The following is a 144,179-nucleotide window of genomic DNA, read 5'->3' on the forward strand; positions in this document are numbered from 1 at the left end:
TATTAGAAACTTACTAGAAACATGTAAGGCATGAATGTTTCTGCACACTTGATCAGCCGTGAACGTGCAAGAAATGCTTGTACTGGCTGACTTCACTGCACAGTTTTGATTTACTTTTCTTCAGCGTGTCGTTTTATACTGTTTTATCCCCACAAGAACAGGCCATTTGCCTGCTTTTCGCATTGTTGCACGAGTTCTACATAATTGTGCAGGAGGGTACGTTGTCACTGTGCCATTATAGCAAGCAATTTACTTAATCTACTAGCTGTACAGTTAAGTACCTTGCAGAGCATGTGTTCATACAGATGCAGTAAGGATACAAAGTCCGCAACATAGTCAATGTTTATTGGTTTCTGTGCAAGAAAAAAAAATATCCAGAGAACAGGTGCAACTTAACGTGCATGTAATGTTTTATTCAAGCCACGGATTTAATGCTATCGTAGCAAATTCATTACGATAGCCTACACTTTCGCTCTGTCAAATTTAATAAGAGGCAAGATAAGCTTTCAAGATGCATCGGGAAATTCATGCTTGAAAACCGACAAGAAAATGCAACTGAACGGTACCGCGTTCAGCGCAACGTTGAAACTTCGGGTACTTTGCTGTCTTGTCATTTGCCCTTGCCAAGTTTGAAGTAATTCAAGCTGCTTTGTAAGCGCGATTTCTGCATGCTACTCGGCAAAAGAAAATTGTGACGACCTCGTCGTCTGCTGGGGTTCGAACACCTCCTAGCACTGAGAACTCCCAAAGGCGTACGAAGCAAACGTGAAAATGCACTTCATTTGCTGTGTAGCGTGTCAACAAACGCATAGCAATCGGAGAATGCAATCTGCGGTACAAGTTTTTTATTCTCCCTTCGCGTACGTACCGAATTCGACGATCCACCTCTCCGTGCATTGCACTTGTCGTGCGAGACGCCATTTTCCAAAACAAACCGGCGGAATAGCTCCGTTGACAGCTCTCCGCGCAATTTCGACGGAAAATCGCAGCGATCGGTGCGACAGTGCGACTGTGCGACCAACCGGTTGGTCGCAGCCGAAAATCGGGGGGTCGGCACTGCGACTGCGATTTTCATCGCAAACGACGGAAATCGCACTTCCGGTGCGACGAAAATCGCATCATGTGAAACAGGCTTTACGCGGTGCGTTCGTCGTCGAGCGACCGCATCATAGGTAATTGAGACGTATGTGCTAATTCGCGTGAGCTTTAAAGTGTGCGAAGCTTAAGATGCGGCGGTGGAGCACTCGCAAAGAAAACGTGCGGTCGCCCGCCCGTTCCCTGGCTGGTTTAGTCGTCGTTCGTGCTTAGTCGTTTGCTCGCTCGTTTAGTTCGCGCGCTCATATACTCGTTCGCTTGCTCGTCTATGCCACTATTAGTTTCTACAGTCATTATGCCTAATTGAGACGCGCTTGCTGTAGGACTCTTAGGCTGGTGCGTTTATTTACGCAATGAGACAATAAATGGTGCACACGGACTTGTGACTGCAAAGGCAAATCTGTAATGCATCTATGTGAAAATAAACTGTTAACTTGCAACTCGAATGCCGTTTCATATCATTTTAACCTATGGATAAAACATCATTTCACTTGCTACAATTTCGGCCGCGTCATGGCGGGGGGATTCTTTGCGCGATCATGACTTCACTAATAAAGTCATGTCTCGCAAATGTTACTTCGAAGGGAGTGCAACCGTCCTGAATGCATGCACCTCGGTGCAACTCGGTTCGCGACAAGTACGTTACTTAGTAAACGGACGAACCAACGCACGATGAAGGGTTATTCGTGATAAGTCATTAACCTGAAAAAATTACTGAAGGCCACAGTGGTCTTGTTTGAGATTGAGTCAAGCATTGTTATCGCGCTCCCGCTTCGCGCACGAATGCTAAAAACTGATTTTATTTTCTTGTGTACGCACAGTCCCGACTCAATGATCGGCCGCGGTATTTCTGTCGGCGTTGAGACACGAGAAACATAATGACCAGCGCCCACCTCTGAGGCTTTGCGCGCGTTTAGATTGGCAAGCACGCACGTTGGCGGCACTGTAGCTTGTAATACACTTTCGAACCTCCAGAGCAATGATCTCCGTCAGCCTTTGTACGTCATAGCTCATACGCGCCGCGAATTCACATGGTAAGGGCGGGGCGGATTCTTTAGGCTGAGGGCTTGCTGGAAGCCAAGAGGTTGTCATTCGATGGTAAACGTGTTATCCCTTACAAAAATAGGTTTGACCTTTCTGTCACTCATGAGTCACCTATCAGTCACCCCTGTCACCTAGCTGTAGACTCGACCTTTCTGTAGACTAAGTCTGCAGAATGTCTGCAGACACCATGCGGACTGCAAGTAGACTTCTCTGTAATATGCGTGCCCAGTGAGTGTGTGAGTAAATATATATGTATCTATATATACATACATATACTGAACCATAACACATTTTATAACTACGGTTAAATAGGTTTGACCTTTCAGTCACCCATGAGTCACCCACCAGTCACCTCTACGTAGACCTAGTCTGCAGATTGTCTGCAGACATCGTGTGGACGGCAAGTAGACTTGTCTGTAATATGCATGTCCAGCGGGTGAGTGTACGTATATATATATATATATATGTATATATATATACACGCACACATATATTCTGAGCCATTACACATTTTATAATTACGGTTAAATAGGTTTGACCTTTCAGTCACCCATGAGTCACCCAACAGTCACCTCTACGTAGACCTAGTCTGCAGATTGTCTGCAGACATCGTGTGGACGGCAAGTAGACTTGTCTGTAATATGCATGTCCAGCGAGTGAGTGTACATATATATATATATATGTATATATATATACACGCACACATATATTATGAGCTATTACACATTTTGTAATTACGGTTAAATAGGTTTGACCTTTCAGTCACCCATGAGTCACCCAACAGTCACCTCTACGTAGACCTAGTCTGCAGATTGTCTGCAGACATTGTGTGGATGGCAAGTAGATCGACCCGTCATGTAATATGCATGCATGCCCAGCAAGTGTGTCTATATATATATATATATATATATATATATATATATATATATATATATATATATATATATATATATATATATATATTCTGAACGATTACACATTTTGTAACTACGATCAAATAGGTAAATTTGACCTTTCAGTCACCCTCGAGTCACCCAGCAGTCACCTCCACGTAGACATCGTCTGCAAATACCGTACAGACAGCCTGCAGACTGAACCACGACACATTTTGTCATTACGGTTAGTTTTACAGTTTTCAACTTTGTCATCCATTGCTACAAACAGTCTGACAATTGCCGTAAGCTAAAACAATTAACATTAATTGAAATAAGGTAGTGGCTATGTAAGTTGCCTTAAATGTACCAGTTGTACTATGGGTCAAGTCACAGCCTGGATAAAAGTGATCTATACATGGTTATTCGACACTCAGTCTCGCACCGAATGCTAGTTACAAACCATGCATGCTTGCATCTACGAAAACTTGTTCGATCAGTAGAACTCCAAGGTTAACCTGGTGCTGAACACAATTCTTGCTAAAACTGGAGTGCCCATTCCTAGCATGTCTAGAGGCATGTCCAAATTAAAGCAAATTTTAATAGCTCATGGCACATCTGTAGCATGTCCATCAGCTAACCCTTAGTGCTCCCATAAATAAAAAAAAGTGCGATCTACAGAAGGTATGCAGTTTTATACTCCAGCTAGCTTACAGAAAAGCTTACCAGAACAGCATACAGGTCACACAGGCCTGCGATAACGAAAAAGATGCTCACGACATAGGCTAATAATAAGGTAGTTATATAAACATCAATCAATAAATATTTATTTGACATTCATTCATTTACAAAACAAAAGCTTGCATCAGAACTAAAAGGTGCTAGTTCGCAGCTTGACGAGATTTTTATCCTTCAAAGCAATGAAGACAGAAATAGAGGCAAACATCACATTTAGTTGGCGCCCACTTCAGGCAATGTGTTATCGGCGATACATACTTGAAGTAGGTATATACAAGATGCACATGTAGTTATTCTCTTCGGGTAAACGTTTCAAACTGAGCACACTAATTTTCCAACAAACACACAAGATATAGCAGAAACACTAAAATCAAATTTATGTGCACAGGCAAGTCAACTAAGTACATTATAAGTACAGACATGTCACACACTAAAATCTAACAATTGTTAGAGAACCACGAATGATGCACACATAATTCATGTGTTGCTGCTATGGCAAAATACTAAAAAATCAACATTTCTGTGACACAAACAAGTTTTTATAGCTAATTCACAGTGATGTAACAATTTACTTCATTTGAACAAGGCAGATTTAACGATCTGAAGGAAAACATTCAATCAATTATACGAGAGCACTTGACCAGTGCTTTTGAAAGCATTTAGAATCAACGAAATGAGCATTATATTGTTACGGTGAAAGGAAGGAAGAAGTTGAATTGGACTAGAGGAAGACGAAGTCTGGCAGTTGCCTAAACGCCATATACCTCAGTTGTAAATACACATTATTTTACACTCGTGGGCCTGCTTTCTTCCTGCAACATTTTGGTGGAAGGTGTGGGGTACAATCACGGAACTTCACAGCGGACCTCATCTACCTGCCGCCACAATGGCAAATCAACTGACACAAGCGACGCCTCAGCAGCCCGTGCCAACGGTCATCTTCACTCATTTGCGGCACTCAGGGACATTTTGTGGCACGGACAACGCCGACGTAAAGGACTGGCTTACGATGTACGAGCGAGTGTGCGACAACAACAGGTGGGATCCAACAATGATGCTAGCAAACGTGATATTTTATCTATGAGGAACTGCACAGCAATGGTACCACACACACGAAGCTGACGTAACGAGCTGGGATGTCTGCATAGAAAAAATGCAAGACCTCTTTGGCAGACCTGTCGGTCGTCAGCTGGCAGCAAAAAAAGAACTTGCGTGCCGCGCTCAGACGTCCACAGAATCCTATGTCATGTACATACAGGATGTGCTGGCCCTCTGTCGCAAGGCTGATAACAACATGACCAAGGTAGACAAGATTGGTCACATACTGAAAGGTATTGCAGACGATGCCTTCAATCTTCTGATGTGTAAGGATTGTGCCACCGTGGATGCAATTATAAAGGAGTGCCGGCGCTTCGAACAAGTGAAGGGCCACCGTGTCGCTCAAACTTTTGACCGATTGCCCAATACCGCCACTGTTTGTTCGGCCCACAGGACTGGAAGATATCACGCGCATCGTTCGCCGTGAGCTTGAGGCCATGGCTCCGGCTCCAGTTCGTTCCGACTGTTGGGAAAGCATGCCCGCTATCTCCCTTATACAAGTGGTCGTTCGGGACGAAATAGCAAGTTTGGGCATTCCATCTCTCTGCTCGGTCCGCCATACGAACACGTACAAGATTTCTCTGGCGACTCGCTCCCAGACGCAAAGCTTTCTGCCACTCCGTCGCAACCCAGCTGACTGGCGCACAGCGGATCATAAACCCATCTGTTTTAATTGTTCCGGTATTGGACACATCGCCCGTCATTGCCGCAACCACTGGTCGTTGCCCCCTCGGTGGTTGTCTCCGAGTCGCTACCGCCAACAACCAGACAATCTTACTTTCTCGCCCTATACGCTGACTAGGAACATCAACGCCAACAGTGCTCCACCCAGGTCCAGCCACTCCCCGTCTCCGCAAGGTCGTAGGTCCTGTTCGCCTCGTTCACCGCTCTTCGTCCCCTTCTGCAACCGGTTGCTTCGCTACGGGAAACTAGGTGGTGCAGCCCCCGGAGTTGAAGCTGCAACTCCAACCCGGCCCACAAATCCTCTGTTGCCCCTGCCTACATGTGGAAACACACTGGACATTGAAGTTGATGGCGTTCCTGTTAGATCTCTCGTTGATACAGGAGCGCAGCTTTCAGTTATGAGAGCTGCTCTCCGCCGAAGGCTCAAAAAGGTTCTGACACCCGCCGTACTGTGCACTGTGCGAGTCGCCGATGGGAGTACTTCACCTGTCCTTGGAAAGTGCACAGCACGTGTGACCATTTGGGGGCCATTATACTGTTGTTCTATTTATCGTCCTTGAACACTGTCCGCACGACCTAATTCTCGGCCTCGACTTCCTTTCGAAACACTCTGCCCAAATTGACTGCTCCGCAGGTGTTGTACAATTGGATCTGCCACTTCCTGCCGACGCAACAACTTGTGCTTCACACCGCTTATGTTTTGCTGAGTTTGCAAGGCTGTCTCCACAGGCGGCTACAAATGTCCTCCTGACGCCCTGTCCTCCCATACCTGATGGCGAGTACGTCATGCCGTCGCTTACTCATGTGGTTTTGTCGCGCAATATTGCCCTACCGAGCACCTTAATCCGGATCCGCGAAAACCGCGCACGCGTGCCGATCCTGAATTTTGGATTTTTGTCGCATGTGCTGCCACACGGTATCGCCATAGCGCATACCACTCCTTTAGAAGAATTTGAGATTTCTTCTTTGACCTCTGAATCCTTCCTCAGTACCCAACGGACCTTTGTCACCCACTCCTCCGTACTAGACGCCTGCGGACGATGTTTATAAGATGATCGCCCCCGACCTTCCTTCTGAGCAAACAGCTCTTCGTCACCTCCTGTCATTTTTTGGGACATCTTTGATTTGGATGACCGTCCACTTGACCAGACATCTGTTGTCACACATCGCATCAACACCGGTGACGCCAGCCCTATTCATAGGCGGCCATATCATGTCTCCGCAACAGAAAGGGCCATCATGCAGAAAGAGGTAGACAGGATGATGGACAAGGACATCATTAAACCTTCCAGTAGCCCGTGGGCATCACCGATTTTCTTAGTAAAAAAAAAGACAACTCGTGGCGCTTCTGCATTGACTACCGTCACCTCAACAGGATAACAAAGAAGGATGTTTATCCCCTGCCTTGCATTGACAACGCTCTTGACTGCCTTCACGGATCCCAATACTTTTCATCAATTGACCTCCGCTCCGGCTATTGGCAGATTAGCGTCAATGAGATGGACCGCGAGAAAACCGCCTTCGTCACACCGGACGGTCTGTACCAATTTAAAGTCATGCCCTTTGGATTGTGCAATGTGCCAGCTACATTCGAGCGCATGATGAACTCTCTCTAGCGCAGCTTGAAGTGGTCTACATGCCTCTGTTACCTCGATGATGCGATTGTGTTTTCGCCGAACTTTGAGAGCCACCTGCAGTGCCTCACAACCATACTCTCCGTGTTTCGCAGGGCTGGCCTTCAGCTAAACTCCCAAGTGCCATTTCAGTCGCCGTGAAATTAACATGCTCAGCCCCCCATCTTACAAACACCGCCGGAATCCAACCTGATCCACAGAAAGTTCACGCCGTGCGAAATTTTCCTGTACCTTGTTCAACAAACGATGTCCGTAGTTTTCTGGGCTTATGCTCTTATTTCCGGCGATTTGTGAAAAATTTCGACATCGCTCACCCTCTCACTGACCTTAAGAAAGGCGCCTCTTTCTCTTGGGGATCACTGCAGGAGAAAGCCTTCTCTACCCTGACTGAAAGGCTTACAACTTCCCCAATTCTGTCACACTTTGACCCTTCTGCACCCACTGAAGTACAAACTGATGCGAGTGGTCATGGCATCGGTGCTGTCTTCGCTCAGAATCAACAGGGCCAAGACCGTGTCATCGCTTACACTAGCTGCCTTGTTTCCATGCCTGAGCGAAATTACTCCATCACTGAGAGAGAATGTCTCGCGCTCGTATGGGCGGTCGCGAAATTTCGGCCATACCTTTTCGGACGGAGCTTCTGCGTCGTAACCGATCATCACGCCCTCTGCTGGCTCTCCACTTTGAAGGACCCAACTGGACGACTTGCACATTGGGCATTGCGTCTACAAGAATATGCATTTTCTATTATGTATAAGTCAGGGCGCCTGCATAATGACGCTGACTGCCTGTCCCTCTCAGTATGCTCCGAGCATCGGAGAGTGTACGACGGGCTTGTCCGTGAGAGTTGTTTTTCATTCTTGTGCAAGTGAAAATGCTGCGCTCATTAAAGCAAAGATTTGCAATCAAGTTTTGCGTGAAACTTGGCAAGACCGCTGCGGGAAGTGTTACTATGCTCAAGACTGCTTAGAAAGAACATGCCCTGTCAGATCGGCAAGTGTTTCAGAGGCACAAGGCCTTTTTGCAAGGCCGGGAAGAGGTTGACGACGAAGACCGTACCAGCCAGCCATGCACGACCACCACGGATGAAAATGTGACGCTAGTCAGGGAACCGCTGAACTCTGACCGACGATTAAGTGTTCATTTAATGGCCGACATGTTAAACATGCCAAAAACTCAAGTTCATGAAATAATTACAAAGGATATCGGCATGCGGAAGGTGTGCGCAAAAAGGGTTTCAAAAGTGCTCACTGTCGACCAAAGGTCGCACTGCATTGAAACGTGCCAAGAAAAGCTCGACATGTGCAAACGTGATCGAAAATTTTTGGACGTCATTACAGGTGACGAGACTTGGGTATTTGAATGCGACCCAGAGACCAAAAGGCAATCATCAGAGGGGCACACACACTCATCCCCTCGCCAGAAGAAAGCCAAGATGAGCAAATGAAAGATCAAGATAATGCTCATCGGTTTTTTTACATCCACGTACTGGTTCATCACTAGTTTGTAGAACCTGGAACCACTGTGAACCCCAAAGCTTATGTGGAAGTCCTCAAAAGACTGAAACACAGGGTTCAACGCATCCAGCCGGACATCGCAGACAACTGGAAGTCGCACCACGCTAATGCGCTGGCCCACAGCGCCTTCATCATCACAAACTACCTGGTTAAAGCAGGGGCGTCAACTATCCCCCAGCCTCCGCACAACGCAGACTAGGCTCCCCCCAACTTTTTTTCTGTTTCCACGCCTCAAAACACCCCTGAAAGGCAAGCATTTTGGGACTGTGGACGGGATCAGAGCAGCTTGCACCGCAGCATTAAAGGTTATTCCGGAGGAGGACTAACGCAACGCATTCGAGAGCTGGAAGGCTCGCTGGAACTGATGTATCGACGCAAAAGGAGAGTATTTGGAACATTTTTAAACACTTGTAAGGATAAATTCAATAAATTATTTGTAATGGCCTTACTGACATTACTTTTAGGACAGACCCTGTACATGAACACAAAAATAATGCACTTTCATAAATCTGTGGGTAGGCACAATTGTATGACAGGAAAACAAATACATGAACCTGTTGCACTGAATTGCAGGCCTATATATAAAAAAAACCTATATACATAGTGTACAGCCTATATACCAGGTGTCCCAGTTAACTTGGACCAAGATTAATGCCCAAGAGCTCTAGAGAAATCGTACCGACTGCACAGTAGCCGTAGATACTTACGGCCAATATTGTTTTCATCACGAAGTATTAATTACTTTTAATTAGAGAACTTTTTAATTATTGCTTGAATCGCAAACATATCAATTACAAAGTTGTAGGGCACCTCAAATAACCTCCGAAACAAGCATTTTATTGCTCAGCTTTGCCTCATTGGTTTTTCTGAGAAAGAACAAAAGCGCGCAAAACATCCAAAATACGAGATAGGTACACGCTCTGCTACACAAGCGCTCCCAAGCGAATAGCCATGGATACACAGCTTTACTAGTGGCGGCAGCTCGATACAGGGCTTCACACTATGTGATGGTCGCGACATCAAAAGAACACGCCGCTGACGGATTGATAAGCGTAGCGGAGCCTTGTATGATGCGGCGATAAGAGAATGCAGCTGTACTTATTTCAATGGTTGCTTGTAGGAGCTTGAGTAACGGCGTGCGAGTGTGAATCTATTTCGCATGTCACGGGCTTTTGTATTTTCTTGGAAAAAACAACCAGGACCACTTCAGCATGAAATAAATGTTTGATTTGGAGGTTATTTAAGGTGCCCTAAAACGTAATTAATATGTTTGCGATTCCAGCAATAATTACAAGTTCACTATTTAAAAGCAATGAATTAATAATTCGTGATAAAAAAATACTGGCTGTAAGTACGTACGACTGCCACTACTATGCAGTCGGCACGATTTCTCTAGAGCTCTTAGTTTTAAAATTTTGGTCCAAGTTAACTGGGACACCCTGTATGAAACAATAGAAACAAGCTTACACCTACCACAGACAAAACACAAGCAACTCTGAGGGGAATGTAGAAGGAGCAAAAACAGAAAAGCATATAGCAACAGCATGAGCAATGGTACTTTGTGTGCTGCAACAGCACAAATGAGAGGGACACAAAAGTAGTGCTAATCTCTTTAAGTCGCTTATCGTTCTAATCATTCTAAGAATTTCATAACTGTCAATGTAGTCTCCCTGAGAGGCAATGCACTCATATTATCAGTCGTTTGCTTATTCAAAACTGTTGAGAAATTCTACCAGTTTGAAGGATGTTGCTTTGCCAAACAGTGCTAACAACGTTGAAGTATGTGCTCCAAATGAGATATTTTATTATTTTCTCCGCTCATGCTTCAGTATAAAAATTTGTTACTTCTGGCTCTCTCCCTCCTCTTGCAAGGACATCTTTACGTTGCTTCAAAAATGCACTTGCTGGCAACACAGCACACAAATGTCTTTGACGATGACTGCAACAACATACATTTTCGTGGATTTTCAGAAGCCATCTCTACTCTGTCTGACGTCGTGCAAACTTCATGTATGATGGTTCCACTCAAGTTATCGGCAACAAATGTTCTTGCAACCTTAAGTTTGCACAAACGAAAGACAACACGGCGAACACATGTACATGATCGATGTCCCTCTACACAAGTCGCCAAAATATCCTCGATCTGGCCAAATGTACCATTGATGTACACGACCGAGTTAAGGCGGCGCGACTTATCAAGGCCCTTCGTGCAGTAGAGGAAACTGCCAATTAGCACTTTTTTGTATGAGATGCCACGGTTACCCATCTCTCCCTTTCCGAAAAAAACGACACCACCAGTGCTCTCGGAGTTCTTTCGCAGGTTGTACCCCCTTAAAAAGTACCTCATTAGCCGGTGCTTCGACTGGGCATCCTCAAAGTGGGAACATTTGTCCCATATTATGGGAAGGTGCGACAGAAAATAAAACTTCTCAACCACTTGCCAGCCAGCATAGCGTGTGCCGTTCACAAGTTGCACGAGCTGCCCATTCATGCCCTCAAATGCATGCGCTGAATAATTCCACAATGGGCCCCATACTTCCACTGATGCAACAAGGTGTAGTAAAAGGTGGGCGTTATATGTCATGTGTGCTATTCCATACAGCTCTTCGTACTCCCTCACAAACTCGCACATTGTCCTGCCAGCTTCTTTCAGTTTTTCTGCTGCGACTGTGTCAGCAAGAAGAAAGTGCATGAGCCTGACAAACTTCAACCAATTCTTGTAGTATGCTCTCGGCAGAATCTTATGGAGCACTACTGGAGAATAAAACAACAACCAGTTGCGCCACTCTGATGCTTTCCAGTACTTCCGGAGTTTAAGTGAGCGCGGCAGCCTAGAAATCTCCCAGATAGGTTTCAAAAGATGCAGCCGCTGGTCGATTTCATTAATTTTGCCTCCAAGACTGTATGGAAACAACATGGAGGTGTCAAACATCATGCATGCCATGTGCCTAACAAAGCCAGCACACACAGCATGCATGTAGTCGACAACGAAACCTGCCGGAAATGAAAAAAAATGCCAAATCGAACAGCACGCTTGAACCTTTGACACCACATTCAGCTTGCAGTGTTGCCTCTGCTTTAGCAGCATTTCGCAAAAATGTCTCGTGTGTTCTGGGCGCTGGTCGAGGAGAGACAACAGGGTATACGCGGACATGACCGCTGCCTTTCCGAACAACTTGTCCCTCATGCATGCACCATGCACAGCCGTAAGAACCATTAAATTGGCTCATGTTCATTACCATGGCTCTGGCCACTGTGTCAACGCAACAGGGCCCTGGAAAAATTCGCACCTTTAGGACATTTCCTTTCACATCTGTATACTGGAAACCACTGTTGGAGAGAATGTTCATTTGTTCAACAAATGGCTTCAGAAAGGAATTCATTTTGGGTTTTGTGGGACGAAACCAGAACCCAGCTAGAAGCATGTGTTTTGCTCTCACTTTCTGGGGCAATTCATTTATTTGAAGAAGAAGTGGCCATATGCTGTACCCAGATGACTCGTAAAGAGGAACACCATCTGTATTCCATGTTACCGACAAGTCATGAGTAGACATTGGCAGGTTGTGGTAACCCTGGCTTGTCGTTACCTCGCCTACATCATACGACAGTTGTCTAGGCAAAAACTTAGTCTAGTGCAGCGAGCGAAAGTTTGTCTTCGACTTGCTTGGCAATGTCGAATGTAAGAAAATAGTTTTCTTTTTTTTCTAGCATGTCGACAAGAAAATCAGCACCACAGGTGGAACAGTGTAGTTCCCGTGCCTGCCTCTCGCCCAGATAAAGTGAGCAAGACGGGCAATAGAAATGTAATGTGGCGTTCTCCCTAGCATTTGTAAATTGCTTAAAAAAGGCATATTTCGACGTTCGTATGGCAGCTTCCTCAGGCACGTGGGCTTCAATAAGCTTCAGAAGGCTCTCAGTTGCCTCCTTAGTGGTGTTATGCCGCAGGCAATGCCCAAGAATAAGCACCATGCTTTCACCAACGGTCACACGTGATCCAGCGTACAGTGGCTCATCCTGCAAAACAAGAAAAACAGTCCTGAATACTGAACTGTCATACATCACATCACCTGTATGCAGGATTACAATACAAAAAAATTGTCAGGTTGACTGGTTTATGTGCACAGTAAAAGCTGCAAGTTCAGCCTTGTAAGGAGAGTAAGCTAAAGCAAGAAAAGACAGAAGCACATAGATGCAAGCTATGCCACAACAAGAATTCTCATTTACCTGTTCCTTTCCCTTCTGCTTCCATACTTATATGCTTCGCTTGCACTATTTCGTTTTGTGGTTATTGAGACACAGGTTGTGTTATACTTCTGTCAAATGGGCACCCACAAACTCCTTTTAACTTCGTTGTCTTTATCTCAGTGGAGATGCACTCAGTGTCACATCCTCGCCCTTCCAATAAGGGAGTTAATGGTGCTTTTGGTCAAGGGAGATCGGTGATCTCCCTTGGCGGCTGAAAGGAGTCCTCTCGTGCCCATACTTGCTGTCGTAAAGCTGATGATTTCATTATCGTTTGCATTAAAATTAATCTTGCACGTGTTTGGAACGTTTCTCTTGAATTGAATAAAAGTTAAAGCACAATTCAGCAAGAGTTATGCTTACTAATACACAATACTCTCAACCTAGGCCGCTTGGCGCAATGTTTTTCTAGTCTTTCAGGGCGTTTACACGAACCCTACAGAATCGGATCAAGTCGGCTTGTCAGGCTGGAATATGCCTGTCGAGTTCATGTAAATGCTAGCCGCTCGGACTGAACAAGCATCGAGTCCGGCTGAGTAAGCCCGACTGCATAGGGTAGTTTGAACCAGCCCGGGTCCGGCTTGCCATGCCGAGACTTGCACAAGAATGCTGGGTCAGCGGCGGCAATAGTATCAGGTTAAAGGCCAAGACAAGGCACTGTGCAGTGAAACCTCATCGTAGCAATAAGACCCACAAAATGCACAAAATGCCCCATGCACAAAATTTTGCATTTTGGATATAGTTTGCAGCAGTTCGGGTAGCAGAACGCAGAGCCTACTCGCCATGCTATGGTGGCTAGTCGCGCTGCAAAGGAAACCACACATGATCACAGGCTGGCTAATGTCACTGTCAGCAATGCTATGTTTAGCGAGCGAACTTTGATTCTTAATGAGGGTCACGACTTTCGCATCAAACAAATTGAATAATATTCTTATGGAAAGAGCATTACTTATAATAGCTACGAGTGTAATTAAAAGTTATATTCTTTTACCTGTACAAAAAACAAACACCGCTGAATGCGCCTCTGGCGGCTACTTTTAAAACCTTGTTATTGGCCATGTGACACGAATGCAACTTCCTTGAGCTCAAACTACCTTAGGAAGTCTCGAGCTCCCTTATGCTGAAGGAGTTCGTGGGTGCCCGTGTGACACGGGTATTAATCAGTCAGCCTGCTAAGTGCAATGACAGTAAATTCACATTGAGTAAGCACAGCACTCTTCACTGTGCAGGGTGCAACATGCTGCATTTGTGTAGATTCATAAAAAAGTAGCATGCAAATCATGTTTACATTTTTTTACAAGTCACCGTGTTGAATTGCACTATGTGAGGAAGTCAAAATATTTTGAAGTAATTCTACTCTAAATTAGTGGCAACAATGCTCAGTACAGTTTAGAGACTGTTGGTGGCCGGAAAGATGGATTCATCAACAGGAGTGTCACATTATGAGCAGATGAGCAAAACGTGAACAAGGTGAATGCAATGAGTTTTGCTCATCGTCTTGAATTTCCATCTCCCGCATTCCCCGTGTTTTCCCTGGACATCTTGAGCAGGTATTTTGGCCCTGTTCCATTTTCTCTGCAGGAGTGCAGGGGATGACAAGGGCTAAGACAAGGAAGGGCGGATGGTCATCTGTTTGAACAGCACAATTTTCAGTAATGACAACTAATCTCATTTAACACCTGAGGAGCTGACAAGACAGATGTACTATTTTTTAGTTGAATACCGCAAGAACCGGGCTGCGTACAGACATGTGTGTCAATTTCTAGAACTACAATAATTTAATGCACATAACTGCAAAAATGACAGCCAACCATGAGCGGAGGCATGGTATGGGTGTTGCGGTGACCAGTAACTAACAGCTGATAAGGAGAAACAAATGTGGAATGAACAATCCTTCATGACAAGCAGGAGTGTCATGAACAAAACCAGGAAAGAATGAACCTTTCATTAATGGATTAGGTCCCACTTAGGATTTTTTGAGGAGGAGAAAGGACATGCCCGTCCTTGACTTACGACTCTATAGTGCCCATGAGTAAGACTACTGAAAAGACTGACCAGTTCTGATGTCTGGTTTGCTGAGGGTTCATGCTGGGGCGACAAGTCCTCGTCATCACTGGAGCACAAGGATACATCATCCAGCAGGTCATATCTCAGAGCATCAGCAGGATCTTCTTCTGTTGCAGAATCTGCTTCTGAATCCTGTGGAAACAGACCTGTTCTGTATTATTACTCAAGAAAAATATATGAAGAATGCAGGCTTAACAGGGCTTACTGCATCATTGCACATAGCTGCAGAGAGTGTAAAGCATATGCTACAGCTATAAAGAGTAACTTTATCTTGCATAATGCTTGACAAAGTTCAAAGTGTGGAGCTGAACAGATGCGTGAAGGTTGTAACAAAACAAAAAGTTGTGCCATTTTCTAATTGCTGTCCACTCGAAAGCGACCGATAAACAAATGCTTTCGTACAGTCGAATGATTTATGTACTAATAGGCGCGTTACTTCTATAAAGACGCTTTATACGTTTTTTTTTTCTGTAGAATATCCTTTCAACTGAACGAACATTTATTTTCTGATAAGCTTGCAACGAAAATCGAACTGTAACTACCGTCATCGCACATTTAATTGATTCCATTAAATCTAGATGTGTGTCACGGACACCAAGATTTAGTGACGTTAAGGAATTGAAGGCCTCAACTCAAATGGCGTTAATTTGCGCGAATGTGGCACAGGTATAAGTTCAGTGACAGAGTTATAAATTACGTGCACGCCAGCGGGGCGGCATTCGGTTCGACGACAGACGTCCATGCAGGCTACTATCACCACTAACGTTTTTTTTTTCTTTTGCGGGCACAAGTTTGTCAAATGAACTGTTCCAGTTTATTGGTCGACTTCGCCTTGTTCTCTGCCTGCCTGTGCACCGGCCGCACTACGTGCCAACACGCGAAATGCAAAATGATGTACGCGAACATTCACGATGCCACAATAGCAGATTTGTGTGTTAAAACAAGTCTTGCAAGAAAATTAAACAGTACTTTAGTCGCACTTACACTTTGTACGATATTCAGCTGCCCATCGCTTGCTTCAGGAAGCCCATCACTTATGGAGCCGAGGGAAGGGTCTGCTGCTGTGTCGTCGAGGAAGTCGTCACTCGTAGATTCTTCGCCACTTAAAGCGTCAGCCGGCATTCCCACTGCAGCCGCTGCATCTTCCACTCTGTCGGGACCTCCAAGCAGCGAGGGGCCATCACTATGAGCAGCTTTCTTCGCGTGCCTAGCTTCTGTTGAGCGAGGCTTCCCAATATTGTCTTTGAACAGCCACTCTCGGTATCTTTTCGGCATATTTTCAGAACAAATCCGGTAAACGGGGGCAGCTAGCAATTTCCTGCAGGAACTGTGTAGCTATTGACGTACAGTGCCGGTGCCTTGCGCTTACTCGGATAGAGGCCACATGTCCCGGGTTGTGAAAACAATCGTTGCTACTATACGCAACACGAGGTCATGAGAGGCGGTGGCGCGATAGTTTCCCCTCCACCCCTTTTTACTGCGCCGTCGCGATTGCCACTGCAGATTCAAGTTACAAAAATACGCTTTATTTTTAAAGTATTTGCGCGTTCCGAGTTTATAATAAGCCTTCCAGATGGCGCTACAACAAGCAAGTGCCAAGAAAACTTGTCAACTTGAAGAGTTTGACACCCAACGTTCAAGTACAAATACAAGTGGTCAATAATAACAATTTATATTAAATTATCGATTTTTCGTACTCCTATTTGTTTTAATTTGTCATTTTTTATAACGTTTAATGATGAATGTAGCCAAAATGAAGCAAATATCTTTAGCCGCTTTTACGTGCCGTTTTAGCCCCTTCAGCAATGTTTGGCTATTGTAGCCGAGCACGTTGTAGCCTAGTCAAGCCAGTTGTTCGCTTTTCGATCCTTGTTGTTTTGTTCTCTGTCGGCTTTTTTTGTTTCATTCCGTAATGTCGCATATTTTAGTCAAGTGGGCGTCGACCGAACAGTGGGATGTGTATGCGACTAGACGCATGGTCGATGTAGCCACTGCCACATCGATTATGAAAGATGCTACAGTGGTGGAGGCTTTAGCCGGCAAAACCTTCAAGGTGCTTTGGAAGGATGGAGACGAGGCATGTGACGCATACCTGGTGGCTGCTGGTAAGTAATGGTGAAAATCACTGCACTTTCAATTTTATTATCTGTGTATTTATTTATCTTGCTACTAGTGCGAGTGCTTGAGCTATAAATAGGCGCTTCATTTCGAGACTGCGCTTCTGTCATGGAGATAGGCTAAAAGTGTGCATCCGCGGCCTTTGTTAGTTATATCGATCGTTAACTTAAGTGGGAACCACACGAGCGCGATTGAGCGAGTGACGACGTGACGAAACACCCATCGCGTTGGGAATTTCAGGGTGACGAGTGATAAACTTTAGAATCCCAAAACCGAGCGATTGCATGCGCGACGGCAATAAGTAGGCTTGGGTGACAGCCGAACTTGTCGCTCATCAATCTCGCATGGCCGTTCGAGCGTGAAATCGCGGCTGTGTGGTTCAGTCTTTACTAAGTGTGGCTTTTTCCAGCACGGCAAATATTGCGCACGGCGCTATATCGCCTGCTTGTGCGTGCATACCCCGTGTACGGTACGGATATTTTGTCCAGGGACATACGCACCCTGCTTGCGTAATCTTGAGCCATACGCAAGGTAGCACTGCATGGCGAGTGCGGTCCCGCGTTGTTGACAAGATCTCATATGCCCAGTAACGGCGTCTGCACGACCATGCTGTGCTGCACCTTGCAAAAAAGAATTAGCCGCCCCGCAATGCGTCGGATTGCATCGAGTGAACCAGCGTGTTGGCGAGTCAAAGCTGTGCATCCATGGGTGCATTTCGTGGGTCTCAAAACCAAACGTGGAGTCGGGAAGTGTGGCACTAGTACAAGTGGCCCAGCGCTAACAGGTACTGGGCCTCAGAGGCGTGTGTATCTAATATGCATTATATCTGCAGGTGAGGCAGGCAAAATGGAAAGAAAGAGGACGAAGTTAGCCACACGTGCAGAACGCAACCCTTTGACACAGGTAAGGGCAGAACATTCAATCGATAGTGGAGTTGTTGAAGTTGTTGAAGTTAGCACATTGTGGTGTCATCTCGCTTCTGTCCTTGTTCGCTGGCGCTAAATATGCTTTCAATGCACTGTCTCCTGGATGTTTAATATGGCCGAGCACAAACAGTTCAGTCAGCTGACCTTTACAGGAGTACAGGCTGCGATGCATCATTGTGGTGCTTCGCTCTTGGTAACCGTAAATGTGGTTACTCTCAAAGGGTTAAGAAAGAAAACAAACCGCTGTGCTGGGTACTGTTTATTCTTACAGCCTCCACAGGTGCAGATGCCTATTCAGTGCAGGTGCAGCAGTGGGTGTGCGTTAAACAATCAGACTTCTCTGCAGGATACACATGTATCATTCTCAAACCTGCAGGGAGAATCGACGTTGCCTTTATACAGTTCAGCAATTCCTTTGCAGAAAACGCCATGCTGTGACCACGTGTCACAAATCGAAGCCCTCATGGCGGAAAATGCAGTCCTAAAAGAACGGCTTCGAGAGCACAAAGATTTAATCGGTATGTGCTTTTTGATTATTCATGCACATCACCAGTGGCCAAAATACCTTTTTGTGCTGTCTATTGCACATTCTCATTCTCCTATAGGAGTGTTTCACAATGAAATTCTTAAGATAATCCTGCTTCGCATGAAGTGAGCGTCAACATGCGAGTGTCTGCAGCCTAAGCTGAGGCAACAATCAACTATACGGAGATTGATAAGTGGCAAATAATATAAAGTGCAAGCTTTCATAGCTGCCAGTTAAGCAGAACGGAGTAATGTGCAGTGTCATGACCTGCACAGAAGTTTCAAAGCTGCCCATCATGGCATCACTAAAAGCTCTCTAATCAGCAGTCAGTGCTCCTATACATCTTACTCCATGGTAGAAATGCTTACTCTTGAACTTCTTAATTCTTCTTCTTTCAGACATTTCCAAAATGCTTAAAAAGCTGCAGCGGGCTGTTGACAAGTTAACATCAGCTTCTGAAGGGGCAAAGCCTGCCGAGCCTGAAGAGAACACGGTAAGAGTTTTACTGCAATAACTTGCTCGATCTGTGGTGTGCAGCACTTGTTTATCAACTTCTCAGCACCAGTTTAATTAATGCCTAAGTAAAGGGACCCTGAAACTATTTTGACAAATGCATAAATAGTTAAGGGAAGTTTACATTGACCGCAGCCGTGGCCGAGTGTATAGGGCGGCCGCCACGGCAGCGGTAGGTGGACAGTTCGAAACCCACCGCTCGCACCCATCGAAAAAAAAAAAAGATGGGTACAGGCGCTCCCGAACCCATTACCGGGTAGTGTTCGGGTTGTATCGCCTGGGGAGTGCACCGCAAGGGTGGATATGTTCACTGGCCGTTATGCGGACACGGCTGCATTCATCAGCATCACGCAGATCATGTAGTGCACGGCTGTTTCCATAAGTTTACATTGAGGACACAGTTTGAATGCTCTGGGTTAACTGTGTAATGTTTACACATGTAGATTCACACGCACAAAAATAACCATTGCTGGCAGGCACGTACCCAGGATTTTTTTCGGGGGGGTCCTAACCCAAGGTAACTTTTCTATGCAAATGAAGAGGGGAGTAGCTTTAGTAGTACTAATATAAATAATGTCCACCATTCACCATAAAGACGCGTAAACCCACAAAAGAGAAATGAAATAAGGTGTATATCACAGGTAGGTCTGTGAGATACACCTCTCCTATACTTGGCAAACAAGGAACCACATCAAATGTACTCGCGCAAAAAAGAAGCGCCAGAAGAACACTGCCAAGAACAAGGAAACAAGCGAAAGTGTAAAATAATGATTTATATAGTAGCATTCAACTTAAAAAACAGCAGTTGGCAACCAAGGCACACAGACTGCGCGAGGTTGTGTTACTCTGCTAGCCAATCAGAGAAGCAAACAAAATCATCATCATGCGGCTTTTTCAAGATGACGTTGTACTTGATAGCTCCGGAGCATCCGCTGTTCTTGAAGAGTCTTTTCATCGGAAGGAGCAGTGAGGTGTACAACAGACATGGACAAAGTGTATGGAGTCTGAGCATTTCACTCTTCAAATGTTTGCCTAGAGTGGTTGCTTAGTGACTATGGTGTTGGCCTGCTAAGTGCAAGGTCCTGAAATTGAATCCCGGCCACGGCGGCTGCATTCTCCATGGGGGCGAAATGCGAAAACACACATGTACTTAGATTTAGGTGCACATTAGAGAATCCCAGGTGGTCCAAATTTCCGGAGTCACCCGCTACGGCATGCCTCATAATTGGATAATGGATTTGGCACGTAAAACTCCATAATTATTCTTCAAAAGTCTGCGGTACAGTTAGTTTCACTGCTGAGCCGGTTTTGCTCATGAAACTTTACTGCCAACTGAAGTGAAACTTGAAGATAAATAGTTTGATCGAAGCAAGCATTTTATTTCAGTTCAATAAAGAATTAGGCTGTCGCCATTCCACTATAGCGGGCGAGGGAAAACATATAAAATTACGCACTACTAATTTTATTTTTGTGGTTACCGCCTGATTTGCGCAACAGGAAAAGCTTGAAGTACGAATTATTTGCAGCCTTGCGGAGGAGCAGTGGCTGGCGATTATGAAGGCGTGGGCGGGGCTTCACTGCAGACTTAAATTGTATCCGACTATAGTAGCGTTATTTTAATTATCTCTGGAAGAATTATATATTTGTGGAACAATCACAGTTATTTTTAATCCCTCGTTTACTGCTCTACCACGTTAAGTGCCAAAACCCACTCGTGTTGTTATTTGGGAAGTTGCATAACGATGCCTGACCACCAGTCCCATACAACCGCGTAGAGCGCAGGACGCTGCAGTTCTAGACGTACTGTGCCCACTGCGCAAGGTTAGGAAAACACCTGCATAAACACACAGCTGAGAAGTGGCTACATCAGGTGGCTCGACTGATAACTGTAGAAGCGTCATTCAAAATGCACGGAATTATTGTGCACTTCCGGAGGCATTTTCTCTACGTCCTTTAAATAAAAAGACGTTGATCGATAAATATTTTCACAAACGACGGTTAAATTGGTTCATTTTTGCTTTTTCTTCCTGTTTGGTTGTTGTCTTGGCTCTCTCCTTTAGTATATTGCTTAATTTCTCAACTACTTGTAACTCTTGTTTCCAGTTGCCAATTTCGCACGAAAAGTGCTGTGCAATTAGGGAAAAACCAGACTATGTAACGGGTGACAGTCATGTTGCTTATGGGTTTAAATGTTATTGCAGGGTTTGGTTATGGATGCTGTTTCGTATGATCTTGTTTTCCACCTCATCTAATCCATATCACGGGTATATATGGTTCCAAGGCTCTGCCAGCGTCGCAGCGATCCGTCACTTGAGGAAATAATGAAGCAAAAGGAAAAGTTAAACGCAAGTGGTGTTTTCTCCAGCTGCAGCTCGTTCCTCGAACATATAATCAGACCAGCTGACCACGAACGAAATCCCTTTCCTGGTCCCTGGATTAATCTAAACAAAGAAGGTTGAACTAACGAAGCAACAGCGATGTGCGTGACCGTTGAACAGATGGTGACTGAACGTATCTTGATTTATTAGTGCGGGCACTGAATCGATGAGAAAACTGACCGTCACACCCCTGGAGATGCCGATAACTACCACCATCCAAAAGGAGTGAAAAAGGCAGCAAAATGTTGACTGCCGAATAGCTGTTAAGTCTCAACATTGATCAAGCGGTGCTTTAGAAATGTGTGTGAGGAGTGGTGGCGCGGGCGGGGAAGGGCCCCCCCCCCCTGGGTATGTGCCTGATTGCTAGCAATCTGTATGTGACACAGCTGTATGCTGATTTTTTCCAACCCTGCTTCTTTAACATACTTAACGTGACATCACAACAACGCAGGCTTCAACTTAATTCCGAACTTTAAAATAATAGTGAAATGTTATTTAGCCGCAAAACGCTCAAATACTAAGGCAAATGACTGTCAGCTACCACAGTAGCGACATACTTTCGGTTATCAGAGGAATCCAACGGGCTAGGCAGTGTTGCACAGGCATTGTCGTCGTCAGCAACGTGTTGGTGTGAGATCCAAATGCCATCTCTGCATTTAATCTCAATTCGCACTCACAGTTTGGGGTCCGTTTCTGCTCGGTGAGAAACCAAACAAACTGAGATGCTTGATGGCTCAAAGAGCTCAACCGCGTCACTGGAGCTCTTCTCGAACTCGCAAGCGGAAGTAGACGAGAATAATATCACAGGATGATGCATTATGCAAAAAAGAGGTGAGGCGTGCAGACAGGACACAAGAGCAGGGAAGTGGACGCCACTTCTCTACTCTTGTGTTCTGCCTGCACGCCTCACCTCTATTTTTGCATAATGAATCCTTACCAACTAGCTCAGCTCTCTGTCATTCTAAGGATGATGCATGCCTCCAGAAGCTGGGGCTGAGCCGCCAGCTGTGACACACACATGCTGAGGAGGAATAACACAGCCTGACATGCCAGAGGAGGAGGGCAATGTTTACTGGCATGCCTTAATAGTCAACGTATTAAGAAAATTGTACTGCAAAAGGGTCACTTTACCACAATACTCCCTGCCTCATCACTGTTCTGAAACCGAAATAAGCCATTCCAGGGTCTTCTTAAGGTAGTTTGCTGTTAGATTTTATGGTGTTCTGTAGTTCAACTACGCAGTTATATTTTGTGAACATACCCACGCCTTGTGTTCTTTCTTATTGCAGCAACGAGATATTGGTGGAGGCGTCATGGTGTCTCAGGCCACACTGACGAGGCTGGAACAAACCTACCATGATGCTCCATGCAAATTCTCAAGGGCACTGATTAGGGTGCTTTTCACTGATGAGGAGCTTGCCAACAAGACACTTTTTGGCCGGCAGGCAAACAGCCATAAAGAAAACAAGGTGAAAGCAGCCTTGGACCAGAAGAGGGTCTCTGCAGTCCTTGGTATGTAACTTTTTTTGCTAACTAACCTGACGTAACCATTATAAGCTATTCTCATGTAAAAAAACGTAACAAGTGGAGGAAAATTTGTGCATAAGCAATAAAGCAAGGATGAGCAAGGTTACTTAGGCTAAACCATTTTTTGCGACAATCCTTTAGATTTCAAGACATTCTCTGTAGTTACAGGCGAGTTCATTGCTGAGATGTGAGCATTCTTTCTAGCATATGATAAGTCAGGTTAAAAAACAAGCAATAGCTGATTGTTTGCCTTTGTGTGAAGCTCTGAAGAAGTTCTATCTCTCACAAAGCACTTTGTCCTTTGCTTTTGTAACCTTGCTTGACTTGTTTGCAGTATACCCTAATATAACAAATGCTTATGAAGGAATGTGTGGTTGCAGAAACCACATTGTTCAGCTTGATGACATTACAGCACTGTGTCGTGTAATCTATCATTCATTTGCTGCGTTCGACATACGTAAGATACTCTGAATTTGAAAGTATGTGTAAACCCGCTATGACCATCATTTGTGTCAGCCTCAATCATTATTGCTGCAAGAGGAATCAAGGCTTTTTTTATTTGTTCTATCGTTCTTCAACGCACCTTATTCCATGCTATACCATTTATTTTTTATCTCCGAACAGAATTTTCAGGAATTGCTAATGCCATCATTGCACCTCCCACTTGGTATCACTTATATAGCAGGCATCACATGTTTAACAAATAATAGCTGAAGGCTAAGTTGTGGGGATACTTATCCTTTGTAATTTGATTTCGTGGCACTTGTTTCACTTAATAAGCAATAGTAGTTCATCAGTATGTGAATGTATTCAGTTTTAGCAATTCAATAAGCACAAACTTTAAGGTTGTGTCGTTAAAGTGTGCTGCAAGATGCACTGGTGTCCCAGTTACCCCTAATTTTTTGCAGCAGGACAGTGATTGGTGCACCAATGCTTTCTACCACACATTTTCAGTTTCCTATACCCTGAATGCAGTGCTGGTATAGAGAATCAGCTCTAACTAAAGATGTCTTGGGTATCAATGGCTATAATTGTGCTGTTGCAATATGTGCCCTTAAGGCAACTTAAAGCAATTAGCATACATTTGTAAACTGCCAAATTTTGTGCTGTGGTTAGTCACACATGTAATGTTGCTTTTTTAGTCAACTGCAGAGGCAAAATCTTAATATCTGCAACAGCAGAATTTTAGAAATTTTGTTGAAAATAAAAACAATGATCCTGGTATAAGTGCAGTTTATGCCTACAGGTTTCCTATTTCCAGCCTTCCATATCTATTTTTTTTTCTTGCAATCTACACCTTGTTAAGAGCTATTACACGCCCAGCTCAACTGTACCGCTTCTTGCTTAGATATCGTTTAGCTAGTTGCTTTTGTTCTGTGTTCCATACAACTCTTTCTCTCCTTAAATGTCTTCTGACCTACTGGAATAGTGCATTTTAGGTCTACACTCCTTTTCTCTCTTTCTACAGAGTATTTTTTTAATGTCTGGATGTTGCTCTGTCTTATTGGCTCTCCATGGTTTATTGTTGCCAATACAGTGCTGCATTCTTCACCTGTTTCACCTTGAAACAGGTGGGTAGGCCTTATTATGGTCTATGCAGTGTTTTCCTAAGTGGTTGGATGTTTCCGTTGAAAGTGCTCATTGCTACAAATGAAAGTGCTAATGAGTTGGGGAAAAAATTTTGCTGCTGTAAATATCTTGCATGCCTGCTTCTGGTGGGCATTACATTGCACTTGCCACAGGATACTAAAAGTAACCTAGCTGGATCCAACCAAGTCATTTTTACATGCACAGAAAAACTTCGGTGTGCAGTGCCAGCTGCAATGCCTTGCTGCCCCTTCACATGCATTCTTGCCGCCACAGACTGGAGCTGAACTCGTGATTCTTAGTGCAGAATCCCAGCATGTTGTTGCCTCTGTGTTGATGTCAGCACCACTAACAAATCTTACTGCACTGACTGGCATTATATTGACTGCAATATGGCATGCTGGATTCCAGTTAATCTCAATTCCAAGTCATCTTGGTTGGCTGACCAAAATTCAGGAAATAGTTCAAGCTGTATGACCCTTGTGTTGTGCCAATATATGGCAAGACATGTTGTTCGTCATATTATTTCAGGGTTGTACTTCTCAAGATATGTCCCTAAATAATGTCTTGAACATTAATTTTCATTCTTTTACAGAATACACATGCAGCAGATTCAAATGCTCAGATATGAAAGTAAAGAGAAGCCTGGGCTCTATGCTGCAAAAAATGGGAGCGAAGAATGACACCTGTTCCGAGGAATGAAGTGCTGGAAAAGAGGTCCTATTACTTCATTGTTCATTGTGCTGTGACAGGCACTGGCAAATAAGGTTAGTAGAAAAAAAAACACATTTTTTCCCCACTAACTGCTAGTGCCTGTCACAGCACAACAAACAATGAAGCTATATGCAAACCAGTCAAATAAAGTCAAATCGATAAAAAAATCATATTGCATCTGGTATTTCATTGCATGCGTGCATGCCGATTCCCGGTAGGTGGGCTGCACAAATTCTATCAAATGTCTGCTTATATGCTGCATCCTGTGACCACAATCTCGACAGACTCCCAGAAATGCTGTATCCTGCGGCTACACGGATTGAGCAAACTTTCTGCAGAAATGCTGTATCCTGCGGCTACACAGATTAAGCAGACTTTCTGCAGAAATGCTGCATCCTGCGGCTACAGAGACTGAGCAGACTTTCTGCAGAAAGCGTGTACCAATTGGGCGCTGGGAGGTGACAGGGGGTGACAGAAAGTCTGTCACATGTCTTCAGATATTCTGCATCCCGGGTGACTCGGGGTATGCAGACTTTCTGCAGAAAGGGTGTACCACTTCGGCGCTGGGAGGTGACAGGGGGTGACAGAAAGTCTGTTACCTGTCTTCAGATATTCTGCATCCCGGGTGACTCGGGGTATGCAGACTTTCTGCAGAAAGGGTGTACCAATTGGGCGCTGGGAGGTGACAGGGGGTGACAGAAAGTCTGTTACCTGTCTTCAGATATTCTGCATCCCGGGTGACTCGGGGTATGCAGAGTTTCTGCAGCAAGTCTGCAATGATTTTTGTAAGGGAGCGTGGCCGTTCATCATTCCAGCGTAGAATTACACTTCTGTTGTCGTAATGGGGAGGCCGCGTTTACGGGGGTATGAGCCATTGCTTAAGGGAGTATGGAGGAAGGAAGGAAATAAACTTTATGCAAGGTCCAGCAGGCCACGAGAGCTTTGGGCTCTCATGGAGTGGGTCTCGCCCACGACGGAACCGGGAGCTTGAGTTTCCTGGCGGCGTTGGGGACCTGCTGGACGACCCAGAGTTGGGGAGCGAGTTCTTCGCTCCGGATTGCTTGTTCACACTTACGCATGTCCGGTTCGGAGTTTGTGACCTTGCGAGCACGGCCACAGTAAATGATAGACGTTAAGGGATGTATTGCAATTTGTGGTAACGGGGCCGAGCGGTCTAAGGGAGTATGAGCCACTCAATGCCTTACGTAACGGACAGATTTAATTTTGAAGAAATTTAATTTCGAAGAATCACAAGCGGCAAATAGCGGACGAAGGCTGCTAACCACGCCGCCGAGCAAATTCGAGATATCGAACGCAAGCGATAACGGTGGACTGCGGGCATACCGTCAGTGACGTCTTCTCTCGCAGGCGATTGTGTATGTAACCTCATAATTGAGAAATACTATAATGAACCCTCGGGATTAACCCAGTGATAAACACAGGGGCCGCACGCTTCAGCTTCGTTGGTTAACCATCTTCTCCGAGTGTAAGAGCCGATGATTTCTTTTTCTTTTTTCGCTTGCGCGTTCATAGACTGACCTCATCGTTCTTTTTGTAGCGTTTCTTTGGCGTGGTGACAAGCTTCGGTGGGGATGAAGATCGTCCTACAATCACGCACTTTGGCCAGACCTTCAGGCTCCTGCGCCTTAATTGCGCGAAACGTTAAGAAACAGCGTGAAACATTAAGACGACACGAAGAAACACACGACGTTTAGAAACTCAGCTTCTGCGCTTCGCTGTATGCGTGTCTTCCTTTCGTGCAGTTTACCCTTCTTTCAGTATGAACCAACTGGCTCGCTAATCTTATTGCTGTAGGTGGATACCGCTTTCTTATGGCATCACTAATTCGGACAAGGGAGAACGCGAGCGAGCTTGAAACACGCGCAAACTGACCGTTTGCACGAGCTCAAGGCTGCGGCGAGGCGTGTGCAGTAGAGCGCGATGGAACGGCGCTGCCATCTGGCGGCTGTCACAGAAGTGGCGACAGCGGCTGTAAGCGCGCGGGCGGAGTGTGACAACTGAAGCTAGTCTTGTAATGTTGCCCTACGAGGCAGGAGAGACGCTCATCTCTCTCCTGGCTGAGGGGCGGGCCCTCAACCACGTGGAGCGCCTGCATCGCTCGCGGCATGGTCAGCCCCTGGTCACCCGGTTGCGCGCTCTCCCATGCTCCGGCACGGGTCGCCGCCACGTGTGCGTGGCTCGCTCCGCCTCCGCACCGAGAACGCCGCCTTCTCATCCGCACGACCGTCCCTGGGGTTCGAGCACTCTGTGGGTTCGAGGCAAGCGGAGCACGCCCATGGTTACCCTAAAACAGGGGACGGCTGCAACCATCGACGAGGAGCTGGCCGGCCGGGTACTCGTGTTCACCGACGGCTCCGTCTTGCGGGACGGTGCTGACGCTGCCGCGTGCGTCGCTCCTGAGATCCCGGCGCAGAGCCAGTGACGCGTGTTTAGCGCGGTCTCGTCGACACACGCGCAGCTCGCGGCCATCGACTTGGCGGCGGAGCTAACCTTCTGGCGGCGGCCATCCTCACGGACTCCCGCGCGGCGCTGCACATGCTGGCCAGGGCAGACCACGGCGCCCCGCTGATCCAGCGCCTCCTGCGAAAGCTGCACGGCGTTTGCAAGGAGGGATGCGACCTCGTTCACCAGTGGGTGCCTTCCCACACTGACATACACGGGAACGAGGAAGCGGACCGGCTCGTGAAAACCGCCCACACTGCGCAAGTACCTCGGTCGCTTGTCGTGACGCCGTTCGATGTCGCCCGTCACACCGTGGCCGGCATGCTGCGAGCACGACACCCGGACCCGCACGTCGCCACTGGCAACCCGCCGAAGCTGCTGCCGCGCGCGGGCCTTCACCGAAGAGACCGGGCGCTGCAGCTTCGTCTCCGCATCGGCTGCTACCGCATCGCAGCAAGGACGTACCGCCTTCAAGGTACGGTAAGCCCCTTTTGCCTCAAGTGCGCCTAATGTGGAGGACTTGGAGCATGTACTTTTGCGGTGCCCAGCGTACTCGGCTCAGCGTGACGCGCTCACGAACGCGTACCGCCGCCTCGGCCTGCCGTGCGACAGCACCTAGGCGCTTCTCTTCCCGTCGGCCCATTCATCTGTGATCGGGCGCGCCTTCACGGCGCTGGTCGACTATATGGACGGCGCCGACACGTACGAGCGGCTGTAGCCGCCGCGACTTCCTTGGCGTGCCTTACCGCTGGGCTATCTCTCCTTTCTATACTCCATTTTCTCCGCTACTCTTTTTATCCCTTTCCCCTTACCCGTGCAGCTCTGTGGAGATGCCGTCGCAAGAGAGGCAGTAACGGCGCTGTACTTATCTCTTCATTTTCTCCTTTAATACCACTCACACACACATCCTTCTCGACTGCGCGGCTTATAGCTCAGCTCGATAAACCCTAATCGCCTCATATCGATAGGACTCCCCACAGCCTGTTCTGAGGACTTTCTATTTCCTAGGGGTTTTGCGGATTTACTCAAAAGAGCCTTTCCAGCTCTCATTGAGTTCTTTGAGTCCTCGAACCTTTACACGCGGCCGTAGGCCCCGTTTCACGCTTCATTTTCTATTTTTTCTCTTCACGGCCTTACGCTACCTCTTTCATCTTTGTTTCTCTTCACTCCTTTATTCTCCTTACCCTCCCCCGTGCAGTACTGTTGAGGTGACCTCCTAAGCGAGAGACAGTTACGGTACTGCTATTATCTCCTCTTTTCCCACTTTAAAGTCACTTACTACTACTACGCGCAGCCGCTTCTGAAAAAGTATGGTGCTCTACTTTTGCAAAATGTAGCTATTTCTAAACAGTACACGTGCAATATTTGCAGTATAGCAATAATACGCGCTCTCTTAACCTCTGTAGCAGGCTATGTGGGCTCGAGCGTTGTTAGAGCTCTTCTGCATTGTGCTGAAGATAGGTGTTTGCATGTTTTAATTGTGTATGGAGTCCGTACTGTAGAAACCTTCTTGTTTCTTAGCATTTATAACAGTGTTTCCTTGACCTTAGATTCGAAAAATAGGCATTACACGAAGGAAAGCCGTATCTCCATTCTAAAGCTTTGAAGGCTCCAGTATTGCTTATACGAAGGAATGTAGCGTCTACAGTCAATTGCTTTGAAGCTTCCAGTATTGCTTACCTCCTGCCTGTCATTCTGCGTATTGCAGGATTCTCCACTATTTTCTCAAAATACATTCTACAGCCAAAGGATATCATGCATATTCAAGGACAAATTTCCAAGTATCAGAAGACGATTGCAAGACTTCCAAGAGGGGAAGGAAGACGACGACGTTTCCACGCAGACGTGGTTTCCTTGGGTTCCTGGAAATCGCTCGACAGCAAAGAAAATCTCGCCCTTATCCGGATACGAAGCTCATCGGAAGCCTATGGGGAACCAGCGCTGGATAGGCGGCGCGTCGAAAAGAGTGCGTTGCACGCCGCCCTGGCGACGAAGCGCGGCATATTCCAGCCTCCCGACCAGACGAGACACACGTGCGCGGCCGTATTAGTTCGTATGTTTCCGTTTTCGCGCCGCTTCAAGTGGACAGTTTTCGTAAAGAAGCTAGCGCCATCAAGTGAAGAAATGACGAAAGAAGCTTTTTAAGCTTTATATATTTTTCACAGTGTGTCGCGGCGAGCACGTGTGTTTCTTTAACGGTTGCGCCTAGCTGCCTCGGAAATCTAGCAGCTAAGGCTCCGGTCGTGCTACGCTATGGTTTCGGAAGTATTAGTTGGCCTGAAGACATTCCATATTTCTCTGGCTAGACATAAAAAATTCTAATGTTACTTCGCCACAGCAGTCAATGAAGAAGAAAGCTTTATCGCATCAGCTGACTCGCGCAAGCAAAGGTTTGAGTGCTCCGCTGCTGGATCCGTAACAACGCTGGCTACATTTAGCATTAATTACGTAAATTTAGCGGATGCATCTCAGCGCCGAGTCCTCATCCGCATGCGCATTTTTTACAACACATAGGCAGCTTAGTCGCGCGTGCGCCGGCAGTACGCGCACACAACTCGTATTACAAGGCAGCTTCCCTCCCACATAATTCTTGGCAATGAATGGATAATATTTACCTTTCGTATCTTTCGCTTGGTGCGGTGACGTTGGAAGGGGCTTGGCGGTGGTATTACGAAGGAAAAATGGCTGGTACATATGCCGGATGGTGCATGCTATTGCTCATTTTGTTTCCGACGAAATGCTGACTGCAGATTCTGCTGTTTGGTACTGTCTGCCACGGCTTACCGTCTTAACTATCGAATAAGCCAAGCATACACGCGAAATTCGATTTAGAAACCAGCCCGACACCGCTTGACCGGGCGACAAGACGGGAACTTACTCCGCTCGCCTGACCGCTTGGATCCAACGCGCCGCCTCTATTCTTCGTAGGGTTTAGATGGAAAGCTAGACGCAGAAGGATACATCTTCCCTCATCCCTACATAGTTGTGGCACTTGTATACGCAACAGTATCGTCGGCGTCCTCTTGTTTTCCTTCGACTTTCAGGGCACGCAACGCCACTACCAGTAGCAATTTTCGTCCGCGCTAGCGGCTGCATTGTGCACGTTCTGACCACCAGGGCGGCGCTGCAGGCGTCGTAAAAACTCCAGCGCTGGTTTCCCATGGGGACCTGTGGACTCTGGTGAGGGCTCTTCTTTGCCCTGTCCTGCTGATCCTGCTCGTCTGATAGACTCAAAGCAAGCACGGCTGGCGCTTAGGCTTAGTGCGGCCGCGTCGCCGCGCTCGCTCGACGAAGAAGTGTTTGCGCCAGATGTGAGCTCCTCATCTGTACCTTCCACTGGACTGCTGCGCGTGACAACATCCATGCCAACTATGCAGCCGAAGTGAGCAACCGATAGCTCGAATACCCAAGATGCAACACCGAAGGACATTCCTCTTCGTGATGTGAATGTGAACCTATCCGCAGTCGTGCCGACGGACACTGGTGACCCTATGGACGTGGAGCCGTCTGGCGATTCGACGAATGCAGCCAAGCGAGGTCCTCCTATCAACGTGCTTCAACAAGACGCCATCGCATCGGAGCAACCGGCGAAAAAGGTAAGGGCCACCCCAGACAATTCCTCCACGGCCTCCCCTACGCCCGCTCCCTCTCAGTCTTACGCAACGCCCACCCCTTCTCAGTCATATCGAGTTCATATACGCCCCCTTTCATGCTACGACATAACTTCAGTAGCCACAAAATATCTCCAAAGGGCCATTGACCAATCTCTTGAAACCACTGGATACAAAGGGTTCGCAGCATATAAATCTACCAACTCGATCACTGCGCACTTGGCATCTCTCAGTGATGTGCAGAAAATGTGCACTTTAACATCTATCCCGCTGCCAGAAGATCAACACCTACCTGTGCAGTGCTACTTCGCATCGGGCCCTAATATACAGAGGTGTGTTGTCTATGGCATTGATCCTGAAGACACCCCTTAGATAATATGTCGTGAATTGACCTCAACGACACACAGGGTGCTCGCAGCTAGATTCATCGGCAAAAGCCGTACATGCTTAGTGACGGTACGGGGCCCTCAATGTATGCCAGAACGGTTTTATTACTATGGTTGCATATTGCGACCTAAATCCTACCTCCCTTGAGCAATATTCTGCTACCGCTGCTTTCAACGTGGACACATGCAGGCATATTGCCCACAGCGTACTATTGATCCAGAAAAGCTGACACCAGAAGGCCAACCACGATATCGATGTGGCTTATGTAAATCTGATGAGCACGATATGACAAGCACAAATTGTCCGACTAAACAGAAGGCCGCAATACGGATACGAAAGGCTATACCAAAAACTACTATAGTAACAACACACAATCGTTATGAGGTTTTTGCAGAAGAGCCAGAGATGCTCTTGGCAGAAGAAGAAAAAGCCCCAGAAACACAACTGTATTCTTCTGTTCTTAAACGTGGCAAGCAGTCGCAGACAAAGAAACAGAAATTACCGGAACCCCTGCATCAGTCGGATGATCACCATGATGACATTGACGCTCGGATAGACGCACTGGCCAGACAGATTGAGCGACTACGCAAACATAAAGAATTGGTAATTCTGCGTTGTCAGAAAATAGGACCAACACGTGACGCATCAACCACTGCGAATGCCACCGTTACGCCTGGATCCCGTCCGGCACCACAGGTCAACCAAGCTGTTTGGACAGCAGTTTTAGGTCAACTTGCTCAACTAACGTTGCTCATTCAGAATTGCCTGCATCATGGCTAATTCTCTGCAGCAGCTGTCACAGGATGGAATTCTACAGTGGAATTGTCGGGGCCTAAACTCCAAGTTAGGAGAAATTAAAACCAAGCTTCAATACAATAAGCTACATGTATGGGCACTGCTTATTCAAGAGCATAATAAGCTATGCTCCCTGTCCAATTTTAATGGGTATCATAACCCATCTATTAGATATAGACGTGCTACTACAATGGCTTCAGCTCCGGGACAAGCTGCAGTTTATGTATCATCGCATATTGCTCACACAGTGATTGATCTGGAGCCATGGTGTAATGGTAATCAAGAAGTTGTCGGGGTCCTGACACGACCAGTGAAGACTCCTATCATTCTAGCGTCATTCTACGCCAGACCGCAGCGCACACGTTTGAACTTGGGGTGGATAGCCCATCTCCGGTCTACGTACCCGGGAATTCCTATTCTAGTGGGTGGAGACTTCAATGCCCCACATACAGAATGGGGGTACAAGTACAACTCCAGAAGAGGATACCAAGTTAAAAACATCATGAGCGATGCCACTTTTACACTGCTGAACCAACACGCTGTGGCTACCTGTGCTGTACCCGCAGTATCTAGAACAAACGCTCCAGACCTTACGTAGTGGTTGGGTCCTGGAATGCCGCAGTGGTGGGTGGAACCAGATACATGGGGCAGTGATCATATGCCAATAATGATTGGTTTGCACAGAACGTGCATAAAGAAAATTCGACGACGAGTAACAGTCACACATTGGGATAAGTTTCGGGAATCATCGATTGATAAAGTACCCTCAGAGCCCTCAGAAATTCTTCCCACTTTGCAAGAACTGCTACGGAGGAACACCACTATAACCACAATTGACGAAGAACAACCTCAACCGGACCTCACCCTTTTGCAACTTTGGTCAAAGCGACGTCAGGCAGAATTGTATGCGTCGAGGAATCCCGATGCACCAGGTAGCCGTGCACGTGCTAACCATATAGCGGCGAAGGCGCGTCAGCACGAAAAACAACTTTCTCGACGACGATGGTATGAGTGGTGCGAGAATCTTGGATCGGGCATTGGAAACAGAGCACTTTGGCGTACGTTCCGGTCAATGGAACGCGGTCATAAGCAACCTGACCCTGCAGCGAGCGTTAGGTTAGCGATGCAGAGTTCGCCACATCAATTTGCAGAACACGCTGCTAGAGTGTTTTTCCCGAAATACGATCAAGCGTCACCTATAAACTGCCCCGAAATTGATGAGTCTGACACAACCTCCAAATCCGAAATATCCAGCCCTTTCAGCATGGCCAAACTAATAGCGGCGATTGAAACTTCGAAGCAACGAACAACACCTGGTCCCGGTGGTACTTATGAGGTTTTCAAGAACATGGAAGGAGCAGCTCTCGACGCACTTCTTCAGGCTAATAATAAAATATGGGAGACTGGAAACGTTCCATCTGATTGGAAGCATTCAATTGTTGTCGCGATTCCGAAACCCGGAAAGTCTCCAAATAGCCTGCAGTCTTTACGCCCAATTTCGCTAACCTCAACTGTCTGCAAACTCGCTGAAAAGATACTGGGCACACGAGTTTCCTGGTGGCTTGAACGCCACGATAAACATCATCCTGCTCAAATTGGATTCCGTTCTTACTTGGGAACTGAAGATGGACTTTCTATCTTGTCAGACGATGTTTTACAGGTTTCTCCACACAGTCACGCTGTTCGCACGGTAGTAGCAACCGACATAACGAAAGCTTATGACAATACAGACCATGAAATCATTATATCCAACCTCATCGACCTGGGACTTCCACTGCGGGTGATTAAATTCATCTACTCATTCCTTCAGAATCGCACATTTGCGATTAGAGTAGATGGAAGGCAAGAAGGATGCTTCACATCGAACAGAAGACTCCCACAAGGTTCGATTTTGGCTCCTCTTCTCTTCAACGTTGCTCTAATACCTCTAGCCTGGCAACTACATCGGATTCCAGATGTGAGGTTCTTAATCTCTGCGGATGACGTCACTTTGTGGTCCGTGCATAAAGATATATCTAGACAAACTCAACAGCTTCAAGAAGCCCTTGATGTGCTGAACAACTACGCTCGGAAAGCAGGGTTGGACATTTCCGCCCAAAAATCAAGCTATGTTGTGGTGGCCAACAAGAAAGGACGCACAAGAATCACGCAGCACCCTTTTACATTTAGACTCGGCACAGTGACAATCCCTGAGGCTTCTGAGGTCCGCATACTGGGTCTCGATATTCACCACTCCGGCAGTGGTGCACAATGGCTCCGTAAAACCAGACAGAGTTCGACAAAAACACTTCACCTTATTCGTCGCATTGCAGCAAAAGCAGCTGGAGCTCGTACTGACGTAGCTCGACGGTTGGTGCGTGCAGTCTTGCAGCCACGAATTTTATACCAAGCACAATTTCAACGGCTGACTTTGGCACAGCTGGCACAGTTGGAGACGATTAATCGCGATGCTATGCGCACAATCACAGCACTGCCCCGCATCACTCCGATACCAACCTTACAGGAACATGCCCAGCTCAACACAATTGCATAGCTAATTTTGCAGCGTGAAAAAGCACGTGAAATAAAAAAGCAACTTATTCCGGCTGTCGCTGCGTTGCATGCTCATTTTCACCGCGGCTCTCGGATTGACAATCAGCCCTATCCAATGCCTCCCTGGGAATTCACCAGCATCACAACTAATAAGCCAACAAAGTTATGACGCAGCGATACAACAGGTATTATTGACGAACACAATATCGTCGATGCATCATGCGCTAACACCTGCAAAAGCTATACGGATGCTGCCATTCTCCCAGACGGCGGAAGGACATCATTCCTGAGTACTGCGCATAATTTCATCAGCGGCCACCAGCGCTATTTATCTACGGAAGCCAGCGCTCTAGTAATGGAACTTCAAGCCATCCACGACGCTGTGCAAGATGCGACATCTAAGCTGCCTACCATCAAGCAACTAGATATCTTCACTGATTCTTTAGCGGCTATTCAGGAACTCAAGAAGGTTGATAAGGCGATGGAAATCTGCGAGACAATACACACTATGAATAGTAAGACAGCTACTTGCGTCAAGGTACACTGGATTCAAGGCCATTCAGCGAACCCTCACAACATTGCTGCTGACCAGCAGGCACACTGCCCTCCTAATCCTCATCCGCCTATTCCCATTTCTCCTCAACCCCTTAACTCCCTCCGAGTCCGTAAAAACTTTCTCCGGCAGGACACACGCGCTCTTATCCCACCGTGTGTCTGTTCCCTCCCCCTTCACCTTACTAGGGCGGAGGAAGTTGTGCTTAGGAGGCTTCGGGCCGGGGTGGCCCTTACACCGGCTGTTATCTCAAGGTGGAACTGGTCGCATTTACCACTGGGAGCTACGTGTCCATACTGCTCCGTTCCTGTGATGGAAGCAGATGCATACGACTTAATATGGACATGTACTGGTTTAAAATCGGAACGCTCGCGTCTCCTACTGCAAGCCGGCCTCCGCTACAGTGTGACAACCAGCTATGACCGCTGAATACATGACAACAGATTCCACAAAACACTGCTTCAATTCATACACAACACAGGCCTCACAGCACACATATAATACACATATACGCATCAAGAATTATGCCTTAAGGGCAAGTCTTTATCACAATAAAAAAAAAAGACTTCCAAGACAGCAGGCGAAGACCCCCAACAGGAAGTTAATTGCAGCTCTTTTATGACGGACGCATTGGCTTACACATTCGAGATGCGCGTGTTGGTGCGTGCCCAATTCTTTTTGCAGCTATTTTATTTTGGCACGCAACCGGTCCCATAATTTCGCTACGTGAATTCACCCTCCTTCGCTGAAGTACAAGAAAAACTATCATATTTTTTTCTTCTAAAACAATCCAATTTTGAGCAAATTAATTTCTGGCGCGTAGTTTCATTTTTTTCATTATGTGGATAGTTGCAACACGTCTTGTATATCTTTTGCTTGTGTAAAGTTATTGCCATACGGCATTAGTTTCCGACTATTCTCCGTTACACCGGTGTCACACGAGCACTTTCGATCGCGAACAAGCCCGATCCGGATCTAAATTATCGACTGCGATTGCCTCCCTCGCCCAGCTTGGACAAAAGAACCAATTGCGACCGAGATATTCAAAATGGATCCGGCTTGATCGCGATTAAAAATGCGCCGTGTGACACCCGTGTTGCATTTCACAGTTCCTTCCAGTTTTCCTGTATCTGCCTCTTACAAGCTTGCTGCAATAAATTGTCTGCTATTTTCGTATTCTTGGCTGTGCAGCAAGTTGATTTATACTTAAGGAACATAGCACATTTACTTACTGTGCTCCTTCTGCCGTGAGTCACTAGACGTACAATATCACAAGCGATAAACTTCTAGTTCCTCAACAGTTCGCATGATCGTTGCGCTAGTTACAGCTTGAAACAGCAAATGTGAATTTAAATGAAACTAACGTAAACTGAAGCACGTGTGCGCGCTCGTCGTGGCAATTTAACAGCGGCACAAGCGCCTGCATGAAACCAGTCGATTAAAGCAACGGTATGGGTCACATACAAAAAAAAACAATGGATAAAAGAAACGAAACTGAAATTATGGCCTCCGAGATTCGGCAGCGTGCGGCGATTGTCTTGAAGGCTGATGCGTTTCACCGATTCCGCTAGGTGCGCTGAGAGCCAAAGTCGGCTAGTGTTCCTGTATATGCTCCGGAGCAGAGTTGCGCATACCTTTCCCGGCACCGCTCGCACTGCTACTCGCCGAGCGCGACCACGTGGTGCAAAATGACGTCAAATTATCAACCGCGCGCTCCGAAGCCAACTTTACGGACACGGCGCCGACTCGTTTCTGTCGGTGCCATCGAAATTGCAATCAGCGGACCGTCGAGCGCGCGTAGCAACGATCGGCTCCTGGTTGCAGGTACGGTATTCGAGGACAATAAGTTAATGAATTCGGTGAAGTGCTACGAAGCAGATCATTTTGACACTTGTATTGCAGTATGACGGGTTGCAGCGCACCAAACTGCGCAAATGGCACGGAAGGTGGCAAAGCTTTTCACGCGGTGCCGTGCGGACGGACGACACCGGCCGGCTCCGAAAGGGGCCAGGATATGCGAGGTCCGTTCGCCTTCTTTACAGATGTGAGTTCGACTTGTTTAAACTAAAGCGACATTCATATCGATTAACACTCCTGTAGACGCTGAAATGCGTACGCCTGGCATGAGAGATTGTGAACTTGTGCAATTTTTGGTGTATATGTGCAGCGCGACGCAGACGCGAAACAAAGAAAGGATGACACGTCTGCGTCGCGCTGCACATATACGCCAATAATGTTAACTTACCAACTCGCTCAATTCTCTTTGTTGCTTATACGATTGTTCTTATTATGCGGCTCCAGAAAAGTGTGTTCAGAACAGAGTAAATACTAGCCGGTGAAATTGGCCCGCTGCACCATGGCTTTTCTCTGCTCCGTTCTATTATTTTTTTTTTGTCAGCGTTCTGATTTTCCATGTAAAGTCGATTGATGTCCTGGTGTTCGTTGTTTTGTAGTAAGCGAAAACACCGTGCGCTCCCGCTTATAAGACAGCTGGGATAGCTATAGTATTTAGCTCCTGCATATATGTTGCTTGTTCGATCATTCTTAGTCGACGCGTGAGGAATGTGAAATTATTTTTGTACGTGTAATAAGCTCTGTTCTATAGAAAATTAACCTGAGTACTATGAAGAGATAAAGAAAAAATGTGCTGTCATATTACAGTCTGCAATGTGTGAATAATTACTTTACCAGTTTGTCATCTTATGTGATTAGCTAGTCCAATAAAAATAACCTGTTGTTACCTTAATAACTTGTTGCCTTTCCAGTGGCTTTAAATTCAGCCCCCCAAGGCTCCAATAACCAGCACTCATATCCTGCTGCCACTGGCCATTGCTCATCCATTCCCTTGTACGAAATATTTTTGATCTAGAAGCTCGTGCATCTTGCATCTTTTTCCACTTGCAGATTTGCTGCTGCGAAGCAGCTGTCAAGCTTGTGGTATGAATCGTAAAAATAAGCTTTGCATAAGATGTGCGCATGTGAACATTTCAAATGCGTTTAAATTTACGTGTCTGAACCGCATATATCGAAAACGTGCAGCTGCTGTGAACGACGTTTTGTGATGAATGACGGTCACTGACATAATTGCAGGCACGATAATTCTGTTGGCAACATCCATTATTCGTCTCGTTTTGGCAGCCAAAATGTGCTCACAGAATTGTCTAATACACGTGCGTGACGTTTTCTTTAAACACCCTTTAAAACATTTCTTGCCTTCGGCCTCCGCGAGGAAACTTCACATGCGTGCTCAAAAACATCGCACCGCTTTTTGTTGCAAGGTAATGCGCTTTTGCACGCGAACTTTTGAGCTGTCCGAGCAACGGGCGTAGTGAGGATTTCATTTCGAGGGATCGAGGGGGTCCTATACTTTATATGTGCATTCGTGCGTGCGTTCGTATATGTGCGTGTATATATGTACACACAAACTAAACATTTCGGGGGGTTGGTACCTCTACGGCTACGTCAATCGTTCGAGCTTGGCCTGCATTAAAAAGTGTCATCTTGCTCAGCGCTTGCGTATGTTATGTTGTTTGGGTTTGTTGCGTAGGGTTTCAAAGATGCGACGGCACGAAGCCGCGAGTGACAGACTCCATTTCTTGAGAACAACTCTGGCGGCCACGACTGGCCTAGCCTTTATTAAAAAATGTCCGATTTGTAGGGGGCTGTTATGTATGTTGTTATGTATGAGATACATAACACGCCCCTTTGAGTGACAATTACAACAATAAAACACGCACTTCATGACGTTCAGTTCTGAAATCTGGCCGTTTGCCGTATGGCTCTTCCAGCCCTTGTCACGTATGTCGAAGCATGTCTTGCTTCTTCAGGATAGTTGTGAGGCGTAGCATCGTTGGCACTTGTTGGCCCCGATTCATCAAGGGTGTAGTCTTCTGCTGTACGAGTGGCTTCACGGACCACCTGAGTGCGTGGCCTCAGGTGCACACGGTTACGCACATAAATTGCTCCACTTGTAGTTTGCACTGTGTAGCGCCTTGGTTGCGGACCAACCTGTGTGACGACTGCTTTTTTCCAGTCATTCTTGTGCCTCACCCATACAGGTTGATGTTTCTTCAGAGGTGCAAGTATGTGAGTGTGGTCGTCTCCATATCTGTGCTGTGCAGTCTGACTGCGTTTGAGGAGCTTCAGATGTGCATCTGTGGGGTAGTATGGTTTCAGATTATGAGGTAAGGTCGGTATGAACGTTCTCAATTTCCTGGCCATTAGCAACTCTGCTGGGGAAGATGCTCTAATGGTTGGGGTGGCGCGGTAGTTGAGGAGAACCAAAGACAGATCTTTGCCATCGCTGTGCGACTTGATCAGCATGGACTTAACAGTCTCTATTGTTCTCTCGACCTGCCCATTGGACCTCGGGTAGTGGGGTGATGATGGTTCATGAGCAATATCCCATTCTTGCAGGAATGCTCTGAACGCCTGCGAGTCAAACGGTGGTCCCTGATCAGAGATAAGCACATTGGGGAGTCGAAACCGTGAAAAGATGTCCTTCAGGACCAAAATAACTGAAGTTGACGTAGTGGTTTCTATACATTTCACTTCAACGTACTTTGAAAAGTAGTCAACAACAAGGATATATGTATTGCCTTGACAGTGAAAGAAATGAACGGCCAACTTTTCCCATGGTCGTGCTGGCAGATCTCTGTCAAGCAATGGTTACTGAGGGTTTGCCTTCTAGGTGGATTGGCAGGTGTCGCAGCTTGCGACAAGGGTGGCAATGTCCTCGTTGAGTGTGGGCCAATAAACACTCTGGCTTGCTAGTCGTTTACAAGCCACTATACCACGACGTGCCTGATGGAGTTTCTGAAGAACATCAGCCTGGAGAACTGCTGGAATGACAAGCCGTTGACCACAGCAAACGAAGTCGTCTGTGATATACAGTTCAATTCTTATGTGAAAGTATGGTCTTGCCATAGGATGAACATCACTAGGGCGATCAGGCCATCCTTGTTGAATGTACTGGGTTAGTTGTTAATACTGGATCCCGACTTGTTGCTTCCTGGATATGGTTGAGCTTGGTGGGCGACGCTTGAACCAGACTGGACACCAACAGTCCTGGATCACTGTCTGCAGTTTCCATCTTGGATTCGGGGTTTGGGGATCTTGACAAGGCATCAGCCACAGTTAGCTGTTTCCCCGGTACATACACTAGTTTAGTGCTATAGCACTGTAGCCGGAGCAAAAGTCTTTGCAGTCTTGGTGACATTTTTGTTAGATCCTTTGTCTGCAGTCCAACAAGAGGTTTGTGGTCTGCTTCCACTGTTACAGAGCGTCCAAAAGTGTAATAGTGCAACCGCTCGCATGCGAACACCGCAGCTAGAAGTTCTTTCTCTATTTGAGCATAACGTTGTTGGGGAGGTGTAAGGGCTGCAGAAGCATATGCGATTGGTCTGCCTTCCTGCAAGAGAACCGATCCCAGGCCGTATGAGCTGGCATCTGTTGAAATCGCGATCGGCTTGGATGGGTCAAAATAACGCAACACAGGCGCTGTTGTGAGCTTCTGTTTGATGAGCTTGAAAGTCTCTGTGTGCTGGCTTGCCCAGTGCCACCCTACATCTGCCTTGAGAAGCTCACGCAGAGGACTGGTAGTTGCTAAAAAATTAGGGATGAACTTCGTGAGATATGTCACCATTCCTAAGAATCTTTGCAGTTCTGACTTATTTGATGGAAGTGACATGGCTTCAATTGATCTGACCTTGTCAGGGTCTGGGGATAGCCCATCTGAGGAGAGCTGGTGACCCAGATATTTTATGGCTGAAAGTCCTAACTTCAGTTTTGATTTGTTAAGCTTCAGGTTGTTATGTCTAGCTATGGTCAGAACAGTTCTGAGATGGGCTTTGTGTTCTTCTGGAGTCCTTGAGGCAACCAGTATGTCATCAAAATACGGCTTCACAATGGCCTGCGCTTCAAATACCTTGTCAATGGCCTGCTGGAACAGCTCAGGGGCTGTCGCAAGCCCAAATATTACTCGGAGAAAACGGTAACGGCCCGATGGTGTTGCGAATGTGCAAAGCCGTGAACTTGGTTGATCCAAGAAAGCACTCTTCGCATCAAGGACAGAGAAGACTGTTGAGCCATTCAGGCTTGCAAAAAGCTCTTCTGGTACTGGTGTGCGGTAGTGTTGCCTTTTTATTGCTGCATTGAGGTTCCGTGGATCCAGGCACAAACGAACAGTTCCGTCTTTTTTGGTTATCACCACTATGGGATGGACCCATTCACTATGTTCTGACTCTCGCATGATTACGCCATTCCTCTCCATGCGCTTCAGCTCTGCTTTGACCTTATCCTTGAGTGCACTAGGTACTCTACGAGGAGCACAAACTGTCGGCACTGTACCTTCACGCAGCTGGATGCTATAACGTCCCGGAAGCTGACCGATTCCTTCAAATATGTCAGGGAAATCATTCAGTACTTTCTGAAACTGTTCTTGCAACACTGTGTCAGTGGACTTTGTCGTTGCTTGAAGGGTCTTCACACGGGAAAGCAAGTGCAGAGTTGTGCATGCAGCGGCCCCTAGTATCGGCTTGAGGGGCTCCTTCACCAGAAGAAATCTCAGACGGCACTCCCTGTTGTTTACCGCACGAGACAGTTCACATTCACTGTCTATTGGAAGCTGGTGGCCACTGTACGTAGTCACTTTAGCTGTGGTTGGTTTGGTTGCTGGTCTGCACGGCCACTGCTTGAACATATTTTCTGGAATTATGTTGACGTCCGAACCGTTGTCTAACTTGAATGTTACCTCGTGTCCATTAACACTGACACTTTCGCTCCAGTCTGCTGCGTCGGCATTGACACTGCACGTAGTCAAACAGCCCAAGTATAATTCATCCTGCGAGTCTTGTTGTGGATGTTCATGGAGCAGTCCGACTCGCGGTCGATGCGCTGCTGTCTGCCGACGTGGCTGCTTGCACAGGTGCGCGAAATGGCCAAGTTTGTCGTAGTTGTAACAGTTTTTGCCAAAAGCTGGGCACTGTTGTGGGGGGTGCGAGGTTCCGCAGCGAGAACATTTACGATTAGACCTTTGGGACGAGCGATGAGGCTGCTGAGGTTTGTTGATACCTAGCGGACGACCAGTTGTCTTCGTGGGTTTCCGATTATACGTGTGAACGGCATTCACTTCTGGCTGCTGATCACTGGTTACGATCTCTTGCACATGTTTCTTTGATATTTCCGCTGCCTTGCACGCTGAGACGATTTTTTCCAGAGTGAGGTCGCGCTCCCGAAAGAGCCGTTCGCAGAGAGCTCCATCGCGGATTCCAACCACCACGCGGTCGCCGATGAGTCTGTCGCACTTGTCACCGAAGTCGCATTTCTGCGCCTGTCGTCGAAGGTCAGTAACAAAATCGTCAATTGACTGACCTACCTTTTGTACCATCGAGTTGAACACCGCCGCTGCTTGTATGACGTTCTTGTACGGGCGATATAACTCGTCAAACTTGTCAAGTATGTATTTCACTGGGTGTGCGTCTTCGTTTCCGGCGGCAGGGTCTGGAGGGAACGTCTGTGCGATGCGACGAGCATGCGGGCCAAGTACATGAAGCAACAATGCCTTCCGCGCTGATTTAGGCTTAGTGTTGTACTCACAAGCCAGTTCATATATGGTGAATGCTTCCCGCCATTCTTTACATGCGGTCTGAGGAGTGTCACCAGGTTGGAAGTGAGCCGGGGGCTGGACGAAAACGTTGGCCATTTTGTTGATTTCAGGCGGTGCGGGGACGATCTGCTTACACTTCTGACACCATGTTATGTTGTTTGGGTTTGTTGCGTAGGGTTTCAAAGATGCGACGGCACGAAGCCGCGAGTGACAGACTCCATTTCTTGAGAACAACTCTGGCGGTCACGACTGGCCTAGCCTTTGTTAAAAAATGTCGGATTTGTAGGGGGCGCCAGGAGATACATAACAGCGTACAGTTGCCGCATGTAGCTCGCGACCAGCAGACAAAAACAAATGGAACACCGCGCGGCATTTGCCTCCTGCGCGCGCGAGGAGTGGCTCCACTGCAGAGCTGGATCATAAGCCGGACCTATGCACAACTCTGCTCCCTGCGGGAGCATATACAGGAGCACTAAAGTCGGCTAAGGTCCCTCTATAATTTTCAAGGTAGCGACATCTGCCGCGCGCGCCACCTAGGAAGTTCCTGTAGCAGGCGGCGCCCACGCTAAACCGCGGCGCCGCGGCATTCGTGAGGTGAAAAAATATCTGCATACGCGCGGAAATAAAACCTACTGGTGCCTGACTGTGGCGAAAAACGAAAGAAGGACCCGGACTGCTAAATTCAGTCCTTTAATTTCAAATGAGCGCTCCAAGAAAATAGCTCAAGAGAGCGTAATGAGGGCTTGATCGCCTCGATTCCGCATGTTTACATTTCGTTCGTTTGCGCTCAATGACCGCGCGAGCCTTGCTGGTTGCTTGCGCTTAATCCGGTATGCTCTGTGAAATCTTTTGCATGTAAGTGTGCTGCGTACACATAGCGGTTGCATTGAACGAAGAAGTCGTGTAAAAATGAAGGCTGACAGTCGCTTGGACCGAAAAACTTTCGGCATAACGTCGCTCAAACGTGCGATTCTCAAAGCGCGCGACCCTCACGGCAACTAAACAACATCCTGTGTGTGTGGAAACGAGTGCGCCAACAGCCTTCTTGCCGTTGAGTGTGTCTGTCGTGTAGCGATTACACGACGACTGCTGTGTCTTGTGGTTCAATGCTACGAGCCAGTGCAACTGGCGTGACATGATGAAGAGGCGGTATGGATCGTGTCAGCGTGTCTCCTCGATCGTGTTCAGGCTGCCAGCGCGATCTGCTCTCGCGGCACACGAATATCAAGCGTAGTGTATGCGCGTGTGTGAATGCGGTTGACTGTTCTCGTGAACCGTGCGACGTCGCCGCGTAAACTCGAATCATGACGCGCATTGTTGTGTTTATCCCTTTTCGCCTCCGTGCACCGCTAAAGCCCCGTAAGAATTAGAGGGCCCTTATACGAAACGCACGCGGATTGGCCCAGCTATTACTGCACTGTGTTTTGCTGGCAATCCATGTATCGCTTGTGGCGTTTTTCTTATGTTCATTTGCAGTTGTGTGTTTTTCATCAGTAAAATGGCATTGCCGATTACTGAAACATCTTCGAGTGTAAAGGAAACTTGGAAGGAACGAGCTCGCAGCTCTATGTAATGCACTTTGATATACTGTATTACGCTTTATTATTTGACGGCCAGTAGCTGAATGAATGAATGAAACCACGTTTATTCCACATGAAATGCGTCGAAGACGCTGCGGTGGAAAGAGGAGGGGTGTTGTTGGAAAAGGGGAAGGGTAAGGCTGCCTCCGCTTTATTAATGAACGTCCTGGAAACAGCTAAGTGGGGACGGCATGACGCTTGTGGCTGTCGCGGAGCCGATCGCCGACGGGTGGTGCTGCAGGGTCCTGAAGGAACAGCAGCAGTGCTCGCCAGAGCTCGATGGCATGGTCCGGAGACGTGGTATCCGGGCAAGCCCAAGTCCGGAGAGAAGGCCAGGGTCCCCGCTGTATGGTGGCCACGGCACGAAGCCTTGGTGGGATGTAGAGGGGGCACTCCCAACAAAGGTGGTTTAGATCAGCACGACATGTGCACATGGAGCAGAACCCACTTACGGGTGGTGGTGTGCCACCCTTGTGGAAACGGTGCAACAAGTGAGGAGTAAGGAGGGTGCTTGTCTGGATTCTCCGAAGCAAGACTGACTCTCGCCGTGTGAATACCTTCGGTGGAAGTGACGGTATAGAGAGTGGATTGCCCACTGCTGCGAGGTAGGCGGCACGTCGTTGTTTGGTCGCATGCTTGTCTGCCATTGGGCCTGCTATCTCAGGTGTGGTAGCTAAGAGAGGATAAGGATTATCGGAGGCTCTGGCTAGCGCGGTAGAGAGATGAGCGCGCGCCAGTCTATGAGCCTTCTCGTTTCCGGGGATACCGCAGTGCGCAGGGACCCAGTGAATGGTGACATCGTGACCGCATTCGCGGAGCAGGCGTGCCTGGTGCCGGATATTCTGCAGTACGGAATCTGTGTAAATAATATTAGCACATGCCCGATGGGCAGCCTGGGAATCTGTGTACACATGATGGTGAACAGGGTCAGTTTGAAATGAAGTTGCGAGGGCCCACTCCAAATAATCTAGGATGGCCATTAGCTCAGCGCGGGTGCTGGACATTGCTTCTGCTGATATATGATGGCGGCGGTTCTGATTTTCATTTGTCCGGTCGCACCACGCAGTCGCATAACAGGTGTTACTAACGTCGTCTGCAGGCAGTGCAGCGTCCGTCTATACGATGCTTTCAGTCACGGAGAGTGAACTCGTAGCCTTAGCATGCCTCTTGGCATATGCAAGGCGCCGCATTCGCTGAGTAGGGTCCATATTGAGAGGAAGTGGCCTGCCATCGGTGAGAGCCGTGATTTCCCACGGCGGCGTGTTGTTGGGCAAAATTGGCATTTTGTGGACGTCATACTCGAGGAGCATGAGCGTGTGTCGCCCGGCTTTTGTGGCGCGAAGTCTCGTCTCTTGTGTATAGATGTGCATGTCTACGAGCTCGGACAGGTTGTTGAGTTTGTTACAACTTTTAAGCGCTTCGAGGCTTGTGCACCTTGGGAGTCCAGTTACAATGCGTTTGGCTTCGTTAAGTAACCGGTCGAGCGTGTGCATCTGTGTGCGGTTGACTGGATGATACGGCGGCCCGTACATGATACGGGAGACAAGAAAAGCTTGAGCGAACTGCCGCATTTCACGTTCGTTTACTCCACAGGTGCGGGTAGAGAGTTTGCGTAAAGCGTGCAGGATTTGTTTGCTGGTCTTCGTAACGCATTGGAACCAAGTGTTAGCTGTGCAGTTCTCGTCTAGGTGCATACCGAGTATTCGGATAGTAGATTTCCGTGTGATGGGTTGGTCACCGATGTACAGTTTAAAAGACTGCTTTTCTTCCTGCTTTCCAAAGGTAGACCTGCCACCATAAATGACGACAAACTCTGTTTTGTCTGGGGCAGTGTGTAAACCCGTTTCCGTGGCATAGGTGTGAATAATGTCGAGAGCTCGTTGTAAGACGTCCTCCTGCTCCCCGATGAACCCTTGATGCGTCCACACGGTGACGTCATCGGCGTACACCGCGTGTTTCAGGCCCGATACGTCGGCAAGGCGCTTAGGTAGCTGGTGCATAGCTATATTAAACAGCGTCGGTGAAATAACCGAGCCCTGGGGGACGCCTACGCGGTTGGTTCGTATGGCACTGGCGTCGTGACCAACTTCGACTTGGTAGCTTCGCTCTTCAAGGAAACCCGCTATGAAGTTGTACATCTTCTCTCTGATGCCAAGGGCACGTGCTTTGATCATGATAGTGTTATGTGGGACGGAATCAAAAGCCTTGCGTATATCCACTGCGACAACGGCTCGTGGGTGCACCGAATTAGAGTCGAGGACGTCCTGTTTTAGGCGGGCTAGCACATCCTGTGTTGATAGCCCACGGCGAAATCCATACAGTGTAGGAGCCAAAAGGTCGTGATCTTCAAGGTACCAGATCAAGCGTGTGTTGACCATGCTCTCCAGTACTTTACAGACACACGAGGTCAAAGAGATCGGACGGAGGTTGCATAAGGTATGTGGTGGTTTACCAGGCTTCGGAATGGGCTTGACCACCGAAAACTTCCAAGTGGAGGGCAGTATCCCGGTATCCCAGACTCGATTAAATTCTTCGAGAAGAGCGTGCTTGTGCTCAAGGGGCAGATTGCGTAGATGAGCCACGCCCACCTCATCGACCCCTGGAGCACTACGTACGTTAGCACGCTGCAAGGCGTGCTCCAGCTCGATCAAGGTGAAGGGGCTGTTAAGTGGTTCATTATCTTCAGAATGTACATCCTTCTGGTATGTGGTGTCTGTGGGGCGAGACGTCTGCGGGAAAAACAGTTCAGCAGCCTGTTCGGCAAGTTCCTGAGCGCTGATGCCTTCGCGGAGGGCCACACGAGCCGCGCCGTTGTTGGTCTTGCGTTGGCCGAGAAGCGCAGGATAGCCCAAACCTTGGACGTATGAGTCTGTCCATTGATGGATTCGCAAATTCCCATCCAGCGGTCTGACGCGAGCGTAGTCGTATATTCTTCGATCAAACGCTGTATTTTGCGCAACCGTGCATTTTGATGAGCAGTGCGACCAGACCGCCTGTACTGAGCGAGTATCCGGTGCCTTCTATTCCACAAGGTGAGCAGATGTATATCAGGCTCTGGGTGGTCAGAGGGAACCAGTAAGCGTTTGGTGGCTCTTCGTTTCGCTACGCACAGCTGTGATACCAGATGGTCAATGTTCTTGGTTGGAGACTGCTGCTGCGGTAACTCGCGGTATTTGTCCCAGTGTGTTATGTGGCTTAGCCGTGTAGTGGCGTGTGACTTCATTTTCGGATTGGCGTGGCCTGTGCGAAAGCGTAGCCTGTGCGAAAGCGTATGAGGATCGGAAAGTGGTCGCTCCCCATGAAATCGTCCAGCACCTCCCATCGAAAAAGCTGCGGACGAGTACTCCAGGTAAGATCTGGTGATGTGTCTGCTTGGTGAACTGTCTGTCCCAGCCTCGTGTGTGCTTGAGGCATGTTGAGGAGTGTCAGCCCGTACTCCGAGGTATCTTGCATGATGTGCCGACCGCGCGGGCTGCATTTGTTGTATCCCCAGGCGATGTGCTGAGCGTTAAAGTCCCCGCGCAACAATATGGTGTCTTGCGGATAAATCTTCTTAAAGTGGGAAATGAAGGTGAGATCAACGAGTGCCCTAGTTGCCTTATTCCTTGTGTTCTCGGGAAACACGTAGACGCAAAAGATGAGCATTGTACGCTGTGATGAGACTTCTAACCGGCATCCGACAACGCTATGAGTAGCGCTGCACCACGGTTGCGTGTCTAATTGCACGTGTGTAGTTCCCCGTCGCACGTAGAACGCTGTCTTCGTGGGTTCAGCGGCCTTTACAGGCGGGGCGTAGCCGTCATAGCCGATTATGCTCAGCACAGGGCCGTTGACTTCTTGAAGGGCAATGACAAAGGGACTGGTGTTGTCTCGCTTGCTGGAGAACCGGGTGATCATGTCAGCCCTCTTGTTACGAAGAGAACGACAAGTCCGTTGCAGGACAGTTGCCCGTGGTGATGAATTTGAAGAGCTAGACATGGTGAGGCTGTGTTGTTTCAGCAGCAATGAAGCTTGGTGGTACCCAAGGCGTACGCATTGCTGGGGCTCCTGCGGGTGTCGGAGAGGTTGTGCCAAAAGGGAGAGTGCCGGAAAGCATGACACGCTCCATGATGGTGTGGACGCATGTAGTCGTTTTTAAAAGCAGAGTAATGCAGGCACTTAGCAATATATTTATTCACATATGCAATGCACAAAATACGATTAGGATATTGCAAATTACTTGTTGGACATGTTGTAAAACGCAGTTAACAACGCGCTCACAAACACAGGAAAGTGTAAAAGTAGAATTCACTGCTGAATTTAATTTTTTATCGCACGTAACGCAATGCGGATATTTGTCAGCGAGTTAATGCGTTTCTGCCCCACTATTTACTTGCATGCTAGGTCATACTGCACTTGCTAAGTCAACGGGCTCGTAATGCACTAAAATCAGTAATCTCCACACACTTCGGCCGTCAACATTCATGCGCGCAAATGAAATAATACTGCAGCTCTGCACACACAGGTGTATACTTTCTCTCGCACGTTCGTATCGCTCTACGTTACTTTCCTCGCATATTCGTGCAGTTACCGACGGTTGTCTTTCCGTCCATTTCTATACAACCACAATTACCCTCTGGTTAGGTTTTGTTTGCTGCGCGGGATGCAAAATAACTTGTCGTCATCCGTCTAATCTCGGCACTCATCCGCACAGCAACAAGGCATTTCGGTCCTTCGCATCCTAGGTCATACCGATCTATTCAGCGGGCTCAGAGCGAACTAAAATAATCTCCACAAACTTCGGCCCTCAACATTCATGTACGCGAGTGAAATACTACCACCGCTCGACACACGCACGTGTATACTTTCTATCGCACCTTTGTATCGTTGTATGTTACTTGCCTCGCATAGTCGTGCTGTTACCGACGGTTCAAAGTCCGTCCGTCCAATTCTGTGTAACCATACTTTTCTTCTGGTTAGGTTCTGGGTGCAGCGCGAGATGCAAAATAACTTCTTGCCATCCTTCGTCCGGTTTCGGCACCCAACCGCACAACAAGGCATTTCGGCCCTCCCGGAACGAAATTATCGCAGCGATGTGCACAGCACAACAGGCGAAACGCGCGCACTTCGCCCGGCGCGCAGGAACTTTCATGGCGGCAAAGGGGCGGAGCAAGGTCACATGTCACCGATCAGCCTATCGCAGGCGTTGTCAGCTGGATCAAAGCCTGTCGGTACTATTAAAGGATTGAGGGATTCTAAAGTCGGACGCAGGCGTCTACGGGAGTGTCCACTCTTTACTTTTAGACCAGAATACGCTAGCCTCGCACCCAGACTAACCGAACGCATACTCTCGCACCCGGATTGCCCGGTCGACCAGCGCCATTTTGTACTGGGCTGCCAAAGTGTGTTCGCCGGCGACCAGTAGACATGGCAAGCGCTAGCTCTAGGACCCCAAAGTACGGAAATGTGCCCGTTCACGCGGATCCAAATTACAAGAAGTCATCTGGGCATCATTGCGTCGTGTTTGGATGCCAAAATAACCAGCGGAAAAGGAGCAGGTTGCTTAGTGCTGTATGCGAAGAGCACAATACACGTAGGGAATCGTGCCGGTGCGGTGTTTTCAGCCTGCGCCGATTTCCATCCGCAACGAAGAATGACAAGCTACGCCACCGGTGGACAGCTGCAGTGAATAGGAAGAGCTACCAACCCAGTGAAAATGCACGAGTGAGTATTCGATCTGTGTATATTTTGGTGCCACGTACAACTTTGCTCCCTACGAACGTATATGTGTAGCCCGCAGGTTTGCTCCGAGCACTCTCTGGACAACAAGCCTACAGAGCAGAATCCCGCGCCGTTGCTTCGCCTTGGCTATAACAAGAAGGCAAGCCTTTTCGTGTTTTCATTCAGGCAGAGCTCCCGACGGTTAAGCGGAACAGTTGAGTTTGCGGTTAGCGATACTTGCAGCTGGTGCACGGCATGACCATTAAGCGTGAACGACAAATTGTAGGCAATAGCATGTTGCCCTGCTGGTGAGCGTTATTGCTAATGAAAGTAAACCGAAGTCTGCTCGTCACGTAGCATGCGTCCACAAAAGTAAACGACGACTACTCGTCGCCGAAGGCGTTCTTGCACCGCGCCTGTCTTTACGAGCTCCCCGCAAAGGCGTCTGCGTCAGCAGACGTTTGGTGTGTTGCAACACCACGTACTGTTACGTTTCGCCTACGACGCGCGGTATAGCCGGCGCAGATGCAGCGGACGCCGGGGCTTCGTTCAAAGCGGCGGACATTTTGGCCCGTTCGGCGCCGCCGCTACGCCTCCCCGCCAAGCGCGTCCAGGCATGTTTCAATGCCACGTGTCTTCGTGTGCGCGTGTGTGTGTGTGTGCATATTGGTGCCCACGCTTGTCAAAGCGCGGCAGCCGGGGAGAGGAGCTCCCCCAACTGTGAAGCGAGGAGGTCTGAACGACGCCGGCCCGGCGGATGCGTCACCTACTCGTCTCAACGTGCCCGAGCGGCGCCGTCACGTGCGCGTCTATCGAGGCGTTCCTTCTTGCCCTCAACTGCGAGAGTATAAAAGCAGCTGCCCCCGGACGCCAAGAGAGAGGCTCCGATTTCTTCAGTTGAGTTACGTGCTCTCCCGTCTCTCCACTTCGGTCGACCTGACCGCCCGCTCTTTTGCGATGCTAGAATAAACAAGTTGTTCTGTTACCAGTCGACTCATGCTTTGCCGGGACCTTCGGATGCTTCCAGTTGTGCCCCAGGCCGCCAGGCCAACGCTACCCTTGGGGCTTGCGACCCAGCTGCAACAACGGGCGTCAGCGCTGAGATTCCAACAGCTGGTTGTCAGCGGTGAGATCGCGACAACGGAGGCCAGCAGCGAAGATATGCAGTTGACTGTATGCTGAGCAGCACAACGACCATCCGGGAGCAGTGCAACGAGCCCTGTGTGATGACTGGTTGCCTGCAGCGGAACGACTGCGCTGAATTCTTGGCTGCGAGGTTTGGTGAGTGCGGGACTTTCTTCTTCTGAGTTTTGCCAGGCTTTTGTTAGTGTCAGAAACAGAGCTGGTAATTGTGGTTGTCGTTGCTGCCGGGTTAGCTTGCGGCAAGACAATAGTAGGCAGTAGAGAAAGCAGCATTCAGAGCAGCCATGGATTTGAAGTCGTTGCGCAAACCGAAATTGCTGGAGCTTGCAAGAGAGTTGGGTCTGGATGTCTCAGACAAACTCAGAAAACCAGAACTGCTAAGGGCTATTCTTGAGTTAGAAGCGGAGGATGACGAGCTGTCGGAATCCCTGGAGACCATTGAGGAGAGGGCAAAAAGATAGGAGCGTGAACTTAAAGAACAGAAAGAGAAAGATGAGCGTGAACGAAAAGAACAGAAAGAAAAAGAAGAGCGTGAACGTAAAGAACAGATAGAACGAGAGCAACAAGAGAAAGAAAGAGAGCGCGACCGTCAACACGCTTTGGAAATGAAGCGTCTCGAGTTAGAGATGGAACGCGCTCGTAATGGAAGTCAGGCACACGGTGCAGGAGAACGAGTATTGTTCAAAATGACTGACCTGATGCGGCCGTTTAAGCTTGGAGAGGACATTGGTTTGTTCCTGGTTAACTTTGAGCGAACGTGCGAGAAGCAGGGGTTCTCTCGGGAAACGTGGCCACAGCGCTTGCTCACTTTGTTACCCGGCGAGGCGGCCGACGTAGTCGCTCGCTTGAAGAGAGAGGAGGCAGAGGATTTCGACAAAGTGAAATCGAGTCTGCTAAAAAAGTACAGGCTGTCAGCGGAGGCGTTCCGCCGGAAGTTTCGGGAAAATGAGAAAGGTAAAAGTGAGTCATATACAGAGTTTGCCTACAGGATTATGTCAAACATGCAGGAGTGGCTCAAAGAAGAGAAAGCGTTGGGTGATCACGAGAAAGTTCTGCAGTGTTTCGGGCTGGAACAGTTTTATAGTCGGTTACCTGAGAACGTGCGGTACTGGGTCTTGGATAGGCCAGACGTTAGTACGGTCGCTAGAGCCGCTGAGCTAGCCGAAGAGTTTGTGACGCGTCGGGCTCGTGGAGCTAAGGACGGTCAAAAGGGTGAATTTGGCTCCAAGTTCGAGAGGCCGAAGTTCACGCCCATGAGAGCAAAGGGGGACACACGTAGTGCGGATGCGAGTGAAAGCAGTCCGACCGAACGTAAGGAGACAGCGGCAGCCGAAGCCGACCGCAGAAAGCGGTTCGAGACGAGGCAAGTGCGCGTGTGTTATACGTGTCAGAAGCCGGGTCACTTTTCGGCGCAGTGTCCAGAAACAAAAACAAAAGTCGTGTTTTTGTCATTATGCAGCACTGACGAGAACATGAAGCTTCTCGAGCCTTACATGCGAGACCTCCTCGTGAACGGGAAAAAGTGCCGAGTGCTTCGCGATTCCGCAGCTACGATGGATGTAGTTCACCCCTCTTACGTAGAACCCGATATGTTTACGGGCGAGTGCGCATGGATCAAGCAAGCCGTGGAAGCTCATAGCGTGTGTCTGCCCGTAGCAAAAGTGCTTATTGAAGGACCTTTCGGAGCACTTGAGACGGAGGCCGCAGTGTCATCTATGCTGCCCCCCCCCAGTACCCGTACCTATTTTCGAACAGGTCCGATCACCTCCTGCGCGAGAAGGGGCTTTTGTTTGGTGAGGCTAGCGTTCAGGCCTTAACCAGATCGAAGGTTCGGGAGCTCGCTGCAAAGGCGGTAGTTGCGGGGCCGACGTTGTCGAACAATGAGAAAGGGTCAGAGGCGCAGCAAGCTGATATTCAGAGCACGCCCGAACTGAATAAAATTGAGCCTGTAACGTTAAAGGCACCAGATACTGGAGAGGAAATTACCGATGCGGGAAAGTTAGAAGAGCTATCTGCAGATTTGCTCATCGCGCCTACGTCAGACGGACTTAATAGGTTGCTAAAAGTCAGCAGAGCGGCTTTGATAGCCGAGCAAAAAAAGGATGGAAGCCTAGAAAACATACGCTGCATTGTCAAGGAAGGTATCGCCAAGAAAAATGCTCGCTTTGTGGAAAGAGGTGGGGTCCTGTACCGGAAGTATCTAGACCGCAGGGGAGTGGAGTTCGATCAGCTGATCGTGCCTCAATGCTATCGTCAGGATCTGTTGCGCTTGTCGCATGGGGGTTCGTGGTCCGGACACCTAGGAGTTAAGAAAACTAAGGACCGTCTCTTGCAAGAGTACTATTGGCCAGGGTGTTTTCGGGACGCAGACCACTTTGTGAAGACATGTGACACCTGTCAGCGGGTGGGCAAACCAGGGGATAAATCGAGGGCGCCGTTGAAGTTGGTACCTATCATTACGGAGCCTTTTAGACGGCTCGTTATTGATACAGTGAGACCTCTGCCGGTAACAGCCACGGGGTACAGACACATTTTGACTGTGATCTGCCCAGCGACAAAGTTCCCCGAAGCAGTGCCGCTTAAGGAACTCAGCTCAGTTGAGATAGTCAATGCACTACTGTCCATATTTGCGCGAGTTGGTTTTCTTGCGGAAATCCAATCAGATCAGGGCACAGTGTTTACTAGCGCTTTGACGACAGCCTTTCTCGAAAGGTGCGGGATAAAGCTGTTACACAGCTCAGTGTACCACCCACAGTCGAATTCCGTTGAGAAGCTCCACTCCGTCATGAAGCGCGTGTTGAGAGCATTGTGGTTTCAACAACAAACTGACTGGGAGCTGTGTCTGCCTGGGGTGATGTTTGCATTAAGGACCGCGCCGCATGCGGCTACGGGGTTTTCGCCAGCTGAGCTGGTGTACGGTCGCTCGCTGCGGTCTCGCATGCTTCGAGACGGATCACTGCCCTCTCCAATGGCTGCAGAACATCTCTTCCACAAATGGCCGCCTCCTGCGCTGGAGCCTCGCTTTGCAACAATATTCCTTTGAGGTGCGTTACAAAAAGGGGAGTCTCAACGGTAACGCCGATGGCTTAAGTCGAAGCCCCTAACGTAGGAATCACCCTCAGAGTTGTTTGTTACTGATGTTTTTCTTCCTGAGGCAGGATTTTTAACATATTGCTTTTGTTTATTGTTTCAAAGTGATGACGAGCTTTCTAGTGCAATTTTCCAATTTGTGGACGCGTTCTGAGTGCTGCTAGACTACTGTAAGGAACTAGGCAGTGGTATAAAAGGGGAAAGAGCCTGGCAGGGCTTAGTGAGGGTTGTGCCGTGCTTGCTGACTGAGCGGTTGAGTTTTGGCGTAGTTCTAACGCTTGCCGGGAACGAGAACAAAAATGTCAACTCTCCCGAAGTCACTTTGCAGTGTCCTGAGTGAACCTGAACGAGAGAACGAGGCCTTCTCTGTGCGCTGCGCTCAAGAAACGCCGAAGGACGACCGACTTCGGTTATGAGCATCATCGAGCGACATCCCTCCGGACAGCGGATGCAGTCCCCTGACCATCGGGATCTCCTTCCCCCGGCGGTGCGGTCTGTTACGTTTCGCCTACCACGCGCGGTATAGCCGGCGCGGATGCAGCGGACGCCGGGGCTTCGTTCAAAGCGGCGGACATTTTGGCCCGTTCGGCGCCGCCGCTACGCCTCCCCGCCAAGCGCGTCCAGGCATGTTTCAATGCCACGTGTCTTCTTGTGCGCGTGTGTGTGTATGTGCATGTTGGTGCCCACGCTTGTCAAAGCGCGGCAGCCGGGGAGAGGAGCTCCCCCAACTGTGAAGCGAGGAGGTCTGAACGGCGCCGGCCCGGCGGATGCGTCACCTACTCGTCTCAACGTGCCCGAGCGGCGCCGTCACGTGCGCGTCTATCGAGGCGTTCCTTCTTGCCCTCAACTGCGAGAGTATAAAAGCAGCTGCCCCCGGACGCCAAGAGAGAGGCTCCGATTTCTTCAGTTGAGTTACGTGCTCTCCCGTCTCTCCACTTCGGTCGACCTGAGCGCCCGCTCTTTTGCGATGCTAGAATAAACAAGTTGTTCTGTTACCAGTCGACTCATGCTTTGCCGGGACCTTCGGATGCTTCCAGTTGTGCCCCAGGCCGCCAGGCCAACGCTACCCTTGGGGCTTGCGACCCAGCTGCAACAACGGGCGTCAGCGCTGAGATTCCAACAGTACCCGAGCACACGAGGGTTGGGCCCTCCCGCGTGTAGCCGTGCGCGGCTTAGCCGTGTCTGAGGAAATGGGGATCCTGGGAGTTGAGCTGATGCTGGGTGTTTCGACCTTTAAGGCCCCCCGGCGGAGGCAACACACCCCTTTGGCCTCTGCTTCACATAGACGGCACCCCCGGACTGACCCACTCGGGGGAAATCGGCAGTCGCCTTTTCCTGTCCTCTCCAATCTTCGACTTTCTCTCTCGCCTTTTTCATCTTTCCTGTCTTCACTTCTGCTCACTTCCTAGTTTCCCTGCGGCAAGGGTTAACCTTGTGTGGCTGGCCAGCCTTGGCTATGCTGTATTTGGTTATAGCAGCAATGTACAGCTGGCGTTGGCAGGGTTTTCCTTGCAGGAGCTTCTGTCACGTCCCCCTGTTGGGCTCCATGGTGGGTGGTTGGCATCGCGGCCGAACACCTAACTATAGCTATGGAAAATGCTTTTCCTAAACTACCTGATCGCCCTTAGAAACGAGGGCGCACCGACGATCTCTTTCAGTTTTTCGGACAAGTCCAGAACTTTCCTAGATTCCATGTGATTCACTCAGAAAAGCCAGACAAACTAGTGCGTAACATTTCACCGTTCCTTGTTTCGAAGTCTTTTAAATGAAGTTTTTGGAACAGGATATAAGGCGTCGAGAATGACAAGTGGTGATCTTCTCTTGGATCTCCACGATCAGAAGCAGTACGAGAAACTACCGAAACTTGTGTCATTTGGGGAAACCCAAGTAACAGTAACCCCGCACCGTACCATGAACACCACCCGCGGCGTTGTCTCGGACGATGACATGCTAGAGCTCACTGAAGCTGAACTCTTGGAGGGCTTCAGTGAACAGAATGTCATAAATGTTAAGCGAATTAAGATGAGGCGAGATGGTAAAGAGATCAAGACGAAATACCTGATACTCTCGGTTCAAGTGTCCTCCCCGAGTCCATCGAGGCCGGTTATATCAAACTTCGTGTTAGGCCATACGTGCCCAATCCTCTTAGATGCTTTAAGTGCCAAACGTTCGGTCACGGTTCACAGAGCTGTCGAGGCCGGCTGACATGTGCCAAGTGTAGTGACAATGAACATTCCTCCGAAACATGCCAGAACACTCCACATTGTGTCAACTCTGATGGCGAGCAAGCCGCATACTCGCGGTCCTGCCCGTCCTGGAAAAGAGAAAAGGAGATTGTGACAATCAAAGTCAAAGAAAACATATATTTCAAAGAGGCACGTAGGCGGGTGTCATACCTGTCTAAGAGCAGCTTTGCCGATGTGGCGCGTAAGGGGGCAACGTCACAAGGGCCTCCGGCGGCTGTCCGACCCACAGGCAGTGAGTCGGCAGTTACGCCATCTGCCCCCGCAGCGGCTGCAGCTAGCGCTGCTCCGTCCACACAGCAGATTGAACTATCGACCCCGAAGGTGGGCGCAGCCGAGGCTGCCCCAACCTCCCCGGCCCCTTCCAGCGCTGGCAACAGCCGGCGCACCCAGATCCTGCCGGGTGCCCCATCGACCTCCGGGCTGGTGGGCGCAGGGGTCTTGCCCTCCAAGGCAGGACTCTCTCTTGTAACTTCTCGCTTGCAAGAGTACGTGTCCGGTGCCTCACAAGAGGCAATGGACACTACACCTGTCCTCAAGGCGCACCAAACGCCTAAGGAGCGGCGAGGCTCCCGCGAACGCTCCAGAAAGGGCAGAACCCCCGTTACAGGGCCTCGAAACAGCTCTGTAACCTAACCTCCGTTTCCATACACACAGCACTTATTTACTTTCAATATGGATACACAAATTATTCAATGGAACGTCAGAGGTCTTCTTCGGAACCTTGATGATGTGCATGAGTTTATCCAAAAACACAATCCAAAAGTGCTGTGTCTACAGGAAACACACCTAAAACCACAGCACACAAACTTACTCCGACCGTATGTCACGTTTCGCAAAGACCGCGATGATGCTGTTGTATGGTCAGGCGGTGTTGCCATTTTTATCCATAAAAGCATTTCCTGTGAGCGCTTACAGCTACGAACGTCCCTTGAAGCAGTGGCGGTTCGAGTTCTTCTCCTAAAAAAACTCATTACCATTTGTTCCCTTAACATACCCTCACATTACAATTTAAACAAACATGAATTTCAGTCCTTTATAGACGAATTGCCTGAACCTTGCGTTGTTGGCGACTTCAATGCGCACAGTTGCCTGTGGGGCGACTCTCGTATAAATGCGCGAGGTCGTCTTGTTGACCAGTTCCTTTTCTCTTCTTGTGTGTGCCTTCTGAATAAGAAGGAAGCCACATATTACTGTCTTGCAAACAAAACCTTCTCGAACTGATCTCAGCATAGTTTCCCCTTCCATACTGCCCGAACTAGAATGGGAAGTTACAAACAATCCTTACGGAAGCGACCACTTCCCCATACTGATAAGAACACCTAAAGAAAACGCATATCCTCCACAAGCTCCTAGGTGGAAGATAGACACAGCCGACTGGGAGAAATTTCGAACTCTCACCAGCATCTCATGAGCTGACATGTCTTCTTTAGAAATTGATGCTGCTGTGGATTATCTTACATCTTTCATAATAGATGCCGCATCAAAATGCCTATCCGAAGTAAGTGTTTTGGCATGCAAATCACGTGTACCGTGGTGGAACAGAGAATGTAGGATCGCCCGTAAGAATCAGAACAAAGCGTGGGGGTTGCTACGCGCTTCTCCCACTGCAGAGAATCTTATCAACTTTAAAAAAATAAAGTCCCAAGGCAGGAACCCGCCGAAAGGCCAGAAGAGAAAGCTGGCACAAGTTTTTATCGAGTATTAACTCGTTTAGGGATGAGGCCAAAGCCTGGAACAGAGTTAATAGGATTAGAGGGCGGCAAACATATTCACTCCCCCTGGTAAACACACAGGGCGATACACTGCAAGACCAGGCAGACTCACTTGGGGAATATTTTGAGAGCGTGTCACGTCCAACAAATTATACACAATCCTTTCTCAAATACAAACAAACAGAAGAACGTAAGCCATTAACAAGAAAAGGTCGAGAGAATGAGCCTTACAACCGTCGTTTTTGTATTGCCGAATTGAGAGCTGCCTTGAGCGCATGCAAGAGCTCTGCACCAGGATCGGACAGAATAATGTACGAAATGATCAAAAACCTACACAATGACACGCAAGTTACACTACTCGCACTTTTTAACACTATTTCGGCTGTGGGATACCTTCCAACCGCATGGAAACAAGCCATTGTGGTCCCTGTTTTACCGCCCGATAGCCCTCACAAGCTGCCTTTGTAAGGTATTTGAAAAAATGATTAATCGGCGACTAATTCACTTCCTTGAACTGAGCAAAATGCTAGATCCCTATCAGTGTGGCGTTAGAGAAGGGCGGTCCACAACTGATGATCTTGTACGTATTGAAGGATATATTCGCGACGCTTTCGTACACAAACTGTTTTTCCTATCGATATTTCTCGATATGGAGAAGGCGTACGACACAACGTGGCGGTACGGAATCTTGCGAGACTTGCCGAGAATGGGCATCCGTGGCAATATGCTAAAACTGATAGAAAGTTACCTGTCCAACCGTACCTTCCGCGTGAAAGTCGGGAATATACTATCACGTCCATTTATACAGGAGACTGCTGTACCCTAGGGAGGTGTGCTCAGCTGCACGCTCTTTATAGTTAAAATGAACACACTTCGCGCTTCATTGCCACCAGCTATATTTTATTCCGTGTACGTAGATGACATACAAATAGGTTTTAAATCCTGTAACCTTGCAGTGTGCGAAAGACAAGTACAGCAGAGTTTGAACAAGATATCTAAGTTGGCAGACGAAAATGGATTTAAAGGCAACACCACAAAAGTTCTTGCATTCTCTTTACAAGAAAGAGAGGCCTGGTTCCAGACCCGTGCATGGAACTGGGTGGACAGCAAATACCTGTCAACAAAGAACAGAAATTTCTAGGTGTAATACTTGACTCTAAGCTCACTTTCATCTCGCACATAAAATATCTCAAAACTAGTTGTCTAAAAGCTATGAACTTGCTAAAGATGGTATCACACACAACATGGGGTAGCGACAGGAAATGTATAATGAATATTTATAAGAGCCTCATTCAATCACGGTTAGACTATGGCGCCATAGTGTACAACTCTGCCGCCCCGAGTGCACTAAAGACGCTGGATCCTATCCACCACCAGGGTATCCATCTGGCCACAGGCGCATTCAGAACTAGCCCCATTCAAAGCTTGTATGTAGAATCGAATGAGTGGCCACTCAATCTGCAGAGATCTTACACCAGCTTCACATATTTCCTGAAACTGCACTCTAATCCTGAACATCCGTGTTGTGAAACAATTAAAGATTCTACATGTACTGCACTTTTCCGTAATCGACCCTCTGTGAGACAGCCTTTCTCATTCCGTTTGAGGGAGCTTAGCGTGGAAATGGATGTTCCAATCTTCGAATACCGCTTGATGCCTCCAGCGAAGCAGCTACCGCCTTGGCTATGGCAAGTGATAAAATGTGATATGTCCTTTGTAACAGTTACAAAACACGCACCAGAATTCTAGATACGAATGCATTTCCTAGAAGTCTAGTACAAGCACTCATGCACAGAGTTCTACACAGACGCTTCCAAGTCACATGCTGGATTATCCCATGCAGCCGTCGGTCCATCTTTTTCGGAATCCGATGTACTACATCCAGAAACAAGTATCTTTACGGCAGAGGCCTATGCTATATGGTCGGCTGTAAAGCATATACGGAAATCAAAACTCCAAAAAGCCGTAATATATACAGACTCCCTAAGTGTGGTGAAGGCCTTAATGTCACCCTACAAACATAAAAATCCTGTGCTTACTGAGATCTATTCCGACCTGTGCACAGCTTATCTATCTAACCAGCATATCATCATATGCTGGGTACCTGGCCACAGGGGAATCGACGGTAACGTTCTGGCAGACCAGATGGCTACGTCAATTGCACCCCCTGATGTTAATAATACTGCTTTGGTGCCTCTCACAGATCTGAAGCCTTACATACAAAAGAAACTGCGAAACCACTGGCAACACATGTGGGACGCAGAAATAAATAATAAACTGCACGTTATAAAGCCACAGTTAGGTTTTTGCCTTCGCCAACAAGATCTTGGCGAACAGATGTCCTATTCTGTCGCCTCAGAATAGGACACACATTTGGCACCCATAATTATCTGCTTACTGGAAGTGAACCTCCAACCTGTGGTAGATGCGGTGAGAGGCTTGCCGTCCTCCACGTGCTCCTGGAGTGTCGGGAAGCCGAAACGGAGAGAAAGAAACATTTTCCGCTTGCTTACCATTATTACATCCCTCTACACCCGGCTATGTTTCTTGGTAAGGAACCGCTTTTTGACACCAAGGCAGCCCTAAACTATTTAAATGATGTCGTACTACACGTTTTATGCCCATTAAATTCGTAGAGCTTCCTCGCTCCAGAGGATGCCACTGCGATAACAGTTTTGCATAGCACGTGCCTCAAGGCCCTTGTTTCTCAAGGGCTCTAAGGAGGCAGTAGTGCTCTAGCATATCTTATAACCTTATATATTTTTACACATCGTATCATTCTTTTTAAATGCACCTTAATGTTCATAGTACACGTCATAAGTCATCGCAATATTCTCATTACACAGATTTTACGCACTTTAGCGCGACCATTTTTAAGGCCTCTCTACAGCCACGTCACACCAACTTCATCGAACTCATGATTACGCTGCGAAGTCATCACCACGGACATGGCGCTCTTTGGCCATACTTGGCCCTTGCGCCATAAAACATCAAACATCATCATGTCTTTACGAGCTGGTGTTGCAGGTGTCATTCGTAACGAATTCATTTGAGCCTCCTGAGCTCTAAACTGCGTGCGGGCTGTTATGCGGGGCAAAGCGCAAAGTTTTTCCGTTCATATGGTGAGGAAAATAAGGTGCTTAATCATTGTTGTATTTTGTAACAAAATTTTGCTCGTTCTCACCAGTCTTTCTTTTACTGTTTTCTTTTCTAAGGGAGCGCCAACAATCCGATGTGGCCTCGCACAAGCGAAACAGATCTGATACCCGGTAGCTGCAGTTGGTGGGGCTAATTTTTTGGAATGCAGGTGCGGTTGTTGTCTTGTACCAAAGGGGTCCCTGATGATGCAGCTTTAAGTAGGGATGGTAATTTTATGTGCCTTGTCATGGTTTGTGCAACTGTACAACACATGCATCTGTCATGCTCGCCCTGTTATACGGGCTTTGAATGCACATGTAGTTGAACATTATAACTACTGTAGTTCCTCATTTTCCTATGAGTGCAGGTTTAGCATCATATGCTGCTTGTTCGAGTGCTGTAGGCTTGTGTTCTGAATGTTGTACTCTTAAGTGGTTGCACGATACAATTGGCCTGGTGCATTTTCTATTTCATTTTGAGAGGACTTTATATCTTCGCAACAGTGATGGCATGGGAAAAAACTACAGCCCTTCTTACTATAACATCTATTTTGTTTTCAATGTGCAGGTGGTGAAGGGCAGGCGTCTGCTAATCAGGCAGTCAAACGACCTCGTCAGTTGGTTGCCAAACGCGGCCAACCCAGTAGTGACCATGACAATCAAGACCAAACTGAAAGTGTAGAGGACAATGTTCTGCGTGCTTTAATAATATATGGCACCAACACAGTGCTGTAAAATCCTTCACAGGTTACGTGCCAAAAAGCTCACACGGGTTCTAGCATATAGCGCGCGGTTTGTACAAACGTATTAGCATAATTACCCGATGTATTCGCTTCTGCAGTCTGCACAGCACTCAGTGTGGCCATTGTGGACTTGTATGAGGCCTTGAAGTTTGATTGAATCGACACAGCGAAAATGACAGGTTAGAAAAAATGCGAAACACGCCTTCCGCCCAGCTAAAATGCCCAAGTTTCGCTTTCGCGCCGGGTCACATCTCCCGGCGTGGCAGCCAGGCCTGCTACTTCGCGGCGCTTGGGATAGATGGCGTGACCGGCGCTCATCAATATGGCGGCGCGCTTTGAATTCATGGTGCTCTGGTGTATAACCATAAAGAGAGAAATATAACAAAGGCGATATTCTGGACATTCCGCCATTTTCTTCGATGCGTGACGTAGACGCGACGCGAATAAAATGGCGCCGATGGCCCCGTTTTGCTTTCGAAACATGACGCCAACTTGTTTTGCCTAAGAAACTGAAATGAAGGTGCTGAACGTAAGGTTCTCGGTAAAGCAAAACAGTTTCCCCCCGCCATAAAAATAAAGCATCTAGCTCAAAGCGCTTGATTATTCCGCCGAAAACGCTTCTCGCTTCCGTCGTCTGCTACGTACAAGCCGTCGTCTGCTTCATTAGGCAAGATGCGTGTCCGGGGGAAATGGGATGAGGCATCGTATGTTGGCGCCAACGCGCTTGTTTTCGACCTTCAGCCAACATACGCGACCTCCCAGTGGTGATGCTCGCGCGTTCTAGGCAACGTTATCGCTATCTCGTGAAACGCAAATGACTCATCCCGACTCTGCTGGTTGAGAAATGGCCGAATATCACCGATAGCGTTGCGCGCGCCATATATATTCACTAGCGCGACGCAAGCGCCGGCGCTGCCATCTCTTGTTCACTTCGCTGGTTACTCGCACCGCGGGAGGAAACTTCAAGGCGCCGCCTTGCGTAAATTTTTTTTTATAATTTAGAAAGACTCCGTTGTAATAACTTGTGATTATGCGAGAGCGCATTAATCTTGATTACAATACAAATGCAGTAGCGAAAAATGGACAACATTGCCGAAAATTTGCTAGGTTCAATCAATAATATTTCGTGTAAACGCGTTCTTTTAAAAAATGATGGCCCCAAACACAAATGCCAACACCACCCGAGAGCGATGTAAACACTATGAGCACGCGTTATGAACAAAATACTTTTATGGCGCCAAACGACGGGCAAAATGTGGCGATACGCATTCCTTTCGGCTGCCATTGCATATGGCTGCTCATTAGCATAATTCGCGCGGCTCGTCGCACCACAAATTATGGCGGAAAATCTTAGCAATGGCGGCCCAGCGCAACGTCACGCATCGTCAAAATGACGTTTACGAAATAGTCCTTCCTGTGACGCTCCTCACGGGAGATTCCTTCAGGCAATCAACAAGCTGGCATGGCGGCTATCTTGGATCGTCACCACATATTCGCGAAATTGCAGATGCATTGCACTGACTTCTGTACGCTACCGCTCACCTTCTTTTTGAAGCGCTAACGTCGTAATATAGCGCTGCCAAGGAGTAAAAAAATGTATTAGTCAATAAAATTTGCATCTCCACGTCACGTTTCATCATCTTGATAAAAACCCAAAATTGCATTTCACAAAACATCCGTTTCCCGGCACAAATTTCAAGGCACGTGAGCTCTTCACAGCCAATCAGAGAGTCAACATGGCGGATAATGGCGGCCGTGCAGCCGCCATGCGTGTCGAGAATAGCGCCCCAAGAGGGGACTATCAGCGAAAACTGGCAACAGGAAATGCGTCACGCTAGTATTAACGCCGACCGTTTGCTGCACCGAGCATCGAAAAAAAGAAAGAGAATGCGAAATGACAACAGAAATTGTTTTATATCTTTATTATTTTCCGGCAAAAGCAAAAATATCTGCGTGTCAATTAAATTAATCTTTGCGGCTTACTTCCGCTGCCTAGCGACAGGCTTATTGGCGAATGACGAGCCAGGTGCATTCGTCATCCGTTAGACACACCGCCGAAGCGAGCGCGTCCGGCCGCTCATCTGAGCGTTGGCCTGTTCGGTCACCCGCCTGCATGTTTTTCTTTTTTTTTGGATTTAGCCTGGTTTGGTGGGCTCCCGGCGAACTTCGACATGGCACCACTGCACTATAGGACTACGGCAAGGCGACAAATTTTGTTCGACAGTCTCTACCTCCCAAGCAGTGCGGCTTCCGCACTCACCGCTCTACGGCGCACTGCATTGCTGTCGTCATCGGTACCCTTGAGCAGGCCAGGCTCGACGGGGAAACTGCCTTCTTGGTGCTCCTCGACGTCCGAAGCGCATTCGACTGCCTTCCCTCACGCCACCATCCACTCGGCCGTGCGGGCCCTCGGTGTGGTTGGGCAGGCTCCTTGCCTACATCGAGGCCTTCGTCGCCGACAGAATATCTGCTGTCCGAGTCGGAGGGACGGTCGGCTCGCCTCGTCCCGTGAGCTGCGATGTGCCGCAGGGAAGCGTGTTGAGCCCGTTTTTGTTCAACCCTGCCCTCGCGCCGAGCATCGAGTGCATTCCCAAAATTGGGCCCTTCCCTGTGCGTGCTGTACTTTACGCGGACGACATCGCGCTCTACGTGAGCGGGCCGACCTCTGCGATGGGCGAGATGCGCTCCCGGCTTCAGGCGGCGCTGGACATCGTCACGGACTGCCTGCGCGCCATCGGCTCGCGACTGTTGTCGACGAAATCCGAGGCGCTAATCGCCGCCGCACCGGCTACGTGCTCTTCGAGTCCCCCTGCCCTGGCGCCTGACAGTGCAGTACCTGGGGCTCACGATCGACAACCGCCTCACTTCGTTCGCTGCCGATCGCCGGCTGCGCGCTCAGGTGCGCCGAGTGGAGAGTGCGGTGCGCGGGCTGCTCGTCCGCGGCGGCGCACTATAGCTCCGCAGTGGCGCTGCCCAAGGTGCTCTACGCGCTGCCGCTGTGTAGTGTGAGTGCCCGACTGTGGAAGTGCACCCACGGTGACCACCACCGAGTGCTTCGCATGTGCCACGGTCTACCTCGCGCATTGCGGAAACGCTCGCGGAGACTGGTGCGTGGCCCGTCTTCCTAACGGCTGATCTGCGTGCCATCGGCGACCTCGAGCGCCTCTCCCGTGCCCCGGACGGAAGCTCCATCCTGTCCCTCCTTCGTCGCCTACCCCGGTCTCGAGTGGGAATAGTGTGTGAGCTCCTTGACTGCCTGGTTGTCGACCCCCCGCCCGCCCCGCCGCCCTGGCTACCGCCTCACCAGCGCACGCCACTTCACGTGTGTCTCGACCTCCCGCGCGTCCGCTACAAGCATCGCACGCCTCTCTGCGCTGTAGATCAGGAGGCTGCTACCAGGATCGAGGACGACTTGGGGGAAGGACGCACTTGTTTGCCGATGGCTCCGTCCTCGGCGACGGCTGGGCGGCTGGCGCCTGTGTTGCGCCGTATCTTGGCGCCACGAAGCAGTGCCGGCCCTTCTACCGGGCTTCCTCTACGACAGCGGAGCTCGCGGGATTACATCCCGCCGCGAATATCCTCGAGGATATCGCCGCACATCACCCGCGCGGCCATTCTCTGCTACTCGACGTCCGCGCTGCAGCAGCCACTGCTCGAGGAACGTGCGCCGCCCCTTGCCCAGCGCCTCGCCTGCCGTCTGCAAGGCACTGCAAGGGAGCGGCGACCTGCGCCTGCAGTGGATCCCTTCCCACGTCGGAGTCGCGGGTAACGAGACCGCGGATCAGCTGGCCAGGCGCGCGCACGACCCATCCGCTACGCTGACGGCCCGGGTGAGCTCGCTGGACACAACGCGACTCCACTTCAAACGGGAGCTCGCGCTCAGCATCCGGACAGCCGTGTTGCGCGGGGGCGCCCACCGCGCCATCTCCATGGTCAGTGCCTCCGGACTAGAGTAACAACGAGCTCTGGTCCAACGGGCTCGAGCGCGGGCTTCGACCAATGATGACCCGGACTAAGGACGACACCTATAGTTTAGTGGAGTTTACAAGCCTCACCCTCTCTGTTAAATAAAACTTTTCCCCACCACTAGGGTCGCTAGAAATACTTGCTAGTCTGCCGTTCGCGCGGAGCTCCCGACGGAACCGGTTGGCTACGCCTCGGATGAATGCGCAGGGGGCGCTGCACACAATCGGAGCGTTGTGCCTAAACGGACGGTGGTGCGGTGCCTGCCGTGGCTGCGGAAGTGTTGCGCGCTGCTTTTTGGTCGCAAGCCCAGAATAGTGTTGTTTTTTTTTCAAATACGTGAACGCTAAGTTGCGTGTGTAATGGTGTGCGTCCGCTCATAGATGTGCGATCGCGTCATGTCTAGGCAACGTGACAAGCGCGACAGCACGTGTTTCGTGCCGGGATGCAAGAGCGGCTACCGTTCCTGCAAGGTGAAATGCTCTCTTCAGGACACCAAAGGACGCAGAAAAGAGGCGACAGTGGGAGCGCAACATCAAGCGCGGCGACAGAGTGCTCGACGAAGCTAGCGTCGTTTGCGAGCGACACTTCGAACCGTGTTTTATTGAGCGAAGTTTTAAGACTGTGATTAAGGGCACGGAAGTGGAAATTCCCCGGGATGTGCCGCAACTCGCGAATGATGCTGTTCCTACACTATTTCCTGACGCCCCAAAGTATATCTCGAAACCTCTGCCCCGGAAGAGGAAGGATAGAAACGTGTGCGAGCAGAAGCAATCGCCGGGAGTCAGAGCACCACCAGAGAAAAAAAAGCGCATTGATCCTGAAGCACCAGTGGAGGTGGTTCAAGAATCTAGCGGCGGTGGATCATGTGACGCGATTCTGCTCAGGGAATGCAGAGAGCTACAGCCACCACCACCTTGGACAAATGTCGACCTTTCGGATGCTCAGCAAGTAACATTCGCACAGTGCCACACAAGTGAGGACGGCTCTCAGGACGCCTTATACCTAAGTCTACGAGTTCTGCTCCGTCGCAGTGATTCGAATGATGCTGCCATGAAGGCTACTGTGTATATTAGAGGGAAAAAAGTGAAGGTGTTAGACGTCAAATCCACAGAAGAGGCGATAAATCTTCTTCAGGACATTGCAAAACTCAGTCTGTGCCCTGGCTGCGGACTGAAGCCCTTAGCAAATCCTTTACGGCTTCAAATGGGCGTTGCTTTGCAGTAAACTGTTCCATTCTTTCGGATACAGCATGCATAGCTTGCAAATACTTGCGAAAGCTAACTCAAAACTCCCTGTCAATGAGGAAGAAATCAAGATTGCCGTGCCTAAAGAAGACGCCGACTTCAATATCTCGGGCAGTGCGACGTATGAAAGACAAGGTGGCAAAAAACTTCGTAAGGCTCTAGATAAAATGAAAAATGAACATGAACAGCTTTAAGCAACAGAGTTTGAAAGAAGGGTTAGTGGCCTTCCTCCTAAGCAGAAGCTTGCTGTCAGAACTTGTTTTGAGGCTGCAAAACGCAAGTCAACGAAGGGGGTGGCATATTCTAATGAGTTGCTACTGAATGCATTCTGATGCGAATGAAGAGCCCTAAGTTGTATGAACATATGCGACGACACAACATCCTGGCTCTTCCAGGTAAAACATGCTTACAAAAGCGCATCCACAGCTTCAAGAGTGGATTTGGTTTCAATCCAAATATATTTAATGCTTTATCCGAGAAGTCATAACATATGGATGAGTTCTCACGCAGAGGAGGTATCGTCTTTGATGAAATGAAGATCTCCGAGCACCTTGACGTGAAATTAAATGGTGAGTGGTTTTTAAGCCTTACTTACACCCGTAAGTAAGCTTTACATGAAACATGTGGCAACTGTGTTTACACTACTACTTGTACTTTTTCAGGTGAGCTAGAAGGATTCGTCGATCTTGCTCAGTTCACGCCCGATTCCCAAAAAGACTCTCGGACCATGGCATGGTAGTTCTGTTTCAGCCTTTCCAGGGTAATTTTTTTTCTAACATATAGGTCGAATTTGTCGCGTTACTGTTAAAACACTGTGTTTGTGGAAAAAGTAAATTTGCTGTTTTATCTTTCCAGGCAAGTGGGCACAAGTCCTTGGGATTTTCGCATCACGTGGCAATGTCAAGGCGGACACCTTAGCCAAGATCATCATTGAGGCGACAATTCTCTGTGAGAGAGCTGGATTCTTCGTTGACTATGTCACGTGCGACGGAGCAAGCTGGATAGATCAATGTGGAAGCGCTTTGGCATTTGAGGTAACTCCTGAACTAATTGAATTGCGAACTGTTGTTGTCTTAAGATCATTAGGGTGGTTACGGCGTTACTGTTCCAAGCATTTGCTTAAAGCGCTGCCTCATTTCCTTGCAGGTGCGAGCACAGGCACACGGTGCAAGGCGCCACATCCTGCCAGCTCAACAAGCCATCTGCACTTTCTCTCAGATTTCCCCCATCTTGTTAAAAATGTGCGAAATGCATTTGTAGGCAAAGGGTTTAACACACCTGAGGGTCCCGTGCACGTTCAACCAATCCGAGGCGCTTGGAAAATCGACAGCCAGAGTGTTTCACTTAAATCCATGCCGAAGATCACCAGCATGCACCTGAATCCCAATTCTTTCGAGAAAATGAGAGTTGCTCCAGCATTCCAACTATTTGGTGATGACATAATTAGAGGTCTTTTTATTTATCGCACCCAGTCAAGACGATCTTATGACTTTGTGGGAGCAACCGAATCTTTCGTAAAAAGGATGAATAAGCTCATCAGGATAATGACTGCGCGTGTGCCAAAAGCAGCGTTATACCCGCAGTCACCAAACTTTGAATTCTTAAAGGACTTCCTTGAACACCTCACAGAGTGGGAGAAGCATGCAAAGGCCACAATCGGTGGATTTTTGAGCAACAACACAGCAGAGGGACTCCGAGTGTCTATTCAGAGCACACTCAGTTTAGTTGCATTTCTCGGCACACTTGGCTTTAAGTACTTGATGACTGCAAACTTGAGCCAAGACAGGCTTGAAAGCGTATTCAGCATCGTTCGGCAATCATCAGGAAGTAGAGACCATCCGAATGCCGCTCAGTTTTTGGTAACTTATTGCGCTCGCATTTTACAATCTTGCGAAACCACCACCATCGGGAAACTGTACCAGAAGTTGTCACGTCCTTAGTTTCGGTGCCTAAGGAACACCCAAGCAGCGAGAATATGCTGGCTATTCTCGACAGCCTTATTGATAAAGAAGCGCTCAATGAGGCAGAAACTGCATTGGTCTCGTGTGCTACACGTACAAGTATTACGTCTGACCACAGTGCCTGTGTGACAGGAAAAAGTCACGAGATGTTAATTTATTATATCTCAGGCTACATAGCTAGAAAAGCACTGAAGAAAAGCCATTGCATAGAGTGTGCGTCAGCCCTGACGAGTGAAAAAGCAGTGGCTATAGAAAATGATCAGGCTGCACTACAAACTTTGATAATGGTGGCTTACTCTATCCGTCTGGCCCCTTGAAGAAAATTGTCACCGTCCTTGAAGACAGCTTCACTACTTATTTTAGTCTGAATAAGTTGCACGAAAAAAGCATTGTTGACTTCGCTGATTTTTTTTAACACATGTAAATGTTCCGTCTCTGGCCTGCGTGAAACATGGACGTGAAATTATTAATGGCATAATGAAATTTTATATTCTGCTTCGCCTGCGCTTCTACACGAAGTCTATCAATGTTGAGAGGGCAGCTAAGAAAGAGCAGCTGAAGCTGTTAAAGATAAGATGCCAGTAGGTGGTGAAAACAAAAATGTGGGCAGCCTGAGTGCAAAGTGATGAAAATAAATGGGTTCAACAACGATTTTTATTTTGGGCATTACATTAGTGATCCTTTGGTATCTTTTCCCTGACAGTACGTGTTACCTATATAGCATGGGCTAATGAGCCTATTTTACCAAGCACGTGATTCGAAGGAACTACTTATAATGCATGCTTGTGTTCATTACTTCTGTAACACGGTTGCCTAAGCATAAGGAATGCGTTCCTGCAGTTTGCCAAAAACACGTGATGTAGAGGGCTCAGGTTCTCATCTTACATGTTTTAATTGTGCGTGCATCTAGAAGTTTCCAGTGCTCAGTCTGCCTTCTAACTTCATTTATAGTCCGTGGAAGTTGACATCGGATCAATAGCATGAATGAAAACGGCGCTGTCAATAGCGCACTGTTGCGCGCACACACGGTCGTGGGGTTTTGAATCCTCGGTAATGTTTTTGATGCAAGGAATTTTTATTTAATTTCCTCAGAAGGCGGTATTATAATACGTGGATGGGCAGCAGTATTCAGAAAGAAGAATATGATGTAAAAATGAGCGGGTTCGTTTCACCTTCGACTCTGTGGTACGCGCCCAAAATTTTTCGCAATGAAAAAATCGTTTGCGCCGCTACGCCAATAACTGAAGTGCAGATTGAAAAACCACGACTAAGCCAAAATCAAAGAAATAAAACAGTGCAATCGCATGCGCAAGGCAAATCAACACGCGCAGTGAATTTGTTTCGCGGGGCGAGACGCGCGCGTCTAGAGGAGGCGCCGCAGCTGGCATGGCACGCCGATAGGGTCAGGATAGGTTAGGTCAGGAGGTGTCCGTTTCCACAGGTCTTTCGTAGATCTCAGACCAACGACCAGAAATTACACAGAAGCCTTGAATTAACTCGAACAAAATAAATTAGTATGTCAGCTTGCAGCTCAGCTCGATAAGTTGAAAAAACAAGCGGAAAACTTGTACAGACACAACGTGAAAAATCAGCACGCACCGCAAAGTAAGAATAAACACATTAATGAAAACTATATTAAAAGAGTAACACAAAGGAAACGAAAGTTTTTGAATTCTAGCGATATGCATTAAAATTTAATTTCAGTGTTCCCTGTAGGCTCACTCCTGCACACGTCTTGCTTGCATGCCCGTCAAGTCCCGTTGCCGGGGCTTGACGCAGGTGCACACGCAGCCCCAGTCTCGCGTAGTTTGACACAAGGGGCTTTTCCACTGTTTCTTTGTGTTCCTGACAGGCGCCCGTTACGCCCCCCCCCCGCAACATCTTTGTCAAGTATGCGGTTACAGCCTTTAAAGGAGATTTCATGGTGAAAACACTTTCCGTCCAGGCGGTGATACCATTAAAATGTTCCTCGCAAGATTTCAGAACTAGCATGACTGCATCGCTTGGGTAATGAAGGTTGCTGCCTTCAGGGACGTATTCCTTGAGGGACGTCAAGTACGCATGCTCACTGCTGCTTGACCCTAACAATGCAGGCTTGCACTGCTTGCAGTGGCCAACAGATCTGAGGATCCCTTTTATAAGAAACCCACCGACATGAAACAAAATCTCGCACTCAGCTAATGTTAGCTCTTCGACAAACTGGATCTCCGCGTCGTCGATAGCTTCAATCTCGGCTGCCGCTTCTTCTTGCATACCTGCCGACAGCAGGTGGATCAGGTACTGTGCGTCATCGACATCGTAGCTAGTCGTTGACGGTGTGTGGAAGAATTGGCTGACACAAACAAGCTTCAACGCACACTTCATATCGTAGGCGCTTGGAACAGGCTTTCTGAGACGTATAACCGAAAAAAAGATTGCAAACTGGGTCCATCGCAGCTGCATGATCATCAATGGCCATGTCGTGTTGATCTTCAGGTAGGGCCGAGAGGACAGTGGGTCCAGTCCTATCCTTTGGTGCCTTTCTGTGACGAGGCTAAGCTGCGAAAACAAAGGATATCACCAAAATGCATCCTATAAACAGCATTACGCAACAGCGGTACATGCCACGAACGGCTTTCTTAATGTCTTTCACTTTTCTGTGCAAAGCACCGCTTGTTACATTCGTTACACATTTAGAACTCCTGCAGAGCGGCAAAATGCCATTTTCGGTCAGGGCCACTCATTTTTCGTGCCCGGCGCCCTTGTTCCTATATAATTAAGTTACGTAGCAACAGCTTAAGAACGACCCCTCCCCCACCTCCTACCAAGAGATGAAAATGGAACACGCTGAAAAATTGAACAACTTACGTCTGAAGAAAAACACTGTCGGCATCGCATCTGGCTTGAGTTTTTTCCATCCGTCTGCTCTGTTTTGCTCGAAGCTGTTCTCTTCGAAATGAGCCTGCGCGTTCATAGAAAGTCGTAAAATTTATTTCCTTCGCAAGATATGAGCAGTGTTCGCACGCCACCAATTTCTGCGTTTCGTGCGTTCCTAAACATTTTCCGAACTTTACTGCAACTGCGACATTTAAAACCGCACTATTACGTTACGCAAACAATTCCGCACGTGCGAGTAACGTCCAAGTAACGTTAGTTAGCAATGGTTATACTACAGGGTGTCAGAACACTCACGAACTTTGGGCGCACCATTCAACACAGCTTTTTCCTGGTTCTCCTGCACCGTCCGGAAGGTCGAGATAAACGACTCAAATTGATTCGCCTGCAGCACCGAAAAGTTGAAAAACATCAACGAACGCGCAACACACCACGCCATAAATAACACAGACGCGCACATAAGTTTTCAGAACATGACGGAGGCAGTCGAGATATTTTTTGTAAACACTTTGATGTTACTGCTACTAGTTTGCTTAACTGGTAATCTACTTGTCAGCCCAATGTTAACTACCAGGAAACATTATGCGCAATCTACTTCGATCATCACTAACGCTTAAGAAAGTCCACGTCGGAAAAATAATTCCCACGAAGCACCGTAGTACTCACACTGCATATGCACGAGGTTTTCGTGGGCTGCCATTTCTCCCGCTTCATCCTTGAGGGATAAGAAAAGAGCAGATTGGGTGAGGGAACAAACGCGAGTTAATAACATCTTAGTTGAAATCAAGAAAAAGAAATGGGCATGGGCAGGACATGTAATGAGGAGGGAAGATAACCGATGGTCATTAAGGGTTACGGACTGGATCCCAAGGGAAGGGAAGCGTAGCAGGGGGCGGCAGAAAGTTAGGTGGGCGGATGAGATTAAGAAGTTTGCAGGGACGGCATGGCCACAATTAGTACATGACCGGGGTTGTTGGAGAAGTATGGGAGAGGCCTTTGCCCTGCAGTGGGCGTAACCAGGCTGATGATGATGATGATGATGATCCTTGCAGTCCACAAAATTCTTCTTTTTGGATCTCTTGGGAACTGAAACATTCGCCAGCCATTCTTTGAGTGATTTCTGCACAACGGCTCGCAGCAGCCGGGCATTTTGTGGCGACAACACCCAGAGAACTCGTCGCAGCAACGTCCTACCACCTGCACGGTGGAGCGCGCGCAGCGGGCATGAACATGGCGGCGGTGGTTAGAACGAACCGGTTCTGGAGGCGCCGGCGCCGTCAAAGAATAGGCAGTTTTAGTGTTGGGGACGCAAGGCGTTGGGGCCCCAAGCGCTTGGGTGCGTTTGCGTTTGCGTACGCAAGCAGAAACGTGTTATAGGTTAGCGGCCCCAAACGCAAACCGCAATGAGGTCGCATGCGCTCGCAGCACCACCAACGTCTGATTGTTGCTGCGTTATCATTTTATAAAATATGAAGTGAAGCATATGAAGTAAAGTACACTAAACTCTTTTTGTTAGAAGCGGTTAATATATATGAAAACGATGTATGTCGACACTAGGCAAAAGATCCATAAGATTATCTACGCGCTTACGGTACGACTGAGGCCGAGCCGAAGCAATCCATACATACGTTTGGTACGCTGTTAGCATGCTGTTAGGCTTCTCGTGCTGTTAGGCTTCTCGTGCAGCGTAATCCGACGTGGTCTCTGTTTTGATCATTTAGAGCCTCCTGCAAATTTTGACATGACGCCGTTGCGGCGACAGCGTGCCCGTGTGCTATGCGACCAGCTTCTTTACCTTGACCTGTCGCGGACAGATATAGAAGATTTATTCCTCGCCCGCCGCGCGCCCACAGAAAGGAAGAGGATTTCGTCCACCGGTTTCGTGGACGCTGCGGCTATGGATGACCAAACTTTTCGGAGGCTGTTCCGATTCGAGAAGGGCGACCTCCACATGCTCAAGGATGCCTTGCGCATAACGGAAATCCGGAGCAGCCAGGGAGTCACTGTGTCGGCAGAGGAAGCTCTATTGATGGGTCTGCGAAGACTTGCGTACCCCAATAGATGGGATTTAGAGCCCCTGTTCGGCCGTCACGCGTACGCAATGTCAAGCATCGTGAGCGTACTGTTCAATCATATTGACAGCTCATTCGGCCATCTGCTGGACGACTTGAATAACCACAGCTGGCTGCGTCTCAGTGACCTGGAGGATTTTTCCAAAGTAAGTGGGCGAAAATTGTATTGGTGTGATTTGCTTTTGCACACTTCATGTTCTTGCACTGCACCCTTTTTTGTGCTTTTGTTTTTGTGCAACAGTTAAATGTTTACTTCATACGAGGTATTAAAATCTTTTTCTCCAGTTTTGCATGCGGCATGCTATGGCTGCTCATTGCTGTCACCATCCGATTGCTAGTAAATTAAGTAACTGTTTCAGTAGCAAATGTATACTACAGGCTAAAATATATTGTGACACTAAGCTAAGCGTTACCGCTAAAATTGAGCGTGTACATGCAGTTTTGACTGAGGAGGTTTTGTTTGTCTTTACAGGCTGTGTATGACAGAGGGGCTCCCCTGCGCAATTGTTGGGGCTTTGTGGATGGCACGGCAAGGCCCATTTGCCGCCCTTCAGTGAACCAGCGCATGTATTTTTCTGGGCACAAGAGGCACCACGCACTCAAGTATCAGGCAGTCATGTGTGCCAATGGGATTGTGTGCCAACTTGATGGGCCTTATGAAGGGCACAGGCATGACGCTGGTCAGTGTTTCTTTGTTTAATGTAGAGTTTGTAAAACAATTACAGCTATATCGGAATGTTTGTTAGGGCGTTTCAAGCACTATAGTTGACACAGAACCAAAGTAAGACACAATACCACGGATAAAGCACCGACTTTCAATTGACTGATTTTATTAGGTAAATGATTACATATGTCTGTGAAATGCCTTAAGATCTTTCATGACAATGCAAGAGCACAGGTGTTATTGCTCTACAGGTACTGCAGTGCATGCTGTTCTCCCAGTCATTTGTGTTCTTTTCCATGCTTTTTTTGCATTCTTGGTTCCTACTATAATGAGTTGTGCACTTTGCATGTGACATATATAAACATTTACCTAATGAAATCTGCTAGCTTAAAGTCATTGCTTTGTCTGTCGTATGGTGTCTTTCTCTTATTGAACATCAGCTACGACGCTGCCCTTAATACAAAAGTTTACATTTGCAGACAAACTAATTGTGTATGCGAATTTCTTGGGTTCAGGCGAGACCCAAGCAGAGTTTAGATGTTACATATGGGAGCCACTTGTGTCCCCCTTATCTAGAACCAACTTCTCTAACCCAACTAGATGTCCACACACTTGGAATAATTCCTACACATTACCTACACCTTCCTCCTCATTTTAACCATCTGTAAACAATTTTTCATGTTTATTTCAATGACAGTTTCACAAAAATCTAATATGAAACCACTGCTTTTGCCTCATTTCCGCATTGCTACTGCATGTTGTTTACCATGCCACTTACACTGAGGTAGAAATGCATTAAACACACATTCAGGTTGCAACTTGGAAAAGGCAACCACCCGTAATTGATCTTATAGTCCGAAATGTTGAGCTACAACCATCTGCTACGGATTGTTCTATGGTGCGGGCCATCACAACCTATTAAGCACTGCCTGAAACAGTGTCAGAGCTAGAGCCACCCTGCAGTGAAGATACACAACTTCATGGCCATTTTTAAAAGCATTTGTTCTTTTTTTACACAGGTATCCTGCGCGACAGTGGCCTCTACGAGAAGTTGGAGCGGCTAGTGCAGGGTAACTCTTACTGCATCTATGGTGACCCTGCGTATCCTTTGCGCCCTCTCCTGATGAGGCCTTACGCCGGTGCTGCCCTCACTCGCCAGCAAGAGCTCTTCAACAAGCAAATGAGCACAGTTCGTCAAGCAGTGGAATGGGGATTCGGCAAGACTGTGGCTGAGTTTTCATTCCTTGATTTCAAAAAAAAATCAGAAGCTGCTGCTGCAAAACCTTGGGCAGATGTACCGTGTCGCAACTTTGCTTGCGAACTGCCACACATGTATCTATGGAAGTCAAACTGGCATGTTTTTTGGTATCCGTGCAACTGAACTGCACGAATATTCGGGAGTCTAAAGGAGTACCAAGATGATATTTGCCTCCTCGTGGTTTTTTTAAAGGGACACTAAACCGAAACAATAAATCAGTTTAGGCTAATGAAGCATTGTTTGAGAACCCTGTAGGCAGTCATTTCAAAAAATAGTTTGATTATTAGATGAGAAAATGAAGGTCCAAGTATCAGTATTTGAATTTCGCGCCAGAGCCCCAGCACTGGTCTGTCAGCGTGACGTCAGGGATTCCAAAGTGTTTTCGTATTTGGGCCGCATTGGCTGAGTAAAGGTTCCCGAAAGTTGCCATGTTTAATATTTGGTTCCTTTAGAACCCAATGTAGTCAATCTGTACTGCTATATATATAATTAGTAGGCCCTAGAAGATGCCATCAAAATCCAAGACGTCACAGCCCCCAGGTGCGGGAATTTAAGTAGGTGCTGCCACCCGTATTTCGTTTTTGCACTTTTTCTGGCTTACCAAATGTCTTATCGTTGTAAGAGTGGTGTTTTTGGTGTTGTAGAACGGTAATTTACTTATGCAGAAGAAATCATTTTTGTCTTTAGTGTCCCTTTAAATAAAGGTACTTGAGCTCGAAACCTCACAAAGTATATTAACAAGCCTCGGAGTGCCCTAAATAATTTCCTTCAGCTGCTCCGTTGCACGACATCACGATATGAAGGGTGGTGACATGGCAACAGAGCATCTTGACAGTTTGGCACACATTGCAGCTTGCTCGGTCATCTGCTATGCTGCTGCTGTTCATTGCGCAGCTCAGTGTAGCAGCATAACAAACCCCCTGATCACAAGTTGAAGAAAATGCAACAATTTCACAATGGCCTGCTCCAATTTGACCACCACCACCCTTTGCGTCATGATGGTAGGCCACATAGATCTCCTGGGAAAGTAAGCCAAAATGGTTGTGCAATAGCCCGAACAGTAAGTTGTTTATAGTGGTTTGGGGCTGATTAGCAGACAGGGTTCTGCATATTTCGCTTAGCGGGTTCGAAAAAAGATTTGTGCTTACTGCTGCACTGTTCTTGCTAAAATTTTGCTGAAGGACCACATTTTAGAGTCTACAATGTTCAGTGTAACACTTCTCATAGTTAATTTCCTGATTCTTAAGAAAAAAGTGCAGCTGCCATGACGGTGTGACCATAAACTTGTGTTGCCATCTGCCGGCAGCTACAGTACCTGCTATAAGCCTACGAAAAAGGACCATGTTGCCAAAATGTGCAAATCTAAGCTTGTCCGCAATGTAGAGAGTGAAGAGTGCAACAATGAACTCACTTTGTGTCACGTGAACCACAAAGAAGGCATGCCCGCCATTTTAGTTGAGGTTCTAATGATAAAGTGATACGCATGGAACTTGCCACGGGCGCAGCAGTGTCAATAATGTCAAAAGTAGAGTGTGCGAAACACTTTCCAAATGGCTCTTGCAGACAAGCAAATGTCAAATTAGCTATGTGCAATGGCACGGCAGTCCCTACGGTAGGCTTCATGGATGTAAAGGTGCAATGCGAAGAGCAGTGCTTCGAATTGCCACTGGTCGTAGTGAAAGAAGCGCAGGGGGAAGAATGCCTACATTGTGTGGCTTTCTAAAATCAAAATAAATTTGCTTAAAGTCTTGTCTGTAAAGGCTTTGGATAAGGAGACGTCGCTTGCTGAGAAATTTCTCAAAGTGTTTGATGTGGGTTTTGGTACCATTAAGGGGTTGAATGCAACATTGAATTGAAGGAGGAAGTGTGCCCTGTATTCATCAAAGCACGACCAGTGCCACATGCTTTGCGCGAGGGAGTTGAGCAAAAATTGGTCAAGCTAGAAACAGCTGGTGTCATATACAAGGTCAGACACAGTACTTGCAAGCAGTGGTGGAGCAGATACAGCGCAATATGCCGAGGACCGCCTGCTACTTAGATGCAGTCATTGCAGGTGACAATTGCAAGGAGTGCTACCACAGAGTGGAGCAAGTGCTTCGACACCTAAGTGAACACAGCATAATAGTGAACACTAAGAAATGCAGTCTCTTCCAGCAGTGCGTCACATATTTGGGGCACGAGATCGACAAGAATGGCTTGCACCCATTAAGCCATTAGAAAAGCACGAAGGCCCACTAGCATGACCCAGCTGAAGGCTATTTTGGGTTTGGTTAACTACTATGGGAAATTTTTGCCATATTTGGCCTCGGTCTTGGAACCATTGCACTACTTGCTTCAAAAAAAAAACAAATGGCACTGGTCACGTGAATGTGATGAGGCATTCGGCAGATGCAAAGAAATGTTGACTGATAAGAGTATGCTGCAACTCTATGATGTGGAAAAAAAAATCAATCACATGCGATGCATCCGATTATAGGTTACGTGCTGTGGTAGCGCACGTGGTGAACGGGGAGGAAAGGCCAGTTGCTTTTGCTTCACGGTCACTGTTCGTGTCCGAACGTAACTACGGACAAATTGAAAAAGAAGCACTTGGTATCGTGTTTGCTGTAAAAAAATTTCACAAGTACCTGCACAGACGGTCTTTTGATATAATTACCGATTACCAGCCCATGACAATTTTGTTTGATCCTAAACAGTCGGGCAGTGCAGTGGCCACTGCAAGAGTGCATCGCTGGTTGACATTTTTGGCCGACTACAGCTATAGAACCGAACAAAAGCCAGGATTGGCTATCCAGCATACCGACGCATTGTCTCGCTTACCCCTACCCAACACAGGCAGCAACCCTGAGGAAATCTTTTACTTTTCAGCCCTAAGTGACTTGCTGTTAACATCAAAGGATGTCAGCCCGGAAACGGGGCGCAATGAAATGCTGAGAGCTGTGCGTGACATGATTTGGCATGGATGGCCCAAAGCAGTGTCCAGGGAGCTAAAGCCATTCTGGATATGCCAGTTGGACCTGCAATTGATCTTCTGCAATTGCTGCATGAACAGCACTTGGGGATAACCCAAATGAAAGTATTAGCAAGGTCAATAGTACGGTGGCTTGGAATGGACAAGGCCCTCAAAAACATTGTGCACAAATGTGAAATATGCCAGACTGTACTTGTAGCGCCACCCATACCTTTATCGCTGTGGAAAGTGTGTGAAACACCGTGGGAACAAGTGCGTTTAGATTTCACCCCAGAAAAAGGGAAGACATTTCTTGTGGCTATTGACACGTATTCCAAATTGTTGGAAATTAAAATCATGAATGGAACAACCACCCCGAAGACAGTTGAAGACAGTGGTGTACTCTTCGTTCGCAGCGCATGGCCTTCCTCTGGAGGTAGTGACGGACAACGGGCCAGAGTTTTGAGCCGCTGAGTACAAAGATTTCCTGCAAGCTAATGGTGTGTGGCACACACTGATGCCACTGTGCCACCCGCAGCCTAACGGTGCGGCGGAGCGCGCAGTTCAGACAACTAAAAAGTACTGCTCAAACAAGTGCTAAAAGACACAGAAAAGGGCACCAGTAGAACACTTCAACACAGAATAGATAACATTGTATTCTGTTATCGAACAACGCATCACACCTACACACAGGAAGAACACCTGCTGAATTGTATGAAGGAAGCTGTGGACCCGGTTGTCGCTGCTACACCTAGACATAAAAGATGCAATGAGCGATAAGACTGCCAAAATAAGAACGTCTCCTGATATGCGCAGAGGTCCGCCGCGCGTGTTTGCTGTAGGTGATCGTGTACTAGTGCATTCTGTGTGCGGAGAAGTGGTCTTCAACATATCTAGTGAATGCACGAAAGAAATTGCGGCTCGTGCACGCGGACCACCTGTGACCATTGAACATAGATCCAACGATACGTGACCCACTGGTTGAAGTAGAACTGCCACATGCACCTGACATCACTGATACTACACCGACGACAGACCAAAGCCAGGAGTAATCATCACCAGCAACGACTCCATTGCATTCCGGCAGTCATGAGCAGCTGGTAACCCTACGAAGGAGCGCAAGGGATTGGCGCCCACCTGATTGCCTAACTTATCATTTCTAAAATTGTGCGTGAAGGAAATGTTGTAACGTCATCAGTCATTTGCGTGGCATATTTGTCTGCTCGCAAGCTACTGCTGGCTGCGCATGCGCCAAGAGATGACGTGTGCTTATTAGGAGCCAGAGTATTGTTGTGTTCTCTTCTTGTGGTTGACTTGAGGCTGCCAGCATGCGGCTCGATAATAACTTATCTTCTAACCCGTGCCTGGTATCAAGCTACAACAGGCTGCCTCCATAGCTCTATGACGTGCCACTCTCCGAAACACCAATGTACCGTGCGAACTGCACTGAAAGCGCTGCTTTCAGATTGTTAGATCGCCCCTCATTCCGATGTCCATCGTATTGTTGAAGTTCGGCAGATCGGTCTTCGTTGACAGCCTTTTGCTCCTTCCTCTTCATGTACAGTGCTCACGGAATGAAATAGGACACAGAGCATTTAGTAGAACCCTACATATGTGCAAAGTACACGAAAGCACCATGCCATGTAGCTAGGAATTTGGTCACCAAAGGTGACGAGGACTCCGATGCAGGTGTACGCGCCAGAATTACGTCTATGTGACACGAACTGCAGCCGGTGGAAACGAAAGTATGCGAATTACTTAGCCCTAAATTGATGCGTTTCATTCCGTGAGCACTGTACATGCTGTGCACTTTCAGATAGATGACATGGACTGAGAAGCTGTCAAGCTTGATGGTTTGCGAGCTTGAAATCTTCATGTTGCGAGGTCTTTTCTTTGGGGATGCCAAAGGCCCACACAGACGCTTCGCCTTGGATTTGATGACTGTGTGGGGACATACTACAGTGTCCTCACTCACAACACGGTACTTCCCGGATGTACTTCTCCGGGAAACGCTTCCTGGTATGGGCTTACATATTTGCCATTACTTGCTGGCATGCCGTGACACTTCGATGTACGAACCTTCAAAAAAATGCACATAGGAGAGGTGGTTGAGGCCGCTGAGCTGGACACCATTTCTTCAAAACTGAGTTCTAACCAGAAACAGTGAACATGACGACCAGTGCTGCGGGGAGAGCAAAAACACCATCGAGATGTCTCGAAGCCTTCAACGACGGTGAGGGTGTGAGATTGTGCATATAGACTGGCCAAAGCCTTACTATGACCCTACAGTCGTGTCGAGCCCCTAAGTCACCAGGGTGGCTCTTTTCTGGACGGGAAGTGAATGTAATGAAGACCGGTGCTACTTGACGGAGCAGAGGGCACTGCTTATGCAGAAAGAAGACATTTTGACAGTGCAAGACTCGTGCTGGTTCTGCCATTGCCAGTTAACTCGCTGTGTCTGCGTCGCCATATAAAGAAGAGTTCTATCAGAAAATGCTCCAGTACAAAGCACTCAAAAATGTAGCCTAAGTGAAGGTGCACACGAACATTTGTAGCTGTTTTCAATATGATGCCTGTGGAATCAGCCGCATAAATGTTCAGTGTCAGTAGTCGAGATATGTTTGTGTCTACTTATCGACATTATGTCGAATCTGCTTTACATGAATTTACGGGCGACACATCCAAGATCAGCATGATAACATTTAATTCTCAGTGTTCGTCCCCCATTTTTTATGACATTGTACGTGTTCGGAGAAAATGAGCAGATCGTTGACGTCTTCATTTTCAGTACGAACTTGTCTCACCATGTGATGTGAGAAAATAACTATTAAGCTGCTGCTGTTGTTCTAGTGCAAAGTAGTGTAAAATATGTTGTGTGTGCATGCTTTCACAATCTGAACTCTGCATGTCAGTTTGCAGTGCCATGCAATATTTATCTGTATATCTATTAATTTGATGCCCCAGGGTGTAGCTGACACCTTTTACCGTATAAACCGTGTATAGGTCGAGTGGGAATATAGGTCGACCCCCTTACCTTGAAGTGACGAAAATAGAAAAAATAGAAATGAAGCAAATATTGCCGAAACGCATTTATTTGCAATGTCGGCTGTGTCCCTGGACCACCGGAGCTGCGACTTTAGTCCGAACTTTCATCAGCGTCGTCGGAAGACGGTTCTTTGTCGCTCACCGCCTCCCACAGTGCATCGTCCTCGGTTCCATCCAGCGTGTTGCTTATGCCGCACTTCTTGAAAGCTTTCTGCACCATGGCATCTGGCAAAGAACGTCAGGCCGACAACACCCAGCTGCAGACGGTCGCAAGCAGAGGCCTTTGTAGGCGACCCGTCGGCGTCTTCGGATTGTCGCCGGCCATCCACTCATTGTATTCCTGTCGCACTCTGTCCTTAAAGGGCTTGTTTAGTGCGACGTCGAGTGGCTAAAGGGTAGACGTCATTCCACCAGGAATGATGACAAGGTTGGTTCTAGCTTCCGTGAGCGTGCTTTACTGATTCTGTCAGGTGACCGCGAAACGCATCCAAAACCAGTGTGCTCCGATGACGCAGCAGTGCACCGGGCCGGCAATTCCACACCACGCGAACCCATTTGATCATCATAGCCTCGTCCATGTACCCTTTCTCATTCACGTGCACAACAACAACACCTGAAGGGAAGGCTTCCTTCGGCATGGTTTTTCTTTTGAAAATGGCGAAAGGAGGCAACTTTCTGCCATCTGCCGTGCACGCAAGCATGACAGTGAAGCACGAGTGCTCACTTCCTGTCGACAGGAGTTTCATTTCTTTGGCGCCGCGTTCACTGACTGTGGTAGCTGAAGGCATATCAAACCAGATGGGTCTCGTCGGCGTTTGCAATTTGTCTGAGCATGTAATCGTGCTCCTCTCGAAGCCGAATCACATACCGCTGGAAGCTGACGAGCTTCGGCGAACTCCTCTGGCAGCTTCTGGCATATAGGTAGATGTGCGACCGCAGAGAGAAAATCCCTTGCGCCTCATAAAACGACGCACCCATGACTTCGGTGCGCTGAACTCTTCTCGGCGTAGTCCGGCTTAACGCGTAAGCTCCAAGGCTTTGCAATGAATTGAATGCACAATCACGAGTAGTGACCGCGCACAAAGGTGCTGCACAGAGTGTGCAAGTGCGTCCTCAAGCTGTGGATGTACTACACGTCGGTACGGCTTTGGCTATCTGTTTGCGAACACGTACACCGCGGGTTGCCAGACTGCGACTCACATTCTGCTAATGGCCGCTATGTAAGACGAGGGGCGACTTTCACTCGCTGTTTTTAAGAAAAAATCTCGACTTATATTCCGGTTTACACGGTACATTCATGTGGAAAATTCATGTTAACATCAAAAGTACCTTGTTTGTGATACAGTGCGCTCATGTCCAAGCATGAAGTGGCCTTCAAAGAGTTGTCCAATAGCATGCTTGTTCTTTGCATCAATAAACTAGTGATGTTTTGTGTTTGACTGCTGCATTTTTGTGTACAAGCTTTTTTCTAAGCATTTGCATGCACTCCCACAATATTGTGTTATTGTTGAAATGGGCAAATACCAACTTATAGTACATGTATTCAAATGCAAACACATACATTTACAACAGGACACCATCTGGCCATTTTCCTTCACGACCTGCATGTTAATCTTGACCATAACCTTCAGATTGATGCCATATTCCTGGATTTCGCCAAAGCATTTGACACGGTTCTTGATAAATGTTTACTCCCAGAACTGTCTCAGTTAAATTTACGCCCTGATGTGGTAAAGTGGATTGAAACATTCTTGAATAACCGCTCTCAGTTTGTCTTCGTTAATAACCATTATTCGAACAGACTCCCCGTAACCCCCCGCCAACAGCAACGGTGAGCTGGGCAAGTGCGGTTAAGGGGAAGCGCGCGGAGACTGTAGCTAATCACAAATTAGAGGAAGAGCTGGCACAGCTAAAACAAGTTGTTGCAGCAATGAAACAACAAATGGCAGTATTGAGTAAAGAGAACACGAGATTAAAAAAAGTCTTCAAACAATAAGTTGAAAACCGAAAACAGAGCGAATGTACAACAAACAATGGAGAGCACGAATGTGAACATGGAAGAAAACAGCGATACTCCACAACTTAAACGCAAGACCGCAGAGATTATTGAGGACAATGGGACCAAACCCAAGAAAACTAAAACCACAAGCATAACAAAGGAACGTCTAGAAGTATTTGAACCACAAACTTGACAAAAAGATAGAAGAGCACATGTGCCAGATGGAAGAATCAATTGAGGCGGCCATGGTCAGCATAGTCACACAACAACTACAAACCGTACACCAACATATAAACATAAGAGTAATGAGGTTAGAAGAAAGAATGGACTCTGTAGGCCCTGCAAAGGAAATAGAAACAGTCCAGGCAACTCCCAAGTCTTCTCCCAAGCCGTTGATACTAGATCCAACAACCTCTAAAATCACAGCATCATCATGGCCAGGCAAAGAAAACGTAGATATACCATATGGCAATGGAATTGCAGAAGTTACCAAAATAAAAAATCGAATCTCCATCAGTATCTAAAAATGCAAGAAAAGCCAGACATAATTCCACAAGAAACGAATGGTCTCGCCATACTATCAGAGTACCAACCCATAGGCAATGCCGTAGGAGGAACCAAGGTCCTTACCACCCTAGTCAGAAGAGACCATGCGGTTTTGCATAATACACGAGTCACAGACATAGACAACATACTAATTGAAATTATACCATCAAGGATAATCAACTCAAACTAGTTGATCGGGTGAAATTCAGGAAAATAAGGGAAGAGATGAATATAGAAACCATTACAGACATTGATCAGTGGACAGCCAACCTAAAGAAAGATGTCTCCAAATCAACGGAGGTGAACCCACAAGAGGCTCAGCTAGAAACGATAGACAGCAGGCTTCCCTCACATCTGGGAGTCCAAAAAAGGGCTGCAACAATGGAAAACGTAGAAACACAAGATTAAGGAAGATAGCCTTACTAAACAAAGAAGTAGAACAATATGCACAACAGCTCCAATGACGACAATGGGAGGAACTATGTACGGAGATGCATCAGCAACTCGGCACAAGCGCACGGGCTAGATATGGAGGTTACTCAAATACCTCCTTAACCCAGACGAAACAAAAACGGTGCACAGGCAAAACAAGCACAAGATCCTATGCGCGTATAAAGGAACAGAGCAAGAATTCTTGAGAGGTCGAACTCGCATACATATCACAGGCATCACTATGTATTCATTCCAAATACGAGGGGGAACAGAACTCCAACCTCGATGAAGAGTTTAGCGATGCAGAAATAACAGCAGTCCTGCACAAACAACACCAAAGCGGACCATGCCCAGACGCCCGTACAAACAAGACACTCAGAAACCTGGACGACGCATCCATTGGCAAACTAACAGAATACAGAGTGCTGGAAACAAGGAAAGCTACCGCAGCAGTGGAAGATGGCACAACTCATCTTAATACCAAGGCCTGGCAAACAACTACAACTCGGGAATCTAAGACCCATATATTTAGCTTCCTGCATGGGCAAACTAATGGAGCATGCCTTCCTAGCGAGGCTCACCAACTACGTAGAAGACAATGACTTACTCCCAAACATGATGATAGGATTCCGACGAAACCTGTCTACACAAGTTGCCATGCTGCAACTGAACCACCAAGTAATAGACGAACCAGGGAGATCGACTCGAGCCATCCTCGGGCTAGATCTCAAGAAGGAATTCGACAATGTGGCACACCAAACCATACTGCATTAAATCAGCAACCTTGGCTTGGGCGAGCGGACGTAGTACTATGTACGAAACCTCTTAACGGATAGAGAAGGCAAAAATCACGATAGGAGACCTGATGTCCCAGAAAGTGCCTATTGGCAGTGCAGGCACACCACAGGGACCGGTTATATCACCTATGCTTTTTAACCTGGCTCTGATTGGTCTTCCTAGCAAATTACAAAGAATCAAAGAACTTAACCACACAATCTATGCAGATGACATGACGCTATCGATTAGCGATGGCAGTGATGGATCGATTGAACAGAGACTACAAGAAGCAGTTCAAACAGTCGAAAAATATCTAGAAGGCACCGGTCTAACATGCTCGGCCAAAAAATTTGAACTGTTGCTGTACAGACCAACGCTAAAGGGGATGCCTCCCAAGAACCACAGCACACAAACCTACAAAGACATTCAACTCATGACCCAAGATGGGCGACCCATAACCAAAGTCAAGAAGATAAGGGTGTTGGGATTAATCATAGAAGCCCAGGACACCAATGGGGAAACCACTTGCAAAATTGAAGCCCAAGTTTCTCAGATGATGCGATTGATCAAGAGAATCACCAACAGGCACGAGGGAATGAAAGAAGCAAGCACCATGAGAATCATCCAGGTGTTCGTCATAAGTCAGATCATGTATGTAGCGGCATACCACGGATGGTGCGCCGCAGAAAAGCAGAAACTAGACTGCCCGATTAGGAACATATATATACAAGCGATTGGACTCATGCTAAGCACAAGCACGGCGAAACTCCTTGAGCTGGGTCTGCACAACACGCTAGAGGAGCTAATAGAAGCGCAATGTATAGTGCAATATGAATGCCTCCAAAACGACAGTGGGCAGATGCATCCTAGATAAACTAGGGATCCGCTACCATAAACAACACGGAGACAGACGGGACACACCCAAAGAAATGAGGGCTACACTCACGGTACCCATCTTGCCCAAGAATATGCCATGAGGGCACGAGAAAAATCGGGGCAAAGAACATGGCAAAGAAGTACGGAAGAAACGAGGATGCGGTCTTTGTAGACGCTGCACGTTACAAAGACAAACGCAGCTTTGTCGCAGCAGTACTTAACCACAACAGATAATGCTACACAATCTTGACTATAAACACAACACGCATCGAAACAGCGGAGGAAGCGGCTATAGCGTTAGTCATAGCAGAAACCAACACATCCTATATAATCAGATTTCCAGACGGCAGTACGCAACTTCACGAATGGCCGGATCTCAGCTGAGGCGCTAAACATCCTGAGAAAAGGCAAAACAACAGGGGAAGACAGATGCGTCCAAATCCTACGGATGCCAGCCCACACCACTGACTCAACGGGAGAGGACAACCCTAATGCGGCAGCACACAACGTAGTTCAAGGACTCGCTTTCCGAGCTGCGACAAACATAGACCCCTCGACAGGGCCCTCCGAAGTATGGGAATGGGAAGACAGAATGACCAGGTTCAACGACATCACCAACCATTACAAGATGCAAAGATGCACTTATCCGCCACCCTATCCACAACTCAGTAGATTGCAAGCTGTCCAGTGGCGACAACTACAAACCAAATCATAGAAGAGTCCAATACTAATGCACACTATTTATCGAGACATATACTCAACAGATAGATGCAAAGTGTGTAGCACCAGAGCCATGCTAGAACACATGCTACGGGAATGCTAGGCACTAATACAGGACAATGAGAGCGATCGAAGCCTCCATCAACAGCCTCCGCGCATGATGGCAGGCCACGCTGCTCAGCTCGAACCTGGAAGACCAACTCTGGGCAGTCCAGCGGGCCGAGAAAGCCGCCGAGAGGCAAGAACTCTTGGCCGTAACCTCAGCAGGCGCCCTATAGATTTACCTATTCCATTGCAATTGTGCCAATCGAATCAGTCGAATCATTCAAATACCTCGGTGTCACTCTATCTTGTGATCTGTACTGGCGCTTGCACACCACTAACATCATCTGAGCTGCTAATAAATCACTGCGATTTCTTAGGAGACATCTATGTCATACTCCACGACAAGTAAAAAATGTTTGCCTATGAATCATTTGTAAGATCAAAACTTGAGTATGTATCTCCCATCTGGAGCCCACATCAAGCTTATATCATGAATGCACTCGAGTAGCTACAAAATCGTGCTACTAGATTTATTTATTCATCATATTCATCGTTGCAAGCGGAATCTGACTTGGCAACGCTTTCTTTCTGTCAACAGGTCACCACGCTCTCTCTCTTCCGTTAATTTTTTTACAGCTCCCTTAATCACCCACCGCACATTGTGCCCCCTGCTTGCATAATTCATCGCACTGGTCATTCGCAACATTTTAGGGCCTGAACGCAAACAAACCTTCCAACAACGCATTGCTTCTGTACGAGTGCTTTCCCAAGAACACTGAACTATTGAAAAAAAAACTGCTGAAGGTTGTTTGTCATAGTGACGTGTAAGAGGGCCCATTGCAAGAAAAACATCCTTTGTTGTAGCTTAAAAGATACATCTGCCTCTGCCTAGACTGCCAAGAACACTGGATGATAGATTACAAGTGAAAGTCAGAATGTGATACAGGCTTCCGCCACGAAAGCATAAACAAAGGTTGCATTACTCTTTCTTTCTGCATTGCTCCAAAAATTTTTCTTGCTTCACTTCAGATAATTTGTAATATTTAGTTTAGCATATGGAAAGCAGTAACCAGACTTTAAGAGGTGTTGGTTGCAAAATATTTCATTAATTTCAAATGTAGCAAATCGTGAATTTTCAAATACGATCAGTATTATTTCCATTCGTTTTCAAAACTTCAGATATCCACACCATCAGGCTGGCTTATGAAAATATATACGTTCACTATCGCACCACTGCATAAACAGAGTGGGAGATTGCTCACATGCATAGATAAAGAAGCGATAGGTTTGCTTTTGTGTCATCAAGAAAAAGCAGATGTGTGAGAATAAACAATTGTTAGTTTGTTTCTGTCATCTCTACTTGTTAATATGAAGTATTATGAACTAGCTTAGTTTGGAGCCTTGCTATCTGTGACTTTTCCTTAAACCACTTATAGCCTGAATTTTCCACTCTGAATCGTCATTATACGAATTTTAGTTACAAGTAATGTTATGCAAGGATAGAACATCACAATGGTGTCTCATGCCATTTGCTACCCAGGTGTGATATTTGTAGGCTTATTAAATAACACTGAAACAAGCATGTAGCATAAGATAATGCCTTTGCATTCACATATTTTTGCACTGAACCAACAGAACACCACTGCCACTCTGCCATCACAGCAGATGGTAATTCGTTGAGTTAAAACTCGTGAATCTGAACCCAAGGTTTTCTAACCTGAAAATTATTGATGTTGCCTGAAAGCGTATTCTTCTGTTGCCAGAGTACGCTTTACGTCACCTTATGCCGTGGCCTTTGTGCATACGTGTCGTATACAGAGAATTACTGTGGCAGTTAACCCTGCTAACCGTAATACCCACCCTAACCATTATCAACAATAGCAACATGGCAGCACCCTTACAGCACCGACTACCCGTTTCAGTCTGAATTCGCACTTTTTAGTGGCTTTCCGTCCTGTCGGCAAGAAACAAATGGTGGAAGCAGTCATTGCTGTCTCATCTCAAGCTGAGGCCTCCAAAGCAGCCAGTTCACCACGTACAGACATACAGACAGACCAAGAGGGTACCAAAAGCATCAGAGCAAGAAGAAACCAACAGTAGGATAGGGAGTCTCTCACAACTTACTTCATTCTCGTAAAAATATATGCAATATAAAGCTCTGCCGAGCATGCAAAGAGGGTAACGGTGGAGTGCGGAGTCTCATGTGACCCCGTGGCCGAAGCAGACATGAAGGGTGGTCCTGATAAGGACCGTTTTGTGTTGCTTGCCAGACCGAGGCTGCTGAACTGGTAGAACCGTAGGAAGACGTGAATGAAGTGGTCAACAGAGGTTGAACAAGGGACGTCTCCGGAGCCTGTGTTTCAACAAAGGGACTTGTCTTTGCCAGGGAAACAATTGCTTTCTTTGACAGTGTTTATGTACCTTTCTCTCTAACACCCCTTACAGGGGAGAATAAAGAGAGGTGCAGAGAGTAGCGTAAAGCACATAGAAAAATTACAATGTGCCTTACTCTTCTCTATGGGCCTCTTTTTATTCTCCCCCATAAGAGTTCTTTGAGAGGAAAGTACATAAATGCTCTCAAGGAAAGCAATTGTTTTCCCGGTAAAGACAAGTTCCCTTGTTGAAACACTGGCTCCAAAGACATCCCTCATTCAACTTTTGCTGATCAACCAGAAGTTTGGTTCAAATTTTGTGACCATGATTTTATAATTTCCAGGAGAGCTTGCTGCTGACGGAGAAAGAACTCTCGCTCCTCCCTCCTTTCTTGGAGCTGCTGGAGACGCTCTTCTTTTTTCTCCTCTTGCGCCTCCTCCCACTCGCGCTTCTTCTGCAGAAACTGCTCTTTTTCGAAGGAGAGCCTGTCTTCTTCAAGACGAATACGCCTATCCTCAAGAGCGAGGCGGCTCCTCTCAAGGTCCCTTTCTGTACCTCTGGTCCCTTTCTCCACCTGCAGCCTTTTTTCAAAGAACTCCAAATGGGGGTCTGCATGCCGTTTTCCTGTAAACAAAACAGATATGTAGATTATGGTTACATGCCAAGAGGGGCAATTAAAATGTTCTGCACATCAGCAGTCACTAGGAGTTGGTGCCGCAAAACCTCTCTACACAAGATTATCGCCACCACTTGCACTCATCAAATGAGCTGCACAGCCCGTGTGAAAGTGACCGAAAATAGTTTCTTGCTTGCCTTGTGACTGGATACGAGATATGGCCTTTACAAGTGGGACATATATGTTAGTCATTGCATGCGAAATGTCCCAGACATGCCACTTGGTCTCAGACTTTCTTGTAGAAATTCATGCCTATTTACTAGCTTGCTGAACGCGTCGAACACGCAACACAGCGCTTGTATATCTTTTGTCCTTTCTTGCGCTGTCTCCCACTACAAGACAGATGAGGCTCATTAATTTGATTGTGTTTGATCTCCATTCAGCCACGAAGTAATCCAGAAGCAACAACTCATGGCAAGGCTAACAGAACTTTGCCCTAGATGTTTACATCACAGTTGTGCACATATGAAACAGCATGTACATATACACAGGCAAATACAATGACTTGATTGGACCAACGAAGTAACAGATGGGTGCTCATGTGCTTGGGAATGAAGCGCACCAGCAATGAATGAGCTCTTCAACCTTACTGGGAGGATTACCTTTCATGTTCAAGCCTGCTAAGCGCTGAAGATTTACATTGTGACACCGTATGCGCTGCTCGCCATACGACCAGTTTGAATGGGTGCATAGCTGAAATCAGCGCGAAACATGATGGCAACCCAAAAAGGACACACAGCGCTCATCTTGTGTCTTTTTTTTTGTTACAGTCATTTGCCGCTCTAATATCAATTATGTACATATGCCTGTGTCCGAAAACATCTGTGGCCAGGACCCATTATTTTGCGTACAAATGTGTATGCTTTAAAAGCAATAATACATTTTTGATTAACAATATCTCTCGGAGAAGCTATCGTGCTTGTCTGTCCACTTCCCCAGCATATGTATAGTTGCGGTACAGGCAGCATACACCTGACCAAGACATGGTTGTTAATCTAGGTAGTCAAATATTGGGTGTTTCTGTGGACTTTTGGTAACTTCTTAAAAGTCATCGGTGGCAGATAGCACAATTATAATCATTGGGCTGGATTGGCCAAACAGGTGGACACTACTGGGACTAGAAATCAAAATGCATTATTGAATCATTCAAATTATGCACAAAGTTTTTCACCGATTATCACACATACTGCAATTTGCAAATTCAAGCCTGATAGTTCACAAGGTAGATCCAATTGTAACAAGTGATCATGATAACAGCAGTTTTGAGACACAAATTCGCAAACGTTGCAAAGAAATGCATTAGTGGTGCAGTTAATTTTGTGCTTTAATGCACTTAATGGAGTTTCGTTTAAAATGTAAGTGGAATGACAGTTCTACAGCAAGTTTGATGTTGCATATCTTAAAAATGATGTTATCCACAGAATGCCAGTATCACAAGCTAAAATTTGTAAATTGCAACATGAGATGCAAGGCAGTTAGTTAAAATCTTCATTCGTGAAGTACATTAAGCACTTCGATTTCTTGTGCAAGTAATGTCTGCCCCTTCGAGTAGATCAGCTCAAGGGCTAGAATCGTGCTATTTGTCACAGGCGCAAAATTACTGGTAGTACTAAACCTAGTGAGACAAGCCCAAATGTTACTTAGGGCTAAATTCACTTTGGACAGACTACAATGAAAGTTTGATAAAAAGGCATAGAAAAACACCGGAATGTATCACACAGTGTACAGAACAGCTGAATCAGAACAAAAACCCTTGCACATAAAAGATACTGCTACAACCGGCCAAAATTCCGCACACATACAAAGCAAATTGTAGCACACTCGGCGCCGCCAAAGAAGATGCTCCACCCCAGCATGCCGTGTCCTTGCGGCCAACAGCTGGTGGCTGGTGCGCACCATCTCATGAAGGTCTATCAATGGTTTACTAAAACGTACGAATTTGCCGGTGCGTGCCAGTTGGAGTCGTGGTGCTTGCAGGGGTGGTACCCGAGAGGCGGACAGGGATGGGGTTGTCGATAGGGCCTGGGGTGGGGTTGTGGATAGGGCCTGGGGTGGGGTTGTGGATAGGGCTTGGGGTGGGGTTGTGGATAGGGCTTGGGGTGGGGTTGTGGATAGGGCCTGGGGTGGAGTTATGAATAGGGCCTGGGCTGGGTCCAGGGGTAGCATCAGGTGTGGGTCCAGGGGTAGTGCCAGGTGTGGGGCTAGTGGCAGGGCTAGTGGTGGGGCCTCGGATGGGGCAAAGAGGTTGTAGAGACTGCCCTCTACGGTGACATACTTACCGAAGCACTGGCATGTAGCTCTGGAGCTATGGCCAGCACCTCGTAGTCACCGTGAAGAGGCTCTGCCTCAGACACCACTGCTGCATCATTGCCATTTGCAGACCCTGAAAGAGACGGTACATATATATGTAATGAATAGGGTGTACAGCAAATCAAACAGATATAAAAAGTGACCTACAGACACAAGCAGGCAATGTGAATGCACATATGCCTTCGTTTGTTTTTGGCGCTACTTAATCGTTTCCAATGGCAAACCAACTAGCCCAAGCTTCCATCCATACTGACCATATGAAGCCTTTACCACAATCTTTTCTTTTTCGTCAATGGGAGCATGGAGGATGAGCTGCCACTAGCTCTATAATCAGGCGAAAACAGTGGCTCGACCTTGTTCACTAATTAAGGAAACGATCGCTGCAATAGTGCCAGTAGAATCTTTGTTTTACATGGAGCACGACGGAAAGGTAGGCTAATACGTTCAAAATGTATGTAGTACCGCGACACTTGTGCACAGCGCGGCCGTTTCATCACGATATTTTAGCCTTAACAAATACAGGCCTTTAACTGCCAGCATATAAGCTAAACAACCGTTAAATACTATACTCGAAATACTAGGGTTACTAATACAAGCATTATTTCTTGTTGATTAACGAGGAACTTACAAAGGCTGTCGTCGTCACAAGAGGTGGCACCATCATCAGACTCGGTGCGCACTTCCGAGGCAGCAAGGTCCCGGACAGCCGACGCCATGCTTTTATCCGTGGCCGGCCGCCGGGACTGTCCCTGCTCCTGCTGTTGCCGCAGTGTCGCCGCAACTTTGCGCACAGCGGAGTGCTTCAGCTTGTAGCCACTCTCTTGTGCGAGTTCATACACCTCCGCGAGAAGTTGTTCTTTCTCGTCGTAGTCCTCCTCGGTTCCGGACCTAAAAGAACGTTCCACAGGTAAGGTTGCAACTTGGCAACACAAACTCGGAGAACAATTGCTGGAAGCAGCGGAGCGAACAGCACACTTACTTTCTTAGGTTCGCTCGGTCACGTGCGGCGAACTGTGCGAGAAGCAGGTCTACGCGGTCCCGCAGGCTCCGGGCTGAAAAATGCTTTAGAAGCACCAGCAGGAGGTTATTTGCGATTACCGCCCACCGCGACACATCCTCGAATGGGTTGATCGCCCTGACTTCACGCAGAACTTGGACGTCCACGTCGGCCGTGAAGTACACACGCGCACTCGGCCTCGCCGGTGCAGTTGGCGCAGCCATTATCTCCGTCTGTCTGGCGAGATGCACATGGAGCGCGGCTCGACTCGGCAGGTCTCGCTTCTCGTAAGTTCTCGTAAACCGCGAGAGTCACGTGTGTAACGTGACCTCTTAGGGGCAGCGATGTTTTCGGCCGCTCCCACAACCCAAGGACGCAAGTATAGAGGCTAGAAGGTTATCCTAAGGTCTCCTCGATTTGGCTGCACTTTCTGCACTAGTTCAGGGAGTGCAGCACTCTAGCACTCGATTTGCCATTGCAGCTAGCGCCACCTGCACTTCGGCACTCGATTTGACGTCGTGCTGCACGAGTTCATGTACACGTCGGCACTAGATTCTCCGCAAGTTCTTTTCTCGTGCACGTAGTGCAAGGCTTTTGATAGCAGACGACACATGCGCCTCCGTGGCCATGCGGGTGTTAGTAGAAGGCATCGACGGCGCCTGTTATTAGTAACGCAGCACGGACGCCAGTTTTCTTCAGGATGTGTACGCAGCATCTTGTTAAGAGCGCTTTCCGGCTTCAGCTGCTGCTAAGTGCACTGAAGGCCGGGATTTTCCCTCAGGTCACAGTCGTTTGTATTAATTTTCACGAGCTTACCGCTACCTGGACGTTAAAAACCACATCGGTCAGTCGTTTGAAACGTTGTGCCATATGATTCAGAAATGTGTGGAAACCGCGCTCGGTCATGCTTTCTGAATAATGATGCCGAAGTTGACCTAATTTCTAGGTACTAATACATAAATTCTTTCCACAGGACCAAAAAGGCCATTGCGCACACGTTTAAGCTCGCGGCACACACCAACAAAAGAAAAGCCACAGCCGCCCAGTCGCAGCAGACGAAGGTCTGTACGTTCTTGCACTTTTGTCCTCGATTTGACCGCTGCACTGAGAGCGCTAGTGCCGCGCTACACTTACACTTGAAGAACTGGCGCTGCACTGGCACGACACTTTTCTGAACTAGTGCAAAACGTGCAGCCAAATCGAGGAGACCACTAGTGTCGGGAGCGGGCGCCCTTTCCCGAAGCGCCGGAGAAACCAGTTTGGATGCTTGGTGGGGTAGTTCGAAGAGGGCGCTGCGCTCCTGTGGCGGGTTACCGACGCCAGCCGAAGGAATGCAGACACAAGTCGTCGTCAGTTTTGGGTAGCACGTGTACCGACGTAGTTCACTTTGTTGCAGCCTTTATTTTCGTTGAGACCGTAGTGCCACGGCTCGGTGCGATGCGACGTTGAACTTCTGTGATAATGCCCTCAAAAAAAGAGAGGACATGTTTTGTTCCCCTTTGTAAGGGCGGTTACAAGTCGTCTATAAAAAAGGTGTCGTTGTTCCGCGCTCCATCCGACCCTGTTCGCTTGAAGGCATGGGCAAGGAACATCAAGACAGACGTTGGAAAACGAAAGGCTGACCACCTAACAGAAATTATTGATGAGCTGATGGCAATTTGGAGTGTGCAGAATCTGTGTTGAAAACACAAGGCAAGCAGTTTGATCATGACAACTGTGTCGAAAAGCACAGTGACAGTAGATTAGTATATTATATAGCCGGCTATGTTGTCAGAAAGTCTTTAAAAAAATTTCCATGCCCAGAGTGTGCCTCTTGCCTTTGTATTTTGCCCCTACAAGCAGATTCTGATGTAAATTCTATACTAACCAGGCAGTTTGATCATGGGGGCTTGATCTTCCCTTCCAAAGCTGTTGAGGAGCTTGTTTGTAAAGTTGAGGACACATTTACTGTGTATTTCAGCAGGAATAAGCTTCATGCTGAAAGCATGGTCTGCTTTTTGCATTTCCTTCAGGGAGCGAAGCTTAAAGAAGTTGGTTGCAGTGAGCATGGGCGGTGTTTGACAACAAACATAATAAAGTTCTATGCACTGACGAGGCTGCACTTCTTTGCCAAAGCAAAGAGCATGGAACGGAGCACTCAAAGAGAAAAACAGAAGCTCCTGAAAATGAGGCGATGCCAGTAGAATGACAGTCGCGAAAATGCTCCCTGCTTTTGTACATACCTTCGTTGTGCAATAAAAAAAAAGAACTTGTAACATAGGTTTTGAGAGCGCTCCCCATACAGCGTTTTTGCGGACCATAGTGTGCAATCTTGTAAAGCTGCAATAAACTATATGCACGAGAAAAACGGAATGCATTCCATTTTCTCTCCACGCTTGTGGGCTGATTAGTGTCGCTTATCCCGTAGAAAAAAGATATACCAACCCCATTTTATTACGGCCGCTTGCGTAGCTTCCGTCACTCTGGTTAAAATGGCAGCACAACAGGGACGTAGACAAGGCACATAGAAACACATGACGAGTGCACCGTCTAGTTTCTGTGTGTCTTCATCTCTTACGCTGCCATCATAACCAGCTATGGGCGAACTAGCCCAAAACGAAGTTTTATTTCACCGCTCGTCACGATAAGCGTACTGGCCAATATAGTAAGGTTTACTAGCCCTCATAGATTATTGCGTGCCTGTTTTCTGAACTTGCAAATCGGCGGAAGGCGCCGGTCACTTGCGAGCGCCCGCTGCAAAGCGCGCCGGAGCCCGCAAGAGCAACCCGCCAGCGAGCGCTGGCGCCATCTGCCGGAGCATAGCAAAGTATTTCACGTCGGCACGCGCCTTCATGACACTAGGATAACCTTCTAGCCTCTATAACGCAAGTAGACGTTGTGGTCTGCACATGCGCAGTAACGTCGCCCCTAGCTCCTGCGTACGCAAGCTCCTTGCGTCGTTAACACTAAAACTCCCTAATGTCTCCACCCTGAACGGAGCGGCGGGCGAGGAGGACATCGAGGCACCTACACGCCGATTGCTCGCAGCGCCATCGCGGCGATCAGCAGCAGCCCCCGCTGCAGCCGGCGGACGCTAGAATAGCAAGTATTTCTAAGGACCCTACCACCACCATCCAGGAGACCGCCATCACTTGGCGCGAGCGCGCCTTCCTCCTCGCCCTCCGGACCGGTTCGGTGTGGCCGGGCGAGGGCAAGCATCGCCTCCGCGATTCTTTCGCGTAGTTTAGCTAGTTATTATTTCTTTATTATCTTTTTTATTAGTTGTTTACTTAGCTCAGTTTCTTTCAGCCCTTCTTATTTATTTTATGTATTAGTTAGCAAAGTAGGCGCGCTCGCTAAGCAATGTAGCGCCATGACCGCGCGCCCGGAACATGGAGTTCCTGTTCACAGCCACCCCGCGGCTGCTGGCAGAGCCGCGGCATCCAAAAGAGAATCGCCCGCCCCAGCAGCCTGCGACGATCAAGCGAAAACGAGTGGCCCCCACGAAGAGGCGTGGCTCAAACCGCGCCGGGCATCATCGTCCGCGCTGTGGCACCGCCACCGCTCCAGCGGCTCGCACGCCCAAGCGCCCCAAGACCGCCGCCGCCACTACTGCAAGTGTAGCTTTCCCCCCTGCTTCCCCTCCGGCCGTGCCACGTGGAAACGCCAGCCGAAGCTCGTACTCTGGCGAGCACGCCCTCCACACTCTCAACTTCAACAAATGGGCACAGAGGGCGAAAAAATCGACCACGCGCCGCTGCTAATAAAGCCAGCATAGTAGAATCACTTGGGGATGCTTACGTTAGTTCCAATAATTAGCGCTAGAGGCGCCGTAATAAGCGCAGTTTAATTTTACGAACTTCTGAATTGTAGGATCGTTTGTGTAATATGCAATCATTCTACTGCATGTGCCATTTTCGGGATTTCTAGTGGCAGATCAATTGAATTTTATCTTTTGGTGATCTGGAATGCCCTCAGTTTAATCAATTTACCAAAGTAGCATCCTCTGAGTTACATATAATTAGGGGGGGGGCTTAAGTAATTATCCATGATACACTCCATACAGGCTCTATAATTATCTAGCCAAATTGCCTTGCTAAGGAACTCGTTGATATGCATGAGGTGTCCAGACCGTGTATCAGTTTTATCTCTTCATTATGCAGTCTTATGGAGTTAAAGTGTCACACTATTGCCTGTGTGCCTATATTCTTCCCTCCAATCAGTAACACTTATGTATTGCATGCCATACTTCACCTCCTAAAAACATTTCCATGAAAATATATTTACTTGCTTTATTAGGTAGCGGCTGAATTCCTAGTCAGTACGAGCGTTCAATTCCTCAAACTTATAAAAATCATTAACCTTTTAATTTTAGAAGCTCACCATAAGTCCCAAGTGCAGGTTCGTTTCAGGCTGGAAGCTGCTCTCCTTCATACGTTACAGAAATTTGAGCTGGTAACGTGATATAGGAAACTGCTGAATCATATAACAACTAGCCCAGTGCAGTAGTTGCAAGCCATACCATGGCACCACAGCTCAATGCTGACAATTCACTGTTACATTGCCATAATTTTTCTACATTTCTTTGCCCTTTTTTCAGTTGGCATGGGATAAAGCTTGTTCTTTGCAATTACTTATGTGTAATGTGAAGACTTGATTTTACTTTCCCTCGGATTTACCAAGATGTCCCAAGGAGGCTTGCTTCAAGCTCAAGCTGCCCTGCACCTAATTTTTGAACTATGTACTTTCTGATTGAAATTATTTGTTGCACTTCTTAGCGAATTGAGGTTTCATACTGCGAATAATGCACTCTAGAGCATCTAGAAGAATGTTTTCTACCACCCAAATACATTGTTTAGGCAAAAGGTGCCTTAATGCTCTCGCACAAAAGTTCGATCATCGAGAGTTTGATGGAGGCGTGTCTGGTCAGGATGAAACATGACAAAGAATGATATAGACTAATCAAATAAAACTTTAAAAGCTAGACAGTTTGGCTTCCATTCGATAGCCTTATTCTCAATGGGGCGAGAAAGTAGAAGTGTCTATTTAAGTAGGTTTTAGCATGTGACGCAAGCATCGCGCATAACGCGGAGAGGGTTCCTTCCTTTTCGATAAGCGTGTGTCCTATTGATTGTATCTCTAGGGACTCCACAGGTACAGGTGTGGCTTCCAGTTTCTTCCCTGGCCAATCGCACTAGAGTTCATGCAGTCACTGTTGTACTTAATCATTGCTGCGTGCTCTGCCAAAGCATCTGATGCCATGAGTTGCCGTTTGCTTCAAGCAAAGTGCTGTTCAGCTGCATGTCTACCAAAGTTCGATCTAGCCAATACAAATTTACATGCACATTATACTTTTGGGTGCAGGGCAAGTAATTGTGGAACCTTGCTGTAGATGTACATATGGATTTCTTTCATGGTGCATTTTGTGCATTTAATTTTGCCAACCTACAAGCAAGAAAATATAGAATTGGGCAATTAGTGTTCTTGAAATTTGTTCATAACTCTATTCAATATGGATCATTTCTTCTAAATACTTGTTCAGCACTAATCTGTCAAATAGAATGTAGAATACTCTTTCTTTGTAAGCCACTATAGTTATGGACATTCATGAGCTGATGAGTATGCAAGGATGGGTTTTTTGCCTCTTGTTGGTTTTACGAGCCTAGAGGCAAAAAACTCATTCTTGCATAGTCACCTCATTCAAAGGTAGTGAAGTGAGGTATTGTCAATTTGTGCTTCAAAAACGCCCTTTTGAAGTCGAACCCGCACTTGGTTCAAAGAAGTTTTCAGTACAAAGTCTCACATGTGTTAGATGCAGGCTACCCGTTGCATGTATTGACCACCGTGGCGAGCACCATTCGCAATGCCACTGACGAGGTGACACAAATAAAGAAGGAAGTAATCGCCTTGCCCTACCTACATGAGATTAGTGACAATCTGAAAAAGTTCCGGAAATGTTCAGTGTAGATATCGGTTTTCTTGCTCCTTCGAAGCTGTCTAGTTTGTGCACAAGGGTAAATGCGGATACACGCAAGCCCCGTGGGTGCAACAAGACCCACCAAAAACCATTTGTTCTTGTGTTGAAGGGGTCGTTTACTGCATCCTGTTGGACTGTGGCAAAGAGTATGTGGGACAGACAAGTAGATGCATCAACGAGCGATTACGTGAGCGCAGCAACAACGTTGAAAAACTACCCCTATCAGGCCACCTTGCCGGACATTGCACACGCTGCAGATGCAAGCCTGTTTTATCGCATTCAACCGCTGACCAGACACCCTGACCAGTTCACCAGACAAATAGTAGAAGCTGCACAAATTAGGAATAGGGATTGTGTTAGTTGTCTATTAAAATTTATAAAATTTTTATTGAAGTGATTTCTAATGAAATTGGTATAAAACTGATTTTCTTAAGATTATGTGAGACGGTGTGAATATAAGGGATGATGCTTGTCCTACCCCGAGTAGTTCCAGGATTATCTGCGTACTGGTTGTCTTTTCTACACTCTTCTAGCAGAAAGAATTCTAAGAGAGTGTAGAAAAGACAACCAGCACGCAGATAATCCTCGAACTACTCGGGGTAGGACAAGCATCATCCCTTATATTCACACCGTCTCACATAATCTTAAGAAAATCGCCCAGCGAGCGAATGTTTGTGTAGTGTTTTCTGCCCCTAACAAGCTCATGAGGATTTGCAAGCTCACTAATCCGAATAAAGTAGCTCCTCCTTCCTGTGATAAGAACCACAAAAATAAGTTCGTTAACTGCGCACATTGTGTTGTTTATTGTTTTCCACTCAAGTGTGGAAAACGTTACGTTGGTCAAACTGGCTGATGTCTGAATGACACGCCGCGCGAACATGGTTTCAATGCCAAGAATTGCATTACAGCTGGGGGGTTCCTTGCGCAGCACTGTAAAACGTGTGGTTGCGAACCTGTCTTAGAGGAATGCGTCATTCTAGGTCGTAGTTGTAATCAGCTCACAAGAGAAATCATCGAAGCAAAGGCTATCATTGGTCTGGGCCATGCATGTGTAAGCTCACCTTCATTATCATGCAATGAATTGGCGTATCTCCGACTGCAGCCACAGGCTGTCTGAATATCTTGCCACTTGGTTACTATCGGTTTTGTTGCTTGGTTTCTTCGTAATCTCTTGATGTCACATGGTTTGCCGAGTGTATAAGTAGTGTTGCGTCACGAAATAAACCATCAGTTGGAAGTTAGCGCTGACTGTTTTCCGTTCCCTTTGATTACCCCTACCTCCTTCCTATTTTGCTCTTTCTGAGCTGCGCTACAAGCCTAAAACCGTCATGACATACCAACTCCCCCAAACTGCCACGCTTTTGAACCAAGGTAATAATAATATTTGGGGTTTTACGTGCCAAAACCACTTTCTGATTATGAGGCACGCCGTAGTGGAGGACTCCGGAAATTTTGACCACCTGGGGTTCTTTAACGTGCACCTAAATCTAAGCACACGGGTGTTTTAGCATTTCGTCCCTATCGAAATGCGGCCGCCGTGGCCGGGCTTCGATCCCGCGACCTCGTGCTCAGCAGCCCAACACCATAGCCACTGAGCAACCACGGCGGGTTGAACCAAGGTACAATTCACTTGTTTATAGTTTGGTGTTCTTTTTTGCAGACTCCTCAAGGACGGTAAGGAGGCTGAAACACATAATTATTGAAACAAGTGGTGCCGGTGGTTCTGAGCCTGACGCAGTCGTTTCAGTACCAAAAGTAAGACGCTGATGCGATTTCTTGGGGCAGACTGTTGTGGGGAGGGGGGATGGGGGGGGGAGATAATTGACCCGTGGAAATTACGATACAGCAAAAGCTTAAAAGGTAAATTTCTTTTTTTGTACAGCCAAGGACAGCATATATTAGCTGTCTTCTGTCATTTTATATTATCAGAACCATTCTTATTTAGTAGAAAATGCACAAAACCTTGCTCTTCATTTATTAGGAAAGCCTTCTGCATGGAGCAGCTACTGCAAACTCTCACATGTTGTACTCTTAAGTGTAGTATAAATACACATAGCCTTCATTTGTAATGCACCATGTGCATTTAATTCCTGTCTGCCTTTGTTCCTTCCCCAGTGTAAGGTGGCGAAATGAATCTCTGTCTTCCAGTTAATCTCCCTGCCTTTCACATATCGTTTCTCTCTCGCCAGTGTACTAGCCAGAAAATATAGAATTTAGCAAATTTTCTTGAGATTCGTCCAAGCCTTTATTGAATATGAAGAATTTGTTCTAATGAGTTCTTCAGAAGTTATCTATAAAATACAGTCCAGTACACTATTTGTAAGACACTATTAAGATGGATATTCTATGGCCGAGCAGCCCGCGCAGTTAGGTCTAGTGCGAATCACTTCAATTTTGTTAAATGTAAAATTATTCTAACAAAAAAGGCAATTTGAAGGATCTTTCAAGTTTTTCTCTAGAGGTGTGCGTAAAGCTTAAGTGATGTCACCAAATTTATTGGCAGTTAGTGTAGCTCTGGTTGTCCTAAACTTAGAATATGCCTACTGCAACTGATTTATGGCTACTTTGCTTCCTTTAGGTCAGTTCTCACAACTGTACTGTTCCTATATATAACAGTTCATATTCTGTGCAGTAGTACTACTTCAACAATTCCATTACATTGATTGCAGATGCATTAATTTCTGCTTCAATAGAAAAATAGAGAAACTTCATTTCTGTACCAAGCAGCACGACTTTCAGAAGATCTCGGCCCACCTCACAAAACGGACACTAAATGGAAACATTAAAACATCTTAGTCACATAAGTTGTTCCTTCAAAACTCTTTTCTTTATTTTTTGGTAGCAAAACGCTGGTTAAAAAAAATGAAAGCAAACTTCTTTTTTCTGAACTTCACACCTTATTGTGACCATGGTAAAGAGAGCAGGTTATATACGAGGCTCTGCTTCATTTTTGCATGTTTTGGCTGCTTATTCTGCAAACGAAGGGCCCTGTTTCTTCTAGGTCGACTACTGTTCTTTGAAGACAATGTAACCCTCCTATAGTGATCAACAGCTCAGCGCATGTGGCTAACCGCAATCATAGTTGGTGGCATCGCCACACACTTTACGTTCCTTTGCTTTCACAAGCTTCCTCGTATGGTACAAATTGCTTATTTCATATATGGAAAACAAACATGATGTTCTGTCATAATTTAATGTTTCACATTAGTATGTCAAGGCATAGGCCGAAAGTCATTGTGTTCAAAGCACTTGTCAAATTGTGCTTCAACAACCTAACGCGCAGGCCTATTTTTTATGTAGGCATGCTCGTCTGAAAATGGCATGTGCTCTATTACATGCAATCGCCAACTTGTAAGGCTAATCTGCCCATAGCCAGTACTGCACATACACATGCAAGTTTGCCTGCTGCCAACCACCTGAGTGTGCCATGTGAACTAGCCAGTCTGCACGCGCCTAGAACATTTGTGACGTGATTGTAAGTAGGTGCTACACATGCAGAAAATACACTACGTGGTAGAAACGCTGTTGGCACTAACCAGTGCGGTGCAATATGTTGTTGCAGAGATCTTGATCTGAATGATGTTCACCTTGTCAAGTTCAGTGTCATTATTTCAAAGGCTGTAAGATAATTTCAGCCTGACACTCCATCTGGCATACCCTTCCGACACCTTACTCATCCGAACCACCAGCATGGTGAGCTGCCTCAGACGTTGATGCTGTAAGGACCAACGCGCAATCTGCTGTAGCAGTGCGTGATTGGGAAAGCAGAAGACGTACGAACAATTGAGCGGGAGCCAGGAGCAAGAGTTCTTATTTTAATGTGTGTGGCTGAAAGAGTTGAAGTTTGCCAAATGAAAAACTGGCTAATTAGGACGAAAGATGAGTTGGTAGCACCTAGCCAAGTTCAACGCCATTATTTCAAACGCTGTAAGGTACTTTTAGCCTGGCACTCCATCTGGCATATGCTTCTGACACCATACTCATCCAAGCCACTATAGCATGGCAAGCTACCGCTGATATTGATGCTCTAAGGAGAAGCGAGCGATCTGCTGCAGCAGCGCGTGATTCAGGGAGCAAAAGACGTACGAGGCAAATGGGTTGAAGCCAGGAGCAGGATTTCTTATTTTCATGGCTCAATGAGTTGGAGTGCTCCAGATGAAAAACGGCTAATTAGGACGAAAGAAGAGTTGGTGGCAAAGCTTACATAATTGCTCGGATTCGCTGCTGAGGCGACATAAAATAAAGTGAAAACATGAAACACTCTTGACTTCTGAAGAGGGAAATGGGGCAGCAATTGTTGCAAGTTTTACGTGAACTGGAAAGGCTAGATGCAGCAATGCCGAATGAAGCCATCACATTTCTATTGCATCCTGACTCACTGGAAGTGTTTGAGAGACCTATAGATATAAACCACAGCTTTTGTTGCAAAGTCACCTATGTTACTGCATCAAAGCATGACTTCCTACAATACACCACCTAAGTAAGAGATTATCAATTGTCCAATATTATAGCAGCGGAAAGACAACTGGTTTTAATTACAAAGCATAAAAACCAGAACTTATGTTTGCTTTCCGTTTTCAGGTGGACTTCGGCGAAGGAATCCTCCTTGATGAGGCCACGCTGGCACGACTACAGCGAGAGGCAAGAACTCAGGCTCAAGATTTGCACGGGACCTCCCGAAGGTTCTTTTCAGCCCAGAAGAGTTATAGCACAAGTCTCAATTTGGGCGGCGTTCCAATGCCCACAAGGGTGTCGCCCAAAAAGAGGCTCTGTACCCAAGGCGTGTGAATGCCATTCTGAGTATGTGTGACAGCGATGACAAATAAAATGTTTGGTTCAATTTATAATTTGAAGTTAAAATCTTGTGGTTGACTCCTTTGTGCTGTCCTGCCCAGATAAACTAACAGAGACATAAGCCTAAACTAACTCTTTACTTTTTCTCTCTCCTTAGGCTACACAGCAAGGCACTTCGACGCTGCGACAGGGGAGATCAACAGCACGTTGTCATCGATGCTCGCGCGCGGGTTTTGAAATGTGCTAAATAAATGTTAGTTTTCAAAAAGATTGGTGTGTTTTGTTCATAGACAAACGCATTCATATACTACCCACGTTGAAGGTTATATTAGAACAGCACCAGAATATATTAAGAAAATGCCGGAGAAATTTGCCTAAATGTCACCAGCAGATTTAAAGCATACTAAAATAGTTGCTAGAATGTTTCTAGGGTGAGCAACAGAAAGTTGGTAGAATGTTATAAGGCCGTTTCTAGATCGAGCAATAGAAAGTTACTAAAATGTTTCTAGATCGAGCAACAGAAAGTAGAATGTTACTAAAATGTTTCTAAGAAGTGTGAAAATGGCCAGTAAATACTGCTTTTAGTGCCCAAAGCATGTTCATGCATCGTCTAAAGAAAGTTTGTAAAAAGGTTTCAATTGAATATCGGTAGCCAATAGTCGATAGGATGTGGATATGAAGTATATATAAGAAGCTTGAAAACGGTATAAAAAAAACTCAATAGACTGTTGGAAGGTTCTAGTACCATTTTTCTAAAAAAGTTTATTGGAAGTTACTAGAAATTTTTATAAGGGATATATTACATTTTATGTATAAAATTATTTTTGTTGCCTTTGCACAAGTGTTTATAAGGTTTGTGTTACATCTGTATTATATGTAGTTATTTTGTACACTAAAAGGGGATGCATTGCATGAATTATAATATTTGATGCCTACATTTTTGTACAGTGTTTCAGGTGGTTCTTTTTGCTATCTGCCTGCTGCTATTTAATAGATTCTTGGGCAATCTCAAGATGTCTCCGACATCTTTTTGTCCAAGAACCTCCGGCTCGGTGTTGTTGTAAATAAACTTGGTTTCACTTGACCCCACATCGCAGGGCGCCAGCCGCACCGACGACAGTGGCCGGAACCTGCTGGACGCCATTCTGCGGGCGGGTCTGCTGGTGGCCAACAACGGCTGTGCCACTTTCGCCCGTCACAGTTGCGAGGGGACCGTGTTGGACCTGTCGCTAGTGTCTGAGCGCTGCCATTGCGTCTGGCGCCGCAGCCCCGACATGCGTGGATCCGACCACTACCCGATCCATCTCGTGCCTTACGCCGCCGCCCACCTGCCAACGCTTGCCTACAGTGTCGCTAATTGGCCGCGATTCCGGGAACTGTGTGCTACAGTGCCAGTTTCGGAGTGCGGCCTCTTTTTCGAGCACGCCGCACGGCGCGCGCGTGCTGCGACGACCCACTGTATGGTGCCGGCTGGAACACCCGTGCCCGACATCAAGCAGCTCACCATCCGGGCTGCGCGTCGCACGGCCGAGCAGGTAGCGCTGCGCACTGACAAGCGAGAGCACTGGACCGTGTACAACCGGCTGGACGTGGTATGCCGTCGCCATACGATGCGACGCCGCAATTCCAGCTGATCCATCCTGTGCTCCTCGCTTCCGCTCGAGCCCGTGGCGCATCCTCGGGGCGATTCTGCGGTCCCGCGTTCCCCCCACTCACTATCGCCGTGGCACGCCGCATCACGAACGGACAACTCGCCTAGCTGCGCCCCGACACCGTTTGCCCGCCGCCCACCATCCGTACGCCGGCGGCGTACCTGCTGCAGCTGCAACCCCATCCGAGGCGCGAGCTGCTTGCCCCGGAGCGGTACTTTCCAACGGCCGGGATCCTGGCGAACATCAGGGCGCTGTGCGAGGCTGACTTCTCTCTCGGTGAGCTCTGCACGGTGCTGGCGTCACGGAAGCGCCGTTCAGCTCCGGGTTCCGATGGCGTCACAAACCAGATGCTTCGGAACCTGGACAGTGACCGCCTTCAGCTGCTGCTTGACGCATTCAACGAGGTCTGGCGTACCGGCACCGTCCTCAGCGAGTGGAGCGAGGCAGTGGTTGTGCCGCAGCTGAAGAGCGGCAAGGCAGCCAGCAACCCTGACTCATACCGTCGGGTGTCTCTGACCGCCGCAGGCAAGGTGCTCGAGGCCATGGCGCTGCGACGGCTCGAGTGCGGCGCTCGACACCTTTGCGGCGCAGCAGAGCGGCTTCCTCCGGCCCACTGCGGACTGCCTGCCTGGCCGACGTGATCCCTGTCCCCTTGCGTTTACCCGAATGTTGGACTCGCGAAACGCTATTGCGGATATAAGCCTCCGGTGTAAAATGACGGCCGCAAACGCGCAAATCCTGGCGCCAATCGTATAGCGGCAGTCCGATGCGCTGCAGCCAGCCCGCTCGTCTGCTGCCTTGCAGAGGTACACGATGACGCAGCTTGACATATTGCCAGTCGCTACGTCTGCAGCCCACAACGCAACAAAGTCGAATCATGGTGCTCGCGAAAAGACTGAGACCGGCTCTGACCGCGGAGCTCTGGTCAAAATAGAGCACGCTGTAACACAAGCAGACGACGCTTGCAGTGTGCCGGAAGTGCTTAAGTGTACTTAGAAATTGTTATTCTGCTTTCTCTTTTCTTATCTTCTTTTTATAGAAACAAATTAACTAACATCCCAACTATTACGAACATCATTTGTTCAGCATAAAGGTGGAAAAATCGATGACGCGCCCTGGGCAGCCAATCGTACAGTTCGCCCTACTAACGTCAATTGGGTGATTTACGTCATATGGGTAGGGGCGGCTGAAAATTTCTCCGAGCAGTGTGCAGCGATGTACATTGTTAAGACACGATTTAAGCGGAACACTTATATGCGTCAATTAATGATCAGAACGACCTGCTCTAACGACTCGGTACGTTTGTACAAAATCTTCAAAATCGTTTCGGGGTCGCTTTACGAAGAGCAGGTGCTCCAACGGAAGCGCGCGGTGCGTCTCGATAATGTTGGGCCGCCGGGAGAAGGCGCGCGACTAGGGGGCGCCGGGTTGCAGGCCTTCGCTGGCAGCTCGCTTTGCAGTATGTTCTTTAGACTGCCTGCTACTGTATTTAGCGACAAACCTTAAGACACTGCATTTAGGTTACAAAATCTTAAAACGTGATTCATAATGGTTGAGGCACTTTGGTACCTTTCCTAAACAAAAGCGTATAGTAGTTTTCTGAGTGCGGCAGTCACAGTTCGTATTTTGCTGAATCCACTAAAAACGTAATTTACCCTATGTTCTGAGCAGTGCTTCATACGATTTCTTTCTGAATAAATAGAAGCGCCTTCATATAATCAAGTAAGTTAACATTAATATATTCCACTTTATACTCAAAGAAAGATGCGTAGCGCGTTTTGCATACATATTCTATGCAGAAGTTCAAAATTCTAGAAGCCACGAATTGAGAGACAGCTAAACCCTTATGAACCATACTCCCATGGAATCCCTGGCATCAACGTGCGCTCTCTTGAATGAATTATTCTAAACATCGAAAAACTAAATTCAGGATCTGTGGTTGCCAACGCTACTCTCTGATTAAGATGTACACCGTTGCGGGTGACTCCGGTACTATTGATGCCAACCTGAGCTTCTTTGATGTCCATGTTAGCTTAGCCAGATTTCTCAAATTTGCTCTTCCGTACGTGCTGACGATAACAAATTTACTGAGCACTGCTTCATTACGGCGAAACAGCACAAGAAAAACAAAGACAGCGCCTGTCGTGTCCATCTCGATTTTCTTATTTTTTCACTGTGTTTCCCCTAATGGAGCCTTACCAGCAAGCTAAAGTTGACACCCTTTTAAATTTTATTTTGCAGATCGGTCCACGAACTTGTGACGTACGCCGAGAAGAAGTGCTTCTCGCACCCTTACTCTCCTGGTCGCAGAACTTGGTCTCCACGTTCGAGAACATCCTACGAAACATGCAATCGACTCTTTTCACTGAACATGGAAACTGTCTTTGCACATACAAGACGCGCTGTTGCAGTTAGGTGCGAATCATTTCTCGCCTACAATCCATCTCCACCAGGCAACGTCGAAGCTCGAGATGCAGACCTCCTTTCACTCTCTTGCGATTCAGACTGTTCGTCTGCATTTTTAAGTGCTTTCCAAGAACGACGATGATAGATTCCTTAATTGTGAAGCGAACAGTGCTAAACTAATAGCTTATCGTCTGCCTGCGGCGCTTCCCGGCGACCACTTCGAAGGATCGACAAACGCCGTGGCCTGGCCATCTGCTAGAACACGCGGCCCGAGTGAACTGTCGGAGTCATTATCGTCTGTTACGGCGCCTGAGGGATTTTAATTATTATAGTGAAGAGCAGGAACGCTGAAAAAAGATCGTTTTAATTTCTTCCAAAGCACTTTGCGTAGTTATACACTTTCAAATTTCCCGCTTCCATTAGCGGGAAATTTATAATGGAAGAGAAAATAGTCTAGAGGAATTCGAAATCCCGAAGGTAACGCCGGAAGAAGTAAAGAAAGCCTTAGGAGATATGCAAAGGGGGAAGGCAGCTGGGGAGGATCAGGTAACAGCAGATTTGTTGAAGGATGGTGGACAGATTGTTCTAGAGAAACTGGCCACCCTGTATACGCAATGCCTCATGACCTCGAGCGTACCGGAATCTTGGAAGAACGCTAACGTAATCCTAATCCATAAGAAAGGGGACGCCAAAGACTTGAAAAATTATAGACCGATCAGCTTACTGTCCGTTGCCTACAAAGTATTTACTAAGGTAATTGCAAATAGAATCAGGAACACCCTAGACTTCTGTCAACCAAAGGACCAGGCAGGATTCCGTAAAGGCTACTCAACAATAGACCATATTCACACTATCAATCAAGTGATAGAGAAATGTGCAGAATATAAGCAACCGTTGTATATAGCTTTCATTGATTACGAGAAAGCGTTTGATTCAGTCGAAACCTCAGCAGTCATGGAGGCATTACGGAATCAGGGTGTAGATGAGCCATATGTAAAAATACTGGAAGATATCTATAGCGGCTCCACAGCCACCGTAGTCCTCCATAAAGCAAGCAACAAAATCCCAATAAAGAAAGGCGTCAGGCAGGGAGATACGATATCTCCAATGCTATTCACAGCGTGTTTACAGGAGGTATTCAGAGACCTGGATCGGGAAGAATTTGGGATAAAAGTTAATGGAGAATACCTTAGTAACTTGCGATTCGCTGATGATATTGCCTTGCTTAGTAACTCAGGGGACCAATTGCAATGCATGCTCACTGACCTGGAGAGGCAAAGCAGAAGAGTGGGTCTAAAAATTAATATGCAGAAAACTAAAGTAATGCTTAACAGTCTCGGGAGAGAACAGCAATTTACAATAGGAAGCGAGGCACTGGAAGTCGTAAGGGAATACATCTACTTAGGGCAGGTAGTGACGGCGGATCCGGATCATGAGACGGAAATAATCTGAAGAATAAGAATGGGCTGGAGTGCGTTTGGCAGGCATTCCCAAATCATGAACAGCAGGTTGCCGTTATCCCTCAAGAGAAAAGTATATAATAGCTGTGTCTTACCAGTACTCACCTACGGGGCAGAAACCTGGAGGCTTACGAAAAGGGTTCTACTCAAATTTAGGACGACACAACGAGCTATGGAAAGAAGAATGATAGGTGTAACGTTAAGGGATAAGAAAAGAGCAGATTGGGTGAGGGAACAAACGCGAGTTAATGACATCTTAGTTGAAATCAAGAAAAAGAAATGGGCATGGGCAGGACATGTAATGAGGAGGGAAGATAACCGATGGTCATTAAGAGTTACGGACTGGATCCCAAGGGAAGGGAAGCGTAGCAGGGGGCGGCAGAAAGTCAGGTGGACGGATGAGATTAAGAAGTTTGCAGGGACGGCATGGCCACAATTAGTACATGACCGGGATTGTTGGAGAAGTATGGGAGAGGCCTTTGCCCTGCAGTGGGCGTAACCAGGCTGATGATGATGATGATGATGAAATTTCCCGCTTTTCAGCCTCCTAATGTGTGCTGCCGTACAGCGGTGGAGACGTGAAACACCACCAATAGTGAGACGCGTTTCTCCATGAAGAAAAGAAATAATAGAAGAGAGCATATGCAGCATGGCTCACGCATCTCTTAGACACAATCTCTGGGAATGTGAAATTATATGCAAAGAAAATGCAGTTTCCCCAGATGAAGCTGCGGCGCGATGGACGGCCGCGTTGCGCAGCTCAAACCTCGAAAATCAGCTATGGGCCATCCAGCAAGCCCGTGAGGTGGCGAGGAGACAGGATCTCCGGACCTCCTCGGGGGCGGCCTAGGCCCAGGCCACGAATTTGCCGGATTGTTAATAAAGTTGTTACCGCCACCACCAAGAGAGCATGTCGCAACGCGATTGAATCCGTTGTGGCCGCCAGACACGTCACAAATACGCGAGAGTGCGCGGTAGGTTTTAGTACTACCGGTTGACTTTTCTTTTTCGATACACATTCGGAACCACTCGAAACTCTTCAAACAAACAAAAACATGGCTACCACTGCGACAGTTTCGCTTTATGTCGCGCTCAAGTTTCTGGATTGTGGCGTCGAATCGTAGTGTTCCGCTATGCGTGTCCGTTCGGCGAGCCGCATCAGAGAAAATGACTCTCAAGCGCGTCGGAAGTGGAAGAAAGCAAATGTTAGCAGGCCTCTCCGAAAGGTACGCGGCGTTGCAACACTGCCGACTGCTTTTGCAGTAAGTGTGCGCTGCGGTTCGTGTTGCAGTAAATAGCATAGTAATTGTCTGTTGTCCTTTCAGAAGCTAAGCACGCATATTCTTCACTTATAAAGGGAGGCTACAAATTGTTTCGTAAACTTGTCAGTTCTCGTGTGAGGGATAAAGCAAAGTTTAGTTTACGAGTTGGAGTGCACCTTTCTCTTTCATTCGCCGGTACATGTTATGTTTGAACCGCCGTGGTTGCTTAGTGGCTATGTGTTGGCCTGCTAAGCAGGGCATTGCGAGATCGAATCCCGACCACGGCGGCCGCAATTCGACAGGGACGAAATGCGAAAACACCGTGTACTTAGATTTAGATGCGCGTTAATGAACTCTGGGTGGCCCAAATTATTCTGGAGTCTACTGCAGTGCGCCTCATAATGAGATCGTGGTTTTGGCACGTAAAACCTCATAATATTTTTAATACCATCGTATGCGTCCAATGACCTACCGCTTCTTCGTGCTCGCAGTATGTACATTTCGAAGCGCGACTAGTGCTTGGGCAATATAGCGGAGACCGCATGACCCGGCCGCATATCGGTCTCAAACGCCAAAAGCTGGAACAAGCGCTGTTTGCAGTTGCTGCATCTTTTGTTGGAAGCAGATAAATTGACAACGCACCACGTTTCATGAGAGAAGAGCATAGCACGTAGTACGTAGCAAATGCAACTCGCCGTTTATTGCGGGGGTTAGCGTCATCTGAAGCAATAAGCTCCACCGCGTTTGGCCTGCAAGGATGACTCTGCTTCCGCAATGCGATCAATCGCATGCATGAAGACCTTCATGCGTAAGATGCCACTTATCCAGCGACAATGCGAATCAATAAAGCTGGCATACCAGGGCAAAGTACACACGGCCAAGGCCTCGGTCAAAAACGTGGCAAATACATATCGCTTATCGCTCACAACGGTCGAGTATACCTGTAGCCTAAATGTGCTGACGTTGGATTGTGAACCTCTCACAACTCGCCCAAAGTGCGGAACACATGCCTTGCAGGAAACGACCGAAACGAAACAAGCGTCCAGAGAAAAAAAATGGCAACGGCTTAGCTCGGCTATGCCAGGATATACGTAGCGAAAGCTAAGGCATAGCACGGTTAGCCTTGGTTAATTTTGATTGCAAGTCCAGGTTAGTCTGGTTGTCTAGCTATGTTGCGGCGTTTAGCCAGTCGTTCGGTGCGCTGTTCGTCTGTTTCCTGGGCGATTCGTTTCCTCTTCATCTCGTTTCTATGTCGATTCCAGGCCTCCTTCTGCTTATCAGAATTGTTGTCGTCCAACTGCCACCTCAACTGTGGTTGCGGCGCACGCGAGCTCTACTTTTCAATCCTCCGACATGTTACCAGGCATACGACGCAGCTGGCGAAGCGAGCGGAGGCGAGCGCAACGACGAGGAACGCGGGTGACGTCATACCAAACGGCGGTTGCGGAAAGGCGACATGCGTCACCCCACAGGCCGGTGAACAATAGAAGGCATCCACGTGACCCTGCGTTCCCGGATGATGGTTCCCTAAGTTGGTTTCCAACTGTCCCTATGGGGCCACTGAATACCTAGTGTGTCACGTAATTGGGGAGGTTTGTTCCCTGTATTGCCGCCGGATTATACAACAACCCTAGTGCGTGCAATGACACGGAAACCACGTGCTTCCAAACGCCGCCTACTCCGCTTCGCAATGGCGCACGTCTGTGATCAAGTTGCCATCGGCGATGACGGTCGTCGCTGCGAATTTTGCAGCAAACTATTCCTACAGAGGAAGAACATGCTGCAACACATCAGGAACGTTCACAAAATGGCCGCGGATGTCAAGAAATTGATGAAATGCGACGTATGTGGCACTTCCTTACTACAATGGAAAAATATCCGTCGCACCACACCGCTGCGCACAACTTCGAGGCTGAGTACGTGCACCCGGTGTTCCCGAACAATAAGGGTGATGAACAGTTTTATTAAGTTTATTCTCATTCATCGTGAGCAAATGACGTTTCAACGCAATATTATATCTCGGACTTTCTAAAATTTTTTGTTGCGCAGTATGCCTCCAAAAAGGCTGTTGTTTATGCCTTGCGGGCCTTTGTTTTCTCTTTCTCCATCTGTTTCGCGGAGAGCATCTTTTGCGCAGGTGCCTAATTTATTTCCTTGGAGTATATGCAAGTTTGTATCCTCGTTAAATATAATTTCTTTGTTTATCCATCTATAGTACAGTCATGTGTGCGCGCTCCCCGCGATGCGCTACATGACATACGTTTGATATGGCCTGCTTTCCTGCACAGCAAGTGCAGCGAAATTTGACGTTTGTACATCTTTTTTTAAGTGACAGGAGTAAGCTGTTCTGCGTTCTGACGTTGCTCTGTGCCACGTGTGTGCGTGCCCTAGTCTTCGCCTCAATGCACGTTGCAATGCGGCAGAGACGCAGAACCGGGACCATACTTGAATTCGCGGATGTCGCCGGGATGGTCCCCCAGCGTACTGTGGGAAATCTCTTTAGTATTACATTTCATAGAATAGAGCGAAATTTGACGCTCGCGCAACCCCTTCCCTTTTTTTATTTTCTCAAACGAGAGGAAGGATTTGCTCTGCGTTTTGACGCTCTGCGCTACTTGCGTGCGTGGCGTAGTCTTCGCCTCAGTGCAGGCCGCAGTGGGTCCGAATGCAGGGCGCCGTAGGTCCAGGACCACACTTGAAATTACGGCTGTCAGCGGCTTGGTCTCCCGGCGTACTTTGTGAAAATTCTTTAATAGTACCACAGTCCTTCAATTGAAGGACTCTGGTTGTAGATTTCCTACAATAGAGCGAAATTTGACGCACGCTCAATCCTTTTTTCGTTAAGCAGTGTGTGTTAGGAGGCTACTTGGTAAGACATCTTTTTGTCAACTTAAAGGGCGCTTGGGACGGGACACAAAGGTAGAAGAAGACAGGACGAACGCCAGACTAGCAATTGGTTTATTAAAATCATGCATAATGCTGCCTCTTCGAACCAGGCGCATGCCCAAGCCAGATCATAACCGCGTGACCATAGAACACTCCCTTGCCAAGCCCCTATCTACAGTGAGTGAGTGAGTGAGTGAGTGAGTGAGTGAGTGAGTGAGTGAGTGAAACAACTTTATTTTGTCCGCTATAGACGTAAGAAAACTCCACGCCACCTGGCTAGGCCCACTCGGGGACCATCAGGTGGAACCTGACGGCCCTGTCGCGAGCCCTCTGGACTGCCAGGATTTGAGAGGTCTGATCCTGGGCCCTAATTAGCTTCATCATTTCCTCTTGACTGAAAGGGGGACCGGCAGAGGCGCAGCCCCACAGGACATGTTCGAAGTCCGCATAATCACCACACAGAGGGCAGTCCGGGCTTGGGAACCGTTCGGGGTACATTGTGTGCAGCGCCGCGGGGCTCGGGTAAGTGCTTGTTTGCAGAAGTCTGAGAGTGACTGCCTGGGCCCTGCACAGCGAGGAGTGCGGCGAAGGTAGGACTCTTCTTGACAGATAATTGTATTTGCAGATTTCGTTATACGAGCAGAGAGGCTCGGGTCGCCCAGGAGAGGACGCGTTGCCCAGCGCACGGTCAGTCAAACCTCGTGCAGCCGAGTGCGCCTCCTCGTTGGGGTTGATCGAGGCACCCTCAATGGTTCCAAGGTGCGCAGGTAACCAGGCCAGAGAGTGATGTTTCATGTCTTTGGCACTTTGGATGATACGTAGGGCCTGGGCAGCCACCATTCCCATCTGAAGGCCCTGACAGCGGCCTTGGAATCCGAATAAATCGTGTCATGTACACTGTCCGTCAACGCAAGAGCAATAGCAACTTGCTCTGCAACGCTGGAATTAGAAGTGCGGACGGTAGCATAGCTAAGGATTTTAGAATCACAGTCGATTACCACTGAGGAGAAGGCCTCTTCTTGAACGTACGAAGCAGCGTCTACGAAGCATGTTCGGCCCTTGTTCAAGCGGGCACTGGCGAGCAGAGTTTTACCCCTGGCTCGTCTTCGTCCTTCGTTGTAGGTGGGATGCATATTTTGTGGCATCCGGTGTATGTAAATCTTGGACCTTACGTCGCTGGGCAGCTTCACAGCGTCGAGACTGATGACCATGGGGTTAAGTCCCAGCTTGCCAAGTATGGCTCGACCCGCTGGGGTACCGGAGGGTGTGACAAACTGGGAAAATTCTTGGGCTTCAACGATTTCTTCGAACGTGTTGTGAATTCCCAAATTGAGGAGGTCTTTTGTGTGCGTTCGGATGGGAAGGCCGAGGGCAAGCTTGAAGACTCTTCTGATTAGGGCATTGATCTTGTTGCGCTCCGATACGAGCCAGTTGTGCATAGCCCCTGAATAAGCGAGGTGGCATAGCACGAAGGCGTGGATAATCCGGATCAGATTGTCTTCCTTGATTCCGCGGTACCTGTTGGCGATTCTTCGGATCAGGCCGAGGGCGCTTTCGGTCTTGGAACAAATGCGTTTGAGGGCGGCTCCAATGGCCCCGTTCGACTCGATAAACATTCCTAGGGCCCTGATAGTGTCTACCCGCGGTACTGGGGAGCCCTCACCGGTGAATAATGTAATGTGGCTCTGTTGCTGGCTTCCAGGACCGGTGTGAACCGCCTCTGGGCCTCTTCTTGTAGAGCAAGAGCTCGGATTTAGCGGGCGAGCACCTTAGCCCGGTGGGGATAAGATACCGCTCCGTCACATCGATGGCCTCTTGCAAAGCACCCTCGACCTGCCCTTCACATCCACTGGAGCACCAGATGGTGATGTCATCCGCATAGATCGTGTGGTTAATGTTGGGGATTTTGTTCAAGGTCCTCGACAGGTTTATCAAGATGTTGAACAGCGTCGGGGAGATCACCGCCCCCTGAGGTGTTCCCTTTGGCCCAAGCTGGATTTAGTGGGTCAAAAACTCGTCAATCTTGAGTCTAGTGGACCTTGAGGAAAGGAAGGATCGCACGAAATTGTACGCCCGTTTTCCGACGTTACACTCTGTCAGGCTCTTGAGAATAAAGCCGTGCGATATGTTGTCAAAAGCCTTTTCCAGATCCAAGCCGAGAATCGCCTTAGCGTCGGCAGAGGTAGAGTCAATGATCTGGTGCTTGATCAGTCTCATGGCGTCCTGAGTCGAAAGCCCCAACCGAAAGCCAATCATGTGTGTATAGCATTCGTTAGACTCGAGATGGTCAGTGAGGCAGTTAGGCATGGCGTGCTCGGCCATCTTTCCAACACACGACGTCAGGGAGATGGGCCTTAGATTGTAGATGCTTGGCGCGTTACCTGGCTTCGGTACGAGTACTGTGTAGGCTGCTTTCCAGCTCTTGGGAAAGAGGCCGCTGCACCAGATATCATTCATCTTGCGCGTAAAAAACTCGATTGAGGCGTCGTCGAGATGCTTGAGCATTTTGTTGGTGATCCCGTCGGGCCCAGGGGCAGATCTGCCGTTGAGGGATGCGAGAACTCGCTTGATCTCAGCCACGGTGAAATCCTCGTCCATAGATGGTACGTCACGCCCTTCGTACTCGGGAAACTGGGGGGGGGGCACCGGATCGTCCGTGGCCGCCAGGTACTTGTCTATGAGGTGCTCCGTGACTGCCTCATCTGGAGTCGAGTCGGTGGCCAAATGGACAGCTTTCGCCAAAGCTCTCTTCTGGTTGGACTTGGTGTTGCCATCATGCAGTAGGTGCTTAAGGAGACCCCAGCTTTTACCGTTCTTGAGCTGGCCCTCCACCGAGTCGCACAGCTCGTCCCATTGCTGCTTGCATAGCACCTTGCAATGAGCCTCTATCATCTTGTTTATATCGGAAATTTTCTTGCGTAGTCTTCTGTTATGGCACTGAGTCTTCCATCTCGCGAGCAGTGCATGCTTGGCTTCCAAGAGATGCGCCAGCCTGCTGTCCATCCTGTCCACCTCCAGATCGGTTGTCACCTCCTTGGTGGCTCTAGCCGCATCCTTCTACAGTAAAAAATCAAGCTCTTCTCTAAAAGAAAGCGCTTTTCAACAAGAAACTGAGAAAAGGGATTCGCACTGTTCTGGGGCGGACCTTGCACCACGTGCTGTCAGTTCGTCTTCGTCTTATCGCAACAGCATTGCGTTGAACGTACAGTCCGATTCAATATTGAGCAAGCAGTGAGGATAGATCATGCTTAAGTTTCAGATTTGTTTCTTATTAAAACGAAACTAATATGGTAAATTTTTTGAAGTTATGGTGCATCGCATTTGAAATTCCATTTTAACAGAAATTTGAGCAATATGAAGGGTGACCTCATGACACGGTCGAGTTGAAGGTGAGGGAGTAAAATAAATGTTGCATTAGCCCATGCCCAATGCATTCAAAGTTATTATTTTTTTGCATCTCTCTCCCCAAAGTACTTGTCACTATCTAATGCTATTTTGTGCTCTTATTAGAGAATTTCATGAAGAAAGCAGAAGAGTGTAGCCAAAAGTTCTGGTTAATTTTGGCCACGGACCCCAATAAAGCTGGCCAGTGGAGACAAGGATCCACTATTACTGTAATAGATCAGGCGAGGCAAGGAAAAAGGGTCATAGTGACCGTCGGGAGAAAAGTCAGGGGAGCTGTAAGTCTGGTAGGATATGTCTTTGATTTACTACTGTCACAAAGGACAACACTCAGAGTCTGACACCTAAAGGCACCAACATAAAAGTCACCTATCAAAGAAGCCATTATGGTCATAAACCAGGAATTCAGCACTTGAGAATAAGTGACAAGGAAAAGGCCAGCGTAGCAGAGAACCTAGAAAGGGGTGTGCCCATGAAAACCATCCTAAAGCGAATAAGAACATCTGTGGCATCCAAGCTGTGGTCAGTGCACTTGGCAGAGTGCTCAACCCTACATAACATCAAACGGCAGCTTAACATTGCTGCTCCTGAACGTTGTCACACTAATGACGCTGTCAGTGTAGACACTGGGTGCTTGTGATGAAAGAAAAAGGTGAAACACTTGTCCGCTTGTACAAGGCACAAGGTGCAGTGAACCCAAGTGGTACATTTTCTTCAGCAGACTTTGCTCTTGTTCTGATGACAGAGCCTCAGAAGGAGCTACTAGAATAATTGCGCCCTACAGGGACTGTATGTCTTGACTCCACACATGGAACTACAGAGTTCCAGTTTGAGCTGACTACTCTTCTGGTACTAGATAAAGTAGGATCAGGTGTGGCTATAGCTTATTTCATATGCAACCGGATGAACGAGCAAACTTTGACAGCATTCTTCAAATATCTGGAGTCGGCCATGGCCAAAGAAGTTGCCGCTAAGACATTTATATCTGATGATGCCTCGCAATTTTACAAAGCATGGTCCACGGTGACAGGTGCCGCAAAACAGAAACTACTCTGTGCCTGGCATGTGGATAAGAATTGGCATATGAAGATACTCGAGTGTGTAGAGAAACAGGTAAGGCCACATGTCTACCATAGTGTGCGGCTACTCTTAAGAGTTCCTTGAGGAAAAGGCATTTGAAGATTACCTTAAACAATTCCTTTCTAGTGAGGAAGAAAAACTGAGGGACTTCCTGAAGTACTTCAAAGACCGCTACGCAGTTAGGCCGCAAGAGTATTGCTTTCGGACTAGAGCAGCTGTCAATGCTAACATGCACTTTGAGAGCAAGCACAGGACGTTAAAGCATACTATGCTGGAGGGAAAACAGAATAAGCGTGGTGACAAACTAACTTCAGCCCTCATTGACTGGACATATCATTTTTTAATGAAGAGGGCTATCCAGATGATGAAAGGGGCAAAGGGTAAGAAGCTGAGCACAATTCAGAAGAACCACAGGTCTGGCAGTGAAATGGACTGTGCCATCTCAGCCTATTAAAGGGCTCTCATACAAAGTGTCAGAAGTGGGAGATGGTGCTTGCTGTCCTTTGAGGTGCACGGAATGCGCAGTGTGTGTGCATACTTACATGTGCACTTGCTATGACCATCTTATACACTTTAGTGTGCAAGCACATTCACTGTGTGGTCATCGCTAATCCAACTATTTAATATAGGTCTTTTACTTAATCCAACTATCTAATATGGGTTTATTTACAGTATCTACATAAGGACGTTGCAGTACATCAGTCTAGCATGACTGCGAGAGAAAAGCACTCACAGCAGCCGCACAACAACTAGTTATAAACACTCTGTCCTCCCTAGATCCCTAGGTGAGGGAAAACGGTAGTTCACCGCGAATTCGGAGCGTGCAACGTCATCGTAGCCGACCCGCCTTTAAGGGGGAGGGTTGCACACTCACGTCTGCACAGGTTTCACTGCTCCCACCGAGGCGAGACGGCCTTCGCAGAACTGGGTCTTTCCCTAAGGAGGCGCAACTTAATCCCCGAGCTTACCCCCGCAGAGTGGCCGCTGTGGTTCTCCATTGTCTTGCGTCTTCTAAGCTGCGTGAGACGGCAGGTCAAAATCTCTTCCAGGGGCTCTCCTGCTTCAAACAGCGGCCACGGCGAATACATGAACAATACCTGGTCCGCCGACCGCGTTTAGTCATAGCGGCGCCGAGGGTGTGTTGACGCGGCACATCGTCGTCCCTACAAAACGAGTCACCGTAGCACGTGGGGAAGGGTTCTATGGTCGCTTCTCGGGAACTCGCCAACCTCGCAGCTGCGTCTGGCTGAGAAAATTTTCAAGGTCAGTACCCTTGCCGGCCGTTCATAAAAAATTGAGTATGAAGAACGGCTGAGGAATATGGATGAAAGTAAATGGGCTGGGAGAGTGTTCAGGTATTTATACAGGAAAAACACTGATTCACAGTTGAGGAAAAGAACTAGCAAGCTTACCAGCAAGTATGCTGCCTGTAGGGTGGGCAACACAGCAACAAAGGTCAAGCGGAAAGTCAGAGAGGCTGAAATAATCCCATGGGTGGCGGCAATGGAAAAGAAACCTGCCATGAGTAATTACTTACCAGGAAAAAACGAAATCAGGAAAGAAACAATTGATAACTCAAACGGAAGCTCATTACTTTTCGAAGCGAGATCGGGATGCCTTAGAACATGCACCTATAAAGCGAGATATAAGGAACAAGAAGCATGTGCTTGCTCCGGTAAAGCTAGGGAAACTATGGAGCATGTTTTTTTAGAATGTTAATACTCAGCGGTCGATTTAGGCACCACTTGGAGGCCAACCTTGAAGCCCTTGAGTTCAGCGGGAGCAGTGGAAAAGTAAACATGTCCACAATAGGCATTAGTAAGAGGGATTGGTGGATTGGGGGAAGTAGGGAAACGACAAAAACGGAGACGTACAAAAGCACAGTTCTCAATAGGGGATCAGAAAATTTGGGTGTGATAGTTCATAGTAATCTTTTTTCCTTTTTATTGTTTAACCTAGGTCGGCCATTAGGCAGTATAATAGCAAGAGCTTGGCGGCGCAACCCACAACCCCGTTCCAAAGGGGGCGCTCATAACATCCGTCCATCCATCCATCGGGTAGCCGGCGGGACTCATTTTTGGACGCCGAGAGGCGATCATTCGACGCCGGACGTATTTCGCCGCCTGGATGCCGGTTTTCCGCTCCATGAATCGCAAGCTTAAGATCGGCTATGTTGGATTCGTGCTACTTTAATCGCAGCGTCACGCGACGGGCGCCGCCCCGTTTCTGGCATAAGATCGCTTGTACGCGAAATAGGCTTAACTTTGCTGAACCGAATCAAGTAGCTGGAAGCTCAACTTCAAGCCACCCGGCGTAGTCTCAAGCTTGCACAGGAACAAAGACGCCAAACGCTTGCTGCAAGCAACCATCTTGTTGGGCTAAAAAAGTAGTTAAATGAAGACTAAGCAAAGTTCCTGCATAAAGCTACTATGAGAGGAACAAAATGGAGCAAGCAGACTGTAATAAAAGCCTTAAAGATAAGGCTATCCGGCGGCACTCGAAGTTATGAAGTTTTCAAACTTGCACCGCCTTTGCCTACAGAACGCACATTGCAACGTCACTTGCAAAGCTACAAGTTTAACCTGGGTCCCCATCCCATCATGGAATCCCTTGCATTGAAGGTGCGTAAGAATGGGTTTGCATTTTCATAGTGCTCAGTAGTACAAGTGGCATTGGTTTTATCAGCCTGCTTACAAAATGTACCCTCTACTCATGTGAAGATCATGTTACCGGAGGAACGCCATGCCACTCTGAGGTTGGACGAACTTCGGCTTACCCTGGGGCTTGTCTATGATGCGTCATCCAGTACAGTGCTAGGAGCTGAAACAGTTCCTCTTGTAGATGGAACCCTTCCTGTTGAGTGTTCAGTCACCTGCCGGCTTGTGTTTATGTTAGACAGCATAACCACTAGGTGGAAACAAACCGTCGCATACCACTTCACTGGCAACTCATTTCATGCGAAGACAGTCAGAGACGGTATAGTCTTGATTGCGAAAGCATGTGAAGAGATTGTTAAAAGTTGACGTCGTCACTGACATGGGCGGTGGAAACCAGGGTGTGTGGAAGTTGTTTGGAATACTATGTGGTAAACATAGTAGACCAAAAACCTTGTGCCCTGACCCATGCGATACATTCGGAAAGCTTTACTTTTTGCCCAAAGCACCGCATACTTTAAAAAATTTGCGGAACCACATTATTAAAGGTCAGATTACATATCTTCCCGAGAAAACTGAAAAATCACGGCTTTCCCTGCAACGAGGTCTCTGTGGAGCCAATTTTTTTAAAAAGCTAATTCAAATTGACAGCGATGCACAGCTGAAACTAGCGCCCCACTTAAAACCATCGCGCATGGAACCTGGCCACTATGAGAAAATGAAAGTAGGACCAGCATCAGTGGCGTAGCCATAAATTTCGTTCGGCGAGGGGGGGGGGGAGGGGCTCACGACAGCTCGGCCTCCTCCTTATAGAATTTGTCGAGCGATCAAATACATGAATAACTGCAGTGCCATTGCCAAAGGGGCTGCAAACGAATTCTTGAACGCCACGCTCTGTCAAGACAGGTAAAATATGATTTTTTTTTCATAACAGAATGTACTCGTATAGCCCAAAAATTGTGCCCAAAATAACTGATATCAATGGTTCTATGTTTTTGTCTACTTAATAAGTAAATATCCCACGATCTTTAGAACTATATCAGTTTGAAACCACCAAAGGCGTGCATGCCGCTGATATGAAACACGTAAAGGCCATGGAATGAAGAAGTTGAGGACAAATATTTTAATGAAACTGTCATTAATGAGCCTTGTTTACATTTTTGTACTTAACGCAGCCGCCAGGGAAAAATCTCAATGATGCTGTCCTTTATTCCATTATACTGCACAGAAGCAGCTGTCACCAGCCATGTATTGTGAGTAATTGTACCGCAATTATAGGCGCAACATAAAGCACATATAAAAAGTAGAAGTTCTGTACAATATACGAGGTCGAGTGAAATGGCAGTAAGCCAATGCGAATATATGATAAACGGGCTATTTTATTTAAGTGTTGTCTCCATGAGCATTTAGACATTTGTAACACTAACTAATGAGTGGCCCGATTCCCGTCTCAAAAGCTTCTCGGGTTGCTGCGTCTAGAAGTACGTAACTGATTTTCACGTCATCCTCCGGCACGAATCTGGTTCCCTTGAGCTGTTTCTTCAATTGCCCCAAAAAGTGAAGTCGCAGGGCGACAGGTCTGGGCTGTATGGCGGATGTTACAGCGTTTCCCACTCGAAGTGGCCAGTTTTCTGTTAAACACATCAGCGACGTGGGGACGCGCATTGTCCTGGAGCAACGGCCGCGCATCGTTCAGTGGAACGTTTGATCGATGCGCCGCCAACATCCTGAGCTCGCGGACGGTGCTCTTTCGGACGGATGCGACGTGCTTGTTTTGCGAGAAACCCACGTCCACCCGGGAGAGCTCAATCTGCCAGGCTTCGTCTGCTACCACAGTGCTACTAGCTGCGAGCAGGCGTCATGCACGGCCATTCCGTGTACCGATCCCACTCACCCGGCTGGGCGATCTCCCGCGTCCCTTTACGTACGCGCTGGGCTCCCTGAGGCCGTGGTGAGTGTGCACGACTTGCCGTGCGCGGGCGTCGAGTGCGTGGCGGTGACCGTGCGCGTCGGAACAACGGACACATGCGTCGGGAGTGTTTACGCGTGCTGCGGCGGCCGCGGGGACAAGGAGCTAATCGTGCGGCTGTCGCAACGTGTGCGCGGCGACCTCGTGGTGTGCGGGGATATTAATTCCCACAACACGGCATGGAGATCGAGCCGTACCGACAGCAGTGGCCGGCATCTGCTCAACGTCATCCAGCGGGCGGGTCTGCTTATAGCGAACACGGGCTGCGTCACTTTAGCCCATCGTGGCTGCGAGGGAGTGTACTGGACCTCTCGCTAGTGTCGTAGCGCTGCCATTACGTCTGGCGCCGCAGCCCCGACATGCGAGAATCCGACCCCTAACCCGATCCACCTCGTGCCTCGCGTCGCCGCCGACCTGCCGACGCGTGCTTACAGTGTCGTGAATTGGCCGCGATTCCGGGAACTGTGTGCTACAGTGCCAGTCTCGGAGTGCGGCCTGTTTTTCGAGCACATCGCACGGTGCGCGCGTGCTGCGTCGACCCGCTGTGTGGTGCCGGCCGGCACGCCCGTGCCCTACATGAAGCAGCTGAACGTCCGCGCTGCGCGTCGCAGAGCCGAGCAGATAGCGCTGCGCTCTGGCAAGCGCGAGCACTGGACTCGACTATGGCGGTGACTCGACGATGGCCGGACTCGACGACATGGCGACGGCATACCGGCTCGACGCGGTATGCCGTCGGCATGCGAAGCAACGCCGCAACGCCAGCTGGTCCAGCCTCTGCTCATCGCTGGAAAGGGCATGCGCCCGATAGAGCCCTTGGCGCATTCTCGGGGCGATCCTGCGGCCCCGCGTGCCGCGTTGCCCCGCACTTTCCATCGCCGTGGCACGCGGCATCTCCAACGGACAACTGGACGAGCTGCTCGCCGAGCCCTTCTGCCCGCCGCCCACTGTCCGTGCACCGGCGCCGTACCTGCTGCAGCCGCAACCCCATCCGAGGCTTGAGCTGCTTGCCCCGGAGCGGTATTTTCCAACGGCCGGGATCCTCAAGGACATCAGGGCACTGTGAGAGGCTGACTTCACTCTCGGTGAAGCTTCGCACAGTGCTCGCGTCGCGGAAGCGCCGTTCAGCTCCGGGTTCCGATGGCGTCACGTATCAGATGCTTCGCAACCTGAACGGTGACCAGCTCCTGCTGCTGCTCGACGAATTCAACGAGGTCTGGCGGACCGGCAGCATCCCGGGCGAATGGCACGTGGCGGTGGTCGTCCCGCTGCTCAAGCCTGGCTAGGCAGCCAGCAACCCTTCCTCGTACCGCCCCGTATCGCTCACCTCTGCTGCAGGCAAGGTGCTCGACGCCATGGCGCTACGGCGGCTAGAGTGGATAACTGCGGCGCTCGACACCTTTGCGGCGGAGCAGAGCGGCTTCCAACGACTCCGGGCCACTGCAGACTGCCTGGCCGACGTGATCGCGACGCTTGATCGCGACCTCGTCCTGCTCGACGTCGAGAGTGCCTTCGACCGTCTGCCGCACACTACCATCCTGGATGCATTCGATGCGCTCGGAGTGTGCGGAAGAATACTGGCCTACGTTGGGGCGTTCCTCGGCGGCCGGACGATGCGGGTGCGCGTGGGGGGAGCGCTCAGTCGGCCGCGTGCGGTTGTAACAGGAGTGCTGCAGGGCAGTGTGCTGAGCCCATTCCAGTTGAAACTCGCGCTGGCACGCATCCCCCACTACATTCCCCGGTTTCCGGCGCACAAGGTTCGCGTCGCAGTGTACACGGACGACATCGCGTTGTTCGCGAGCGGCCCCACCAGAGTTGGCTATGCGGTGCGTGCGTGTGTGCAGCGCGCACTGGATGGGGTCGACGCTTACATCAGCGGCATCGGCCTCACCCTTTCGGCAGCTAAGAGCAAGGCGCTCATCGTACATCCAACATACGATGGGCAGTACAGCACGCCGCGCTTCACCCTCCAGGGAGTGCTGCTTCCGTGGGAGAAGCGAGTACGCTACCTCGGTCTCGTCATCGACCGGCGGCTCAACTTGTGTGCTGCTGTGGCTGCCCTGCGGAAAGGTGCCGCGCAGGTGGCGGGCGCCGCGCGCTCCCTGCTTGCTCGTGGCCAAGGATGTTCGCCCAACCTCGCGCTGCGCCTCTACAACTCCGTGGCCTCGGCGCGGATCCTGTATGCGCTCCCCCGACGGAGACGTTCCCGGACACTCGAAGAGAGCGGTCGCATCGCCCCTCGCACCGACGACTACGGCTCACCCGCCACCTCTCGCGCGCGTACGTCTCAGCCTTCGACCGCGCTTATGAGCGCGGCCCTTCTCAGGGCTCGCACGGCAGCTGGCACGATTTCCTGAGCCACGCTACTCCACGGAGGCCCCATCTCATGGGTGATTCTCCGAAGAACCAGCATCGGAAGAGGCCGAAGAAGTCAGTCCCTGGCTTCAACGACGACTCGGATCACCGACGGGCCCGGCAGCGCCAGCCGCGTGGACAGCAACCAAGCTCCGGCAGATCAGCGCGGGGCTGAAGGCACGTACGCTGCGTGCGCTGTCGGCTGATTCGATGGGCTCCACGCCGTCATGCCCGCCTTCGCAAGGGAGTGCGACGCCGTCCGCGCGCGCCCCATTATCCTTGGACACTCCCTTCCGCGCATTCCTATTTTGATGCGCCGAAGACTACTTCCAACGGCCACGACGCCGCACCGTCCGCTTCAACGGACACCACCGCAGAGGCCCCCATTTCGGCTGCATCTACCGACGACTGTGCTAGCTGCCCGTCGACCGGCGACACTGACGAGAGTGCCGGCACCTTCTTCTTGCCAACCGCAAGCACGATTGGTGCCGACACTACGTCCTCCCGTACGGACGCGACCACCTCGCCCGAGGCAAGTACTGTCCGGCTGGATTCCCCATCACTGTCGTCGCCGGCGGCCTGCTCGTCGCCCCCGCTCACCAACATCGAGCCCACCGCAACTGCGGCGGGGGGAGGGCTCGCGCTCGGCGGCGGTGGCTGCTACCGTCGATGACGACGACCCAGCTGACGGCCCCTCGCCCAACGAGAGCCGGCCGAGAGCGCCCACCCCTGCCCCAGCTCCTGGGGGAACAAGGGAGCTCAACTAGAAAAAATCCTCCGCTGCTGCTCGCGGCCGCCGAGGACGCCCAAACCTGCCAGCCGGCAGCGGTACAGCAAAAAACAAGCCGCACGAAGTGTGTGTAGTGGTTATGAGTTGAAGGGGAAGAGAGAAGTGCAGTGCCGTAACTGCCTCTCAAAGGAGGGCACCTCAACAGCGCTGCACAGGGTATGGGAAGTGGGGAGAAAAAGATTAGAGAGAATGAAAGAGAGGGGCAAAAAAAAAAAGAGAGAAGAGGGTTGAAAAAGAAGAAGCAATGCGGGGCTTACAGCCGCGCTCTCAGTTGAGTTTCGACAAAAAAGTCGAGAAGGGCAGCAAACGCTCTCTTGGCGATGGAGGCGTGGGCTGCAGGAAATAAGACTTCTGTCTCCGTGTTGCAGGGTAGACCTACTCGACGATAGGATGTACAAAGCGCGGTGCGCTCAGCGTCGTACGATGGGCATCGGAGCAGGAGATGTGCGAGAGTCTCCTCCTCGCCGCATTCCGCACATGCGGGGCTGCCGGTTCCGCGCAGTCTGTGCGATCGGGCGGCGGTGTTGTAGCAGCCGACGCGGAGACGGAGAAAAAAGGCATAAAGAGATTCTAAAGAAGAAGAGTTGAAAATATGGGATTAAGTGCAGTGCAGTAACTGTCTCTCCGCAGAGGACACCTCAACCGCACTGCACAGGGGGAAAAGGGGAATTAAAAGATGAGTGAGAAAGAAATAAAAACGCGGCGGCGACAGCCGCAGCGGTAAGGCCGTGGGTGGGGCATGTTTACAGGCGGCTTTGAAGCGCCGCGTCCTCGGCGAAGGCCAAGAGCGCACGGAAAAGGCGCCTGTGTTGCGAAATGCATCCCGAGGGATGCAGCAGGTCGTCCAGCGTAGCACACGGCAAGTTCCGCGCACGGTACACTTGTGTAAGCGCCGAGCGCGCCGGCGAGAGAGCAGGGCACTCACAGATCAGGTGTTGCAACGTTTCCGTCGCGCCGCAGTCCGGGCAAAGGGGAGAGGGCGCGCGCTGCAAGCGATGCCTCCTCTCGGCGGGCCACACGGAACCGGTCCGCAGGGCGAGAAGGAAGGCGCGCTCGCGCCTAGTGAAGCCGGCCTCCGGGAGATGGCGTGGCGGGCGTCCCCGCGCAACTCGGCTGTCAGGATGGCGCAGCGCGAGCTCTCGGCGGATCCTGAGCGGCGCGGCGTCGAATGAGCTGACCCGCTGCGTGATCGGCGTGTTGTGATCGTGTGCGCGTCGCGCAAGCTTGTCGACGGCCTCGTTCCCGGCGACGCCAACGTGCGAAGGCACCCACTGCAGCCGTAGATCAAGTCCTTGCTGCTGCAAGGCGTGGAGTCTGCACGCAACACGCTGGCCGAGCAGCGGGGCGCGCTCCTCCAAAAGCAGCTGTTGCAGTGCGGGCCTCGAGTCGGTGATAATCGCCGCTCGAGCGATGTGCGGTGATTGCTCGAGCGCGTCCGCAGCAAGGTGTAATCCCACGAGCTCAGCGATGGTGGAGTTGGCTCGGCAGGGCAGGCGGCACTGGCTTTCGATGCCGAGGCTCGGGGCGTAGCAAGCAGCAGCCGCGGAGCCATCCTCGAGTACCGAGCCATCCGTGTACAGGTGCGCTCTCCCTGCCAGGTCGTCCTCTATCCTCGCCGCGGCCTCCTGCATGATGGCGCAGAGAGGCGTGCGGTGCTTGGAGCGGACGCCTGGCAGTTCGAGACACACATCCAGGGGCACGGCGAGACTCGGAGGCGGCCAGACTGGTGGTGGGGCTGGCGGGTCAGTCACAATTTGCTCGTACAGCTGTAGCATCTTGCCCATGCGCGATGCGGGGAGCTGCCGTAGTTGCGAGAGGATGAGGCTTGCATCGTGGGCACTGGAGAGGCGCTGGATGTGGCCGAGCGCGCGGAGATCGGCCGTCAACGAGGGAGGCCACGCGCCGGTTTCTGCAAGTGTCTCCGCCACTCGTGATGCTCGCGGGAGACCATGGCACATGCGTAGCACTCTGCGGTGATCGCCGTCGATGTTGCGCCACTGTGAATCGCGCACACCACACAGCGGCAACGCGTAAAACACTCGCGAGAGCGCTAGCGCACCGTACATACTGACCGCGAAAGATGGGGGGCTGCCGTCTCCGCGCGCGAGAAGCCGGCGTATCGCGCACTCAACACGGAGTGTTTCGGCTCGCAGGCGCCGCACAGCCGGAAGCCAAGTGAGGCGATGGTCGATTGTAAGTCCGAGGTATCGCACCGTCGGCTGCCAACTCAGTGGCACACCGTCGACGAGCACGCGGCCGGTGTAGCGCCGTGTGGCAGCGTGAGGGTGTACCATGAATGCCTCGCTCTTGGTCGACGATAGCTGTAATCCGATGGCACGCAGGAAGCCGGCGACAGAGTTCAGGGCCTCCTGCAGCTCGCGGCGCATCTCGGCGATTGCATTCCTTGGCCCCCGCACGTAGAGGGCGACGTCGTCCGCGTAAACAACAGCACGCACAGGGAAGCGACCACCTTTCGGCAAGCACTCGATGATGGGAGCGAGGGTGAGGTTGAACAGAAAAGGGCTCAACACACTACCCTGTGGCACGCCGGTGGTCGCTGGTCGTGGCGAGCTGGTCGCGCGGCCAACGCGAACGGCGAACGTCCTGTCGGCGAGGAAAGCCTTGACGTATGCAAGTAGGTTGCCGACCACGCCGAGAGCCTCAACAGCTGAGATGATCGACTCGTGTGGAAGCGAGTCGAAAGCGCTGCGCACGTCGAGGAGGAGGAGGAAGGCAGCTTCTCCCGCGCGCCTGGCCTGCTCCAGCGTGCCGACAACAACAGCGATGCAGTCGCCAGTAGATCGGCGTGCACGGAAGCCGCACTGCTCGGGCGGGAGGGCGCCGCGCGCCCGCGCGATCCACTGCAGCCTCGACAGCGCCATCGTCTCCATGGTTTTTCCCGGAACCGATGTCAGCGAGACGGGCCGGTAGGAGGCGAGTTCGCGTGCAGGCTTGCCACGCTTCAGTACCGGCACGACGACAGCACAGCGCCAGGGGTCCGGCAGGCAGCCCTCTCGGAAGACGGCGTTGTAGGCGTCCAGGAGATGGCGGCGGTGGTCGTCGTCCAGGTTTCTGAGCATTTGGTGTGTGACACCATCTGCTCCGGGTGCGCTGCGGCGTCGCCTGCGGCACAGGACGCGCTGCTGCTCGTGAAAGGTGAAGTCGTCGCTGCACAGGCTGTCAATCGCCCGCGCGGTATGCGCGTGATCTTCCCCTCTCACGAACACAGCCGTATAGAGCGCCCGCAATGCAACCGCAGGGACGCCGGGTGAAGTGGAGACGGCGATGGCAGCGAAGGAGTCGGCGAGAAGCTCCGCGAGCGCCATCTCGGTGATGCCGCGCGCAACAGCGATGGCGAGGACTGGCCAGCGCGGGGATTTCGGATTCACGAGCGCGCGCATGACGCGCCATCCTCGGTGCTGGTTGCGCGGGTCAGCGAGCGATGAGCACAGGCGTGCCCAGCTGCGGCGGCGCAGCCGCTTGGCATGTCGTCGGCACACTGCGTCCAGTCTGTTATACACAGTCCAGTCGGACGCGACACCCGAGCGTACGGCACGGCGCTGAGCGCGGCGGCGAGCGGCGCGAAGGTTGAGCAACTTAATGTCCGGGCAGGGAGAGCCGGCAGGGACCACCGTACGCGTCGATGCCCGTCTCGCGCACTCCGCAACGTGTCCGAAGAAGTCGGTGTCATGCGACCACTCGCGGCACAGATCGCGGTACACCGACCAGCGCACGACCACGCAAACACGAGTAACACCGCGGCTAGGAGAGGTGGGAGCCAAAGTGATGGGGTAATGATCCGATCCGGCAGTGTCCGGAGCGCGCTGCCACACGTATGAGCAGCGCTCCGAGACAAGTGCCAGATCGATCGCTGACGTTACCCCATTGCGGCGCACGAACGTGGGCTTCCCACTGTTTAGAATGGAGAGGCCCAGTGTAGACGCGGCACCAAAGACAGCCCTTCCTCGCTGATCAGATGTAGTACTTCCCCAGCCGCGGTGGTGAGCATTAAAATCGCCGCACACAACACAGTCCGCCGAGAGCGATGCGGTTAGGCGCGCGAGAAAATCAGGGGCGTATTGTGGGCGGCGGTCGGCGCGATCGGGGCGGATGTACACGGACGCGACGGAGGTGTCGGTGCCCTGTACGCGCACAGTAGCGGCCACGCACTCCACTGCAGAACTGCACAGATGGTTCGTGTCGATCAGTACATGCGGAAGAGCGGCGCGAATGTACAAAGCGACACGGGGCCGTTCTTGCAGATGGGCGCTGTCGTGGCAAGGCGCAGAAGTACAGTGTGCCAAGGCGCACTCACTGGCACTGCTGTAGCCGATGTAACCAGGCAGCGAGACCTCCTCTGCACGCACATACGTCTCCTGAAAGGCGAGGACATCGTAGTCGCACAGAGGCAGATGCTCGACGAGCTCCGAGTGCCGGCAGCGCAGGGAATTGCAGTTCCACTGCAGAATGCGCGGCCGAGAAACACCCCGAGCTCTAACTGCCATAGTTGGTGAGTGCCCCGTGGGCGGCGAGAGCAGCGGCACACAAGGAACGGGCCGGTGAGTCGTGCGGCAAGAGTTCCGTGGCGCACTTGAGTGCGGCAGCGAGCAGTGCGATCACGGTGTCGCGCGGGTCAGCGGGAGCCACGGGGACCGCCGGCGAGGGGGTCGACGTGTTGCCTGCGACAGGCGGCCTCGCCGGACGGTTGTTCGCGACATCGGCGAACGTGCGGTTGGCGTCGACGCGCGATGAAGCTCGATGGGCGGCGAGGGGTTGAGGGCCACTCGGTGCTGGCTTCTCGGCGGCACGGACGATGGCGGCTGCCTGGTGGCGCGTGATGGGCTCGATCGACGATGCGACCGTCTCAGCAATGCGGCGTTCCCGCTGCCATTCAGGGCAGCGATGCTCAGTCGCGCTGTGTCGGCCGCCACAGTGGAGGCACTTCGCGCTCCTCGCAGTGCAGTCTGCCATCGAGTGGTCGCCACCACACCTCAGGCAGCGGCGCGCCGATATGCAGGCCTCACTGACGTGGCCGAAGGCTCCACAGGAGCGACACTGTGTGGGGCGGGGGCGCCTGGGGTTGACGGGCCGACGCATCTTGAAGAGCGCGATCTCCTTTGGTGGTGTGCCGCCCGAGAAGCGCACGACAAAGTTGGGCCCCGCGCGATAGCAGCCGAGAACGGGCACCGCAGAATCAATGTTCGTGCGCACTGTGTCAGGGTCGAGGGACGTATCGATGCCGAAAAGGACACCAGTGCACGAGTCTTTTGGGGCCGCTGCGGCACGGACAGGGACGTCGCAGATGTCCGCAACTGCGAGAAGGGGTGTAAGTGGCGAGTCCGGCAGCGCGTCAACCGCCACAACATTCAGCCGATAGTTCACGCGGACGCGGTGCGCGCCAGCCACTCTCGAGAGCTGGGCCGCGATGGCCTCCTTCGTGGATGCACGGAAGTTCCGCTGGCCCACGGGGCGAAACAAAACAGTGTCGCAGGGCTCGCGGATGGGTGCCAGAGCGGCCCCCGCTCGCTTGGTACGGCGGCGGCCGCGTCGGCGGTTTCGTTTCCGGGAGGGGGGTGTGGCGCCCGTTGCGGCCCTCGATGTAGCCGGCGAGCTCGCCTGCGCCGTGGGAGAGGGCTCCGCCGGGGCCGGTTTTTCTCTCTCGCCCGTCTTCGTCGGTGGGAGCGTTGTGCGAGGCGGCAGGTGCGGGGCTGGCGGTGGGCCGGGAGGAGGAAGGCAAGGGAAGGCGTCCTCTGTCAAGGGAAGGAGGGGGCCTAGTACACAGCTTGGCCGGCTGTTCCCTGGGAGAGAGGGGTCCCTCTCTGTTGATCCCTCCCGCTCCATGTCGACTAGGGCCACGCTCGTCGCCGAGGAGGGGGACAGTGTAGCAGACGACTGCTCCGGGGAGGAGGGAAGAGATTCCTGGCTGCCCGGTGAGGATGGGAGGGGCGTCAGGGAGGGGGACGATGATGACGTCGCCTCGCTTTCTGACAGGCTTTCTCCGCTGGCCGTGACTTTCTCCGAACCGCTCTGTTGTTTGAGAGGTGGGGAGCAGCAGAGGGGGGTCTTCAGGAGGTCCCCTAGCTTTGTAAGCTCGCCCGTGGGTGACGTACTTGCGTTGGAATTTCCACGTGGCGAGACCGAAGGGGGGGATGTCGCTTCTGGTGGAACGGCCGTCTTGCGGCGCTTGGTTTTGCGCGCGGCTGGAGAGGTGGCTGTTCCGGTGCGTGGGTGTCGCCCTGGACGGTTTGAGCCACGCTTTTTGGTGGGGGCAGCTCGCTTACGCTTGATGGTCGCAGGCTGTGTTGAGGGACCATTTTCCTTGTGGGGCCGGGGCTCTGGTACGAGCCGCGGGATGGCAGTGAAAAGGAATTCCATGTTCCTCGAGCGGCCAGGAGTGCTACCGGGCGCGAAGAACAAATCCTCTTCCGCTGCAGGGTCACCCATTAAGGGTGCGCGAATACGGCGCTACATCACGCGCAAGTGAAACTCACTACCTATATAAATCAATGATAGCTAATAAAAAGAAATAACTAATTATAAGAAGTACACTAAAAAAGCGGACGGAGCTCCAAACGTGACCTTCTCGGTCGGCTGTCAGCACGCGATCCCGGAGAAGAAAGGCGCGGTCCCAGCGGGAGAGGCCGGCGCGGGGGAGGAGGCGAGGGGGTGTCCCCGCCGCAACACGTGCGTCAGGGTGATGCGCGAGGAGGGTGCGCGTGATAGTAGTCCGGGCCACGTCGAAGCGGGAGACAGAGGTGGCGAGGGGGAAGCGAGCCGCGGCTTGCTTCGCGAGGGCGTCAGCTGCTTCATTTCCGGGCAGGCCAATGTGCGCGGGGACCCACTGCAAAACCAAGTCGCAGCCCTGATTAACGACATGGCGCAGTTTCGATCCCACGCGCTGCACAAGTGGGAGACCGGCATAGTCTTTTCGCAGCATGTGCAGAGCCGCGCGCGAGTCCGTGAGGATCGCAGCAGACGAAGCACTACACTCGTACAGAAGGTCAGCCGCGAGGTCAATGGCCGCGAGCTCGGCGACTGTTGATGAGGCAGGGAAGCGGAGGCGGCACTGACGCGACGCAGGGATGTCCGGTGCCGTGCACGCGGCAGCAGCGGAACCATCGCTGGAGACAGAGCCGTCAGTGAAGACCAGGAGGCGATCACGTAGGTGTTCGTGAAGCAATGCAGCCGTCTCCTGTTGCATGGCGCACAGTGCCGTTCGGCGCTTGCTCGTGACGCCCGGGACGCTGGTGCTAACGTCAAGGAGCGGGGAGGCTTGCGGCGATGGCGGCAAGGGGAGCAGTTGCGGCAGAGACGCGATGCGGGTGCTGAAGTCGTTGGCACGCTGACCCATGCCCGAGCCCTCGAGGGTGTGGAGGCGGCACACGAGACGTTGGCCTTGTGAAGCCGCACGAAGGAGACGCTGTTACCGACGGTTCGTCGACTTCGAGCCGCACACCCCACCCGTCGACGGCCTTGTCGCTCCGGATACGAACGTGACGGTTCTCTACCGACCCATCGAGCGCAGGGCCACTTTTCTGGCCCTCTCACGGGACCGTATCGCCGCCCAGCTGTCCGCCGTACCCGGCGTAATGGTACGTTCACACTGAGGAATCCGGCGTCTACAGCGAATGGAATTCTCCTGCCGCTGAGACGAGTCCGCGTCAATTTCCGCCGAAATGTGGTGGCTGCTGACGTGACGCGCGGTGCCGACTTGGCGCCTCTCCTCGAGGTGTGCGATATCGGTGACGTCGCGGTGCGCCCCAAGGCGCTACACAACTCCTGTGTAGGCATCATTCATGGGGGTCGACCCTTGTTTCGACGCCCGCACAGTCCGAGACAACCTTGAGGCGCCCGTCGCGGTGCTTTCTTGCTCACGGAGTGGCACAAGCGTCACCGTAACCTTCGTCGGGAACGTCGTGCCAACTAACGTGCAGCTATTCAAACAGCTGCGCGCCGTTCGTGCTCGTCTGCCCCGACCACTCCAATGCGAGCGCTGCGGCGTTTTCGGCCATGCCGGCGCCACCTGTTTCCGCGACGCCCGCTGCCTCCGCTGCGGTGAGTCGCATACCACTGGAGACTGCCCCGAAGAGAAGCCACGGTGCATTAATTGCGGCGGCCGTCACTCGACAACTGAGCCGAGCGAGCTGGCCGCGCCGCATCGGCCGCGCTTACGGCCACTCCGTCCACATCTCGCACCCCCCAGGGCCGATCCTACAGTGACGCCCTGCGCGGCCGCAAGGTCCAGAGAGCTGCGGCTGAGCCATCACTCGGTCCTTCAACCGCGCCGAGCAGCGACTCCAGGGACGCTCTGATAGCCGCTCTCGCGGCTGCACTGCGTGCCATCCTTGTCCAGTGCCCATCGACGGCAACGTACGTCAAATGTGCGACGCGGCTCTCGCCGCGCAGGAAGCACTGCTTCATCATGACTATGCGCGTCACCGCGCCACATAAGCGAAGGTCACCAACTTGCCCGCGCACGCAGTTTTGGCCGCCGCCACCGCGTCTCTTTAACCCTTCCTTCAATTCCCTCCATCGTTCGCCTCTGACAGCCGACCGAGAAGGTCACGTTTGGAGCTCCGTCCGCTTTTTTAGTATATTTCTTATAATTAGTTATTTCTTCTTATTAGCTTTCATTGATTTATATAGGTAGTCAGTTTCACTTGCCGCGTGATGTAGCGCCGTATTCGCGCACCCTTAATGGGTGACCCTGCAGCGGAAGAGGATTTGTTCTTCGCGCCCGGTAGCACTCCTGGCCGCTCGAGGAACATGGAGTTCCTTTTCACTGCCATCCCGCGGCTCGTACCAGAGCCCCGGCCCCTCAAGGAAAATGGTCCCTCAACACAGCCTGCGACCATCAAACGTAAGCGAGCTGCCCCCACCAAAAAGCGTGGCTCAAACCGTCCAGGGCGACATCCACGCACCGGAACAGCCACCTCTCCAGCCGCGCGCAAAACCAAGCTAAAGTGTACTAGACCGTTGGGTAGTGAGCTGACTCTCCGGTGGCGGCGTGCGCTCCCGCGTCGCCGGAAATGTGAACATTTTTATGTTTTCCCGGGGACCCGCGCGGAGGCGCTGTCGTCGTCGTCAATGTAAACCTCCGCTGCCTCCGCCGCTGCCTTCCTGGCTTTGCGCGCCGCTGCCTCCGCTGTGCTTTCTTTCATGTGTTCCGAAGTTTACATTACCAATTCTAATGTTTATAAGAAATCATCGTAGGGAAGTATATCGTGCGTCGCTATTGCGTGTGAAATGGCACCACGCCGTTTGAACCACTGTTTTGCGCCCGGCTGTAAAACGGGCTATGTACATGTAAAAGGTGCCCCAAAGCCGTCGTTATTCAGCGTGCCCAAGGATGAAGCACTTCGAAGACTGTGGGAAAAAAACCTCCATCGAGCGGACAAGCCTCTCGAAGACACAAGTGCCGTGTGCGAACTACATTTTGAGCCGCGCTACGTAATTCGCGACTATGTACACATCATTGGTGGCAAGGAAGTGCGGATCCCACGTGGTAAGCCACTGCTTAGCAGTGATGCTGTGCCAACCATTCTTCCAAACCTACCCGCGTATTTGACGAAAAAAGCTGTGAAAGAGAGGCCTGCTCGTAAAAGGAAGTCAGAGAGTTGCGCGTCTCCGGCGAAGCGTAGACCGTGCTCGAACAGTGACACGACGGTGTCCTACACAAGCGCTGCAACGATTGCTGAGCAAGGCGCGGCCTCCTCGACGGAAGCAGGCGTGGAGCCGGACGCCGATGCAGAATTTTCATGCCCACTGGGTCAGCAGGAACCCATGCTGTTATTTGACAGTCTTCAGGTACCGTCGGAGCAGTGGACCAAGCACAGGTTTCCTGGACACGACGGTGTCGTGTACTGCACGTCTGTGTTGACATCAAGAAATGAGGTGTGCTCAGAAAAAGTGGTAATGTTCTTTCAGTCACAGACGCACAGTTACTACAAAGTGTTTGTGAGAGGAATTCTGCTAAAAGAAAGCACATTGCAAACAAGCGGGGAAGCAGAAGATGTGCTGAGAGCAACTGATTCCATGAGTGTTTGCACTGGAGTAATGCGACTTGAAGATTATGAAGAAAGGTATTTTACGAAGAACCTTAAATCCCACGTAGTGACCCTCGAGCAAATGTACTTCAGCAGCAATTGCCTGGGTCAGGTCGCTGAAAGAGGTAATTATGCTGTCCATTTTGCCTAATTTGCAACTCATTTTATGTTGCGTTCATTGATTTTTTGGCTCCGTGGGAACTCAATTCAATGCACTTTTCTTGCAGGTACGCAGTGTGTGTCTTGCCGCTACTTGAAACGAGCACTGCAGATCAGACGAGCGAGGGTCAAAAGAACTGATAAAAAGAGCGGCCGATCTGTTGTGCTTAAACTGCGAGCTGCAGCGAGAAGAAACAAGAGGCTAGTTGTTCGCCTAGGAGATGTGAAAAATGAACTTGCTAAAATGAGAGGGAAAAATGCTGCCATTCAAGCAGAAGCATTAGAAGCACAGATCTCAAAACTGCCCCCCAGACAGCAGGAAGCTTTTCGACAGTGCTTCGCAGCTTCAAAAGTGAAACCTAATGGTCTACGCTACACGAAAATGTGGGTCCTGGACTGCATAATAATGAAGATGAAAAGTCCTCGTCTGTATGAGCATCTTCGCCGTAATAGCATTCTTTCCCTACCGTGCAAATCAACCCTCAAGCGCTATGTATCTGCATATCGCACTGTGTTTGGCTTCAGCGACAAAGTTCTGAGGCAGCTAAAGGCGCCAATACACTCCGACGTAACGCGCGCGCGCGCGCGCGCTCGTCATGGCGACGTTACGTTGGCGAAAACACGACCCCCTACAGTCCGGCGGCATCTGGCGCCGACGCGACCGGCGGCATTCGGCGCGCTCGGACGTCGTCCGGCGCCGAATGCAACCGACTGCATTTCGCGCCGACCACGCCGAGCAAGTTAGCGCCTAGCGCCCTCTCTCGTCGAGGTAGAGACTCACTACTCGGCCGCAGCCAATGACAGTGTGGCTGGCATGTGACGTTCTCTGACGTTCCCTCCACGGAGGCGGCACTGGCTGGCCGGTTTCTCGCAGTCCTTTTTTTTTTTCCTTGCCTGCTGCAGTTTGTTTCCGACACGAAATAGTTACCACTTCAGTAAAATTATCTCGAACGTGTGCCTGTTATGCAAAGCAGCGCCTAATACACTAGCACCAAGCTACTGGGGAGATCGGGAGCCGCGACGTGTGGGCATTTCACGGGCAGACAGCACACACCTACCGTCTGAGCGAGGCTGCTCGCTTCGCTTGCACGTTTGCCCTTCGCAACGACTGCGTCTAGTAAACCATTGTATTTAATTACGGGCGACCTAAATGTAAAGTGTTAATTGTTTTGGCAAAAATAAGCGCTCTTTGACGAGCTCGCGTTGGATCGCCAGCGCCGTCGGCCGCAGCGTCCGCCTAGCTAGGCCTACCGGCCCTATCACTGGTTGTTGGCGGAGCCGTCAGTAGACAACGCGCCGTCGTGAAGTGTTCCGTCACTCGCAGGGGCATAATTTTATTGACAGTATTCGCGTAAAGCAAAGCAGTGTTGTGCAGAGTTGTTTGTATTGTGTTTTTCGGTGTGGATATGAAGTGAAGCTGGGGGGCTGTATCTGGGCGGAGCTTACGCGCCGCTCAATCTTTCGGATGCACGCACCGTGTGCCCTGAATCGTAGTATGCCGCATGCCGGAGCATGTGGCGCCGCACGTCGGATCGGACGCCGAATCGTACCGTGTGTCTCCTGCTTAATTTCGTCTTGCGGAATGTGTCTGCATCCGTGCCAACGCCGAGCAACAGTCCGGCCCGCGGTCGCTACCGACTGAGAAGCGCGCGAAAGATTTGTTTCGATGTTCCACGACAGGCGCCACGGAGCGGCGCGGTGTACTGCGCATGCGCTACTACAGCTGCAGCAGGGGCGCGGCGTTGTACTGTAGGGGGACGGATTTACGCCTGACGCGGCGTAGCCGACCTGCCGTGACGTAGCGCAACCACCGCGCGCGCGCGCGCCGGGTCACGTCGAAGTGTATTGGCGCCTTAAAAGTGAAGTCAGCTGAGCTTGATGCCTGGAAAAAACATGGTGGATTAGTTATAGACGAGCTAAAGCTGTCGGAACACTTTGCAGTTAAAACGTCTGGGGTTATTGAGGGTTTTGTAGACCTAGGCCCTTTCACAGCAGCCAAAGACAAAGGTGTCCCATGTGACCATGGCATGGTTATACTATTTGTTCCCTTTCAGGGAAAATGGAGCCAGGTAATTGGCTATTTTGCCACACATGGCAACATGAAGGGGGACATTCTTGCCAAAGTTGTTATTGAGGCAACCGTATTGGCCGAAAAGAGTGGCCTTTTTGTTGATTTCATTACATGCGACAGCGCAAGCTGGAATAGAAGGATGTGGAGGATACTTGGGATACAAGCATCAGCTGAGTCTACCAGCTGCAAAATTCAGCACCCCAGCGATGCATCACGAAACCTCTTTTTTATATCCGACTTCCCTCATCTTATCAAATGTCTACGCAACTCATTGTTGAAATCTGGATTCAACACTCCAGCTGGCCATGTAAGGCTCTTCTTCATCTTATTGAGGATTTTGTTGTGCTATTACTCACTCTTGAAGCTTAACAGGGTCCTCTCCAATTTCTTTTTAGGTGGATATGCAACACGTAAAGGAAGCCTACAAAATGGATTCCTGCAATGTTACCCTCAAGGTTATGCCAGGGATAACACGATGTCATATTGAGCCAAACGCATTTGAAAAGATGAGAGTCAGTTATGCGTTCCAGCTTTTCGGCACTAAAGTGCTCCAAGCTTTTCACCTGTATAAGGACACGTTAGAAGCCACTCTTGGAAGGATGGATGCAACTCAGGAATTCTTCAGGTGAAATGCCTATTTTCTCTTCTGCTACTTAATTTTAAAAGTAATGAAACCTTTGCATTATGGTTTTGTTAGCTGGAAATGATGTTTAAGTCTAACTTGGTGCAAGCAACATCTGAAGAGCTTGTTTGTGTATTTCAGCAAAATCCACCAGCTGATATCTGTGATGACCTCACGGTTCCCTGCGGAAGCCCTCCGGCCAGATTCTCGAGCAACAGCTGTGCTGCAGGATTTTTTATCCTATCTTAAAGCATGGGAGGAGCATGTAAAAGGGACAGGTGGCTTTGTGAGTGAGTCCACGGCAACAGGTCTGCGTGTAACCATTTCAAGCACATTAGGCTTGCTAGATTACCTTACAAGAAAAGTAGGTTTTAAGTACCTAATGACCTCCAAAACTAATCAAGACCCTCTTGAAAACCTTTTTGGGATCGTTCGACAGTCTTCTGGCAGTAATGACCACCCAACACCAAGTCAATTTCTAGTTATCATTAACTGCTTGTCATTTTATGGGCTAGTAAAATGTGCCAGTCAAGGTAACTGTCAGCAGGACGAACTGGGCTCCCTCCTGGAAGTTGACAGCCTGCCAGACACTGCGCAGAATGCAGCAGACTTTCATCTGCCAATGAGTGCTGCTAAGAGCATGCACACAGCTCCATCCTCCCAAGACCATAACCAGCACATTGCCAGCAGTGACTCAAGAATAATTTTTCACATCGCTGGCTATGTTGCAAGAAAATGCGTTTTAAAAACCAATTGCCAAGACTGTCTGACCCTTCTCACTATGCCTGCCCCAGATGAAACTTTCCGGCTTGCGAGGCTGACAAAGTTTCGTGACAATGGAGGGCTCCTCTATCCAACTGGTCGCTTATTTGGTTTCATAAAGAAGCTTGAGGACTTGTTCACAGGCTGCTTCTCCCATGGACAGCTGCACTCTGACAGCATTTTAGATGTGCTGACAGTTGTCAAAGCCAGACTTGGCCAAGAGGTTGGTTGTTCCAGTCATGCTTCCACCCTTTCTCCAAAAATAATCAAATTCTATGTCACTACACGACTTCACTTCTATGTTAAAAGTATAAATACTGACAAGTCGGGGAAGCGCCAAAAGGCAAAGCACTTGAAGTTGAGCCGCTGCTCTTGAAATGTGCATGCTGTCTGCATTGTCTACTTGTTGCATTGTGCTTGTCAAGATAATAAACTTTTGTTAAAGTTGTTCAACCAACATTTTGTTTGCATTTTTTTTCTCTTTTTCTTTCATAAAATATTTCCTTAAAAATAAGTGTGGCTATACCAACATCACTCTCTGGAAAGGCAGATATAGGAAATTATGCAGTATGTTAGTGTCGGGAGAATTAAATGCGTTTTATGTTGGAATAATGTAGAGCAATGACTGATGTATAGGCGCATGTTTTCTGGCACATATGTGACATGCTACAGCATGGAAGGTGTTTTAAACGGTTTACCTTTTGTTTCAACATTCATGTGCGATTAAAACTTCATATCTATGCTGCTTAACATTTCATTGATATACCTCTATTTTTCTTCCACAATATGCTCAGCCAGAGTCAAATAGGTGGGTATACAGGAAAGGCATCGTTCCAAAGGTGCCTGAATTGCTGTAAGGACTGCAAATAGGGTAACGCCGAAAACGAATTTCTGCACGCGCGCAACTCGATAACACCGCGACATATGGATCACTTACGTTCTAATCAAAGACAGCAGTAAAACTGCTGTCTTTGACAAGAATGTAAGTGATTCATTTGTTATGTCACGCTATTATTGAGTAAATATACCCAAACTTGCTGTCAATGGAGAGGAACCCCACAGCCTTTTACTCGGCGCAAGACGCGAGTTTTCGATACGAGTGCAAGCTCAGCAAAGCCAGCGTTACAAAAATGGTGATTAAAGAAACTTTTCCCTCATGAAAAGAAAGACGAAGTACTACTGACAAACAAGCATACTGTCCAAGCTCTTTATTTATATGAGAAACGAGCATTCAAGAAATTAGACCGTTTCAACAGCGGCGACCACGTACCTTTCGCACGGCCAAAGCGCGGCCGCTTACGTTGAATACAGTGGTGGCGCCATCTAGCAGGCGAGACGTAAACCGCGACAGCGGATGGAGCTCAGTCAGCCCACTACCCAATATTCTAGTACACTTTAACCAAGCGCCGCAAGACGGCCGTTCCACCAGAAGCGACATCCCCCCCTTCGGCCTCGCCACGTGGAAATTCCAACCCAAGTACGTCACCCACGGGCGAGCTTACAAAGCTAGGGGGCCTCCTGAAGACCCCCCTCCGCTGCTCCCCACCTCTCAAGCAACAGAGCGGTTCGGAGAAAGTCACGGCCAGCGGAGGAAGCCTGCCAGAAAGCGAGGTGACGTCATCATCGTCCTCCTCCCCGACGCCCCTCCCATCCTCACCGGGCAGCCAGGAATCTCTTCCCTCCTCCCCGGAGCAGTCGTCTGCTACACTGTCCCCCTCCTCGGCGACGAGCGTGGCCCTAGTCGACATGGAGCGGGAGAGATCAGCAGAGAGGGACCCCTCTCCCCCAGGGAACAGCGGGCCAAGCTGTGTACTAGGCCCCCTCCTTCCCCTGGCAGAGGACGCCTTCCCTTGCCTTTCTCCTCCCGGCCCACCGCCAGCCCCTCATCTGCCGCCTCGCACAACGTCACCACCGGCGAAGACGGGCGAGAGAGAAAAACGCGGATGAATAATCCGCTGAAGAGCGATAACGGCTTATAAAATGATCGGAACGGTCATCAGCGCACCTCGGGCCTCCACCTCCAGTACTTTAATTGCTTGCGTCATCAATGCTCCTTGCGCCGCCGTCGGCACTAGTTCGTGTCGCCACTGAGCTGTCGTTAGTAATGGCCTAATCAAGTTACATAACATTGGTAATGACACCGGGCTGCGCGGAGGTGAGCTAGTGGCACAATGCTTACGCATAGTCTAATTCCCAGAGGAGTTTCTGCGAGATTTTTTGTTGTTGTTGTTGTTCCTGGTCGTTTAATATGCGTCGTGTATGGCGCCAGCGCACTGCTATTGTTTCTGCTGGAAGAGAGATAGTGATGTCAATAAGGAAGCTTGAGCGCAGCGATGATGTGGCTCGTGGTGCGAGAAACCCTCCATGCCCCACGATTATCCCAGCTTTTGTAGATCGAAGCGCCTCGCACACCACAACCAACTTCTTATCACATCCCTTTATCCCCTTATCCAAACTGCAAAATTTCGTCCAGTGTTGCGTCAGCGTCCGCACGCAACTCTTATTTCGAAGCAGCCTATAGGCGGCTTGTTTTGAAACACCTATTTTCTCTTAGCGACAGCTGGGTGAGCAGATTGCGCGCCCAAGCACAACATCTCCCTAGGCCCACCAAGTACCTACAAGGATCTAGGGCGCTCGCCGTGAAGCTTTGGGGAAGAAGTACCTAGAAACGTGGTACACGCGAGCAGCGCATGGCGGCGCAGCGATCGAGCGCTGGGCTTGGGCGTAAATAGAAACACGCAAACCGGCCCCGGCGGAACCCTCTCCCAAGGCGCAGGCGAGCACGCCGGCTACATCGAGGGCCTCAACGGGTGCCACACCCCCCTCCCGAAAACGAAACCGCCGACGCGGCCGCCGCCGTACCACGCGAGCGGAGGCCGCTCTCGCACCCATCCGCGAGACCTGCGACACTGTTTTGCTTCGCCCCGTGGGCCAGCGGAACTTCCGTGCATCCACGAAGGAGGCCATCGCGGCCCAGCTCTCGAGAGTGGCTGGCGCGCACCGCGTCCGCGTGAACTTTCGGCTGAATGTCGTAGCGGTTGACGCGCTGCCGGACTCGCCACTTGCACCCCTTCTCGCAGTTGCGGACATCTGCGACGTCCCTGTCCGTGCCGCAGCGGCCCCAAAAGACTCGTGCACCGGTGTCCTTTTCGGCGTCGATACGTCCCTCGACCCTGACACAGTGCGCACGAACATTGATTCTGCGGTGCCCGTTCTCGGCTGCTATCGCGCGGGGCCCAACTTTGTCGTGCGCTTCTCGGGCAGCACACCACCAAAGGAGATCGCGCTCTTCAAGATGCGTCGGCCCGTCAACCCCAGGCGCCCCCGCCCCACACAGTGTCGCTCCTGTGGAGCCTTCGGCCACGTCAGTGAGGCCTGCATATCGGCGCGCCGCTGCCTGAGGTGTGGTGGCAACCACTCGATGGCTGACTGCACTGCGAGGAGCGCGAAGTGCCTCCACTGTGGCGGCCGACACAGCGCGACCGAGCCTCGC

The 144,179-nt window shown here is 49.2% G+C and overlaps 2 protein-coding genes and 2 pseudogenes across 2 annotated transcripts; 3 read left to right on the top strand and 1 right to left on the bottom strand.

Moving 5' to 3' along the window:
• Window positions 1-12,306: 12,306 nt before the first annotated feature.
• LOC142568088 (uncharacterized) lies at window positions 12,307-16,547 on the bottom strand. Its single transcript, XM_075678183.1, has 3 exons — window positions 15,976-16,547; window positions 14,980-15,123; window positions 12,307-12,696 (listed from the first exon to the last, which is right to left on the bottom strand). Exons 1-3 carry the CDS (start codon window positions 16,264-16,266, stop codon window positions 12,307-12,309), a joined length of 825 nt encoding a protein of 274 aa, XP_075534298.1. The 5' UTR covers window positions 16,267-16,547.
• A 5,966-nt stretch (window positions 16,548-22,513) lies between these two features.
• Window positions 22,514-25,471, top strand: LOC142568033 (uncharacterized). The gene is made up of 2 exons (XM_075678110.1): window positions 22,514-22,964; window positions 25,162-25,471. The coding sequence occupies exons 1-2, from the start codon at window positions 22,766-22,768 to the stop codon at window positions 25,266-25,268; spliced, it is 306 nt and encodes a 101-aa protein (XP_075534225.1). The 5' UTR covers window positions 22,514-22,765; the 3' UTR covers window positions 25,269-25,471.
• Window positions 25,472-27,836: 2,365 nt separating this feature from the next.
• On the top strand, window positions 27,837-70,334 carry LOC142568089 (uncharacterized; annotated as a pseudogene).
• Window positions 70,335-74,364: 4,030 nt separating this feature from the next.
• LOC142568090 (uncharacterized) lies at window positions 74,365-76,765 on the top strand (annotated as a pseudogene).
• Window positions 76,766-144,179: the final 67,414 nt, after the last annotated feature.

Source organism: Dermacentor variabilis, unplaced genomic scaffold, assembly GCF_050947875.1.
Source record: "Dermacentor variabilis isolate Ectoservices unplaced genomic scaffold, ASM5094787v1 scaffold_16, whole genome shotgun sequence".
In the NCBI taxonomy this organism is placed as follows: Eukaryota; Metazoa; Arthropoda; class Arachnida; order Ixodida; family Ixodidae; genus Dermacentor; species Dermacentor variabilis.

What these genes read in the sequence shown, in the direction of transcription:
- LOC142568033 (XM_075678110.1), top strand. Translation starts at nt 22,766, where the DNA reads ATGGTGTCTCAGGCCACACTGACGAGGCTGGAACAAACCTACCATGAT. An exon ending in GAGGGTCTCTGCAGTCCTTG is followed by an intron (nt 22,965 to 25,161) that starts GTATGTAACTTT and finishes ATTCTTTTACAG; the next exon opens with AATACACATGCAGCAGATTC.
- LOC142568088 (XM_075678183.1), bottom strand. Translation starts at nt 16,266, where the DNA reads ATGCCGAAAAGATACCGAGAGTGGCTGTTCAAAGACAATATTGGGAAG. An exon ending in AGCTGAATATCGTACAAAGT is followed by an intron (nt 15,124 to 15,975) that starts GTAAGTGCGACT and finishes CTGTTTCCACAG; the next exon opens with GATTCAGAAGCAGATTCTGC. An exon ending in CAAACCAGACATCAGAACTG is followed by an intron (nt 12,697 to 14,979) that starts GTCAGTCTTTTC and finishes CTTGTTTTGCAG; the next exon opens with GATGAGCCACTGTACGCTGG.